Raw genomic sequence first — 131,914 nt, forward strand, 5'->3', positions numbered from 1 at the left:
ATTTCTCCCGTGAGAAATGACATGAACCCACATCCTTTATCGACTGCGAGACTAGATTCCTACAGACTCTTCGGTGTCATGAATAATAAAAGCCCATTGAACTTTTTTTCCCCATTTAGTCAAAATGGTTGGTAGATAACTTATTAGACATATCATTGAATAAGAATTCCTCTACAGTGGTTATTTCTGAACTGCAAAGGAAAAATTAGCCAGCGTACTGGATTTGACAAAAGGTGCAATGCACAAAACAAGAAACTGTTGGAGTGTAGAACACGGCACACAACCACCAAACATTGTCATGTGAGTGGCATTTTGATGGCTTTTCCAGAAGTGACTACTGTTAACTTTGAACTGAGACCAAATCCCACTCTAGATCCTAGTTAAAAATTACTCATAAAAAGTTAATTTAAAGGCAACTACACTGTAACAAGGCTGATTCATATATTGCATAGTTCTATTAGAAATATCATCTGTGTTACTCTTTAATTATTCAAATGTCATATGGGAAAGATTGAAATAGCATAGCAAATAGGATTTTCACTTTCACAGAGCCATACTGTACAGTGAGACAAAGGTAAACACCTCAAAACTATTTATAAATGATTTACTTTTGCTGAACATCAATATAAGGCAAGTGTAACTGTTTGAACTGCTCCTCACAACTGATACAGTAAAGCAATAGTACATGAATGACCACAGGATGGCTTTGACGTTGTGAGGGAAGCGACCTGCAGAGTTTCGGAGCTTGGGCTGTAGGCGCCTGGACCTGTGCCTCTTCCACCGGCTCCGGGGGGAGCTTGACTAAATTACACTGTCTCTTCCTCAGTGTCCTGTACGTTCTGCAGATCAAAGTACTTAAAACACTGCCCAGCACATCATAGACATTCAGCAGCTCTTAGGGCTTTTTGCATTAACGAATGATTGAGACGCAGTGCCTTCCCTCTGACCCAGGCATCTGGGTGTCCTGCAGGGTCCATGAAACTGTGGCCAGCCACCTGGTTACCTTGAAAGTGGGGCACAATGTCAGTCCCTTCACAGTTCTTGACAGAGATGAAGAAATGGAGTTGTTTCCAACAGCTTTGTTATGAAGGGAAGGGGCAGGCCCAGAGCTGGTGAGGGTTGTGGCATAGAGTGTTTTATTAGGGGAAGATATAAGCATTTATAAGTGTTGATGACAAGGAGCCAATTGAGAGGGAAAGATTAAATAGGTCTGAGACACAGAGAAAGTGGGAAAGGAGTGGTGTAAGGTAGAGCAGACTGTGAACCTAAGCACAGGGCAGAGGAATTGGACGAAGGAGGACTGCTTCCTCATTTCCTCATTTGTAGCAAAAGAATGCAGGGAGGTGGGCCTGAACAGGTAGTTGACTTATTTGGTGTTGCAAAGTTAAGGAAGCACTTTTCTCACCTCTTCTCTTTTCTCTGGGAAGTAGCAGGTTCGGAAATTAGCTGCAGGAGAGGGATAGAGAAAGAGAAGAGTAGGAGGAAGGTTTAGGACTGTTCCTTCGTTCATCCATTCATCCATCCATTCACTCGTTCATTCAATAAACCTCAAGTCATAGACTGCTACGTGTTATCCAAAACTACTTCCCATTTGGTCGGCGTGCACCTCGAGATGCACACCCAACACAATGACCTTCCTAGTCCTGATGGCCGCGGGCTGGCGTTATTGAGGGTGGCTCTGCGTGACCGCTAAGGAAGACCAACCAAAGGTGCGAGGAGAAATCGGCACCTTAGTTTTACTCTGTATTCTTTTGTGTTGTGTGAATATTTAACCATTCTTATTCTTGTGTAGTTTTAAAAAACCCTTATAAAGTTATAGCCTTATAAAGTTAAAGTTAAAAATTTCCACTCAGATGATCCCTATAATTGTGCTTTTTAAAATTTTATTAATACATTCTTCATGTTAATTATTGCTAGTAACAATAAAACCGACGTAATGAGGAAGTAGTTGAGTGCCACGGTTAAGAGCACAGGCTTTGAAATTAACTAAAAATACTTATTGTAATGAATAAAGATCAAAAAGCATGATGAATGGAAAGTGCTTAACCCAACATCTGCCATATAGTTAAGATGACATTAATAGTAGCTATTATTTTCTATCATCCTCATCATCTATAGTCAGAACTCTGGGTTCCAAGTGACAGGAATTCAACTCCTACTAGATTTTGCAAAGTAGGAATTTATTGGTTCAGGTCATTAAAAAGACCTGAGGCAGATGCACTTGCTGAATTCCAGTATTCAAACTACAGCAACTGTGTCTTTTCTGGGCTTTACTTTATATTGGCTTCATTCACAGCAAGCTGTCTCCCATCTGCCCAGCAAACCAGTAGGGAAAAATGCATTTCCTTTCCAATAGTTGCAGCAAAAGTCTTAGGTAGAGCTCTCATTGGTCTTTCTTAAATTACAGCTCACTCCTTAATTAATCTTAAGTCCAAGGAAATGCAATGTTCTCCTTGTCCAGGCCTGGAGCTGGGCAAGGGGGACATCTTCCACCAAAACACATGGAGTAAGCATGGGTGGGGGCCAGTTTCCCCAAAGTTAGGTCAAGATGGAGCTAGCAGAGGAAGGTGGAATAAATAGCAGCCAGGCCAAACCAGCAGATCCCCACGCTGCATGCAAGATTCAACAAGCAGGTCACACTGCACGCGGGAAAATGGGTGAAAGTGAACCTTACACTGTGACCCACTCAGCAGAAGCCTGTGTGGGGGGCGTAGCTTGTTCTCTTCTTCCAGTGAATAAACAGAGGCACGGCCACGCTGATGTGCACAGGTTTCTCCACAGGTAAGAAAACATCCCACCTCAACTTCTATGTAATAAATTGTCAAAACACCTAAAGAAAAATACAACTGAATTTACTTATGAGACATGATCACTAAGGTATTGATTAACGCAGACATGATACAATAGAAATCACAACATAAATCCTACCACAAATATAGTAAAATAATAGCTACCACACTTTAAGTGACTACTGTGTATGTTCTAAAAGCTTTTTATCTGTCTGTTCATTACATTATCATAATTCTGTGAGGCAGGTATTACTATGGCCCTCACAGGGCCACCGCGGGGAGGTGGTAGGTCATATTCTCTGCACACCTGACAGAGTCTGATCAGAATACACGCTACTTCCAAAATTTTTAAGATTTTATTTATTCATTTTTAGAGACAGGGGAAGGGAGAGAGAAGAGAGGAAGAGAAACACCGAAGTGTGGTAGCCTCTCACGTGCCCCCTGCTGGGGACCTGGCCCACAACCTAGGCATGTGCCCTGACCGGGAATTGAACTGGCAACCTTTTGGTTCACAGGTCGGCACTCAATCCATTGAGCCACGCCAGCCAGAGCAAAAGCTTGTGTTTTTTTTAATAGACAGTGTGACTTAACCTTTTACTCCTTGCTTCTAAAGTAAGAGACTTTGACTTAATTACCTTCAAGGGCCTTTCTCTCTTAAAAATCCTGTGATTATTTAAGAGTTCACTTTTAATTTCTTGGTATTAATTTTGTATGTCTATAAAAAGGATTTTGAATCATTTATAATACTCCTTTATTTTTATGTATGTCTTTTATCATGGACCTAAGAAGATCACAATTTTGGTGAGACTATTTTTCAAAGTGCATGTCATAGTAGTGTTGTGTGATCACAAAGGAAACTAGATTTGAGAGATGTCCTTCCATGGGGACCCCACGTACAAACAGTGACACTTGGCAAAAGCACAAAGTAATTAATGTTATGGTAGGAAAGACACTGGGATTTCTGTACTGGTTTACTATTTTATGTGTCAAGTGGGGTTTTTGTTTGTTTTGTTTAGTTTTTGCCTTATGTTGTTATTGTAGAATACTTCTATTGTGTTTGAAAAATATCATGAGCCCACAATGGCCCAATGCAGCACAATGTACTGAATCCTAATGTTAAAATTTGTAAGACTTGGTTCTTGCCTTTAACAACCTTGCCCTTCCTGTCAAAACCAATGACAGGAAATAAAGAATTAATTTTAATATAAAATATTGTTGGAGGCAGGACAATGGTCCTCTCCCCACAGAGAGGACCAGCTAACCCTCAGAGCCTGTGCATGTGGCACCTGGCACGGCAAAGGGGATGCTGCAGGTGTGATGAAATTTAAGGGTCTTGAGTTGGGGAGATCATCCTGGATTATCCAGGTGAGTTAGACCTAATCGCACAGGTCTGTCAAAGCAGAGGTCAGAGGAAAAAGTTACAGAAGAAAGGTCAGAGAGGACAGGGCCAGCAGCTAAGGAGCATGGGTGCCTCTGGCAGCTGGAAAGGCCTGGGAAATGCGTTCCTTTGGAGCCTCCAGAAAGAAATGTAGTCCTGCTGCCATGTCTTCTCACTGACAGGACTGTAAGGTGGTAAGTTTGTGTTGGTTTCTACCAAAGGAATCTACGTGTGAGTCAGATGTTTGAAGAGCCCCTCAAAGCTCATCCTGTTCCTTAGTGCTTCTGGGCAGGTGATTCTTGTATTTTTAAGCTAATTAACTTAACTTTGGCATGGACTGCATATGTAATGTGTTTAATACTTTTTATTATGTGGAAACCTACTTCTAAGGCTTTTTTAAATAAATATGAGTAATTTTCCATCTTGCACCTACTATGAGCAAGTGGGTATAATAAATATAATTGCTGATTTGAATCATGACTCATAAAAGAAATTAGGTTCAATAAATTATAATTACAATTATGTCACCTGCATGGCATAGTTTTTCTTTTGTAACAGTATTAGGGTCTAGTAAGGAGAGATAAACTAAACCAATTATTTTAACAAAGATAACTTAATATAAAGAATTGTCTTTGAAAGATAAAGAACTGTGAAATAGACACTATTCTTAAAGACCTTTCCCTATTTCTCATTTAATGTTTATGTTTTCTTTCCTTCCTTCCTTCCCTTCCTTCCTTCCTCCCTCTCTCCCTCCCTCCCTGCTTGCTTCCCTGCTTCCTTCCTTCCCTCCTGTTTCAGGCTGTTGAAGAACCACATAACCACACTGGCGCTCACGTTGCAGATGACTACAAGAAGATGGGAACCCTTTTCGGGGAACTGAACAAGAGCCTCCTCAACATGGGCTTCACCAGGATGTATTTTGGAGAACACACTGTGGAACCAGTGATAGTCATTTTCTTCTGGGTTCTGCTGTGGTTCCTTGGCCTACAAGCCCTTGGACTAGTTGCTGTTCTTTGCCTTGTCATTGTTTATATGCAGCAGTAAAATATGGCCAGCTGGGCTGGTCTTCTACATTTGGCAGCCATGTATGTAACTGGTGAAGTTACGTATTTTACTACATGAAAGCCAAAAAGTTTGCCTTTCAAAAGTTTGTTTCAAATTGTGTGCTATTTTGTAATTACATTAATAAGTGGATGTTGTTTAAAATTAAACTCAACCCTTGGTTATAACATGGGTGAATATACATCTTGTAGCTTATTCAAAACTCTTGATTTGCTAATGTGATGTGCACCCACTTTTAAACACCCCTATTCCTAGGTCAAATCTTAACTAACATCACCACAGAGTGAGCAGGGAAAATCACAGGGTGTGTTATTCAAATCAGGCAACAGTACATGTCTTGTAAAGAGCCCCAAAAACACTTTAGAAGAAAAAGGATGAAACAGGAAGCTAAAAATAAGTTTTAATTGGAGAAACACACCCTACCCCCCCCAAATGACCCACATTATTTGGGAAATAATTTAGATCTCTCCGGTCCCGGCTGATGCCTAGCCGCGGCATGGGGGATGATGACTACGCACTACGCAAAGATTCTGATGAACAGCAGGACAGCTAGCACATCTTCTAAAGATTGAAAGGAATAAGTTTATTTTTGCTGGGGAAACTTCCCAAGTTAAATATAACTTTTTTGTGGGTCTTGAATGAGTTCAGTATATCTTATGAAGTTTTAGAAATTTTTGGTGCTATTTACTTTTTGTGAATTTTTAGTCTCAGAAGCTGGGACCATAGCTGATCGAAACATTTTCAGTGTGTGTTTTTTTCAGAAATTTACAGTTCTTTTGTAGCAATTATTCTATTTTTTTTCTTGGCATAATCCCCCCCCACACTGATTTGTGTTATAGTCGAAATACTTTACTACTCTTTTCACAAAAAAGTGAGCTTTTCCCCTAATATCTGTATGGGGAAGAACAGTACTGCAGTATAAAGCCAGATGCTTACATCTGGAACTTAACCACCAGTGATAACAAGGCTAAGTCAGTAATTGGCCAGCCATGCAATTACTGTGTCTTATTCAGCACTGTGGAGTTTTATGTGGAGATAAGCATTACTTTAAATATACTCATTGATATTTTGGATTTTGTTAGAGAACTTAGAATCTTTACATTTTGTCTCAGACTTGCTATACAAACAAAAGAAGTGTAGTTAAGATAATCATCTAGAAATTCAAATTAATTCAGGAAAATGGCACAATGGGGCTTTTTTTATCTTTGGCAGAGCAATAACGAAAGCATGTAAAGTTTTTGCTACTGTACTTTGTAAAGTTTTTACCCAACCCTGTTTTAAGAGAATTTACTCTGTAAGTCCTCAGTGTCTTCCATTTTGAAGCAGAAAATTGATTTAAAATAATTAAATTTCTAAAATCAGCTATTTCTGAACAAAAATGCCAGTAAGAGAGCACTAAAAAGTATTACACATTTGTATAAATGCAGACCTCTTGAAGTTTTACTTAAAAAAAGAACGTTGTACTGTATCATTGTGATTTTATCGGGTTTGCACTATTTTCATAGTGACCTCTCTGAACCTGGCACGCATGCAGCTTGTTGTGCGTAGTATATGTGCTGCCGAAGCGAGCGCAGCTTGTTGTGTTAAAAAGGTGTCTTTGTGCACATGAGGTGAGGTTTCCAACAGGAACCGTAAGGCCTTGGACATCTATGTGCATGAAATATTTAAAAGTACATTCATTTCGAATGCCACTGGGAATTGTAATTTTCCTTTAGAATGTTAAAAAAAAGAACAAAAACAAACAAAAAAACCTGTGGGTGCAATATCAGCTCTGGTTGCACCAGTGCCCAGTACAAATATTTTGGAAGTAAGTTTCCATAGTAATATTTAGCATTCTGTTCATACTTGTGCACCTGCACACCACTCACAGGGTGTATATTAAAGTACATAAAGAAAGGAGATGTTTGCTGTTTTCTTTATATAGTATTGTTTAGGGCAGTGTACCATCAATTTTTCTTGCTTTGGTGAGAAAAAACTGCTTACTTGGTGGAAATAAAATATTTTCCCTTATGAAATACATTAAAATGTGAATTACACTGATATCCTACAATACAAAGAAACTGGCAATTTCTTTAGTTTATAATATAAGGAGTAAGATTGAAAATGATTCTCAATTATTTCAATCTCAGATAAAAGCCACGTTTAGAAACTGTTATTGCTTATGAATAAAGACATAGAAGTTACAGTGTTATGTTATCAGATCATTGATGTATTCATCACTCATACCACTGACCCTCAATACAAAGACCTACAAATAAACTGACTGTAGATGAATATGAATTTTATAAAAACTTTTCTCACTGTACAAATAAGGAAACTGAGACACAGAGAAGTAATTTTGCCCGTGGTCACATGGCTTGTTAACAGTGAAGCCAAGATTTGAACATATAGATCTACCTTATTCCTTCTAATGACTACATAGTGTGACATAGTATATATGCACCGTAATTTATTTAACCTGAGCCCTATTCATAGGTATGTAGGTTTTCCCAAGACTTTTTTCCAAAATGCAAATTTATGCTACCATGAATATCTTCATGCCGTCATCTTTGTGCAAATATGTAAATATTTCTTTAATATAGATTTTAGAAAGTGGAATTGCTGGATCAAAAAATACATGCATTTTCAGTTTTGTGAAAAACTGCCAAGTTATTCATAAATTATTTTACCAATTTACATTTCTACCAATACTGTAAGAATCAAAACTTTAAGAACCTTTCCCACAGATAATACAGGGGGAAAGCAACCAAGATGCACCTGTGTCCTTAGTGATACCGCTGGGGAAGTTCTTAGCCCAACGGAGATGGGGGAGGGGTAAACGCAAGAGCAGGAGCGGGGGCGCGAACTGGAGCGCAGCTGGAGTACCGCTGAGAAGGCACTGAAGGCTGAGGAAAGAAAGAGGAACTAAGTAAGAAAGTATTACCCGGCAGCTGAGCTTGGGGGTGATGAAGGTTAAGGAAGCAGAAAATGTAGGCAGGAGAAACCTGGAGGACTACAGCCTAGCGACGGGGACCACTCCTGTGTAAGAAAATACGGTCAGATGAGAAGAGGAAAACACTCACTAGTTAAATTAGTTAACAGAAGAGATGGGTCTTCCATCCTCAGCACACATTTGCTTCCCTGCGAAGATCCAGCTGCTGGGTGTGATCTGCAGGTGAAGGCTCCCTGGCGGTCTCAGCTCCGCTCTTCACACTTTAGTCCCCTCGTTATGGGCCCAGCTCCCTGCGCACGAGGACTGCGTCGTGCTCTCAGTCTCCTCCCGCTCACCTCATTGGGGCACAGCATCCGGTAAATGCCAGAGGGGTGGGTGGGTGCAGGGTGACAAGAGATGAATAAATCAATTTTCCTTAAGTAAAAGCTCAGTGTTTTGTACAATTCCTTCCTCTTGAGTCTTCAGCTGCCATGCACAAGGCAACTCCCATTGCTGGCTGCCGGTCGGTGGTTCTGGGTCCCGCGGACACCAGGGCCCACCCTGCCTGTGTGCATGTTTTCCCGGGCTTCACCTTCAGGGACGTCAAGCTTGAATTGTCTGGGACGGGAGTATTCACACTGTAACAACTGGCGAACACAACAGATCAGGGCTCTTTCCCCTGTCCAGCCAGTTGTTAAGCCTGTATCAGCACCCCACCGATCAGCCACTCTACCAGCCACATTCCCACTGCTGTGCCTCCAGAAGCTATTGAGGCAAGTCCCCATCGACCTACCCAACACAGTCCGGGGATCTTTTCCATGTGGAAGTCCTGACCAGGTTGTCTTCTGACCATCATCTCTCTACAGAATCTCATGCTTTCAACAGAGAAGCCTCTCTGCGCTGGCTGAGAGCTGTGGGTCCGCAGGGAAGGAGGGCCAAATACAGGCCCCATGAGCAGGTGGCAGCCCCAGCGCAGCCCTGCTGTGGAGCGGGACGCTGCTCACAGTCAACGCCTGGGCTGAACCACCAAGGCTATTTATTTGGCTTGTACATTACATTTTACGTTATCTTACAAATGTTTATTGATTACAGGCTACTTAAGGTGTTTTCATTGACAATTCATGGCTTTACAAGCTGAAAGAATAGAAGAAAATCACACTTTCATATCTGCTAGCACTTCTAGTAATAGACTTGGCCAAGGAGAATATAAACTAATGTACAAATGATGGCTTCAGGGTTATTGCTGGACTTGGGGTATTTGGTAGCTCTTACTTTTCAGCCAAACGCTTAATTTTTGGTGTTCTTTGGGTTCCTTCCAACAGCCTGCTCTCTCTCCACTCTCTACATCACCTTGGACAACATCTCGCCTTGCATGGCTGCGGTCAGTCACCTTTCACACTAACCACGCCCCAGTTTGCATCTCCAGTTCAGACCACAGTGCAGAACATAAGGTCCACACGGTCAATTGCTTGCCCGATGTTTGTACCTTCAATTCCATATGTCCAAAACCTTCTCTTCTTCCTGCATTTCCAATCTCAGCAAATGACACCATCCTCTCCTACACTGCCCACATGTAACCAACCACCAAGTCTACTTTGCTTCCTAAATATGTCTTTAGTCTTTCTGCTCCCTCCATTCCCAGCATCACTGCCTTAATCCATACCACCACCATCTCACCTAGATGGCTATCTCACAATGCTAACTGATTTCCCTGCCTTCATTTTTCCACTTTTTAGTTAGAAAAATATTTCTAAAACATAACTCAGATCTTCTTGGCCTGAATTTTTTCAGTGGCTTCTTGATGCCCTTATTACTCCTTAATATGTTTTACAAGACCCTTTATAAACGAATAAGTCCCTTAGACATGGCCTCACAGACATTAGGACAAACTATCATCAGTGCGTGTCTGGGGAGCTGCGTACATTCCAGCCCAGACATAGGTAAGTCTGTGTGCTCTGCCAGCTTTCCCAAGTTCCAATGCATTTTGAATTTTCAGACTTCTAGAGCAAGCTTAAAATAGGAACTGCAATAGCTGAGCAGAACTCACTTGTACAGAAAACTTATCCCCTCCTCCCTCCGCTCAACACACTATTGCAATTGATTTATGACTTGGAGATTTGGCCCTAATCATTACTTTTCTATATATTTTTAGCACAAAAGATCTCGGCGGCCATATTTGGTAATTCAGTAGGCACTTGAAAAGAGCTTTCTCCAGGCTTGGCTCAGAATATTTTGGGGGCCCTTAAGAGTAATTTTAGCTGCTATTTTTATCCCTGGAATCTTAGGAGTAAGCAAGATCAAGCAAAACAATGGCCCCAAGCCAATCAGCAAAACTGTAGCAGCGTTGAGCCTGACTTCTCCCTTTGGTTACAGGAAAACCTCAGGACAATGTGCAAACCAACGTTCAAATAAGAATGTCTCTTTATGTCAGACTTGGATATGAGACTCCAGTTAATAACTGTTCAATTTATATGAGTCATACATACATTTCTTTAAACTCCAAGACTCTCACCTATAAAAATAGGGTAATTGTTATGACTGAATATATTATTGCATATCTTAGTTAGCACCTTACAATCATAACAAACTTTCAATAAACACTACTCATTATTATTAAATATAAACATTCACACATAAGAGAGGGTGTTCTTCACTATCCACAGAAAGCTCAAACATCAACAGCCATAAAAGATCTGATTATTTTGGACTTCTGGCCAAGATGGAGGCATAGGTAGTTACACTTTGCCTCCTCACACAACCAAAAGAAGGATGACAACAACAAATTTAAAAACAAAAACTAACAAGAACTACCAGAAAATCAAACTGTATGGAAGTCCGACAACCAAGGAGTTGAAGAAAAAACATTCATCCAGACAGGTAGGAGGGGTGGAGAAGGGCAGCTGGGGTGAAGAGGACTCACAGCAAGGTGGTGGCTGGAGGACTGAGGCAGGCAGTGCAGCAGCTCATGGACCGGCCTAGGTGGCGGCTGGTGGAGTGGGTGGTCCCACATCCCTGTGCAGATAAACCAGGAGGAACAACAGGGGAGCGAGACTAACCGTGCAACCCAGACTTCCATCATGGGGAAATAAAGCCTCACAACCTCTGACTGAAAAAATCTGTGGGGGTTGCGGTGGGGGGGGGGAAACTCCTAGCCTCAAGGAGAGTTCATTGGAGAGACCCACGGGGTGTTAGAATGTACACAAACCCACTCACCTGGGACTCGGCACCAGAAGGGCCCAATTTGCTTCTGGGTAGCGGGGGAAGTGACTGAAAGCCGGAGAGCTGAGCAAGTAGCACTGTTCCCTCTCTGATCCCTCCCCCACAGATAGCACCATAGCGCTGAGGGGGGTTGCCTAAGAGAATACCTAAGGCTCCGCCCCTTACTACCTAACAGGTGCACCTAGATGAAAAAATATGGCCTAAATGAAAGAACAGATCAAAGCTCCAGAAAAAATACAACTTAGCCATGAAGAAATAGCCAGGCTAGCAGATAGTCAGCTTAGAGTTTAAAACACTAGTAATCAGGATGCTCACAGAAATGATTGAGTATGGTCACAAAATAAAAGAAGAAGAGAAGACTATAAAAAGTGAAATAAAGGAAAATGTATGGGAAACCAACAGTGACAGGAAGGAAACCGGGATTCAAATCAATGGTTTGGAACAGAAGGAAGAAATAAACATTCAACTGGAACAGAATGAAGAAACAAGAATTCAAAAAAATGAGGAGAGGCTTAGGAACCTCTGGGACAACTTTAAACATTCCAATGTCCGAATCATAGGGGTGCCAGAAGGAGAAAAGGAAGATCAAGAAATTGAAAATTTATTTGAAAAAATAATGAAGGAGAACTTCCCTAATCTGGCAAAGGAAATACACATCCAGGAAGTCCAGGAAGCTCAGAGAGTCCCAAAGAAGTTGGACCCAAGGAAGCACACAGCAAGGCACATCACAATTACATTTGCCAAGAATAGAGAGGAGAGAATCTTAAAAGCAGCAAGAGAAAAGGAGACAGTTACCTACAAAGGAGTTCCCATAAGACTGTCAGCTGATTTCTCAAAAGAAATCTTGCAGGCCAGAAAGGGCTGGAAAGAAGTATTCAAAGTCATGAAAGGCAAGGACCTACATCCAAGATGACTCGATCCAGCACAACTATCATTTAGAATGAAAGGGCAGATAAAGTGCTTCCCAGGTAACATGAAGCTAAAGGACTTCATCACCACCAAGTCATTATTATATGAAATGTAAAGGGATTTACATAAGAAAAATAATAGGTGGGAGGGGGTGAGCAGGGAGGAGGGGAATAAAGGGGAGGAAAAAAATGGGATAACTGTAATAGCATAATTAATAAAATTTATTTCTTAAAAGATCTGATTATTTTATTATTGCTAATTCCCGATTCCTCATGATTAAATCTTTGTGAGGTCTCTTACAAATTTCACCTGTTGGTGCTTCATGAATCAAAATGACCATAAAAATAGGGAACGAAGGCCCCAAGCAGTTGAAGAGAAGCTCCTGCTGTCTCTAGGCAGCTGTCACCACACTCTGGAGATTTGCTGCCGCTCCTTTGCTTTAGTAAAGTTAGGTGTGGAATCACCCTCACCACCACAATTCTGATCTGCTTTGAAAATTCACAAAACAAAGTCAATTTAGAAAATACTTTTCTAAGTTTTACTCCATTGTATAGACCAAGATATTATGCTATGTTTATAGAATTCCAGACTAATCTGTTGGTTTATGTTTTGTAATGTCATTTTCAATACACACTACAAATGTCTTACAGAGAGAAATACGATTGCACACTAATACTCTCACATAAAATATCCAGTACATGCCAGGACATGTGGATACATTCTATGTGCAGGTAGGTCATATAAGCAGTGAAGATTATTGATAAGTGCTTAAAAGAATATTATTCATATCTTCATAAAATCTTATCTTTTAGTCTGTGACAACATGCTAGAACCTGTTTTGATTTTGAGCCGTGTTTACTTTATCAAGTCTTCAGTTACATGGTTCCGTTGGGTTTTTCCCTCTCCTATTTCCTTTTCTCTCAAGTACTTTTCTCCATCAGCAAAGTGAAACTTTCTCAGATCAGGTGTTTACAGATATGAATGGGAGGTAATGAGCTATGGCATTTTTACTTCTGTCTCCTACTGCATTTCCAAACTGGTTCTCCCACATTTTCCTTCATGGTCAGTTTTGCTGTCGATATTTTTATCAGATGCTAAGATATAGCAGGTGCTGGCCTCCCCAGGCCTCCCCAGGTATTTCTCCTGTCTTCCAGTGTGGGAACCACTTCTCCAGCACGCCATGGCTCCATCTGTGATGGAGATACTGACCCAGGTGCGTGATGGGCTTCCCCAGGAACCTGGCCTGCAAAAGCCTCAGGCTAACAAAGCAGACATCACTTCTGCAATGCAGAAAGACTTAAGACACAAAAAGACTTGAACATGAATACCTGTTTTAAATTGTAGGTGCTCCCCTGATGCCATTTCCAAGGGCTAGGGGCTCCTGCTTCATCTCTGCCAGACGAGTAAGACACACTGCGGGCGACTCAGCTATTCACCGGATGAGCCCCTTCCTGGCAACAGTGGCTGTCGGAAATGTTCACACCAGGAGAAGTGGCTCTTGTAAACCCTGACACTGTACCCATGTCTCCCTTGCCGTCCATCCTGTTTGCCTGAAGGTTCACTCCTCCTTCAGTTCTGGGCAGGACTTCGCTCCCATGGAACCGTGTTTGCCAGTGCGGCCCCATTCTCAGAGGAGGCCTAGAGACTGGATAACAATTCTCTTTGGTTGATTTGGCGCGTATGATCTTAGCAATACTGAAATGAAACCAGCTGTGAGGCACCATCTGCTGCCAACTTTTAAATTTGAATACAGGACACAGAATATCACATTTACCTCGATACAGCCACAGATGAATAAATCCCGAAAGAAGTATAGATGTGTGTATACAACAGGCTAGTACTGAAGTAGTTTAGGACGTGTCACCCCCAAAATATGCCATTTGATACACTTGTTATTTCCTTTATTATGAGCTGAGGCCCTTGCAAAACAACAAATGCAGGAGAGACTTTCTGTAAACTCCCCGTTCTGCCGGACAGCCTCCGAGAGCAGCTCCCTGGTCACAAAGCCCCTCCCGGGAGTTCCATCAACCAGGCAACGCCAACGACGCCTGTCGAAACAAGGAGACTAGAAGTCAGCACCACGCCAGACACACTTTGTCAGAAATCACCATTCGCCCACAGACCGGCTCTTCTACGACCCCACTCATCTCTCCTGAAAGCACCCACTGTCCCCCAGTCTGCCTGCGTCCCCACCCACTCCCGCTAGTCAGATGGTACCGAAGTACTGAAATCTCGTTGATGGGAGGGGCTGTTTATTTTTGTCTGCAATGCTGCTATGCATATAACAGTAAAGTGTGATGAATGCTCATGTACCTGTGTTCTTCTTTAATCTGTCTGTTATTAGTTTGCTGTAAGATCCAGCTCCTGAACCTGGAAGAACAGTGGGAAATATTCCTTCCCTTACAGCGCACACTCAGTTATCTCCGAGCCAGGAGCGCCGGGCAGTAACAACACCCACTAGTGGCTGGAACTTTGTTTCCAGTGCACCCTCTGAGGGAGGAAGCTGGGCTTCCTGGAGAAGCAGCCGATCCCAGGGCTGTGCGGGGACTATTCAAGATAACGAGGGGGTCTTATAGTTCCAGAGAGTCAGAAAGTGCCAAAATCTCACACGCACGTGCGCACACACACACACACAAGGTCTAAAGGCCCCTGAGAGCTCCCAATAACCAAAACTGGAACAATCAGAGCAATGCATTATATAAAACAGTAGTGGACTGTAACTCAAAGGAAAAGTAAATATCCATGATTTCATCCTGATAATATAAATAGGGATTCGATGAATAAATTAATGGGGAGAATGGACAAATCCCCCGTAGAGAAGAATTCCAAATCATTTATATGGACACCGTCCCCTCCAGAAGGTGGAGCACAGCTCCCCACCTGGTACGTGTGGCAGGGAGGAGGACAGTAACCTCACAGGGAAAAGCCCGACAAACACAACGTCAGCTCACTGTCCCCAGTCATCGCTGCTGTCCACCCACGCTTCCACAGGACAGGGTGAGAATGTCGCTTCACATCTGGGGTCTTCCTCTCAAGAAACCCTAACTGCAGACTCATTGTACGGAAAACATCTGAAAAAACTAAACCACACTTTCTACAGAAAGCGTCTGACGCGTATCCCTCAGCACTGTCTAGGTCAGCAAAAACGAGGGGAGTCTGAGCGGCTGGTACCTACCAGTGGAGGCTGCGGAGACATGGCTGTCAGATGTGGTAGCATAGAAAGGGCTCTGGGACAGAAAAGGGACATTAGAGAAAGCAAAGGAATTCTGAATAAAATATGGACTTTAATAAAAATCTATCAATATGTGTTCACTATCTGTGACAAAGGTACTGCACTATAAGTATAAATGTAAGTGCAAAATGTTAACTTTAGGAGAAAATGTAGGCTGGACATACAGAAAACCTATGTACAATCTTTGCAAATTTTTCATAAATCTAAAACTATTCTAAAGTTAAAAGTGTAATTTTAAAATTAATCCAACAGTCTCTGCCTGAATCCTTAGCCATGACAGTAACTGTGTGTTAGCTCCTTCACTGCAAATGTATTGTGTTATCATACAACTTGAGTTTCTAATGGCTTCTCCTTTTTTAAACTCCTCTTTTTTAAAAAAGATTTTGCTTTTATTTATTTTTAGCCAGAGGAGAAGGGAAGGAGAAGGAGAGGGTGAGGAGCATCAGTGTGTGGTTGCCTCTCATGCGCCCGCTTCTTGGGACCTGGCACACAACCCAGGCATGTGCCCTGACTAGGAATCGAACCAGCGACCCTTTGGTTCAAAGGCTGGCTCTCAATCCACTGAGCCACACCAGCCAGATCTAGCCTCTTCTTTTTATACATTGTTTAATAGCAGCCATATAAAATACACATTAACTCACTCTTCTTTGAAAAATTATTGATCTGTAACCTTCCACGTGAGCATTTGATTAATGTTTAATACTTTTCCAGGGCAGGGAGAAAGAATAAGAATCTAAATGTCTAAAATACAAAGCAGTTAGCTCACTCCCAAGAGAGTCTGTGGGTTTGATTTGTCTCCTGTACTTCTGGAGGCTCCTGCTGGGCGTGGGGTGTGCCTGCAGAGCACCCTGGTGGGCAGTGCTGGCTCAGAGGTCCTGAGATGCCCCACCACCGCCAGGGCCTCTGGGACAGCCAGTGTGCCCATCGGGGAGTTCCGAGGCTGGAAACACAGAAGTCTTTCCCGGGCAACTTCCCGGGAGAGAATCAATATGAGCCATGGGTCGTGAGCCTGGCGAGCTCCCATGCACGCACACCTAGCCACGGGCATCCATAGACCCCGTGTCACCAATGGGCCTCTCCAGGGACATAACAGTGGCCCCTGGTACTCTGGAGTGGGAGGCTTCGCGAGGGCTGATACCTGCTTCTGACCGCGCACATGCTTTCTTCACACGAACAGGTTTGGTTGGTGGGAATTTGAAAACATTTCTGCCTGAATATCTCCAGTGTGTTCTCTCTCTTTTTTTTTGAAGGTGGGCTACTCCAACTATGCAATAATGACCATGAAGGGTATCTGGACACTGAACAGGTGACAGTAAAAAAGAATGGCACTTGCCATCCATCCCTGACTCCTGCCCCCCGGCAGTCAGGCTGTGCCTCAGTTTTCCTCTTTGTAAGCGTCAGTTACAGGCAAGCCATTATCAGGTGAGATTTAAAAAACATCTTGACTTTGATTAAATTTTAAATGCAAATTAATTCGGTTATATTTATACATTAAAATTAATATATTTACTTGGAATATTTATCATACATACTTATTTTTACATACATTTTCCAGGAGATATAGTAAGCTGTTAATGGCCACCTGTCCCAGGAGGTGCCCAGCTTACTCCTCACCCAGCCTCACTGCTCTGGGCCGTCGGGGCACCCACAGCGACGCCGGGAAGCCCTACCCGGTCACGGGCGCACACTGCCACTCCCCGGTGACTATCACTGGGGACGCCACCTTGCCACCACTTGGGTCAAGGTGTTAGAGACCGGGGACAGAGGCAAGAGGCATGGGTGTCAGAAGAGAAGGGGAGAAGGAGTGGTGATCTCTGAGTGGTGGGCATATTTTCATTTAATCATTTTTGCTTAATTTATTTCCTACAATACAGTACATGTAAATGAATAATAAAAGGTTATTTTTTTAATCGATGTGAATTGTTGCATCCTTCCACCTGATCTCTGCCTTGCAGAAGAGTTATTTTTAAAGGGTAATCTATTTAATTAAGAAAAAAGAAAGCACAGGCACAGATGACAGCACAGTGATGATCAGAGGGGAAGCATGGTGGGAGAGGCAGAAAAAGGTAAGGGGGGATCAGTGGGGCTGGAAAGAGACTTGACTTGGGGTGGTGAACACACCATACAAAATATAGGTGATATATTGTAGAATTGTACACCTGAGGCCTATATACGATTAACCAATGTCACCCCAAAAAGAAAGCCCTGGCTGGTGTGGCTCAGTGGATTGAGCACAGGCTGTAAACCAAAGTGTCACCAGTTCGGTTCCCAGTCAGGGCACATGCTTGGGTTTTGGGTCAGGTCCCCAGTAGGGGGCCACGTGAGAGGCAACCACGCGTTGATGTTTCTCTCCCTCTCTTTCTCCTTCCCTTCCCCCTCTCTAAAAATAAATAAATAAAAATTTTTTAAAAAAGAAAGAAAAGAGACAAGGTAATTTATTTAATTAAAGAGAAAAGGTGCTGCAAAAATGCAAACTAAGAATGTTAACAAACTGAGTTTCTATTAATAAATAAAATGCTTCTCAAAGTTTTCCATGAGGTGTTGGCCTTCAAGACGGAAATTTCCAAACAGCTTTCAATGGCTGCCATAAAAACTGCATGAGTGGCCGGCCCAAGGCGCAGCGGGCCTTGGTCATGCGTGGGTGGCAGAAAGGACAACCTTCTGCAGCCCTCGGTCCCAGTGCGCCGGGCGGGGCCCTAAGTGGCCTCTGGGAAAGGAGCATCAGGTCAGGACAGGTCAGCGCTCCACTGAACACTATTCGAACTGAGGCCTTTTTATCACTGGCTATTACCTTGAACCTAACTTTTACAGTTGTGTGTTCAACTGTTTGCCTACCTGGGATCCCTTAATAAAAGTTTAAATTCCGGAACCCCTGAAAACATGCTTCAGAAAGCTCCCTGCCTCGCTGCTCCTCCTCTCTGCCACACCAGAGCCCTGGAGGGGTGCAGTCCCCCAACCCCACGCCCAGCACGAACCTTCTACAGCCTCTGGTGGGCACGCCTGGGCGTTTCCCTCAGGTCGGCGGTAATTCCTGTTTTACTCTAATCAGATTAACACAATCAGACCCACAATTCTTATTTCTTAAACACTAATCCCACCCTCAGTGATAACTCAAAGAGCCTTGCAAACCTGCTCAATTGCGCTTCGCCCGGCTTGGACAGCCTGGGAGTCCGCGCCGCGTCTCGAAGGACTGAAGTCGCCCCCTCGTCTGCCCCCTAAGCCCGGCGCTGTTGCCTTGTTTTCCTCCAAGGACACTGTGCAGAAGTTCAAACACGGCAAAGTCGAAAAGCACATTTAAATACAGATTTCGTAGAAGTTTTCATTATTTGTTTTCAGTATTTTCTCAAAACAATGATCAAGTAAAATTTCTCACCTGTGTTGCACACACATTTGCATGGGGAGCAGTTCGTGACTTCAGCCGGCCTGTGCTTTCTGTGCTGAGATGTTTTGCTTTGTTCTGGGGGTCTGCCTTTTCTGTTAGGGTCTAGGGTCAGAAGTATTGCTCAGAGCACTAACAGAACTTGCCCTCCCCCCCCCCCCCTCCGGCCTCTTCTTCCAGACCTGGGACTGTCACTCAGGTCTCAAGGCTCCTGGCCACCGGGTTGTTGCATGGTTCCCTCGGGCCTTCACATCACAGATGCAATAAAATAACTAGTCGACTACGATCTAATTGTAGACCAAAAGAAAAATAGCCACCAGAACCAAGGATCTTTGAGGAGGAATTAATGATGATGATTTGTTCTCAGAAAAACCCAGAGACCGAGAGAAACAATAAAAGAAGACCATGACCTTGTGTACGCATTCACTATAAACTGATGCTTCCTAAAGATGAGTCTAAAATTTAAAAAATAATTCATGGAAGAAAGAAGAAATCAGTTAAATAAGCATATTCCTAATCTGTGAAGACTGAAATCTCACATAATGTTTGACATGTGACAAAACCTAGGACTTTTCACACACTAAATAATCTAAAATTAAACTCCTAATCCCAATCATTGTCTTTTAGAAATCTCGTCCCCTGCATTTTGCTGCAGTAGACGACAGCTTTAATAAGGGGGACAAAGGGATGCTGCTGCTGGAAAGAGCTGGGAAGTAAGAAACTCGCGGAAAAACTAGCAAGTCGGTGGCAGAAAGAGGGCGCCAGACAATTTTAAGTGACGCCCGACAGGCACTGATAACGAATTCAATCCCATTCAAACAAGAAAGGCCCATTACATCTACTCTACGTTTGTGCCTGAAGGTGGCAGCTTCCTAAGTGTTTCCGACTACCCGCTTGCAGGTAATCCTGAGAACTAGCTCGGGCCTCACTTTAAAGTAGATAGATGATAGATGATTAGATAGATAGATAGATAGATAGATAGATAGATAGATAGATAGATGTAAATAAAGATAAATAGGTAAAATAAAAAGAGCCAAAATGGGCAGCTGGCTCCTGGCGGGAAGGAAGGGTCCGCAGACCTGGGTGCAGGCTTCCCCGGGCTCTGCCCCTGCGCCCGCAGCGCACGGCGCCTCCGGACCCTCCGGGCAGAGCGCTTCAGTCCTCCTCCGCGTCACTGTGTCACGTGGCTTCGGCTTCTGCTCTGTCCTCAGCGCCTGGGGACTGGGCCTGGCGGCGGGAGGGTTTCCTCCAGTCGCCTTGCAGCGGCCGGGCCTCTGCTGGTCGTCCACCGCCCCGCCCCGGCGGAGGCAGCAGGTCCAGGCCTGGGCCCTGCGAGCGAAGTGTGCCCTGTCCCTCCCCCAGCTGCTGGCGGCTTTTGCTTTGCGCGTGGGAAGAGTGCAGCAGGTGCCACATTTTCCCGCCTGTGTACCACCGAGGAGCATGCTCTCGCATCTGGCCCCCGCCGCACCCCATCTTTCTTGGGAGCCTCGGGGAGAGGGCAGTGGAGAAGAATGACGCGTGAATGAGGCTCTGCAGCTCCCCAAGATTCCGTCAGCCTTTACGGTTAAATCTTTAGCTTTTTTTTTTTTTTTTTTTAACCCCTGCTTTTATGGCGGCCACCTCTCCCTTCGGTGCTCTGCCGAAGGTTAGAGAGAGCATTGGTGCCATTTCTCCTTTGCAGGACTTGTCACCCTGCAGAGTTTATCTGTCCACCTTGGCACCTCAGTATTGTGCCGGGTTCAGCAAGAGCTGGGATTCCGAAGATGGCCCTGCTCCTTCTCACTGTCCGGGTGGGAGAACGTGTGTGTGTGTGGTGGGGGACGTGCGGGGAGATACATGAAACAAGACGGGCGAAGGATGATAATTGTTAAATAGTGATGGGCAATGGAGAGTCATATTTTTCTTTTTCTAATCCTGTATATGTTCGAAACAGTTCCCTGATTGTTGAAACACTGTAGAGATTAGGCTTTGTATTCTAGAAAGTGCTTTAGAATTAATTTTTATTTTAAAATAGAATAGTGTCTGATAAACTGTATTTACAAAGTAAAGGTTTCTACCTCTAAAAGCAGAAGAACGTAAGAAGCGGTGATGAGGAACTCGGGCTCATAATTAACTCATAAGCCCTGACTATTACATTTCCATCCCATAACCTCTGCATTTAGCAATCTTCTCGTTTGCTGACGCTGTTAACTTTATTCATTGCACAGAAGGCAATTTTCTTGTAGAATGAGCTTTTTTTTATTGCCAACTACTGCAGACATCAGTCCTGGAAGAAAGGACCCCAGGGAAGAAGTTTTATGAAATACCCCATCCCTTGATTAAAAAAAATGGTTCTCCCAGTTCTTCAATCTCTCTCGCGGGCTTATTTTTCCTTGAATGACCGCAGTGTTCCTCAGTCGCTGGTCAGTTCTCAGCAGTCTGATTCCCTGTGAAGTGTGTTGTGCGCCCCGTGCAATGGCTGGTACTTTCCCCTTCACACCACACAGCATCTCTCGTTCACACACGGTCTCGTGTTGGCCTCATCTGCTGCCTGCCCTGCCTCTCAATTCCGCTCTCTCTAGGTCTGACCCTTGTCCAGGTCTAGGGCCAATTTCCAATAAATTTCTGGACTTCTTCATATTATGCTCACTTGCACCTCAAACGACATGTCTGACACAGAAAACATACTATTTATGCCATTCTAGCTGCCTCTTTACATCATGCCAGAAATTACATGCTAAAATATTACCACAGAAAATAATACAGCATATTTCAAGTCACTCTAAAGATTGAAAAAAATCTAAATACCTCAAAATCTATAAAGCTGTATTTTTAATGATGTGACATTCTCTTATTTATGTCATTGACCATGTTTAAACAAAAAACAGAACCTATAACTTTTTGGCAAAACAGCTGAAAAAATCATCACAAAATATAAGAAATACCCACTAAACTTGTTAATAAGTTGCCATAAGCTGAATGCATGAAAATGTAATTCCTAAAAAGGACAAACTCCCCAGAATTTGGTAGAGGAGATTAAAATCACTCTCTGATTTAATTTTTACAGTGTTAGAGTGTTACCCCAAATTCCATCAGAAAGACTGCTCCATAATTTTATCAAGAAACTAAAAAGATAACTTTTGCTATTTCTTATTACTGTCTACAATGGTGTCATGCTGTGTAGCCAAAGAGCACAGACCGGATATATGACAGCGATCCCATTAGGCTGACACAGTCGGTCACCTCCTCCTACACCGTAGCTGCCTGGTGGCGGTAGCATGTTGGTCACCTTCGTGGTGAAGCTGGTGTAAACAAACCAGCCACGCGGCCTGTCCTGTAAGAGCACAGCACATACGATATGTACAGTACAGGGTGCTCGATGATGATGATGGAGCAGGTTACTCATTGATGAATTTACTGTGTGGACAAAAATAAAGGGGGTTCTTTAGACAGTAACATCCCACAGTGGTCTGATCATAAATCCCTAACCGGGCAGCCCATGGTGGGTAGTTGGGCCCGTGGCCTAGACCTCCTTTAGTGAAAGGTTTTAAGCTGATCCTGTCCATTGTTCCTGTGCATGGTGGTCACACACCTGTGAAATGCCAGGAGTGATCCCCCTGGATGGGGTAGGAACCCTCAAGAAGGCACATGATCTTAACCATCCTGTAATCCATTCCTGCCTTGCTTTCTCCTCCCTCCATGTAATCTTCCTACTTCCCTCAATTTCAAATGCATAAAAGGAAATGCACAATTGTTATTCTCAGGAGAGTTTGAGCTCTTGCTCCTCAGCTCATGTTATCAGTTTGCCCTAAACTGTTAAAAAACTTATCCATGGGGTTGTACACTTCTTATGTGGTCACTGCTGCAGGGTGGGGTAAAAGTAGGTTTACAGTTGTTTGTATGGAAAATAATACAATAACAAATAATAATGCAAGAATAAACTCTGTGTTTCACATACCCACAACTGCAAACCTACTTTTGCCCCAGGCTGTATACGTTTTATCATTATTTTAGAACGTACTATTTCTATTTCTAAAAAGTTTGGTGTACAACAGTATGCCGTGTTATGCTGGCAGCAGCCTCATGAATCTCACATCTACTGCATCTCTTGGTGCAGCATTTTCTCTACTGCTTGATTTAATTTTGTGTTGTTTTGTAAACTTGAGGTAGCCTAAGTATACAGTCTGTGTAAAGCCCATGGTGGTGGGCAGTCATGACCTGGCCTTCACACTCACTCACCACTCACTCCCTGACTCACCCAAACCAACATCCAGTCCTGCAAGCTCTACTCACAGTAAGCACCCTATACAGGTGCACCATTTTTATCTTTTGTACCATATTTTTGCTTTACTCTTTTTATGATTAGGTACATAAATACCTACTATTGTGTTATAATCGCCTACAGTTTTCAGTGCAGAAATACACTGCACAGGTTTGTAGCCCAGGAGCAGTAGGCTACACCTTACAGCCCAGGTGTGCAGTGAGCTGGACAATCTGGGCTGTATAATAACATCCCATGACATTCACACAATGATGAAATCGTCTAAATCACTTAATGTCACATTTCTCATAACACACTCTTGTTGAATGATGCAGGACTGCAATCCCTGCGGGAGTCCTCTTTTTCATCTGTAAAATTGAGTTGAAACATCCCTCCCAGTTACAGAGTTTCTTTCTGCTAATTTTGCTTAAGTAATAGCAGAGCATTGATCAACTAATTTTTAAAAATTTAGCCCTGGCCAGATGGCTCAGTTGGTTGGAACATTGTCCCTCTAGACCAACAGGTTTCATGCAGGTCCCATCCCTGGTCAGGGCACATACCTAGGCTGCCAGTTCAAACTACTGATCAATGTTTCGCTCTCACATCCATGTTTCTCTCTCTCTCTCTCTTCCGTCCTCTCTGTCCAAAATCTACAAACATATCCTCGGGTCAGAATTTTAAATACATAAATAAATACATAAATTACACTTAAAAATTTAAAGCTACATTAAAATAAAGATAAGATTCAAAATTGGTTTAAAAAATCACATGGTTAATTCCAATAACCTCTTATATCAGCTTGGTAATTAACACATTTCTAGAAAAATTAAACTATCTGAACTCAATCTATTATAATCTATCCACATTCAAGTTCTCATCACTTTCTAAATGTCTGCATTTGTTACCAGACTTCACTGAATTTGGTATCAGTTCTCTCTGCCAATAGGCTAGCTTTAAAAAAAGGGGTTTTTAAATTACAGAAGTATGAAATGATCACTGTAGAAAAATTGAGGAGTATAAGAAAAAATCTCAAAACAATCTTGAGATAATTATTGCTAATATTTTTATGTTTACCGTATCATTTTTATTTTCCCCTAGGAATATGAGTGTAAGAAAGAATGTATATGTGTATGTAAGATGTATATGCTTTATTTTAAACATGATTGAGAACTCATTATATATCATTTTCTATCTTGATTTTTTTCATGCAACATTATTCAGCAGTATTTTGTGATGTTATTAAAGTTTTTTCAAAACCATTTCTGACGGTATCATAATATTGTAAGAATACACCAACGAATTAACTATTCTTCCAATTGTTGAGCATTTACTTTGTTTCTTTCTCTTGGTAAATATTTCCAAAGGATTTTTCAGAGTTTTACTATCCCTAGCAATTCAGAATACTACTACTTCACATACTCTGCAAGGACTGGACATTTGAATTGTAAATTTTTGTCAACCTGACAAGTGAATAATGAATTTTAATTTGCATTGTTTTGATCAGTGAAGTAAATTTTTTGAAAAAGGTTCATTTTATTCTCATTCGAGAGAGGGAGGAAGAGAGAAAGAGAGAAACATCCACGTGAGAGACAATCACGGGTGGGCGGCCTCCAGCACGTGCCCCAGCCGGGAATCCAGCCCGCCACCTGGGAATGTGCCCTGACCGGGAATCCAACCGGTAACCTTTCAGTTACTGGACGACGGCTCCAGCCAACCGAACTATGCCAGCCAGGGCATTGAAGCCATTTTTTTTAATGTTTTAATCATTTTCATTCATTCTAAGGATCATTCGTGATTTTAACTGAAACCAGATTTACTTTTAATAAAGGTTTGTAAGAATGCCTATTGGAAAACGTGTTCATCTAGTACATATAGTTGCATTTTTAAAAACTAGGCTTTCATTTTGAGATAATTGTGGTATCACAGTTGTAAAAAATAATAGAAATCACATGTATTCTTTACCCTATTTTCCCCAACGTGACAGCCTGAAAAACTATAGTGCAGTATCACAAACAGGATATTGACAGTGAGTCAACCAAGATACAGGTTTTCCATCACCACAAAGATCCAGCCCCATTCCTGGATCCTTTTTCTATAACGTCCTCATTTCTGGGATTCCCGGGTCAGGTCAAGGTCCAGCGAAACAAACACCCACACCCCGGAATCAAGCGGGTCGCAGGGTGTTGGCCGCCCAACCAGAAGCTGTCGGAAGTTACGTCAGACAAGTTGCCGGAGGAGGCGGGGCCTCCGTGGGAGCTCGCCCTATCCCAACCCGATGAGGCTGGAGGCGTGGCTGTAGCGTCAGCGAGAGGCCGAGCCGGGCACTCAGGGGCGTGGCCTGGGCACTCCGGGCGTGGCCTGGGCCCGCCGGGGGCGTGGCCTGGCAACCTTCGGCAGCCAGAGCTGCACCTCGCACTGAGGGCTAAAGCGCGCGCGGCGCCATGCGGTCGGCCCGCGGGGCGAGAGGCCGCACCCCGGCGCCCCGTCCTCAAGTAGCCGCCACCGGGAGGCCACGGGCCTAGTCACCGCCTTTGTTCCAGCCGCGCCCCCCACGCCGCCGGGCCTGGCCGGCCCGCTGTGGGTCCCGGCGCCCGTCGGCTCGCGCGGCGCGGATGCGGCTGCGGGCCGGGCCTGGAGCAGGCGGAGGAGGCGCCGGCGGCCGCGATGGGCAACTGCTGCTGGACACAGTGCTTCGGATGGCTTCGCCGAGACGCGGGGCGGCTGCCGCGCGGCGGAGGGTAAGCTGGGCCCTCTCCGCCGCCGCCGCCGCCGCGGGACGGGGGCCGGCCGCTGCCGTGTACCCTCGCGGGCGTCGGAGCCGGAGCCGGGCGGGGGGAGGAGCTGGGCGGGGCACCCCCGCGCTTGTCTAGCCTCCCGCCTGGTGGGCGCGCCCCGGGTGGTGAGGCCTCCAGGGTGGGCGCGGGACCGGTTCCGCAGCCCAAGACACGCCCTGCGGGAGCGCCCCTGCGTCCTCCGCCCCGGCGCAGCAAGGACACTGGCCGCCGGCGTGGGCGCCGCGGAGGGCTCTCGGGTGCAGCCTCCTGGATGCGGCTGGAGCAACGCCGCGTCTGTGGACTTGGCCTTGCCGGGTCTCCCCGGTCGTTCGGCTTTTCCGTGCCTGTAGCGGAGGCCGTGCGTAGCCTTTTCACGTGAATTTTTTGGAACTTGGAGAGGCCCGAAGCTCTGTAACCCCAGGGAAGCCCGTCCGTACAGTACCGAATGTCATGATTAGTCAGTTGTGTGCTTTTTATTTTACAGGGTGTGGAAAAGGTTAGAACAAAGTCCATGGGAATTAGCTTTGTTATTGTTAAATAAATATATCCCAGGAATTCACACTTAGAATTGAAAATATGCCAAGCCACTTTGTGTGAGAAATAAGGCCTTTTCAGTTTCTAGAACAGATCACGTGTAACTGTCCGCAGGTAGGAACCGTAATGTTGCATCTGTGCCCTTCTGCTTGTGTGCAGAACTCCTTGAACAAACAAGCCTTGTGGAGGCAAGGAGAGCTTGTGGGCTGTGGACATGGTCATCTAGAATCATATGATGCGCCCTGGCTGGGTAGCTCGTCCTGATATACCAAGATGCTATTGGATCCCTGGGCAAGGTTTACACAAGAATTGACCAATGAATGCATCAATAAGTGGAACAACAAATCGATGTTTCTCACTCTTATGTGCTCGCTCCAAACTCAATCAATAAAAAAGAAATAAAATATGATGCTGGTATTGATCTGTTTCTTTTAATCCGTAAACATAGGTTTGTACAAGTTCCCTTACTTGAATCTCTGGATAAACTTATTGTTTTACATTCATTTTAATATTATTTTAGGAGTTTCTAGTAAACATGTAGACACAGGTGAATGTATAATTAATTGTTATTTACAGAATAAGGTTAAATTTCACCTGTTGTTTTTTTTTTTTTTCCACCTGGTAGGACTTTTTTTCAACTATAGATAGCTAACTAATAGTTCATCTAAGGGCAAAAATTTAGGGGTAATCATAAAAACTTCATGTAATTTATATTTGTCTCATAGCTCATGGCTCTTTATTCTGTAGATATTTGGTTGCCATTATTTGTCAGTGCGTTATCTTGTACTTTGTCACTGGAGTATCTTGTATGTAGATTAACAACTTGGCTCTTGATTCTGTGTGATAAGCCATTCTTCTCTTGGAACTATGCACTTAACCTCTGCCACATCACTTTTATCTTCTTTAAAATTTTTTTAAATGGTATTTATAGAGAGAGAAACATTAATTTACTGTTCCATTTATTTATGCATTCACTGAATGATTCTTGTATGTGCCCTGACCAGGGATCAAACCCTCAACCTTGGTGCGTGGAGATGACTCTCTAACCAACTGAGCTGCCTGGCCAGGGCCACTTTTATCATATCTTTCTTGGCATTCTTATCCTGTCTGTTAAATTTGGCATTTTCCTCTGTCTTTCCGTTGTTTAGTTCCCTCCACATATACATGTACTCCTGAAGAAATTTCATCCATTGCTATGATTTCAACTACCACCACTCCCAAATCTCATGTCTTCTGAGCGGCTCTCTTTGACAAAGGCTCAGCACTGTATTTGCCTGCTGAAGAGATACACTGGGACGCGCCAGGGCTCCTCAAGTCAGCCTATCTAACCTATCTAATGTCTGTGTTCCGATAAATATCTGAAATAGTGCATTCTTCTTTTCCCCCAGATTTCTTCTTCCTCTGCTCCGTGTATTCTCCAATTCCCTCAACAGCTTCATTCAGTCTTCTAAGACACCAACTTCATCCTCCTCTCTCTCTCTCTCTCTCTCTCTCTCTCTCTCTCTCTCTCTCTCTCGAATGAGCTGTTTAATTTCTCCCTAACACGTGCTGAGCCTGGTTCCTTCTGCTCTACGTCTCCCTCAGGAATCGTCTTTCTCATGGCTGGCCACTGGCTTCGGGGCTGCAACTCGCACTCCATTGCCTCTCCAGAATGTCACCTAATGGAGCTTGGCTTCCTGGAGCCCACTCGGGATCACGCCATCCCAGCTTTACGGCTTCCTGTGCACCCAGCTCCTAAGGCTGAATTGCCCGCCTTTCTTCCTCTGGGAAGGGGTGAGCTGTGGTAGTCAGTGTGCAGCGTGAGGTCTGCGTAGTTGGGATTATATGCAGCTCTGCTTTGGGTAAAGAGTGTAATCTCACTCACTGTTCTTTCATTCATCTCATTCACTGTTCTTCCATACACATCAGTGAGAACAACATTAAAAGAAAAACACTGAATCTATTCTAATTTCACACTCATTCTGAAACCTTACGATTTCACCTTTCTTAATAAATACAACCTCCCAACTGAGAGTAGTATCCAGTTTAAACTAGTAACAGGATAATCTAACCTTACTCTATTCTACCAGCCTAGTCACGTTTTCCTTAGACTACAGCATGGGCATTGTGGACTTCGCTCCCTGAGCACGAGTTAGGCCGCACGGGGCAGGGAGGGCTGGCCCGTGAATCAGTGGTCTCCGCTGCTCTCCCTCCTGCACACCCTCAGTATCCCATCTCCTCACAGACTGGGCTCCTTCCCATCACCCTTATGTGTGGTAGTTCTTTTCCTGTCTCAGAGAACTCTTACCCGTAAAGATTACCTTCCCTATGAAACCTGTTACAGCACCCTGAGACAATCATATCGCCCCGAGGAAATAATATTTTACACAGGTTTAAATCTACTCTATATCAGGGATTGACAAACAGTTTTTATAAAGGGTCAGATAATTCGGCTTTGCAGGTCAGAAAGTCTCTGTTGCAGCTACTCAAGGTCGCATGCTTTAGCACCAGAACAGCCGAGACAATAATCAAGTAAATGAATGTGACTGTTCCTTTACAGATTTGGTTTATAGAAATGGGCGTTGGGCCAGGTTTGGGCCATGGACCATGGTTTGCTACCTCCTGGTCTACACCATGATTCAGGGAGTATGTTTTATCTTTCTCTCCATGTAAAGTCCAGGGCAGCTTTAGGGAACTTTAGACTATTAAGAAAGAAGGAAAATCCACTGTTATTTTCTTAAAATCATTATTCTTGCAGTGTTTTTGGTTCAGCAGCTCAGCTATCATCATAACTGATGTACCTGAATATTCAGGCAAGGGGAGCTTTCTGTCCAGGAATCCTGACACATTAGCAGTTCTCAGGTGGAAGAAATACCAGTCACTTCAGCTCTGCCGGTGACCCCACCTCACTGGCAGAAAGGAGCCGGGATTGAAACGACTTCTGACGAGAGCGCAAGAAGAAAGTGGCAAAGCAGGACTGTGGCCAACCCTCAGGAAGACAGAAATCATGGCTACAGAAGAAATGCACAACTTCAACACAGACGACCAGGATGCCAAAACTGTTAAAGCCTGTGCTGACCTTGGTTCAGTCCTCAGTTCAAGTGCAGATGGCAGTCAAGGCGTCAGGAGCAGGCGGAGGGCAGCAGTGGAGGAATCAGGTCACCAGGAGCCCAGAAGTGTCCTTAGAGACCAAGGCTGGGACCGTGAGAGTCAGACAGTGAAGAAGGCTGATGGGAAACAGACTCATTTGCAGTAGGGTGTTGGAAACCCGGAACCCCCAGAACAATGGGCCAGTGGGTCCCAGACAAATAATCCTGAAAGGTCGCTGGGACAGGTGACAGACTGCAGCTGTCCTGCTGGGCACCTTGTGAGCAGGCGGGGGTCTTCAGAGAAGACAGTGATGCCGGGGACAGAGCGGCGGCAGGGAAAGAGGAGACCCCACGTGGGAAGGACTCACTCCTTGAAAGAAGCCACAGGCTGAGTCTCCTGGGCTGAGTGGGGCTGTGAGGACAGGACCCTGGGCACGTCACCTGTTCAGGGGGTCACCTGGAGTCAGGGCCGACTGAGCGGCACAGGACACACAGGGGGGTGAGGAGTTCTTTCCATCAATTTTGGCAGCTGTAACGGGAGCCACATGATAAGTGAAAGTCACAATCTCCTGGCCCTTCCCGCAGTAAAGCAGTCCGAGTGGCTTGTCCTGGACTGACACGCATACTGAGTTCAGGGTGGACGTGTCTGCAGAGCAGACATAACAAAGATGCTTGTTTGACTACATGTAAGTTTTACTATAGGAGCAGAAGAGAATGGTTAATTTTTTTAAATGTCAGCTTCACTGAGGTATAACTGAGAAAACTGTACATCGTGCAGGGAAAGATTAAAATTAAAGGCATTACTGAGGGCCCGCGGGAAACATCACTGTAACAGACTGTGTGGTTGATGTGTGTGTGTTACTGTCTTTGTTTGCGTGGCCTTGGGAAGAGAAGCAGCAGCGCCTAGCTTCGGGTGAACAAGGTCCCCCCGTCCAGAGAACAAGGTCCCCCGTCCAGAGACCGCACCGTCAGTGTATTGGCATTAATCCTTTCAGGTTTCTGTCGTTTTGCATGTTTCACAAAAGTCGGAAGATGCTCTTGTCATAAGCATTTAGTACGTCAGTACTTTAACAAGATAGTTTTTTTTTAAGATAGTTTTCTTGATACAGTAAAAATAATGAGATACATTTTTAAATTTATCTGTATTCTGTTTTATGTAGTAAATTAATTTATTACAGGCTTAGTAAATATTAGTACCAACAGAAAAATATTGTTTGACTAAACACTCATAACTAGGTTTAAAAGTCTGGACTATTTATATTCTTAGGTAAATTTCCTGGTTTATTTTGATAAATATAAGGTACTAATATGTTAAAGATTTTAAGGCGCTGTTGAGAAAATGTTTTTATTCCATTATATTAACTCGGGATTAAATTTGATTTTAAAGTTGTTTTTCTGTTTTTCTTCCCAGATCCAAATATTTTAGAACATGCTCAAGAGGTGAGCATTTAACTATAGAGGTGAGTAGAGTCACTGATTTGATTGGATGCAAATGCCTTTGGGGGGCTTTTTTCAACTGAGGGAGAAGGATCAGGGCCTGAATTTCGTGTGAACTGTCTATTTCCCTGTTACTGGTGCTAATGAAAAGGGAAGAATTGAGGTCCTGGTGGAAGGGGCAGTGGGAGAAATTGGCAGAATATCCAGGTCCTGAAAATAAAAACCAGAAATTAGTTTTTTAAAAAATCACAAACCAATATAAAAAATAAGTTCAAGATCATAATTTTAAATAGTTTTAAGTAATCCATTTAGATTCCTGTATTTTTTGAACCTTTCATTGTTTTCTTGATCTTGAGACAACAAACCAATATTAACAAGAAAACCCTTTTTTCTTTCAAGTGGTTATTTATCAAATTATATTTAAAATTCAAATGTTTTAATGGTAATGACTTTCATTAGGTAATTTTACGTACTATTCATCACATTATGCTTGAATTGTTTGCATTCCTATCTCTAGAAGGACACTGTATTGGGAGCAGTGCTACCATTTAGTAGATTTTCCATAAATAGCTACATGAATGAATGAATAAATAGAAGTGTTATAAGAGAAATTCTTGTTCAGATATCTTTTTCAGTCCGTTTTCTTTTAGTAATTTTCCTTCTTATGACGTTAAATTATTCTGAATTCAAGTGGAAGATTCTGGCAGTGTGGGTTTAAACATCTGTATGAAATCCTTGATTCAGGGGAAAGTTCTATCAGTTCCTGATTTATGTGGGAACTTGCTGTAGTTCTCCTTTTGTTTTTCATGTAAAGTCATAAACCAGAGATAGCTTTTCTTGGCGGTCTGGTAGGACTGCTAAATATACATCAGATGAACTGATGGATAGAGACTTACAGTATCCTACAAATAGGAAGATACATTATTTTTTAGGTGAAAGTGTGACATTGTTATTTGTGGGACAGGTACCATAGACAGGTCTTTCTTCTAACACTGGCTTTCTTGTTCTTTCAGTTTGAGAATCTAGTAGAAAGCGATGAAGTAAGTATTTCCACAGTAGTGTACAATTCACATGGTTTTCTTTACTCATCTAATCAGTTTTAACAATTAATTAGTTTTTAAATAGCATTTACTTCATTTTCTTTTATTTTAGAATTTTATCTTTTGGGTTTATTTTTACTGTTTATTATTAGTTCTTTATTTCCTTCTTTCACTAATTTATTTTAGCAAGTAATTCAGATTTATAGTTCTATTGTAAAACATATATGTAATTTATATATAGTTCTGTATGTCAGCTATGTATGTTATACATATCAGTTATATAAAACAGGTTTTAAAAGCATTTTTAGAACTCAAGGAACTTTAAAAAGGGATATTTCTAACCTCTTGCCATTAGGTAGGTAAAATTCCTCAACAGTCCAGTGTAGACCTCTTCTTTAACCATAGTTTTAATGGATTTCTGAGGGTGGAATTTATACATATTCATTCTACTATCAGTTTCTGATTTTTGTCATTATCTTTTTTTTTAAAACAAATCCTCAGGATATGTCCATTGATTTTTAGAGAGAGGAAGGGGCAGCAGGGGAGAGAAAGGGAGAAACACGGATTGGTTGCCCCCATGTGCCCCTGAACCAGGGATCAAACCCGCAACCCTGGTGTGTCAGGCCGACGCCCGGGCCGGCCGAGCTACCCGGCCAGGACCATGCTGCTTTGTAAAAGAATTTGTGGCTCCGTGTGTTTTCCTGAGGTGCTTTCCGAAGGTGCCTGTTGGTTTTGGGTTAAGTTTTGTTTTGCTAACCAGTCTCCTTCTCTGGCACGTCATATTTTATGTTTGGTCTGGTTGACCTATTGTGTAGTGCTGTTTCCTAGATTCATTTGGACCATTTAGAATTTTATTTCTACTGTTACTTTGTCATATATTTTAACTGTCAGATGTGTATAGCATATTTGTATAAGACAGATACATGAACCCAAATCAGTCTTGAAATTAGTTATTAGGATGCAAAATACTGTAGGTAATTTCATATTCTGTGACAGATAAGAAGAACAGTTGATTCTCATCACGGTGGTTAGGTTTTATGAAGTCACTGTGGTGCCGGGGTGGAGAATTCCGGAACTCACTCCGAGGGGACAAACAATTCGGCTCCTGCACACTCCTGCACACTCCCGCTCACAGCATTTCCATCTGTTGGTCGTTATACAAACTTGTTTTATGTTCCCGTTTGTCCCCTCACTTTGATACATGTTATCAGGTCACTGACTTTGAACTCACAGCCCACAGCACTGCAACTCAGGCTGAATAAAGCTCATCTAACACATGTATTTTCTCCATCAGAGAAGTGTCACAGCTTTCTTGTGCTGAGGAACACTAGACAGCACCTCAGCACTGTGCATGGGGTCATTTTATCAGTGATATCACCAATAAAAACATACAGCTACAAGAAATGTGGCGCGCGTGAAGTGGCCTGTAGAAAGAACACAGCACAGAGCTGAAACAAGGCGAAACGCTGTGTGCTGTACCTCCGCCGGGCCATGCAGGTGGGCAGCGCCGGTGTCTGCTGCTCCGTGCTGGTCTCTGAGGGACCCTCAGTGGGCAGGGGGCATGGGCTGTGAGGCTGCTAACACACTTCCCTTGTCAGTGAATTTGCACAGACAGAATTCGTGAGTGATGAGGGCACAAAAGACATGTCTGGTACCGGCCTGATCCCAGATGTTCACTGGGTACACGATAAATATTTGTAAGAAAAATTAATATCCTGCATTTTGTTTTCATATAATTAAGCAGATATTAAATGAAATTTTGCCTTTCCAAAACAGTAAAATTTTGAAGTTTTTCGTTTAAAAACTCATTAACCTTGTCTATTGTGTGAAAAATAGATGAGAGCGAATATTTTGATTAAGTACAATTTGTATTGGCTTACTTGAAATAGAATTCAGCTAATGAAAATTTTTATTTTTTAATTAATTTTTTTTACAGGGGGAAAGCCCAGGAAGCAGTCATAGGTAAGGTTTGTCTGTCTGTCTGTCTCTGAGTAACTTCTGGGGGGACTGCAGAAGTGCTCCGGGCTCTGTCATCAGTTTGCTTTGAACACTTTCCATTTCAGACCCTGACCTTTCTCCTCCTGCGAGGCTGAGGCACCTAACCTGCCTCAAAAGGCTGCCTTGAGCCTTAAACAATTTAATGTGCGTAGTGCCTCCCTGCTTTCCTCTTGAACCTAAGTTGTTTCTAGGTGGTTAATGTGGGATTTTGGTAAATAAAAAACCATTTACATTTTCTTTAATTTTTAAACTTTATCTCCTTTCACTTTCTTATGACGTTCTAAAGCATGTTCTACTAATTACAGGTTTTTAAATATCTTTCTGTAGTAATTAGACCTGTGACTGCCTGTGCCAGAGTGATCAGAAATGGAGCAGAGGGAACTGCAGTGATTGCTGAGAAAATGGGGGAAGCATGTGGAGGGCAGGAAGCACAGGAGCCCAGAGCAGGGAGCCAGCCTGCTGGGGCTCCAGCTTTGCCACGTCCTGGGTGCTGACCCGGACCTGTCTTTCCCTTATCCCACTCACACACATAATCTCTGTGTTGACAAGGTTGCTGTGAGGAGTAAAATTACTTAATGTACATAAAGCACCAAGAAGAGAGCCTGACACGCGCTAAGTGCTGGGTGTGCTATCATGATAATACTGGACATTTAGTTACTGGAATCTGGGCTGAAAGGGGATGAAAGAAGGGGCAGTAGCTGGAGGTGGACCTATGTCAGATGAAGGATTTCCTTTCCTTCCCACCAAAGAGAGGTGGAAGCAGATCGAGAGTGGGCTGAGGGTGCGGGCTGGCAGGCGGAGCAGCACAGAGTTCCCAGGTTGGGTGGGGACAGCTCCATTGTGAAAGCGTCAGGAGTGGGCCTGGAGCAGAGGCCTTGGGCAGGCTGAGGATTCCGCCTGGGGAGAGGGCAGACTTCGGTAAGAGGGTGGCAGAATTCGAAGGACTTGTTGGTGCATGCTTCTCATTTCCCAAAGTTGGGTGAGATTGACCTTAAAGAGAACAGACTTTGACAAAGGAACTCAGGGATTGTGTGATGATTCTGCAGGTTGGGGTGGGGTATGAGGGGTGCTTGACTGTGCACAAGGGAGGGTTGTTGCTGGGGGCTGAGGGCCCAACGTGTAGGACTTGCTCTGGCCCTTCTCAGCAGAAAGGGCGAGTCCACCCTGGGTCAGAGTGAGTCGGGGGTGAGGGAGGCGCTGTGACAGGGGCGCAGGAAGGAGGTGTGTTGTGAGAAGGTGGCGCAGATTTGCTGCAGCGCCCACGCTGGCGGTGGAGGGGGGCAGTGCGTGGGCGGGGTGGGCAGCCTGGGATACTTCGTGGTGAACACTCGGGGAGGAGGCGGTCAGAGGGCTGCGGCAGAGCCAGAGTGAAGTGGACCTAACATGTCTTCAGAGGTGGTTGTAGTTAAAAAATGCGCTGTACCATGTCACCTTCCTCAGCCTTCTGCCAGAATATAGCAAGTGTTAGAATGTCTGCTTTTTCCTATGACGAAGTTACACATCAAATTGCGTCAATACATTTTATAGTAAAATTTCAGAATTTCACTGGTTTTCTGAGTGTTTTATTTGGACTCAGTCATCAGAAGTTTTCTTTCTTTTTCACCCTCATTTTTCTGTGTAGGCCTCTCACTGAGGAAGAAATCGTTGACTTAAGAGAGAGGCATTATGATTCTATTGCTGAGAAACAGAAAGATCTTGATATGAAAATTCAAAAAGAGGTAAAAAGTCTTTTATGTTGCTTTTATATGTTATTATAAAGGGTCTTTATAGGGGAAGTTGTCCTAAAATAATATATTGCATACAAAGTCATTGGACCTCTATTTAGACATATACAGATGAAATTATTTAAAAGTTAAAAATTATTTCAGCCTATTACAATTTGTTTCAGTTTAGGTTAATTCATATCAGCAATCATATGCAGCCAAAAATGAAGAGAATACAGTATCCTAAGAAAAGTCTTAATTTAGAAGTAGCGACTCTCATGCACCTTTGTATTTAAAACCAATTTTAAAAAATTACTGTTTCACAATAAGTGTGGTTTTTAAAAGTCGTCTTGTTCGTTTCAGATAAATTTGTTCTTAGTAAGGGAAGTCAGCACTTCTAATAGTCCTGAATGTTGTATTTATTTTAATGTATTCACAAAATGGCCTGTAATTGTAATAGATGATCTGTAACAGCTTATAATATTTATTAGCGTAAGGAAAAATAATTTTGTTCAAAATTTGATGCTTAACTTTAAAAAAATATATATTTACTTATTTATTTTTAGAGAGAGGAGAAGGGAGGGAGAAAGAGAAGGAGAGGAACATTAATTTGCGTTTGCCTCTCGCACACCCTGTGCTGTGGACGTGGTCTGCAACCCAGGCATGTGCCCTGAATGGGAATCAAAAGGGTGACCCTTTGGTTCGCAGGCCAGCACTCAATCCACTGAGCCACACCAGCCAGGTTGATGCTTAACTTTCATTTGAAATGCAATAGATTATCACTCAAGTAGTTTGCATTCTATTAGAACGGCAAGAACTTAACTTTGAAAAGTAATTTTTGAACAACTTGATAGTAAGACAAATCAGAAGACCCGGGATGATGAGACATGACCCCTGGAAGCTCATTTAGTTCACTTTAGTTGATGGTGACATGATGGGCTGTAGGAGGCCCAGAACCCTTCAACTGGTCAGGTGACAGGTGTTAGAACGATTATTGAGAATTCTGAGAAAGAAGCAATTTTGTATTTATGCAGATTAGATGCTGCTACATCATAATTTCAGTTTCTAAAGAATTCTGTAATATGATTGATTTCATGAGAAATCACAAAAATATCAATTCCATTATGCTTTGTAGAGATCAATTTTTTAATAATTTACTTTTTACTTTATAAATAGGAACATTTTATTTTTAGAGCAGTTAGACAGGTTCTGCTTTTGTTAATCCTTACTGTTTTGTTCATGCACAGTTAGCCTTACAAGAGGAGAAGTTAAGACTAGAAGAAGAAGCTTCATACGCTGCCCAGCGTGAAGCAGCCAGGGCAGCCATGCAGCGAAGGCGCGAGGAGGTGAGGGAGACCAGCCTCCACCAGGCTGCTTGCTCCTGGTTTTCTCCGACAGAGCTGAGTCAGCACTTTCCTGTCCTGTAGAGTCAAGGGCTTTCTGTTTGACAAGTGTATTCATGCCTCTATCTTTAGGAATTTAAAGGCAAATTAGTTGAACTTTTAACAGCTGGAAATAACATCAAATTACATCCTTGGTTCTGAATGCTCTTTTGCCTGAGATTAGCAGACACTAACTCTTGTTTATCCCAAACATCACTTTCCGTTTTCTAAAATCCAGTATTCTTTTGGAAAAATAAATGTACTCTTAGAAACAGGGCAAAAATAGCCTTTGTAAGTTTAATTTTGTTCATTTTTTTTAAACAAGTCCTTTAATTGCTAGAACTTCTTATACTTCCCAGAGTCAGGTAAGCCGGGCAGTTTGCCCCACAGGGATCTTGCATATTGTTCATCTTTATTCCTGTGTCTGTGGGAGGCTGGGAGCTTGGGCCTTGAGAAATCTTTGGCCCCTTTTCAGAGAAGGCAACAGGTTTACGTATCTTTACCCCGTGCTGATGACCTGAGCGTCCTCAGGGTGCCAGACAGCTTTACTAACAGACACGACAGGGCCCTGGCTAAGTGTCGGGTGTGTTGTTCCCAGCAGTTCACAAGTCTCGCCTTCTGTGATCCTCATAACGATCCTAGGGGACAGGTAGTGTGTTGAGTCCCCCGTTTCATAGACGAGGAAAATGGGGGGCAGAGAGGTGAGGTGCCTGCTGCAGACTCCACAGCAGGCACACGGCAGGGCCAGAGTCCCGGTGCCACAGCACCTGGCCAATGGCCTGCTCAGTACCTGCCGACACAGTCAGCCCACGCGAACTCTCTACTCCCGTGTGAACCGACGCAGTGCAGATCACACCACAGTCGGCCGCCGTGACATGGAGAAGCTGAGCAGTCACACCTGTCCTAGGCTGTGTGGTTTCCGCATGACCTGTGTCTTTTATCTCTCTCTCTCGTGTGTTTCCGCAGAATAGTCACATTACTCGGGGAATGATTTTTTTTTTTTAGTAAATTCTAAATAGAAAGTTTAAAAATTAACTCACCTATACTAAGAAATAAAAGTACTTTTCTGGTTACAATGTAGACAACTCCTTTACTGTGATAGATTCTCTGCTGCTCGCCTTTGAAAGGCCGCAGGCATCACCTGTGCAGCATCTCTTTGGGTTCTCTGACTTTGTGCCTCCCAGACTGCAACAGTCTCCACAGGCTGCGCACAGGCTCACAGGCACAGGCCAGCGCGTTTGGCCCTCACCACAACATTTCCTTGTCGTTTGCCGGGGCGTCTCGCAGCCCCTATAATCAGCAGATGGGGAAACGGAGAGTAAAGAGACACGCCAGGGACTCACAGCAAGTCGCTGTCAGAGCCTGCTCTGCCCTGCCTTCTGGGCCCCGCTGCTGCTTCCACCCAGAAGGGAACCTGTGCTCCGTCCTAACCAGTCCCTTCTTGCCCCTCATCCTCTAGTTAGCACCGGTTCCTAGGTGTAATAAGGATGTTAAGTGTGTGTGTGTGTGTATCTTCTTAGTTATTTTTTTAAAACACTGAGTATTCTGACCACTTAAGGATTATACACTGGTAAATTGAGAGAAATTCTACCCATAAATATAACAGTGTAGAAGTGAACAGGGATGAATTTAAGGAAAAAGACTTCAATAGAATAACTTTCTAAGTTTTTCTTTTTAAACTACAAAAGAGAACATTTTGGGCATTGCACAGTCTGAACCACCACACTTGTGCAGCAGTGACTTTGCTCTGCTTCGTGTCTCCAAAGCAGGGAAGGCCAAGCGCCGCGCCTGGATGCCGCCCCCCCGCCGGTGCCGAGTGTCCGAGGTGACTAGCGAACCCCCTCCCTCCTGGTAGAAAATGTTCTCTGTATGTCTGTACACACACTCAAGTGTGCGTGTCCCTAACCATGACTGCTTCGCAAAGACACTGTCCTGCAAGAGTACTGAGACCACTTGCTTTCTTTATCTTGAAAAGTGGTCATCATCTGTTCAAATGGACGCTATTGCATCTTTAAGAGTGGTCACAATGTCTGTGCAGAAAATGATGCCGCATCCCACGGACAGCCCGGGATAAGCTATTTACGCCCTGCTGTGTGCGTCCTTCGCCCCCTCTTCTCTCACAATAAAGTGCGTGTGTGGTCGTTTTGGGAAGAGAGTTTCCTCAATGAGAGAATCTTCCCACACTTCATTATCATAAATCGTAAAGTTATACTTGCGGCTAAGCTTTGGAGATTTGACATCAGGGTTAACCAAAATCTTATTTTCAATTTATTGCTAACATTAAGAAAATTAAGACCTATTTTCATTCAATTATTCTATTTATGCAGCAATTATGAATTTGGGTGGGATAAACCATCAAGCCAAAAATGTCACATTAATTTAAATATGCATTGTGTTATATCTCCTATGAATATATTAAAAAATTATTTCACTTTTAATACAGTTCTGGACCAGAAGACGACTTTGAATCTTGTTTGAGAAATATAAAGTCACAATATGAAGTTTTTCGAGGCAGTAGTAAGTCTTTTAAAATATTCTGTGTACATTTTAAGCTTCCTTTAGGTACATTAAACAGATGGTAACTGGAGGTCCTAGCTGTGGTTCTGTAGAACATCCCCCTTCGGTTCATACGGCCCAGATGGTTCAGTTAGAAGTCCTCAACTAAACAATATCCTCTTTCCTTTTTCAAAAGGGGTCGGACCAAAATATAGTCTCAGGCTATTTCTGTAGATTCATGTGGGAGTCAGGGTCTCTGCTTTCCATTTCTGACCTCACCTCTCCCCCCCAGGAAAAGGAAGGGGAGGTGAGGGAGCCATGCAAAGTGCATTTCTTTTAATTCTTAGAAACTGACTCGTAAGATGAAAATGACTTTCTCCACATTGGCCAAGTGAAAACTCCCAGCAGTAGAAGCATGGTAGTGGTTCCTCTTGAAAATACAGACCTTTTTTCATTTGTTCTGTCATTTTTTTCTCTTCATTCGTTTTTTGCTGCCTTTGTAATAGACTATTAAGAATAATACCTGGGGAGGTTCGTCGCACTTGAAAAGCGATGGTGCATTTACATTTGCATGTCTCCTGTGCTGCTAGGTGGCAAAACGAAAAAACCAGAAAGGGGGGAAGCCCTGTGTGTTCTCAACAAACACACAAATGTAGTGGTTTCAGTCATCGCTGCCTGTGACAGCAAAGGGCTGAGTGACGGTTGGGCAGGCGATTACTGCAGGAGAGGCGGGTGAGGGGAGGACACAGACACCCCGTTCACTGGCCTCTGGTGTCTGTCCTAGGACTCTCGTCGGACGCCACCGTTCTGACACCCAATACAGAAAGCAGTTGTGACTTAATGACCAAAACGAAATCGACCAGTGGGAACGACGACAGCACATCCTTAGATCTAGAGTGGGAAGATGAGGAAGGTATTTGACATTCACCTTGTACCTGAGATGTTTAGTTTAATGTGTTCATGGATAGATACCAAGTTGGTATTTTACTGTAATTTAAACTGAAATGAATGCAAGACTTAGAAAAATCAGTAAAAAAATTTCTTAGACTCTTGTTGTTAGTAATTATCATTAGTTAATAAATTATTTAGAAAGTTGCTCAATTTTTAGTATTTTTTAAGGTTTAGAGAATTTAATTTCTCGTTTTGAGGGTTTTGTAATCCACCCCATGGATTGTCAGTAAGAATTGCTGCCCCCTTGTGGGCAACCTAAAGCCAAAGTTAATTACTTCAGTCCGTTATAAATAAATTAGCAATTCGTTAGTTTTCTTGGTACTATGGAAGCTGTAACACAGACTGAGTTTGAATTTTACCTAGATGTCCTCCTCAATGTTGTACTTTTGGTAGATTTCTTTATTTCTCTAAGATGCAGTTTGTATACATAGAAAGAGAATAGAAACCTACTTTAAAGGATGATTCACTGGTGTGTCCCTTCTGCCTGGCGCAGAATAGGCAGTTAACAAATATTTGAACAAATGAAGGCATGAGTGTTGTGGAAATTAAATAAAATTTCTATAAAACACCAAATACAGACTGTTGCACATAGTAAGTACTCAAAATTATAGCTAAAATGTGGATTTTTTTTAAAAAAAGTCTATTCCACTGAATAAGGTCCAGGTTTTCATGTTAAGAAATAGATAATCCAAAAAGGAAGAACCAATTATAGAATACAGGCCTTTAAGAAAACTAATAAGCATTAAACTTTTCATCTAATTTTGAGAAGGAAAGGACCTTAGATTGCCTCCAGTCCAAGCCATTTGTTTTATCAACGAAGAAGCGTACACAGCGGGGACTTGAATAATTTTACCAAAGACTGCAGTAACTTAAGTCTTCTTTTCACCCAGATACTGTTTCCCCAATCCTGTTCTTACATCACTGCCTGTTTGGATCCCAGTCAGCAGTCGCTTCCCGGCCTTTGGGCTAAGACGAAGTGTGGACTCCAGCAGACCTTAAATTGATTTATTTTAGCGTCGTGTTCCATTTGATCTAAAGCCTTTCAGTTATTTTAATTCCTGATTTTGTCATCTGTGCCCTATACTAATTAGACTGGTAGATAACATAACTTTTGAGGTCATTATTTAAATCCTTAACAGAATTATTAATTAGCTAGGTGAGGACAGAGCCCACTAGAAACTAGTAGGAACCAGCTTCTTTTAGATACAGTGTTAGTGAAATACAAATCCACAAAATTATATTAGCATGAAGCTCATATTTTTATCTTGTCTATAGAAATATCTTGCTCTGCGGGGTTGAGTCCATGATTTTTCACAAGTGACAGACAATAGTGATACAGGCTTAAGTATTATCTGGTAACTGCAGGGTTTGAATCTGTAAGGTCAGAAAACAAAATTACTGAATGTGTCTATGGGTTTTCTCTTATAATCCCTTTTCTAGTCCCAGGTTTTAATTCTATTACTAATGTTGATCCTACACTTACAAATTTCTATCCTTCCTCCCTCTGCCAATACAATGACTGTTTTTCCTCCAAGAATGTAGATACTCCCAGTTTACTGGCCAAATTGCTGTTCAGAATTAGGTCTAGAATAGTTTCCCTGGAAACGTGTCTGCTCCATGGTGGCAGTGGCAGGGGAGGGGAGGGGCGCGGGGCGTGCGGGGTGGGGCTGCGGGGTGGGGGGCGCCCCTCCCTTCGTGTGGCGCGACTTCCCGGCTGTAGAGCGGAGCAGGGTGACGTGCGCATAACACGCGTGGCACGTACAAAGCATTACCGGGAACTGGGTGCGGGATAGATGGAAGTGGGTGGTGGTGGTGTTGTATTCACTGTGGTTTTTAATACCTTTGCTCCAACTACAGGAATGAATCGAATGCTCCCGGTGAGAGAGCGCTCTAGGACCGAGGAAGACATCCTCCGGGCGGCACTCCGGGGTCGGGGCCGGACGCCGGGAAGTCACGCTGCATCAGCCTCTGACGACTCCAACGGGCTGGAGTGGGAGAGCGACTTCGTGGGCGCTGACGTGGACGACAACGGCAATTCCGAGTACTCTGGGTTTGTGAACCCTGTCCTAGAACTCACTGACTCCGGCGCGAAGCAGCCCCGTGCAGATCAGCAGAAGCGAGAGGGTGAGGTCCTGTGACCCTGCTCAGCAGCCGGGACCCAGTGCTGAAGGCCCGGCCCCGCGGTTCAGGGAGGCAGGGACCCTGCCGGAGATGCTGTCCGAACGGCGAGGAGGGCCGGCCAGGAGGGCCGGCCGTGTCCGAGCGCTGCAGAATTAAGTGCAATTCATCACCTGCCTTCTGTTGTCCAAAAACAAGTGAATGGTCTGTCATGTTATCAATTGTGTTTATTTCAACTCCTTTGTAGGATTCCTGTTTAATATTTGTAGATTTTCATTTTTAAAATAACTTTAATAGTTTGAGTTAGTATGTTTTCGTAAGCTTATTTCAGTAGCTAACTGTGAAGACATTAAGGCATTTTGTGCTAATGCTCAGCAGACGTGAGCGAGCATGAGGATGGACTGCCATATTCAGAGTTAGAATAGTGGTTTTTTCCCAACATTACTTATTCCTACCACTGGTTTAAATTTGATTGTCTCATAGTAACCACAATTAATTTTAGTAGCTGACCTTAAAGAAATGCTCAAGTATCTTTTTTTTCTACACTTACTGTGCATCCAAGTGTGATAATATTGATTTAGTCTGAAACAAAGGATATGATATGACAAACTAAGCTTTCAGAGTTTGGACCGTTAAAGTTGGTAATCAAAAGTAATATTGAAGAAAATAAATAGACAGGTTTTTCACTTCCTTTTACATGCACTATAAATGAATACTGACTTTAAGTTTGTTGATATATTAAATTTCTAGGTGTCATTTTTAAAATTTTGTATTTCCAATGATTGGTCTTAGAAAGATTTTACACAGAACATACTCTTTGTGCATGGTTTGGTAAGAAAGGAAACCTTAAAAGGTAATACGGGTAAATTTCAAGGTAAATAAGATCCTTTCTGGTGTGAAAGGATCTGTTGATTTTTATTGTTTTCCTTTGCCTTGTAATACAAGGTGCATTTAATGGGATAGAACTAAGTATATCAATATATGTAACTACTTTTTGTGATATACAACAAACTCTTCTCTGAAGTCGAGGTATCAATTTAAAAGACCAAGGACGTAAGACACTCCCTAATTGCTTTTCTTGATTTTGCTGAGGATTGATGTGATTTCAGGAAGCAAACTCTTGATTTTTGCCTTCGTGTTTCTTTTTCTTGCAACAGTGGCAGCGCATGTTCCCGATGGTGTAGAAGGGTCAGGTGTACATAGTAACTTACAGTCCTGGCTGTACTTAAGAAAAATTACGTGGTCCTTTCCACAGCTGAACTGCTAGGCAATGACATCTATAGTTTCATCTCTGTTTAGCTCATAGAAATAATATGACACTTCAAATATGAAAACATTTTAGATAATGCTATTGTTTATGTCTGTCTTAAAATTTAAGTTGTAACTATGTCATGGGAAATATTTTCAAGGTCATTTGTATTCCCAGTGCCTGTGCTATGCTTTCTAAAGTTTGTATACATCAGATGTATATTTTTGGTTTGCCATAAGCTACTATTGTAATTTTTTTGGCATTTTGTTCATAAAGAATTTTTGGAAGGAATGGTAACTTCTCAAGGATTGTGAATAAACACATTTTTACATTTAAAAACTATTTTTTATTATTTATTCCATAAACATGCAATAATTCTGACATACATAATTATTTTATTAAATGTGCTATGAAAACAAAAAGGAGATAATTAGGAAAGCAGGCTGGAACTAAACTTCAGGGTGTTTGTATTTTTGCAGCTAAGAAAAGGATTTTATAAAAAAGATTTTATTTTTAGAGAGGGAGAAGGGAGGGAGAGAGAGGGAGAAAAACATCACTGTGTGGTTGCCTCTCCCACACCCCGTACTGCAGACCTGGCCCACAACCCAGGCACGTGCCCGTGCCCTGACCAGTAATCAATCGGCAATCCTTCGGTTTGTGGACAATGCCTAACCCACTGAGTCACACCAGCCAGGGCAGAAACAGATACTATCTTTCTTTACACGTTTATAAAAACACTAGAAATGACATTGATTTATCCAGAGAATACGTGTCAAAGAATCTTGTGTCTGGTATGGTGATGGGGATGTGGCAGCAAAAAGATACAAAGTTTCATCTCTTTAGTTTACGTTCTGGTGAGAGACAATAACAAGTAAACATATACATAGAATATCACTAGGAAATATGCAAGATGATAGGATAAAGGGTAGCAAGGGGCCAAAAGACTGGTTTTGGTAAGCCCAGGGAGTCTTCTGTGGGGAGATGGCATTTGAACTGAAATGCTGTTGAGCAGGAGACAGCCCAGCCCGGTTAGGAGGCTCGTGAAGCAAGGGGCGAGCACAGGGACCAGCGGGCACAGGGTGAGGCAGGAGCGTTTGGCCTGTTCTGAGCGTGGAAAGACCACTCAGGGCGGGTCTCACTCGATGTGGACTAGGAGGCTGGTGTGCAGAGTGAGCACACGCATTCTGGAAAACCTGGATCAGCTGCCGTGCAGGGGTGGTTGTGGGAGGGCGGCCCCTGCTGTGGCCGTGGGAATGCAGAGCAGATGCATCTTAGAAGTGGAGCCCACGAGACTGTCTGATAGGTTAGATGTGGGGACAAAAGAAGGGGTGGAGTCAGAGGTCACAGCGGGTGCCAAGCCCTTGATCACAGGCCCTCCCCGCAGCTCTGGCGCAGTCTGGCTGCTGGGACAAACGAGCCAGTAAGAGGCACGTTGGAAGTTCCCCGGTGCAGCTGCACGGCCTTCTCTCCAACCACCCCACCTCCCAGCCCTCTAAGCAGCTATTACTCAGTGTGACCTGAGGACCCAGGTGGACCCTTGGGTGGAGCTGGAATTGGGAGATCAGGTTTTTTGGGTGGCTGGTCAGTCATGTAGCACCTGGGTGCTCCTGGTGGCAAGTGTTGGCCCTCGGGGTGAGGGGTGGGTAGAGAATGCCGCCCCCCAACACTTGAGTGGCAGAGCTGCAGGTGTCTGCACGCACAGCCCCCACTGGCCACACTGGCCCTGACCACAGTCCCAGGACAGTTCTTTCCTCTGAGCTTCAGAGAGAATGTCAGAGGATTAGGCTTTGATTTTATTGTGTGCATGGATGTGCTGTTAACACTTTGAATTCATGGAATTTAAAATTCTGTAGTACATAAAAATCAGTTTAAAATTTGGTAGGAAAACTGGAAAACAATTTTATAGTAAACACGGTGGCTCATGAAAATGTTTAAAATATTGTTTTTAGATGCTAAATATAGACAAGAACTTTATTCTTTGGAATAAACACTACAATTCCACCAAATGAAAATAGAAAATCAAGATATTATTGCCCAAATAAGCTCCTCTATTAAAACCACAGTGATGCACAGACATCACTCCAAAACACAATACACTCTTTCCCAGTACTCTGGTACCACAAGTACCAACAGGCTACGACACCAGTAACAACTGCCCGGCGTAACCTTGACCTTGAAAACCAACAGCTGCTGTGAAATCCTATGACCAAGAGACGGTTCTCACAAAACAAAACACAGGAACTGCAATCAAGCATAAAAAGAAAATACTGTAACCTTATTTGAGAACACTCCCTCCATCACAAAGAATACTTTCTGTACATTAACCTTCAACAGATGCACACTTAAATTATTCTCAGTACACGCAGGAATGCAGCAGGTGGCCACATCGATGTCTAACGCAAACAACAGACGTCAAAATGGTAGCACTAGACCCCAAATTTGACAGCGTAACATGACAGGAATACGTCACACTGATACACACAACCAGGGGAGTGTCTGCAGGGGTCTACACAGCTCCCCATCCTCAATTCTCCTCTTGCTGTCCCTGCTCATGCTTCATTTTCATCAGTTTCGATCGGAGAAGTGCTTCCGGAGGACACTTCCTGAGTACTGGAGTACTCAGGAACGGGTGTATGTGCTGGCCAGTTGTTTTCCTGCAAGAGTGATCTTGGAGACATCATGAACAGAACCTCAAAGAACTCCAGGGACTCCCCCTCCTCCTTCTCCATCAGGAACTGGTAGTCGCCAAACCTGACCATGCACTTGTACGGCAGGTCTGTTTTATTTAGGTAGCCCAGCTCCTTGTTGTCCACAATCAGACTGGTCTTCTTGCTCATATTTTTAATTTCGAAAGAGAGAACTGAGCTATCGAACTTTTTAAACAGCTGCAGGGAAAACTGAATTCGGGAAACCTGTTTGTCCTGAAAAATATAATGACAGACGTTGGAATTCCGGCCAAATTTCAGCACTTCGCAGGAGGGCCGTTTCTCGCGGTTATGAAACCTTATTGATCGGAATATCCCAGTCTGCATCTGGCCCGGATGGTAGGCGGTGACCCGGAGGCAAGTCAGGGTCTCTTCCGTGTCAGCGTCTTCGAAACTGGACATGACAGCGGCAGCCCCCGCGCCTGCAAGAGGCACAGCGGCGCGTTAGTTCCTCCCTGCGTCAGGCAATGGGGGCTCGAATCTGATAATTTGAGGACAATCTTCCGACAGACGATTTATTTAGATTTTAAATTAAGAAAAGAATACATAGGATACTTTCAATCACATGCGAAGTCATATCCCAAGCCCTGTGAACTGGTGTGTTACCTTCTCCTATCGTTATTTCCATTTTGAGTTTGAGGAAAAGACCGTGCAGGTAATCTGATAAAAGGAGTAAGTGCTGACACTAGTTTGTGGGTTCCTTCTCACGTAGGTGACCTGGGCCCAGACAAAATGCAGAGGCTGTACTTTAAAAAGAGAACCAGGAATAAAGAGCCCCTTGGTTTGAATGTCCTCAGTGGGTGTATCCATAAACCCTGCAGTTTATGAACTGTTACAACTAGATGTATGCGAACTGGGAAACCCGATTAAAGAAAGGATTTAAAAGTCATAAGTAATTGCAACATTTACCTTTATCATTTATATTTTTAGTAGGTAAATGGTTAAAAATAGTAAATTATTTAAAAGGTTATTACTCTTCTGATTTTATTTTTTAAAAGATTTTATTTATTTATCTTTTTTCATAGAGAGGGAAAGGAAGGGAGAAAGAGAAGAAGAGAAACACTGATGTGGGAGAGAGAAATCGGTAAGATGCCTGGCCCACAACCCAGGCATTTGCACTGACTGGGAATCGAACTGGTGACCTTTTGGTTCGCAGGCCGGCATTCAATCCACTGAGCCACACCAGCCAGGGTTACTCTTATGATTTTAAAATTTAGACACTATATAACTTTTAAAAGTCTCCTAAACAGTTCTAAGTAGTTCTAAATATGGTTTCTACTCATCCTGGATTACTCATTTTTGTCAGTGGTTCCTCATGACTGGACAGATAAACTGTCACTGACCACAGGCAGCACAGACATCTGTCAGCCACAGCCTGCTGCTCCCACAGCCGGCCGCACCCCACCTGCACCTCTCTGCACAAACACCTCACAACCAGTGGAGTGAAGTATGTAACACAATCAGAGAGTTGGTTCCTAAAATCCTTGAGAGGTTATTTTGACATTGAACTACCATTTAGAAACTATTTTAAAAGAATTACACGCACATGATCACAAAATTCAAACAGTAGAAAAACATTTTTAAAAAAGTATCTTCCCTAGGTGAAGGGGGCCAAAAAGAAGAAAAAAAATCTAGACAACTGTAGTAGAATAAATAATAATAATAATAAACAGAAAGAATCTTCCCTCCACTATAACACTTCACTTCCTCTTCGAGAGCCAGCTGCTGTAAAAGTCGCTTTTACTCTTACAAAAATTCTTCACACAACGGCCATAACAGACCTTGCATTTTTCAACTACTAATACAAACACATGATTTTTCCCGTATCTACACATATGAAGTCCCCTCATTCGTCATCAGCTGTGCTGAGACCTCGAACCTAGTGCGCTGGGAAATATTCTCTAATCCTGTATCTGGGGGCTTGGGAATCCGTAGCCTTCAGTGAGGGTGATGGTAACTTCGGCGTTTTCTGTTTGCCATCTATCGTAGATGCTAATACTGGAGCTAGCTTTAAAAGGCAGAATGCTTTATTTTCTTTCGATGGTTCCTGCTATTTACTTTCAACATTCAACTTCTTTTTTGTTTCTCAAAGTTATGCTGCTAAAAGTCAAACTATCGATTTATTCAACAGGTGACATAGATAAGCAAGTTTCTTTTTTATTCATTTGGGAATACATTTTAATTCTAAATTTACTTGTGTAATCGACTCTTTTGCACTTTATGGAATCGTACTGCGTGGTCCAAGCAGACCCAACACCCAGCTGTAAGTGGAAAGGAACCTCAAAATCGCCGGCCGCTCTGTGGTACAAATCACTACGAAACCAAGACAGCAAGACCCAACACGCAATGGCGGACTTGGTAAATCCATCCCGAATGTTGAGTTGAAGCTCCTCTAAGTAGCATAATCGGCAGCAAGGGAGCCTCCCAGGTGTGCGAATCAGAACTAGCAAGAGCCCCGCCGGAGTCTGGTGCTGCGGAGGGACACTGGGTGTCGCCCACCAGGGAAAGGACAGCAGCGCCAGGGTCCCCGCCCGGGCTCCTGCATCTTACTCGTGCCCACTGGTACCTGAGCAGGTTGCTGGGGAGCCCCACAGCTGGATAAATCAGCGCCTCTGACCTCAGGGAACGCAGACACTAGTCTGTTTGGTGCTCAAAAGCAGCTTTTTCAAATCTGACCTAAGTCACCAAAGAAACAAGCGCACCAATGCGCTCTCAGCGGCGACAGCGGCGCCACTGCGGAGGGGACCCGGGCTCCGGGAAGGAGACTCCCCATCACACCCACACTCGGTACCTTTGAACTTTGTACCACGTGCTCCTAATGTAGTTTCTTCCCGAAATCCCTAACCACCTGATTTTATGGAATTCCGTGAAGGCGGAGACTAGCTAAGTACTGGTAATGTTGTGAACCGTGACCCCCAACACGAAGAGGCGGCGTGACACCGCGCCGGGGTCTGCAGCGAGTGATAAACAGACACCGAGCCACGAGAGCGCACCGGGGGCCGGCCGCGGAGTTCCCGCGTGGCGGAGGCCGGACGCGGCCCCGGGTGCGGGACGCCGGGCGGACGCGCCCACCTGGGGCCTCCGGGGCGCCGAGGCGCTCGGGGCGGACACCCGCCCCGCCCCACGGCCCCAGCCCCGACCCCGCCTCCCGCCCGACGTCCGGCGACGCCAGGGCAGACACCGCTACCTCGCCCCGCAGACGGGGTCTGGCCTTCAACTGTCACGCACAAAAAGAGATATTTTTGGTTAAAGGAGCCAGGTGTCCACGCTGTTTACCAGCTCGGCGCCCCCGGGTGGTCGTGCATGCCGACATTTCCTCACGCGCTCAGCGTTTGCTTTTTAAAACGAGGCCGACTGCACGAACGGAGTTTGTCCTGGGTGGTGCGCGTACCCCTCTCAGTTTTCCTTCCATCCCCGCCTCCCCACGGCTTTCCTCTCCCCGACGAACACGCAGCTCCCGGGGGGACCCAGGGGCGGGAGCCAGCTCCCAGGGTCGCCGCCCTTCCGCGCGCGTGGGGATGGGGATGGGGATGGGGGGGCCGCCGGCGCCTCAGCGCGGAGGGGACTCAGGACTCACCGCGGCGGGCGCGCGGGCGCAGACCAGCAGGGCGCCGGGCGCGCGGCGCCGTGTTCGGGGAGCGTCCTCCTTCACCCGCGGCCGGCCGGCGGCTCCCGGCTTCTGCACCGCGACCCGCGGACGGATGGGCGCGCCTCCTCCCGACCGCGGCCAGGGAATGTCCCCGGAGACCGCGGAATCCTCTCCTTCCTAACGCGGAGCACAGAGCAGCGCGGAGACCGCGGCGGGCTCTGGCCCTTCCGCCGCCGCCGCCGCCCCCAAGGCGACCACGGTGCGCGCCCCGCCCCGCCCCGCCCCTCCCGCCGCCGCGCGGGCCCGCGCCCGCCCACCGTGTCCGTCCCCACCCCGACCCTCTAGCCTTCGGAGCCCGGGGCCGGGCTGCGGCGCACCGACCGGCGGGACTGCACCTCCCCACACGAGCGCGCCCTCCGGGGTGACTTGAGAGCTGGACTTCGAGACGAAACGGAGTCGCTTCACCTTAAGGGCGACTCCCTGCCCCGCGCTCCGCAACGAGTGTGGGCCTGGGACGGGGTGCGGGAAGCGAGGAGCGGAGCCGGTCACCTGGCAGCGAGGGGCCGGCTGCGCGCTGGCTTCTCCGGGGTCCGGGCGGGAGAGCAGGTCCCCTGACAGATGAGCAGACTGTGAGCTGCCCAGGGGCCGGCACCTCACCCCCCGCCGCCCCGCCGCCCGGAGCGGGGCTGACGCAGCGCCCCGGGTCCCCGGCTCCGCAGGACAGGGCGGTGCGGGGGCAGCAGAAGCGCTCAGACCTCGAGGACCGGCGAAGCTATTCTGCCTCGGGGAGAAGGAGGGTCAGGGGTGGGGTGGAGGTGGGACGGGGCGGGGGTGGCTGTTGAGCTCTGGACTCGCGGAGCTGGGGTCAGGGTCACGCCTGGGGAAGGAAGGTGTGTCCTCCAGGGGCGCGGGTTCCGGGTAGGCTGCAGTTTTTCTGGTTGTTAATCATCAACATGTATTACTGCTTCTCTGACATGAAGACAGAAAGAGTCTCAGCTTTCAGCGGCAGAACGGGGGAGCGGGAGGAAGACGTTTGACTATCAATAAACTCGCACAATAAAATGATATTATCACATTGGAATTTCTGACCTCTCACCTTTGAAATGAAATATATGGCAACGCATACTCTGCAGAGGACTTACCAAGTAGCTGTCGTTGGTAACAGTAATAGAGAAAGTGCAGCAATTGCTAAAACGCATGATGCTGGGTTTTCTTCCTGTTTCCTTTCGGATGAAATACTTGGTTCGCTAAATGCCCCCAAATGAGACTTTGAATAAGCCTTCAATTCTAGATCAGAAGCTCATCTCAATCTTGGTTTCCGCCTCTGGCAAGGGGTTAAGAAAAATGGCCCTGAAACTGAAAACACTGAGGGGGATGAGGAAGAGCAGAGCGGTGATTGACCCCGTGTTCCCTTTTTAAACCCCGGGCACATAAACGAAGGGGTTGCTGGGTGGAGGAGACAAAGGGGGGAAAACTGGGACAATCGTAAAGTATAATCAATAAAAATGTAAAAATAAAAGTGTAAGAACTGTTCAGTTCAATGTTATATGAAGTTCTAGAGGCAAAACATTAGTAGTAAAGATCAGAATAGTAAAAACAAAACAAAAACCCCTGAAGCACAGACTTGTGCAACTGTGGCTTCCCCGACTTCCTGAAAATTGACAAAAGGCCCAGAAAACATCTCAGAGCTTGGAAGGCCCAGAGCCAAGAAGAAATATAGCCATTTCTTTCTGTAATTTTAATTTACTGAGTTTTCTGAAGATACTCAGATTTTTTTAAAAGATTTTGTTTATTAATTTTAGAGAGAAGGGAAGGAAGGGAGAAAGAGAGGGACAGAAACATTGATGTGCAAGAGACACACAGGTTGCCTCTCACACAACCCCAACCAGGCACCCGGCCCGCAGCCCAGGCATGGGCCCTGACTGGGAATTGAACCGATTCCCCTGTGGTTCACAGGCCGGCACTCAATCCACTGAGCCACACCAGCCAGGGAATCAACATTGTGATTATAAATGAGACATTGTTTCTTCATGTTTCCTTGTCTCTGAGGATTCCACCAGCCTCACTGCTGGAGCAGACGTGACTGTTATCCAACTGGTGAGGAAGACAGCCTCTCCTCAGTGCGTTTCCCTGCGCGATGGTGGCAGAACCAGCGCTCTTTCCTCTCTGTTCCCAAGTACCCTCTTCCAGGCCCCTGAATGTTCGGTCCCACGCCAAAACACTGAATTTCTAACATTTTTGCTCACCAACCCTCAAAAAGGAATTTTATAAAAACAATAACTTCCTCATACATTTTAAAGTCAACATTCATCTTTTATCATAACCTTAAATAGTTGCAAAAGATCTAAGTCAGATGTTGAATAACTTTTAAGTGTTTCCAAAGAAAATTATGTTAGTGATTTGTTACCCACTATCATTCATTTTAAAATCCGTGTGCAAATTCTTGTACACATAAAAGCTTAACAATCGTAGATTTCCTATAATTCTTTCATCTCCTTCAAATTCTATTTTCATTCCAGTTCCTCCACAGAATTTGCTACTAATATTAAGTAGTTGATATGCTTGTAAGTTTACTTTACCATATTTCTTCACAGTAAAATCATGTGGACATTGAATGTAACATTTTTACTTCCTCGGGCCATAGATGCTAAGTATTGCAATTTTTCAATACTGACTTATACATTACAAGTATTATGAATTCATAAAAATGCATTTCTTTCTCAATGAGATTTAGGGTTTTCTTAAAAAAATGGATGAATGTCAGTGGTAGCTAAAATAAAACAACATTCGCAGAAATGCATACAGAGAACCTCTTCACATAAGTCAGCGGAGACAGAGCTTAGTTACATCACTGTCATTTGGTTATTTGAACTTCTAAGGTCATATAGTAAGAATTACATAGTGAACTATTATAAACATGTTTGAAGTGTTATAAATATGGACTACTGTATTTAGTACTTTCGTATATAGCTGAGCACTTGAGTATTTCCTTCTTTTCTTTTGTTTGGAAGCAGAATTGGAAACCACGATTTGCCTTGGAATTTGTTACCCAGTTATCAGAGTTGGAGTGATGGACTAAAAAGGCTTCTGCGGGGCTCACGGAATTCCTCCAGTGAAACCCCTCACTCCTTCGCCAGAGAGCACCCTTCTTTAACCCAGCAGGGTTAGAGAGGACCAGAAAAGATAAAATATCATTGACATCAATAACTTTTCCATCGGATCCAAGATCCTTCAGGGGGAATGAGGTTGGCAGGTAGACAGACTTGAGCAGAGCAAGGAGATGGGCCAGGTACAGAAGGTCACAGGGGGGCAGAAAGCCTCAGGTGCCTAGCAACAGGCAAAACCGGGACAGCAAGGACCTTGCCAATAGGGTGGCCTTTCCTCCCCCAGCTTATCTCTGATCATGCGATTTGACAGACCCCTGACCTTTCATGTTGCTGGTCAGGCGGTTCGGACCCTCCCCTGACCTTTCCTCCCCTGGCATGTTGCTAGTCACGAGGGTTAGATCCCCCATTGAGGGGCTGGAGAGCAGCCCTTACGCATGAAGCCCCCAGGACAATGAGGTTCTGACCCGCATCCAATACTTCAAGGCCTCAGCCGTGTTTCAGCTCCAGGCCCAGAAAAGCAGCAGAACTGGACAAGTGACCCCGAGGCTGACGTCAGGACCAGCTGTGCTGACTCATGCCCCCTGTCCTGGTGCCGACAGTCAGTGGAGACAAGATGCTGGAAGGACACACCTGGACGCCAAGGAATTTTCTGTAGGGACCCTCCCCTGGGACCTCCAGATAAAAACCCTGGGATGGGACGCAGTGGCTCTCCCTGTGGAGCAGGCCTGGGCCTTTCCCCACCCCTCGCCCCCAACTCGTTTTGTGCTCACGCGCTCTCGAGCGCGCTCTCTCTCTCTCTCTCTCTCTCTCTCTCTCTCTCTCTCTCTCTTCCCCCTGAGCTCCAAGGGCACTTTTTTTGCTTCTGTTACTTGTTTCTCAAGCCCATCTCTTCCACAGCTCACTTTCCGTGACTTTCTAAATAGGCTTTGTCTTATGGTTTGAAAAAATAATTTTTCAATAAAATATGTTAAACATATAAAATCTTTTCATGTGCTTTTGATTTTTCTTTTCTTTCTGGTCCAAATTTGTAGCTGAGATTCAGACTGTCAATGAAGGGCCATGTCTACCATGGAACACAGTCAGACAGTCCTCACTGTCCAAGCAGCTTGATGAGATTTTCTGTAAGAAAAATCCTAACTTCATATTTCAGTTCCGATACACCTGGTCACATGTGTCCTTGTGACAATGAGCTCACCTCTGCACTTTAATTCCGTCTAGTTCTGGAACAGGTCAGGTGCTGGCTTGAGCTTTAATGTGAGTCTGCTTCTCGATGACACGTCAGCACACGGGTTCCTTATTTCTCACTGACATTCTCTTTCCTCGGTGGGCAGGGGGCTGATTCTCCATTCTGCATCCAAATCACGAGTTTTCTTGCACTCTGCTTAAAAGAAGGAACTTCCTGTAGTAATATGACTCCCAGAACACCCTTCCCCAAGTGATCCCTAAAGGGGTGTGTCTTAAGCTACAAAACTGCTGGAAGTTACACAATCATGTGAGACAGTAACCGGCTTTGTTTTCTTTCACATTTCTACTTCCTGAAACTGAAGCTGTTTGTGAGAAACAGTATTTCAAGGAGGTTGTGCTGAATGAACTTTCTTCAGGGTGTTTTTCATCTTCTTCAAGACAAAAGTGAGTATCAACCTTCACATGTCAAAACTCGGTAGATGTGAGTGCAAAACTTGACGTAACGTAAATGGTACAGAAGCTACTGATTCGGGGTGGCTCCTTCCAGACATTGAAACTTTGAGTTATATGCTTAGTTTAATGTGAATTAAAATGATAATTACGGTATAAAATCGATGACATCGTAGATATTATTTCTCAGAAAGATGTTAAGTAAAAAGAGAATGAGCCAATTTATTGTTGATTTCACAGAAACGATTAAATAAATACTATTACAGGTCATATGCCGGTGTGGCAAACACTGCAGGTGACCTGTGAATGCCTGACGTTTAGGAAATGCTGCACTCCTGTGTTTGTGAAGTGGAGGTTTTCTGAACCAGTGTGGTGTGTTTGAACTTCACTGGCCCTTGGTTATAGAGCTTAATTGATATTTACAATCTGTTGAATTTCCTAATTGCTGGCAATGCGAGGACCATTCAAACCTGTAGAGAACTGAGTGAGTTTATTTGAGCCAAACTGACGACAACTGCTGGGAAGCAAAATCTCAATGGATCGAGGAAATGCTCCAGAGAATGGCAATTCTACAGCTTATTTTATACGTGACAGTCAAAGGAGAGGATGGTAAAGCGGTTCCCTGAAATCCACTGGTGATAGATTAGGGAGGTGGGACAAAGTAAATGGGGGGGACCTCTAGGATTGGATAAAAAGTAAAATTATAGACAGATACAAGGTCTGTCCAGAAGGCATCCAGCCACATACTATGAAAAATAGAGACATTTATTGAAGAAGATCCAAGAAATATTGTACATAGGACAATGACGCCTTGGTCCCCTTCAAAGTAGGTGCCCTGGGACCTCACACAGTTCTCTCAATCACCATCAGCTGCCCCGTTGTATTTTCCTGAATCTCACTGATGGTCTGAAATCTCTTCCCTTACACAGGTGATTTTAGTTTTGGGAAAAACCAGGAGTCGCAGGGCGGCAAATCTGGGCTGTAGCGGGGCTGAGTCACCCGGGTGATCTGATATTTCACCAAAAAACACTGCGTGAGACGGGATGTCTGAGTGAGCGCGTTGTGACATTGAAGCTGCCAATCACCAACTGCCCATAGCTGTGGCCTTCTGAGTCATCCGAATAGTTTCCACAGAGGAATGTTCAAGGTTAACGCAAAATTTGATGCAGATTCGTTGCTCCACTCGCTCATTTTGAATGGGAAAAGGGAAGGGGGAATGGCAGTGTCATGTGACTGTGAGTCGACCCCGCTGACCCAGGTCCATCGCATCTTTGTCCACTCTCCTATCGCACCCCAAGGTGCACGGTGTCAGGGGCTCAGCTGGGAGCGCGTTCCCTGCTGCACAAGCACCAAAAGCCCTGTCCGTTCATAATGTCTCTCCTTTCTGAAACAGAAACATTTAGATACTCCTTGTGTGTCCTTTGGTGTGACCACTTCTCCACAGTAACTTAACCTCTCATTAAAGGTTAGATGCCTCAGGTCATAATTTTCCCAGAAAACTGTACCCCTACCCAGGAATTTGCTTCCCTAAGTCATGTCCTAAGTCACGTGAGAGATAATAAAATGTGAGTGAATAGCATCTCTCCTGAGATGTTAATGAATGAGGGCTCATGCGTACTTCCAAAACTTGCAGGTGATTTAATAAGGTGCATTGGAAGCCACTCCATTGCCCATCTTCCCCACGGGCGCGAGACTGGACACCCAGGGCTGGGGAGGGGCTTCCGCAGGCCACCGGCCAGGTCACAAGAAGCAGCCAGAAACACTCTGAGCTGCAGTCCTGGGCCATCCCTCCCTGCAGACAACCCAAAGCCCTTCATCTTTCCTGCTCTGCTCAGGGACTTCTTAAGGCACATTTAAAAAATATACTTCTACTCATTAAAATGACCTCTCATCACCTTAGCCAAATCCAAGGGCCACTTTTTTAGACTTCATGTCTTTCTCTCTGCAGTTTCAATGCTGGTGACTGGATTGCCTCTCACCACGCACTCCTGGCTTTTCTCCTGCATTTCTGGCTGCATGGCCCCTTCAGACTCTCCTTCTGTTGTCTCCGAGCAGAAAGTCTGTCCTGCGCTCGTGGTGTCAGGCGTCGGTGGGAGCCTGCGGGCGCCTTGGAGCCAAGAAGCTGACCGCCCTGCGGGAATCAGCTCGGTCCCCGCTTTGCTGTGTGACCAGGACTGGCCGCTAATCACTGGGGGCCTCAGCCCTGTTCCTGCAGGAGCCCAATGAACGCTAGTTGTCGCTGAGTCCGGCGGCATCGCCGTGGGCCCTACCCTGGCCGGCCAGGCGGACACTGCTCCGCGATGCTCCCTGCTGAATTTTCACAGGGTAGAAATGGCGCTGTAGAATCGATGAGTTGGAAGGTACTTTAGAGACCTTAGTTAGCAACACTCCCTAATTTTAAAGAGGCGGACGTGGAGGTCTGGCAGGGACCGGTATGTGAGAGTCGCGGTCAGAACCCAGGTGCCCCCTCGTGTGATGAGTGGGAGGAGCCCATGGCTGGAGACTGGACAGAGCGCAGAGGGCCAGGCAGTGCTTGAAGACCCGATTCACTGTGGTATTAATTTGGTCAGCAAACTCTCTCTCCATACATAGTGCAAGTATGATATGGATAATGATAATTTTATCATTATTATATTGAAATATTACCGATTTTGAGACAATGGATTAGTGAATTTTTTTCTATAATGACATCCAAGAAGATTAATGGATTTTTACTGAGATCGAGTTTAAAAAGATTATCAGCCAGGTAAATAATATTCATCACTATTTCAATGTTTCACAGAAATTTTCCGTTTCTTTTGGTCATTACTAAGTCTTGCGATTTATTTAGCTCTTTCTTGGTCCTGAAAACAAAACGTTTCTTTTCCCTTGTAAGTAAACACACACATCAAGTGTTCTCTTATCCCTGTGCTATTATGAGCCACCAGAAGAGGGCAGCAGAGAGGCGCTGGAAAGAAGAGCAGATCACAGGCCCTTGAACTGCGGAAAAGGCCAGGCTGGGGTCGGGGTGAGGGGCGGAAAGGTCCATGGGGCTGAAGCCTAATTAACTCGCTCATTCTCTGAGGGTGACTGGCACTGAACATTGTCACAGAATTTTCAGAAAATCTGGTGATGTCCTTAAATGCAATCAGGTAATGAATTTGTGGAAATTTCTAAGACTGATGACTGACTCCAAGAGATTTCCGAAGTTTACATCAGTTTGAAGGTAAAAGATTAAAGGGTGAACAAACGTGAGCACGTTCCTGCCCCTTCAAGAGCACAGGCCAAGAGTTCACAGTCACAGAGACAATAAAGGGCATCTTACCTTCTTTGAACAGTACAGATGCTGCTGAAATACAAGGAAATATTTTTGGCTGATTTATCAAACACACAATAAGCAACCAATAGGGTGAAGTGAGTAAGAGAGGTTGCCCACATTCAGCTGATAGCTCCTTGTGTAAACACTGAACAACAGCGAATATTTTTCGAGCACCTCACATGCGCTGGGAGCAACCCCAGATTCCAAATGCCCCAGGCTAATAGAGGGAACAAAGCAGACCCCTTCCCCCCCCCACCCCCGGTGGAGCTGATATCACAGTGGGAAAGATTCACGTTTTTCAATCTTACAATTTCTGGAGGGGAAATGTGGGAAGTAGTCTACAACAGGGCCCCAAATCAGTTAGTGTGGGTTTAACCCCCAAAGTGGAAATTACGTGAAATTAAAAATAGGACTCAAGAACAACTTAAATTCTTACTCCCCATTTATATTATTTATTTAACAATAAATAAAATAGATAAGGTAAAATTTACAGATTTATGAAAATAGCATTGCAAAAGAGAATTTGGGTAGCTGACAGGCAGCAATAAACCACACTGCCCACATGAAGTGTTGTCATATGCCACCTGGACCTCCTCGCTGTGGTCAGACTCTGCATCAGTGGTCAGCTATCCATAGGAGCCCTTGGGTGTCCATAGGAGCCCTACTTCCTGCTTTTCACTCACCTTCACAGGCATCTCCCAGTCCCGGTTTGCCCGGGCTCAGCACCTGCTGCCACCCCCTTGAGCCTCTTCTGAGTCTAGCCCCTGGCTAAAAGGTCGTCTGCGTTTTTACAGCAGTTTAGATGGTTTGTTCCTTTGCCCTCTGTTACATGTACTTCCCAGACCAGGAAGAGCAGACAAGACTCCCATGGACTCTGTGGGGTTCCATTGCACCGCCGCTGGGTTCTCACGCTGGCTCATCCACCCTCTTATTTGTCTTTGTTGATTGTCCCTGCGGTTCTGCCCAATGCTATTTCCACCTCCGATCCCTGTTTCAGGTCAACTCACTGCAACCTTCAGTTTATTTGACTGAGGATGCTGTGTTATCCATAGTGAACGTTCCAATTCTCTCCAGATCATTAGCGACTCTTTTCTCCTCTTCTTCTGCTTTGGAGGAACCATGTTCTGTATCTAAGTCTATTCCTTCTGTTTTCTGAAACCAACCCCTTTTTATTGGGTCCGCCAAAAAGTCTGTTACGTTTTTTCCGAACGATGGTTCTAGTAGCACTTAGTTGTCTTTAACTTCATTTGAAACAATTTTGTTAGATTGTATTGTGACAGCTGTCATATCAGCATGCAGTTTTCTAAAAAAGTTATCAACATCAGTGAATTTTTGTGCAGCCATTGTAATATTGAAGATAAAAAAAGATACACAATATTTTTTGGCATATTATGCTTTATTCTTTCAAGAAAGGTAAAAACACAACTGAAACACAAAAAAAGATTTGTGCAGTGTATGGAGAAGGTGTTGTGGCTGATCGAGTGTGTCACAACTGGTTTGTGAAATTTCTTGGTACTATTGACATTTTTGCCAAATAATCCTTTGCTGTGGGGCTGTCTTGTGCATTGGAAGCTGTTTAGCAGCATCCCTGGCCTCTCCCCACTAGAAGCCAAGAGCAGAGAGAGCAAACATGCTCAAAATATCCAAGTTAATAAAGTTATTGGTAGAAATGAAAAACATGCCTTTTACTTAAAGAAAAAATGTTAACAGACTTTTGGCCAACCCAATATCTCTTTTGTGATTTTTATCATCATTTATAATCCCTCCCTTTCATCTTTTCTTCTTTTTTGCCTTCTAATCTTTTCCTTAGCTTATACATGTTGAAATCTAATGCCTCTTATGAAACATTCATTTCCCAAGAGGCTATATTTCATTTTTTTTTCTTCCCATAACAGCCATGCTTCTGAGAATAGTCATCTACACTTACCCCTTTCACTTTCTGGTCCAGCACTTGTCCATCAGCTTCTGCTCTGCCCTTCTCTCGTGTGTCTGTTCACAAGATCGGGGAGAATTTCCCAGCCTCCAGACCCAGGGGCCTCTTCCCAGGCTTCACTCTGTGGCTTCCTGTACAACGTATTCCCTGGACCCTGCCTCCCCTCTTCCTTGTTCTCCCATTTTTAGCTGCTTTTTTCCCCACAGGCCATTGTTCCTCTGTGTGTCTCCTTGGTGCAGGAATTCCCCAGAAGTCGGTGTCTTCTGTCTCCTAAAATCTCAGGTAGTGGCTTCAGTGATGGGCCCCTTGTGGTGCTTCCCACATTGAGCTTGCCTTTCCCGCCTCCTGCAGACAGCTCCACTTGTCTGCAAGTCTCCATGGGCCATGGGCCACCTGCTGATCCAGTCACAGTCTGAGGTCCTTGGCTTCCTGTGTGTGTGAAATGCATCCTCCGCACCACTTCCGTGTCCCCAGACCCTGCCTCTCCCATTTTTTTCTACTTGGCATCCTGCCTGTCCATCAATGTTTAGCCCGTATTCAGCCTTCTGAACAAACAGTAACAACCAAATCTCCCCTTCCCCGTTCCTCACGCATGCTTTGCTAGGAATCCAACCACATCTGGTCCTGCTCAGTCCTGGACATGAGGCGCACATGTGTTTGTCATCTCCATTGAGCCCTGAGCCTCCAAAACTCAGGGACTGTGTCTGTCTGCCCACATCCCTGCGGGTTCCGGAACATAGCAGACCCTGTGGAAGTTTTGGATAATTTATGTTGGAAGAAAAAGGTCACAAAGCTTAATTCTAAAGAATTCTTAGTTTTGAAAGGCATGGAATTTATAATATGTAGGCCACGAATTTTGTAGAATGTAGAAAGAAAACAAGCAAATTTATATTAAAAAAATTGACTTTTTTGCCTTTGTCCTATTTTGGTTGAGACAGATTTTTTAGGAGATTACATAAAATTTCACACTGCAAGGGGCTTATTTAGGGATAATGAAATTGTGGGGACGTAAGAATAAGTTTCGGGATCCGGGGTTTTGTTTTACTCTCCCTAAGGCTGGTAGACGCGCCGGCGCCCCCCACAGGCGCTGGCAGAGCCTCACTGCAGCCCTGGGAGGACTCACCACTTGGGGCTTGAAGTACAATAACATGAAGCAGGATAATGAACATCTTCCGTAGCAACTTTTTATGAAATAATTACTTCAAAATTACAAACAGTTTTTAAACCAATTCTTTTTTACAAATTAATTATCATAAAATAAGAAGAACAAAAGCAGTTTTGTTTACAGCATGCCACTTTCCTGTTAAAAAATCGGTCTGGGCAGAGCGAGGGGGTGTCACCGCTAGAATGACGGATGTTACCTGTTAGCTTTCGTTTTCAGCGACGACGACCAAAAACCACATACGTTTTCCACACTATAATTTTTACTGTTTTTTACATTTTATTGAAATTGGACACTGGGTTATCCGCTTGATGCTTATTTTCAGCAGAGTGATCCTTATCTGTAGCACAGGAGCTACCTGGGAATCACTGTCTCTGATTTCACATTGTCCTGTAGAAATGCGGGTACAGGCAAAAGACCTGCGAGTGCCTCTCCCCTGATTAACCAGGATTAGGGTCCCTGACAGAGCTGTGGGGAGCCCTTGATCCTAATCAAAGGAAGAAAAATGCCGAGATACAGTTCATTTTCATCTTAGCTGAAAGGATGGTGGACAGACACTCAGGAATAAGTGAAGTCAGCATAAACATCTCCTCCAGCGCAGACCAGCTTTCCAGCCTCCTCGTAATTCTCCGGGACCAGCACAAGGGTTTCACAGCTCAGAACGCAGTGGTTTGTGAGGGGGGTGGGGGGGTCGGTGAGCAGACGGCGCACAAGAGGACTCTGTTCCTGGCCTTCAAAGTGCTGCGGCCACATGGAGCGGAGCCTGGAGCTCTGTGAAGAGGATTAGCCTGAGCTGGCGGGGCTTTCAGGCGGCTCCCGTGGAGGCGAGGATGCTAATGAATGTAGATGTCTCAGGCAAACATGCCCAGGATCGAAAATCCTCCAAACTAAGCTTTGTCTTTCGCACAGCGGGAAACCAAACTTTATCATATCAGAAGCAAAAGTAGAAAAGAAAAATTGTATTCTTATCCGCCTTATGTATCTGCTTCTATAAAAAGTTAATTTAAATATATATACATTTATATTTCAACTAAATTAAATTTCAAAGAGAGTAGAAAAACCAAAGCTCAATAATTCAATGGCATCTTACTAGATCTTTGCCGAAGGACTGATGTGGCACAATTCATCCTGGTAGGAAAGATCATCCACAGAATATCAATTTTTTAAAACAGTAAGTTTAGTGTTACAAAGGGCATACGGAGTAGGTTTTCCCCATTTCACTTTAAAACTTCTTATTTGTGATTTTTACTTTTTTCTGCACGATGTCCTTCTGCTCATTATTGGAAAACCCTTTACCTTCATCCTAATTTTCCAGTACGTGTCTTTGATGCCTCACAGGAAGTCAACCCGGGGCCTGATCAGCATGGAACCGGGTGTTGGAGACACCACGACCCAGGGCCTGTGCCCTGGTTTCCCACGCGTGATCTGTCATTAGCGCCCTGCGTCTCACCGCACTCAGCCGAATGGCTTCAGTTCTCTGGGTATCTATCTCCTATCTCGGATTTGAAGGGTTTGTCTCTTCCTGAAATAATACATATTCATGACCGACCGCGCTGCTGGCCCTCACAAAGACTCCCTGTCTCACGCGAGCGGCTGCGGGGCCAGATCAGGGCTCACAGCAAGCCTGCTCCCCCGCTTGTTAGGCCAGGCCTTCCCCACAATTTCCCCAATTGTGGCTTGTGACAAGGCTGTCATTAGGTGATGGCTTCTTTTGGCCATTTTCAGATAAAGATAATTTCCTTAACTTCCATTTTATTTGACAATAAGCAGTTTGGGAGAGAAAGGAAGTGCTTCAGGAGTTTATGGATTAGGGTTTTGTCACTTCAAAGGCATCTTTGATCTAAAAATATGTGCTGTACCAAATTCATTATGTCTTCCCTTAAAGAGCTGTTAAATTTATTGATCTTCTCCTCAATTATTCTCCTTTTACGTCCAGTAATGATGTGTGAGGCAGCAGTGTGGGGAGAAGCCTGAGGAGTGTGGGGAAGGCAGCCAACGGTCACTTCTAAGGCCATTACAAGGGGGAACAACAGGTGCTTTTGTTCCGTGCGGATTCTCCTCTGGGTCCCGTGCAGACAAAGGCCTCTCTGCTGGTTATCGCTCAAGATTTCAGCACCAACAGGATCAGACCAAATTGTTTGTGCTATTGCAGTCTAAGAAAGATAAAAACTTCACAGTCTGTAAAAACTTAAAAATTTGTGCTTGCATTTGTTTGCATTCTTGTCATTGAGTCCATGGTGAGAAAAGTTCTGTGGAGGAAGAAGAGGTGACTTCTCTGTGGGCCGATAGTTAGGCTTCCCCCCAAAGCCACCTCGCGCAGCTCGGGCTCAGCCTGCTGCAGCTCTTGCACCCTGGTCGTTAGAAAGTCACAAAGAGCAGAAAATCAGAGGATCAGAGTCCACGTGGGAAAATATCCTTCACACGCAGCAAGGTGGGTGTCCACAGCAGCAGGGGCTCCGGGTTGGAAGGTCCACAGGCCTCCTTGTGTTGCTGTTGTTGTTCTGAACAGTCGTTGTGTGAATTGGGTTCCCAACACCCAGGACAAAGGGGTAAACAGCTTATATCCAACCACTGTCTTCTAAACCTCATGTGTAATAACCGACCTGCTTCCATGTCTGCAACTAGGAAAAGGGGTTAAAAATACGGCTTGATTCTTTTTTTTTTTCTTGTTTGAATGCATTCTTTTAGTAGCCTCTTGGTCGACTGTTTTGTAATTTAGAGATACCTAGCTGCTTTTGATGATTAGCAAGTTCATTACAGGAAATCATAATTTCAAAATCTTATGCATTATAAAATAGTATGTAATTTTAGAGTATGACCTTAGGTTCCAAAAAGCAAAATTAAAAAAGTTTCTTTTGAAAAGTCAGTTTTCTCAGTTTCCAAAAACTAGCGGAACATAGTGCTTTTCTTCTTGAAAAATGAGTTTGGGGGTTCGGGACTGGCTGGGCCACCTGCCCTGCTCCCTGAAGTTGGGATGAGAACAGCTCCCAAAGCCGTATCAGCAGCACTTTGCACGTGTATCTCAGTCTCGTTAAGAGGCAGACACTACTGTTAGCTGTGTTGTACAGGAGGAATCCAAGGCTCACAGAAGCTAAGTAACTTGCCGGCTGTCTCACACCCAGCACATGGTGGAGCCAGAGTTGGCACTTCAGATCCAAAGCCTCTGTTCTGGGCGCCAGGGCTGGACGGCACCGGGCCTGGGACACCCTGCAGGCCGTCCCCCACTTCCTCTGGGGCTGAGTGAGTGAGTGAACCGTGCCTGGCCTCCTGCTCTCAGCTCGAGATCAGTCCATCCTGGTCTTGGGCTGAGAGCATGTGGGAGCCAGGAGCGGGCATGAGGACTGGGCCCCTGGCCTGGGCTCACCAGGCTCCCCTCCTGCCTCCACAGTAGCTCTGATACCTGCAGACAGCCGGGCTCAGGGCTCATCCTACTGTCTCTTCAAGGAACCTTCTCTCCCTTCCTGAAAGATCCCTGATGTAATTTCGCTTGACTTGTTTTTAATCAGGAAACATTGATTTTGACTTCCTTGTGAATCGGGAAACACCCCTTTGAAGGAGGAAAGAAGGAGATTTTGAAGAGCAATGTTGTGGGGGAAGATCTCTGTTTTGTCTCAGAGTTCACGTCTTTGTGACACGCGAGTGCCCCCCCTGCCCCCCCCCCCCCCCCCCCCCCGTAAACCGGCAGACAGCAGCAACACCATCAGCCTGCCTCTGAGACACAAAAGTAAACTCCCGTCTCCAAGACACTGCCCTAAAATATGATATCAGCTGCCAGGGGGCCGGCTCCCCCCGTCAAACGAGAAAAATCATATTACCCTCACTGGGGTGTACAAATAGCTTGTAAGCCGCAGCTTCCATTTGAGTGATGACAATAAAGCGCTAACCTCGCTGCAGCGGGCGGCCGGAGCTGGCTCCAAACACAAACACTTGTGTCTGCTTTGGCTGCTCGGTGCTGCTCAACCCCACCCCTCCCCCTCCCCCCCTTAGCCCCCCCTGTAATTGGCCAAGACCACCAGAATTCGGAGAACACAGATGTCACTGACCGTTTTCCTAGGGAGCACATTCATGCCCATCTGCTGCAGCCTCGAAGGCTGTCCGCCTACCCACAAGGCCTTCATTTAATTCTTGTCAGAAAGTAATGTAAATCCAGTTTACCTCCGAGGTCGCAGCCGAGGTCCACGCCAACGAGCCCCCGCAATTTACACACTGTAGTTGTATAGGATGAAAAGAAAGCCTTTCATGTTGCTGCATATTAACCAAGTCTGCCTTCCACGGGGCTTTTTGATTGAGGTTTCTCCTGATTTTAATACAGCCGACGCCAGTTGGTACACCCAGCTTTAGAAAGAGGAAGAAAAATCTAATCTTTAAGCTAAAGTTTCTTCTTTTATAAGGGGAAAAAGAGAGAGAGGAATCCTGGGAAGTGCATTGCGGGGACTTTAATTATCTGTTAGGAGACAAACTCCCCTCCCTGGTGAACGCAGAGCAGACGGGCTGTTCGGCCCTGAATTATCGCTCACTGGGGTCCAGGGAGAATTTGGTTGTCAGCAGTCGTCTCTCCGATGTGAAAATAGTAGGAGGGACGGTTGAATGAGTCTCCGACTTTTCAGTGTCTCTTTCCTGGTATATTTAGAGGGCGTTAAAGAAGCTGACCAGCTTTCTTGGGACCATGCTGATTGAGCAGCAAAGTGAAAGAGCAGGTGGGGATCCGTGTGTGTTCACAGAAGTGCTTTGTGGGAAGTCTAAGAGCACTTACACCTTCCACCATGCCTGCCTTTGTGTGCACATTTATACATTTTGAAGTTACCAGGACAGTGTCCGTTCCTGGAAGGCAAATGGTTTTAAAAACACCTGTAGGGTCAGACAGAGCCCCTGGGAAGCCCAAACAGGCCTTTCTCAGGTGTCTGATGGGGCAAATGACTGAACCTGCTCGACCCTTGACGCTCTCCTCCCAGGAGGAGGGATAGTAAGCCGGCCTCTCCAGGTCCCATCTGAGTCTCGAGCCCTGCACCCGAAGGACAGAGTGTCCCGAGGACAGAGTCCCCTCCACCTGCCCGGGGTCTGTGAGCACAAACCTGGATTAGAAACGGCAGGCACCTTAGTTCAGAAACCCCAAGCATACGAGTCAGCAGACCACGGTTCCTATTTACCACTTTCTAAAGAGAGGGGAAGGTGCAGGTTTTCTTCCCACAGTCTGTAATTTTTGTTTTCATTGTCTAACTTTTTAATTCTGTGGAAAGTAAAATAGTTTTGGCAGAAGCCAGCGTGGCTTCTCCCCCGATTGCCCTGTGGTGGGGAGAGGCGGCCTCTCGGGTCTTGCAGGCGGGGCTGGCCACCGGGGCTGATGGCTCTGGAGTGACCGGCATGATGGTTTCTGGGCCATATCAACCTTTTCGTTTGTTTTGCTTCAGATAATGATGAACTGCGGTGTGATTTTGACCCGTACGAGCAGGGAAAGGCAGCCGAGGTGCCTGGAAGGGCTGCGTGCTGGGACGCAGGTGGACGGGGCCTCAGTGGTGGCGACACAGACACCCCAGAGGACAGTCACAGTCTGGGCTGCACTTCACGGCACGAGCTCTCGTCAGGGGCCAGTGCCCAGCCCAGCACCAGGCAGGTGTAAGTGAGTTCAGGGTGGCCTTTCGCCGCTTCTCAGAGTTTAGCCAGACCATTCCTGTTTGCTTCTATCCTCAAAACAGAACCTTAAACATTGTTTATTATGAAAAAATTCAAATGTGTTCAGAAGTACGAGGGCTGTGACGTGACTTCTTTCCGCGTCAACACTGGCGATCTGTAGTCAATCTTGCCTAAACTATAATTTAATGTCACCTTCTCCCCACCTCCCACCCCACATCTCAGACTTCCCCCACCCCAGTTAGGGTGTGAAGGATGGAATGAACTCCCCAGCTGGTCCCTGTGGTGAGAAGGCTGCTCTGGGATTTCCAGGAACTCGGCTCACATACGTGTGTTACCGCCCCGGTGAGTTTGTCTTGAGGACAAGTCCACTCTGCTTCTCAGTAACCTTCAAAAGTATGAAGCACAGTATGTAACAGATACTCGGCAAATGCTCAACCCTCATTCAGCAGTTTGTAGATACAATACATGTTATTTTATATTTTAAGCCTCTAAGTTAGCTATTAAATCCAAGCATTAAGGAAACGGAAAAACCTAATGTGATCCAGTCATTTAAAAATTTTTCCTGTATCACCATTAGTTTTATACTCGCAAATATTCCTTCATTAGCTAAAAGCAAAGACCAGAATTAACAGCACGTCTCAGATCTCTGCCCTCCTTGTTAGAGAAAGGAGAAAATGAGAGTTCTTCCGCTTGAGGAACTCCCAAAAACAGCGAGCGCAGCGGCTCACAGACAAGGAGGCTCCCCCGAGCCAGGAGCACATTCTCTCTGCGGCACTTCACTCAGTAACAGAACTTGCACAGAGAGTGGGTCCTGAAATCCTAAAACCTCTTACTTCCCAAGTCAGCCTGGAGAGCTCAGGGCCTTGGCTCTGCGGCTGTGGAGAGAGGGGCCTGGGGCTCCGAGGGGTCTTTCTGGTCAGGGGAGGCTGGCGGCCAAGAGCTGGGCAAACAAAAACTCAAAGTGCTATCCTGTCTTTGTGGATGCTGCTCCCCCAAGGTCTCGCAGCAGAAGGAAAATCCTCTTGTCTGCAGGGCCCCTGGCCACTGGGCTGTGCGTGGTGGTCCCTGTGTTGAAGCAGTTGGCATGTGGGTGTCTGGTCTCCTGAGGGGGTGGGTGCTGAGCGGGTGTCCATCACAGGGGCTGCCACTCAAGGAAACACGAGTCCCCACTTGTTCCCAGGCCGGTGGGAGGCTCCCCCCAGGCTGCGGCGGCCCTGCTGACCACACGCACATGCTGAGGGATCACACGGCCACATGGCACACGGCTATTATCCGCCAGGAGTGTGGTCTGCAGTCCCCTGTCCAGAGGCCCACCCCCGCGCTTTGACACTCTTAAGTATAAAATAAATACAGAGCTTTGTGTGTGTCTTGGAGCAAAGATGGGGATAAGGGGCCAGAGTGTTCTGTCTGATCTGTAATCCGGACGCTGTCCCTGAGCCACTTCAGGGCTCCCTGTCCTATGCCTCGGCCTGGGCTGGGGCCCCAGGTGGTTAAACCACGTCGGCTGGGTCTTCAGGTTTGTTTTAGTGCAGACAAAACTCACATCTTTCTTCCTGAAAATGTTTTACCTGGACATAATGTTTCAATTCTCTGATAGAATTTCTATTCATTAATTGAGTGTGGATCTGGAGAATTATTTACGGGTCAATCCCATTATCAGGTGGGTTGAGTGGGGAAAGATATCAAGAACCTAAAGACTCTGCATAACCAAGCAATTTCCTTTCTCAAAACCATGAATGCTAGAGAAACCAACAAGGAACCAAAATCCAAATAAACTAAGAAAAAATTGGGTAACCCTTTGAAAAATGAAGTTTTATTTTTTGAAAAAGGTTTTGACAATATCTGATACAAAGCACTTATTACTTGGTAGCCTCCTGTGCTTCACATATGTTAACTGTTCCTTAAAAAGGTCTGTGAGAGCCCTGGCTGGTGTGGCTCAGAGGACTGAGTGCTGGCCTATGAACCGCAGGGTCGCCAGTTCGATTCCCAGTCAGGGCACAGGCCTGGGTTGTGGGCCAGGTCCCCATTTAGAGGCAGCTGATCAGTGTTTCCTTCTCTTTCTCCTTCCCTTCCCCTGTCTCTAAAAAATAAGATCTTAAAAAGAAAAATAATAACCGTCTGTGAGACTGGTCGCATTAATATCTCTTCCAACAAGGAAAGGGAGACGTGATTAGTCAGGAGCAGAACCCACATTTAAGCCCAGGAAGCTGCCGGCAGCTGCGTGAGAGGCACTTGGTTGCCTTTGATGACAGACAGGGAAAAGCAATTTTCCTTTCCATGTCGCAATTTTCTCCGGCTCCCCCTTTCCCCAAGACCGACTGCTCCTTCGTGGGCCATCTCTAACTTCAGGAGATGCACATGGCTCTTTGCAAAAGAACTCTCCCGGCTGTGGAAATTGTAAACACAGAATTGAGAGCGTTTTGTTGCAATATTAACTTGAGTCCCCACATTGGCACTGAGGCCTCATGAGAAGTAAGTCAACTCCCCAGCCCTGGCGATTTCCTGTCACTGGTGCTCCAAGCGTTTTCCCTGCACAGCCAGGGCCCCCGGGGTGGGGCATCCGTGGGTTTGCATCCCGACGGTTGAGCGGGCATCTCCACGGCCCCTTTCGAGGCAGCACAGACAGTGCCATCTGTTCTTTTAAAGATGGACAGAGTTCCCTTTCAGCAGAGTTCTCTTCTCCTGCTCTCTGCTCAGGGCTTCGGACCAGTTGCTCATCCCTGCCTCTCCTCCGCCCCTTCATTGGCTCGTCCTGCACTTCACCTGGAGTCGGTGGACAATGCCCACCGCCCAGAGCATACCTTTCAGATGGAAGGCCCTTCCGAGTCTCCAAAGCATGTTTTCCGGCTCTATGAATGCCCCCTGATGTTGTGGTGGCCCTGGACTCAGGGCCCTACCGAGTCAGTGTGTCTGGGTGTCCATGCCTGTTGCTCACCTGGGCTGCAGAGACACGAAGAGGACCCTCCCGGAAAGGGCGTCTGGAGCCTCAGGAAGGACCAGATGGCAGGCCTGACTCACCTTGACCTCAGGAGTTGCTCTCCCAGCCTCAGGCCAGGCTGATGCCCGTCACCTGTCACAGTGCTGATGGAGAGGTAACTGTAGCTGAGTGAGGCACAGCCCCATGGTGAGGGGCTCTTCTCTTTCTTCTTCTGTCTTCCTGAGGCTGGCAGGTGACCCGTTCATGACCCGGAACACTCTCATTGCATAGCTGGTTTGGATAAGCTGGGGGTGAGGCCCAGGCAGGAGATCCTGGGCAGCACCAAAGGCCTCCTCTTTGAACCCGTGTGGCCTCGGGCTGGGGGTGTATGTAATGCGCCTTAGTGTGAATGATTCCCTTTCTTGGGTATCTAGTGTTATTCCACAGTTATCTGTTTGTATGTTTGACTGCTTTTTATAGCCTCTTTTTACTTAACTTTTAAGAAAAAAATATACAGGGGACATTAAAATAGGAAAAAAATAGCCCTGGCTGGTGTGGCTCAGCGCACTGAGTGCCAGCCTGTGTTCGATTCCCAGTCAGGGCACAGGCCTGGGTTGCAGACCAGGGGTCCCCAGTACGGGGAGCATGAGAGGCAACCACACACTGATGTCTCTCTCTCTCTCTCTCCCTCCTCTAAAAATAAATAAATAAAATCTTTAGAAAAGTAAAGAAAAAATAATCCATAGGCTATGAAAATATCAGGAAACACCCATTATTCAATTTAGAAATAAAGTATAGTTCACAGAGTGCCAAAAATCGTTCAGGAGGGCAAAAATTGGTATGTGTTAAAATCAAAAATGACTTTTTTATAAGTGAAGCTGGCCAAAAGCTCCAGCAAGACCGCTGCCTGAAGGGGCATTTCTGCGGCTCCGGCCTCTGTTCTGCTGACCACAACCCTCACAAGTCTGCACGGACGGCTGGATTCCAGAACGTTTCTCCTGTTGCAGTATTTTCTTCCTGCAACAGGAAGACCACTTCTACGTTCCCTGTCTCAAGTATGGTAACAGCATCCGTTCAGCTTTCAGCTCTGACAAGGCAGAATTTAGGTCTCATCTCTACGACCATCATATCCATCTGACATCGGTACTGCCTTTACTTCCCACACAGCTCGCAAGTCCGCCAATCTGCTGCATCTCCTATACTCTCGCTCTGGTCCAGTGTCTTGCTACCTCTCACCTGGGTTACTGCAGTAAGTGCCTAACCGAGCCACCTGCCATCTCTCTCTTGCTCCCCACCCCCAGTGCGTGCTACAGCCAAACCGAGACATCTTTTCGAAATGCCAAGCTGCTCGTGTTCCTACTGCTACCAGGAATTTCCATCACGTGTGGGGAAACATAAAGGTGCTTACCTGGCATGCAGAGCCCTGCTAAGCTCTCCAGCCTCCCTTCTCCTTTTATCTCTAGTTCAGCCAACCTGCCCTGTTCGAGTTCCCTCTCTACTTCCTCTCGCTCATTAAGCAGTGTGCCCTTTGAGAGCTGAATCCAGGCATCACCCCTCGGAGGGACCCCCTGACCTGCCCTCACTTTACCCAAATGGTTGGGTCAGGTCGCAGCTCTGTCACAGACCCGCACGCCCCATGTCCCTCACAGCACTCAGACGAAAGGAGAGATGTATGATCTTGTGCATCAGGAATTAGGGTGTCGAGTGCAGACACAAAAGCAAGGACGTATATTTATTTAGTAATCAACCTCTTAGATTCAAGCCATCCTTTCTAGACCACAGAGAAAAGTATACATAAAAATATTGTACGATGGGTTCTCAAAAGAGCCAGGAGTTTTCCAGTAAATAAAATCAGCTATTCTTCCGCAATAGACAGCCTGGGTTCTATAGGTTGCGGCTGAGCATGTAATTTAAGACCTGGAAGGATATATTTTTTTCAATTTTTCAATTATTTTATTGTTGTTCAATTACAGTTGTCTGCATGTTCTCCCCATCTCTCTACCCCACTCCAGCCAAACCGACCCCATTGTAAAGGAGCCAAGCTCCGTTACAATGTGGCCCTGTTCACTGAAGACACCTGTCAGCTCTGCACCAGCGTGTTCAGTTGCAGCGGAAGGAGACCCATTTATCCGTACGATACACTTAGGAAGTTGGGTTCTCTGTTGCTCCCCTCTTATTTCGGAGTGTGCCTGGCTGTGAAGAGCTTTACTGTCATTGCCTGTTTTGGTCCAGGTGGCGCGAAGAATGTGCCCGGGGAGTCATCCGCGGTTCTCAGGGCCCACCTCACACCTGTCTGAGCGGCGGGCTTGCTGTGGCCCCAGAGGAGGCCGGCGTGGCGAGGTCAAGGGGTCCGCACTGACCGCAAGGATGCAATAGCCTCGTAATCAGGGGTGCGCTCACTGCAAGGTCACCCACGTGGGACCTCGGGTTCTGCCAGGACAGAGGCCGCAGGCGTTCCTGCAGCTCCCGGCATTTGCTTGAGTACTGCAGATAACTGAGTCCTACCAGGGCCTCCTCAGCTGAGACTCCATGTCTTCTCCCAGGTGACGGAGTGCGGACCCGGGGACACTGCCTCCTCGGGGGCCATGCAGGACCGTCGGGGTGCCGCAGCGGCGCTCCTGGAGGACTGCCAGCACCTGCTGGCCCGGATGACCCAGGCACCCACGCCCAGCACGAGCGAGGACATGCTGAGTGGAGGTGAGGCTCTCTCTGACCAGCTTCCCCTCCGGGCAGGTGACCCAGCAGAGCGCGGATGGAGCCGGAATGGGATGGGGCTGCGGGCGGGAGGAGGCCCACTTTGTTGCCCTGAATTGCTGTCAGTTCTCATTTTAGGCTTCAGTAAACAGGAGGCTACAAGAAACAGTTTAGTTCAGGAGGAACAAAGGCTCTGAGTGGGCGGGTGCCATAAATTTCAATTACTAAAAAACTGAAGCAACTTCTCAATGGTGGCACATCTTTTTTTCACACCGGGCTCTTGCGCCTCATCAGTTCCCATAGATGTCCCTGGTTTCCAGAGACCTGTCCCCACACGGGCCCTGTCCCTCCGTTTTGGATCATCAACACATTTCTCAGGTTACGTGCACGTCCCACTTGTAAAATAAAGGCGCGTACCGATAAATCCACCTTGCACCATGATCAGGGCTGACGAATTTGGCTTCTTGCTCATTCCATAGTTTGTGCCTTCAGTTGGAGGTGCGGCCTTGTTCAGGAAGTTTCCATCACTGAGAATAGGAAGTCACAGCGATGCTCATCGCTTCTCCAGTCCTCCATTTCTGTCTGTGTCCCTCGTGAGTGCGTTCCCTGTTCTTCGTTGGGTTTGCAGTGGTTTGTGCTCCTTGCAGAAGTAGGGTTCCCACTCGACACGCCCACGCCCACATCTTCTGCTGTTGGTGATGACATAACCGAGGCTCTGGGCCTTCTTCCCACGAGCTTGCAGGTGCGCACACAGCTCCCCAGGGCACACAGCATAAGCAGGCTGTGGGAGCCACTTGGCACAGGCCGACACCTGGCCCCCTGTCTTAGGAAAACGAGGTCAGCAATGTGGAAGACGGGCAGTGAGACAGGCAGGAATCTCTGGGATGAGAGGGAAAATGGATTTCAGAGTCCACAGAGGTGATGCCCAGTTAGACTTGGACAGGAAGAGAGAGCAAATGGTCCAGACTGGGTCCTGGTGTCAGACTTGGGCAATTCGGTGAAGGACACGGTGGGAGGGCCCATCTCAGCAGTAAGAGGGGACACAGAGGTGGGGAAGATGCTGAGCCCGGTCAGGGGTGTGGAGCCTGCGGTGTCTGCAGGACAGGCACCTGGAGGCACCTGGCTGGCGTCCTGGGGAAGGGTGTGCACTCCAGGACTCAGAGGGTACAGGTGTTCAGGGCATGCTGCTCCCTGTGGCCTCCAGGACAGCCACACCCCAGCAGGGCCTGGGCAGCATCAAGAGCCAGGCACGAACATTTTTGCGGCAAAACCTTTGACTAAGCTCCTTCTGTAGGATAAACACACCTGGAAACAGCCTCCAGTCACTTCAAGTCACTTTGGGTGTCAAACTTAAGAAAAACCTTCAAGCTTCCAGAGATTTTTGGGTCTACGAAGTTTGCATAGGAGATCGTGGACTTGCGTAGAGAATTAGGTTGGGTGGCCATGGAGGAATTAAATATGTCTGCAATTGTGAAGGAAGGACATTCAAATTCCGTCTGGGCTCTCTGTGTGCATTTTCTGCATTCGGGGGTCATCCACAGTGAAAGTGTGGGATGGGGAGGTTTGGAGAACAAAGAGCCTGCGTCCCCAGCTGCCACAGGCCCCAAATGCCACTCTGGCTCAGCCCCTTTCTCACTTTACAGGGAAAATAATATTTCCTGCATTCCTGTCTCTGATTCTTCATGCAGAGATAGTCGCTGAAGTGCTTTACTTCCTGCTAAAAACCTTTCTTCATGCCTCGCTGCCCCCATTGACCTGCAGGGCCGCAGGGACAGGTAGCTTCTCGCCATTGTTCTGGGAGCCTGAGCCGCAGCTCAGACCAGCCGGCAGGACGAGGGGAGTGTTTCCGCCGCCACGAGGTGCTTCGTCACATCACAACATGGGGAGCTCCTAGCCTTTCTTCTGAGAGCCATTTCCTCCCCTGAACTCTGACCTTTCCAGCTTCCCTCCCCAGCGAGCTGAGGACCCTTATCCAGGAGGCCAAGGACATGAAGTGGCCCTTTGTGCCTGAGAGGTGGCAATACAAACAAGCCGTGGGCCCAGAGGACAAAGCCAACCTGCAGGACGTGATTGGCCCCGGGCTGCAGCCGTTACTGGTAGGGGACCCACGGCACCTGTCCCTCTGACCCCCCCCACCGTCCACCCCCCTGCAACACCAGCCAAGCATTGAGACCTAAGTGGTGCAATAGATTGAATTTCTTTGAGGTGCGCACCGTGGTCACCTCTGCCAGACTGACTAATGAGGGGGAAACAGCTTCCAGACAAGTGTCGCGAGCCCTCAGGAATCGCTGTCAGAAAACCAGATTAAGTGAAAGGGAGGGGTGCTCAGCGGGTCTGAGCAGCAACCTGTCTCCTGGAACGCTCCCCGGCCAGGTGGGCCACAGCAGTAGTGTGGCCGCGCCGCGCTGCACAGCACCTTTGTTCTGAGATGCTTCTTTCTACCAGTCAGGTAGCTCAAGTACAGGGTGGGGCAAAAGAAGGGTTACAGTTGTTCGTGTGGAAAATAATGTAATAATAAAACTAGAATCAGCTCTGTGTTCCGTGTACTTACAAGTGTAAACCTGCTTTTGCCCCGCCCTGCAAGTAAATTCACCACCATTTCCGTCTGAGCAACTGGAGCCCGGCAGCCCTGCGCCCTCGCCGCCTCCATCACGTCGAAGCCGCTGACGTGCCCCCTCCCCAACCCCACGGAGCCCCACCGCGAGGGCCGAGCCTCGGAGCCGAGCTCGAGCCGGGTCTGGGCCCCGGTTTCTGCTCAGGGTCTGAGGCAGCCTCAGCAGCACTTGCTGGCTTTTTATAAACATCCTTCCTCATCCACCTTGTCTCAGAGGCTGTCAAGGAAGAGAGTGTATGAGCTTATATGCACTTTTTTCTCACATAAAAATATGTTTGTCTGCAGACTAGGAATTACAAGCAATGACGATAAACTTTTTATTTTATGGGTTTACATGGGAATGTGTTTGGGCTCATCTCCAAATATGTGTACAAGACACTGTCTTCACCTTCAAAACAAAAATACAAGACAGACCCTGGTCGTTGTGCACATCACAGCATCTTTGCAGATTCAGTAGAGACAGTGAAACTGCACCTTCCCCAGCCACGGCCCCCCGCCCCTGCCCCTGCCCCCAGCCAGGCTGAGCTAAGCAGAGGGGCTGCATCAAAGCAAAGCAGATTGCAGGGCCCAGTGCGAGGCTGAGCCTGGCTTTGCTCGAGTGCGCTTGCTGTCGCCCCGAGGAGTGGAGCGATAACCATCACTTACACATCACTGCGCAGTCTACAAAGCGCTTGCACAAGTGCCACCTCGCTGAATTCCCAAAACGGCTCTCTGGCGATTGTTACCTCCACCCTCCCACTTGACCACCAAGAACATTGCATGCGGTGCAGGGAGCTGGCCTGGCCCAGGGAATAGACCAGTGAGTGGCGGGGGGTGGGGTGGGGGACTCCAGTTGTCCCGGGAGGGGCCCAGGTGCAGAGCTTGGGGCAGCTCACTCTGAAGGGAGCCTTGTCCGGTAGGACACCAACAGCAACAGAAGTGTCCCTACCTGCGGCCCCATGTGCCAGCCCCAGGCACACATGGCTCATAAGTGCTTGAGATGTGTCGAGTAAGAATGAAGAGTGCATTGTTTAAAGTTTTATTTAATATTATTTTAATTTCTACATAAATAGCCATGTGTGGCTAAGGCCACTATGCCACTGGGCAGCACAGAGCAGAGGCAGAAACGCTGGACAGGAGACCTCCCCCAGCAGGGGTGGGGTTACCTGGAGACCTGAGGACAGCCACTCCTGGGCCCATCTGTCACCAAGTCAAAGGCTCTGGCATGAGGGTCTGTCTACCAGCACCAGGCAAGCCCTCAGGTGACCGTGATGCTCGCATTTGGGAGCCACTGTCCTGAGAGAACAGTGGGGTGGTGATGGCATTGAGGGGGCAGGCAGGAGCCCCAGAGGGGCCAGGGTGGGGCAGCGGGCGGAATAGAAACCTCTTTCCTGTCACTTCTGGGGAAAGCCCTGTGTGATCCCGCTGGGTGGTGGCATGTGAGCACTTGACAAGGCTTCCACAAGGTGAGGGCAGAACCCCTGCTTTGGCCTTGGGGCCTAGAAAGTTCTGAATTCCACATGTGGCCTGAGAGACGAGGGGCTGCCCCACGTTGCCCCAGGCTCCTCAGTGCATCCACCCTGCGTTCAGAGAGTTCAGAGCCCGTGCTGGTGCTGACATCAGCTAAAAGACTAAAGGGGATGTTACAGCAGCCGGCGTTCCTGCTGCATTTGGTGGGGGTGTGTGAGCAGGAAGACAACCTGCTCTCAGCTGTGAGGCTGTTGTAAAAATCGGCTCATTATTCCTCCCCCTTTCCCTCCCGTTCCTGAGTAGACGGCACCATTGGGGAAACTGAGGCAGGCGACCTATGAGAGGTTTTTGTGCCGCTGCTCACATCGGCGCACTGGATTCTTTGGCCTCTACTGGGTCTACTGGATTTCCCCCGGGAGCAATCTCCTCCTGGGCCGACCCAGCGAGCAATAAGTCACATAGTCACATCTGCGAAAGTGAGCCCGTCGCGCTGCACCTGGGCACCTGTGCTCCGCAGAGCCCGGGACCACTGAGCCTGTGGACGCAGCGGCACCCTGCCCTGGCTTGGTGAAAGGGTAGGGGAGACTCCACAGTTTGTGGATCTCCCCATGCCACCAGTTTCAATATTAGACTTTCCTGAGGCTGATTGGCCAACTTTTAATAATCAGTTATGGTAAGATTCTGTTCTCACAAAGAAACCTTTGAAGGCTGCTGAGTTCGTCTATTCAGTTTTTCCCCTACAGTTTTTCCTCTTTCCTCTTCTTACAGTTTTTCCCCTACATCTAAGCTTTCTACAGTGTTTTTCCTCAGATGAATCCTTCCCATAAAATGCTTTCCCTCCTTTTTAAAAGGATCATTACATATGTTTAAGTTAGTTTCACAAGCAGAAGGTCGAATGGAGCACGTAAGATACAAGGCGAGCGGTAGACAGCTGAGTGCCTGAGTGGCTGACGTTTGGGCCCTTCAAATGTTGCTTAATCGAGAAAGATGTGTGTGTTTTGTGCTACGCTTCCTGCCCTCCACGCTGCCCCCATCCCCGTTCTACCCTGTCGGCCCTCCTCCAGTGTGTGACCACAGGCAGAAATTCATGGCGGGGCCACCCTCCCCCGCAGCCACACGAAGCTGGCCGACTGGAGTCAGCCCCGCTCTCCCTGAAAAACACCTGCGGACACCCCAGAAACCTGGGAGATGGGAGACTAATGTGGCTGGAAAAGCCGGGCAGGGTTTCTGGCATTGTGTCCTCTCCCCAGGTAGGTGGGTCCTTTCCGGGATGATACCAATTATTTATTGCAAAAACATCTGTTGATAACTGCAGCTGCCCTTGGGGGACAAAGCACATCCCGGGTTGCAGGCTGTGGGGACCTCACTCCCGCTCTCACTAGTTTCCGACTATTCAGGGACACCCTGCCGACCAGGGTTACCATCCTCCGACCGTCTCCTCAGCCATAGAAATGCCCTGCGGCTTTGAAGTGTGATTTCATCTCAATCGCTGATTTATATCCCGGGCCATTGTGTGGTGGGAAAGAGGGGGAACTTTTTGTTTTCTGTTTAATTGTATATTGCCTGACACTTTGACCTGTATTATTAGTATTAGTAAGAAAAAGGATTTTCTCCTTCTCTTATTTAAAAATAAAATTTCAAGGGAAAGTAAGCTCTCCTTCAGCTCTTTTCACTCAAAACAATGTTTACACTTTGAGAGGGAGAGATGAAAAGCACGAGCAATTTTTTCAAGTGCTGGGGAAGGCGTTTCGGTTTCTGAAAGAGAACAGTGAGGCTCTTATAAATATCATTCAGGGAAACCTTTGATGGATTTCTCAAAAGTACTGAAGGCATTTAGTTTCTGTGGCAGGCGGGCGCTACTCCAGCCGGGAGCCTGCCTGGCTGTGAGGGCCCAGGGGCCTGGCCGGCCTCGGTGTGGGTGCCACCTTTGTTTCCAGGGACGTTCACTTTTCTGGAAAGAACAATATCTACGCAATGAGTAGAAGATATGAAAATACAGCTCTTAAAAGGTGGATACAGGGCATGCTTGGGTTTGCCCTCCTTGGCGGTTGGGACTGAGGTGCCAGGCAGGGACGACAGTGTGACTGATACCTGGTGTGACTCCTCCCTGGGAACTGGCAGCGGGGTTCCTGTCTGGGGACCAGAGGGCCATGTTTATGACACGCTGGCTGAAGTGCCATCCGAGGAGAGGAAGCAGGCTCAGAAGTAGGGTCTGTCTCCCATTTTCTCTTCAGCTTTGCAGCCGAGATCGTAGGTCATCGGCAGCCTTCACACCACAGATATTTGGGACATGTCTCTGCTGCCTCACAGTATTCCACGGGAGACCAAGAAAATAAATGCCAAGCTGATTTCTTATGCTATCTTGGGTGAAAAATCTGTGGATAAGTCAAGTTTGGTCAATTTGGCTTCCAGAAAAATTTTTTCTAATATATCTTAATCTTGGTGCTTTAAGTTGTTGATATTTTAATTGTTGAACAACTTAAACTATGAAAGGGTCAAGAGTTAAAACATAAATAAACGGGAACGAATGTAAGAGTTGATTGTTACAAGATGGCAGGGAAATGTTTTAACCCCCCCCCCAGTGTGATTTTAGGAAAAGATAAGTAAAGTGTGGATTTATGAGGAAGTTGAAAAGCGACACGGGTGTGCTGACCGGGTAAGGTGGGAGAGGCTCTCAGGGAAACGACAAAGTTCCCTCCATGGATAAGCTCTGGGTTAACACAGGCTCTGAAAGCGCACTAAGAACCACTCACTGCAGGACCCGGTATTCCTGTCAATCACAGAGGACCAGACAGCAGAGCTTGGTATCATTACGACTATGATTCTTTCAGCAACTGATTTGCTCAAACAAAGTTTTCACCTTCAACTCTGTGCTTTGGGGTTTTAACAGCTTGGCCCTCTTTCATCAGGATGCAAAGAGCAAAGAGAACGCACACCGCACATTCATTCCTTCGTTCAGCAAAGCGTTACTGTTGGCATGGCCAGCAGACACTTCACTCAGAGCTCTGGCACAAACGCAAGAGAAGCAGAATCCCCAGCCCATGTCCTGGCCACCAGGACGGAGAGATGGACCACACTTGGCCGGAGGCCTGTGGTTGGGTGGCCTCGCATCTGTGGGACGTCTCACCTGTATAGATGCTCTGAGCCCGTTGCTCAGTCCTCCCAGGCGTGGCCACAGGACTGTCTCTGCCAATGAAACGTAGTCAGCAGTGACACAGGCCAGTCCCCAGCAGCCTTATAAGCCATTGTGAGCTCGGCCGCTGGATGTTTTCCTTTGCCTCCACCTGGACCCAGAGAGAACAACAGATGGGGAGCATCAGAGCCAGAGCAACAGGCAGCCAGAGGAGTAGGGGAGGAGTTCTTCAAGAATGTGATGAGGACACATGAACGCCACATCAGGAGACGGAGGCCATTCCTCTTGTGCACACGTCAGAGTTCCGTTGTCTGGGATCTCTTAGTGAGGTTTTATTAAAGCAGCGCTAACCCTTAATGATGAAACGTTTGCCTCTGCTGTGCTTCTACGCCTGGGATGCTCCGGAGTTTGAGAACGGCGAAGTGACAAAGAGTCTGTGGTTTCTCTCAGCATGCACAGCTGCTGACATTACAGCAGGCACCGTTAGGCCCTTAACCATCTGGGCGATGGTCATTTCGTGCGGACTGAGCAGGAAGCCCGAGGACAGTGGGTGGTGCTCACTCACATCTGCCTGATGCCAGGGCAGGGTTTTGGTAACGAGGACACTCTAGAGAGAGCGGAGGCGGCACAGGTTGGGTTGAAGAAGGTGCTTGGAGCCCTGTCTGGGTTTGAGTCCCAGGGCTGCCCCTCGGTAGGTCCATCATCGGGGACAGCTGTGCGCGTCCACTGTGCTGCCCCTGAGCAGTGGCAACAATCGCACCCACTTCGTGGATTATTGGGGGAGACAGTGAGGGGGTGACCTGGGGTGCTCGTCATAGGCCCCGGCACTTAGAAACGCAGCTGCTGTCATCACATACCCGCCGACCGACAAAGGACACAGTGTGGGGCCAGCCAGAATTCGGCTGTGCAGTGACATGGGTGGAAGCTAACACAGTTACAGCTATAAGGCAAGACAGGCCGAGCTAAGGTCAGACAGACTACCCAGGCCTCCGTCTGGATTTCACTGTCAGGACGTCCAAAGATGGCTGTGGTGCGTTTTCAGAATCACCAGGACAGTGGGAAACTCCAGAAGTCACATGGTTACTGGAGGGACGACTGTCACCAGCAGATGCTTCTAGGAGTTTGAATACAAGGAGAGCCAACAAGCAGTCACGGATTGGAAGTTTGTTGGCTCCTCACAGGGTGGGGTGGTGGGTTCATGGGAGCTGTGTGAAGACAGAGCTGGAGGTGAGGCAGAGGAGACAGTGACGTCAGACATGCCTCGGGAACCAGCTTCAAAGAGACGGAGAACCGGAACAGGGGCTGCAGAGAGACTGCCGTGTCCTGGACATCTGTGCCCTTAAGTTCGTACCACGGAATCTAACCTCCAAGTGACGGTTTTGGAGGTGGAGGCTTTTGGGGGTGATGAGCCCTCCTGAGTGGGGTCAGTGCCCGTATGAAAGAGGTCGCCGGGAGCCACAGTGAGAAGGTGCCATCTGTGGACCTGGAGGCCAGCCCTCATCAGCCAGCAAACCTGTGTTGCCTTGACCATGGGCTTCCAGCCTCTGGAACTGTGGGACACGCCTCTATTGTTCCCAAGCCCCAAGTCTGTGTTGTTCTTGTTACAGCATCCTGACAGACAGACAGACAGGACGCACGGCTCAGGGAGGACGTGTTGACATGGAAGTTATTAGGGTATGCTTGTCTGCTGGTGAGAAGGATCCCACAGAGATGAGGGAATGAATGGTGCAGAGGAGAAGGTGGGTGCACATGACATGGTATCTGGGAGGAAGACAGGGAGGAGCTGAGAACAGAGGCGGGGCGGCCTGAGCCTGCGTGGGAGGAGATGCGCAGCTGGGAGCACCACAGGGCTGGCAGATGTGGGCGTGGGCGTGGGCACAAGGACAGCCCTTCTCATGGACTGTCTCAAGGTGAAATAAGAAGCAGGACGAGGTGGAAGGGCCATGGCAGCTCGAAGAGCACAGGGGTCAGCGTAGTGGCTGGGAGGCCTGCTGGGGACCCGTGTCGGGTCCTGGGCACGAATTCAGCATCATGGCTGTGTGTTTTTCTCCAGCCACATTCACTTGCTTGGATAGAGTTCAAATTAGGCAGAGAATTAGGTACAATTTGGGAATTTTAAAATTGAGAATAAATAACATCCATCTTCCTCTCCTGTGTTCAGAACCCACTGGAAGACAATCGCAGAATTATTTATTCTAAATGGGTAGAGAGTAAAGCTTCAGGTATCCAGGCCGTGGGTGGGAGAATTCTTCACTGAGACTCCCATGGTCCCTGGCAGGGCCTCTCTCACTGCACAACAGGGCGGAAGGTGTGAAGTAGGAGGTAAGCCCAGCAGGTGTGCCAGATCAGATAACTCACCTGCCTGGGCAGGCTGGAGGGAGGAGGGCTGGCAGAGGGGAAGGCCAGGCTAGCTCGGGGGTTCTGCAGTCAGCGGCCCTGAGCCACCGGCTGCACTTGCAGAGAGTCTGCACTGATGGGTCCAGGCGCTGTATGGATCTTTCAAGGCCCCTAGTGGTTCTAGTGTGAGGCCACCACCCTCCTCCAAGAGAAACCACGGCTGGAATGGCCAGAGGCACATGACAGAAACAGAAAGCGGCACAGGAGTGAAGAATGTTTTCTTTCATAAGTCATTGCATCAACGCACTGTGGGATTTAGAGAGGCGAGAGGCGAGTGAGGGCCGGAGGGACTGACAGACAGCCCAGTGCAGCTGCCCCAGGGGTTGCAGTCTTGTTAGGGGAAGGGACCTGGGAGACTCTCAGACACAGCTCAGAGCATCCAGTGCTCACGTGGATTCTGTGATGCTGCTGAGGTGAGTTCTCAGGGCCCACTGCCATGGGAGCAGATGGGGAGGTGGGTGAGGGGGCTGTGGTGGGAGGGCCTAGCACGCTGGGCGAGTCAGGGTGAATGCTGGAGCCACAAGGGCCTTAACAACCTCTAGGACAGAGGTCAGGCTCGCAGGTACCCGGCCCCAGGATGCGGAGGTGGTTGTCTATTTTGGCACTGCTTTCTTTTTCTTTAAACAGAAGGTGATGTTTACAGTAGATTTGGGGGGAGCAGGAGGCATTGAGATAGAAAAGATTATAACTGTTTTCCAAAAGTACTTGAGTCTGAGTACTTTTGGGAAAGTACTGTGTTGGGAAAACAAAGGAAGGACCCGCGGAGTGTTAGCATTCTGGGTTTCCCCTTCTCCTCCTCACACGTCAGGAGGCAGGCAGACCCTAAGCACAGAACCCCAGCCCTGCAGCAGGTGGGGTGACTCTGGGCAGGCGTGCTCACCACGCGCACGCCTCTGCAGCCGAAATTTCCCTTTCCTCCGCTCCTGGCAACCACAGTGCCAGATGGCTTCTGGGCTGAGTCCCCTCACCCCGCCCCCCATGAGATCAGCTGCCATTGTCATTGCTATGAACCCATCTCGGGATCCGCTGCTGCTGGGCATCGGGAGGGGCTGGCGCTAATGCAAGCAGCCATGAAAACGGCACACTTTTCCTTGCTTCTGTTCAGCAAAAGCCTTGAGAAAGGCTCGTTAGCATTTTTTCAATCATCTGTGTATTGAAATCTCCTTGCAGAGTTTAATTCCTTTAGCACCTGACTCAGCCTCCCTGCCCTGAAGTTCCCTTTGTGCCTTAAACTCAATTAGCCCGAATTTCTGCTCCGAAAGACACATGTGAGGCAACCGGCGTGTGGCCTGTCCCTGCAGACATGCAGCACGGTCCTGCACACACAGCCATGTGTGTGGACTTCACGTGACCACACGACAAGAAAAACACACAATGTGGAGGCCCTGCAGACAGGCTCCCCCTGAGTCAGCACCAAGGAAGGATGGAGGGACAGCATTCCTGCTCATTTTTACCTCAAGTTACCCAATGCTGGCCAACACTGAATTCCGTCACTGTGTCACGTCTAAGAGGGCCATGCTCCTGAGTCCTCAAGCGGTGTCGGTCCGTGTGGGCCTACACGCAGAAAGAACCGGGTAGAGTCCCTGCACACAGCACGCCTTCCCCAGGCTGCCCTGCAGGGCCTGTGTTGTTTTCTTTTTCTGCCTTTTGGGGGCGGAGCACTCTTTTGAGTTAATCTGACTGTGCAGGACCAGGCTGCGTGCAGTGGGGACCATGGGGACAGCTACTCCAAGTCCTGCTACCATGCGCTCGGGCCTCCTTCATGGCTCCCGGCTTCCTGGGGGACTTTCCCAGGATGCTGGTGATTCTGCTTTGCTGCTGAGGAATTTACTGCCTGCCCTTGGCAGCAAATGAAAGTGGGTGTTAATTTCTCAGAGTGCTGCCAGCCCCGAGGACGAAACCCCCAGTCTGGTGTCCTGCGCAGCAGGCGCGGGTCACAAGGGGAGAGAAGCCAGCAGCCAGGCAGGACGTGCCCCCCCCCCCCACTGCCACCGCCTCCCCCGACCCCCTCCTCGAGCATCCGAAGGGCCCGCAGCCTGGAGGGAGCTAAGTTATGCAGCTGCGGTACTGGGCCCTCCAGCCCAGCTTCCTTCGGGTTCCCACAATGCTATTGAAGTGCTTATTTTCCTCCTGAAGAGACACAAACAGATGCAAACTTCTGTAAACACTTTAGAAATGAATTCAGCGAGTTTGGCCTCTCAGCAGTGCTCAATGGCTGACAGAAAAATGTCTAATTAGTGCAAGTGGAAATAATAGGGCCACTTGGACCCCTTCCATCTCCTCCAAGTCTACTTTCCAAGGAGCTCAAAGGGCCTTTGTCTGGCAGGTCACCCTCTCTCAGGCTTTTGTGTGCCGATCTATTACGAACAGGAGGGGGAATAGATGAGGCCACGCTAGAGACTCGGCGTGTTCACGAGGGGCAGAGTGGGCTTTATAGCCTGTTCACAGGTGCGGGCAGGCAGGTCCCCCACGGCCTCAGCCCAGAGCCGCCCGCACGTGCGGGGGACAGGGTGCCTCCAGCCACATCACCTCAGTAACTGCGCACCTCAGAGGGGGTGAAGAGAAGAAAGGTATTTTTAAACACTGGAGGTTTGATCATTTTCTGAGATAAGCCTTAGAGGTGTTTGGTGTGTGACTATTATTTACTTTTTACTCTGTTGAAAATCCACTGGCTGTCCCTTAGGAGGCCATTTCTGTGCGTCACAGTTTTGTCATACACAACCATGGAATGCACGGATCGACTTTCTCCCCTAATTCTTCTGTAGTTTTCCCTGTCGTTTATTCAGCACCCACAGTGTGCTGGGTGCCGTGCTGAGTGGCCGACCCACATCTCCTCCAGGCCTGAAACAGCACAGCACATCGAAGCAGGGCCGCTGTGCCGTTGGGGGATCACAAAATGGTGCCACGTCTATGGAAAACAGTGTGGCGCTTCCTCTGATACATGATCCAGCAACCCCACCCCGGGCATTTATCCAGAAGAATTGAAAGCAGGGTCTTGAAGAGGTATTTGCCGCATTCATCACAATAACCGGGAGCTTGGAGCAACCCAAATGTCTGTCGGTGGATGAATGGATCTGCAAAACGTGGCCCATGCGTACAGTGGAGTAATGTTCAGCCTCCAAATGCAGGAAATCCTATCCCTGCTACAGCATGGATGAGCCCGGAGGGCGTTACGCTCAGTGAAATAAGCCAGCCACAAAAAAAGGCAAATAGCATAACAATTTCCTTTATATGAGGTGCCTAGAGTAGTCAAATTCATAAAAGCAGAAAGTAAAATGGTGGTTTCCAGGGGCTGGAGAGAAAAAGAAAAGGGGGATCTTTAATGGGTTTAGAGTTCGTATTTGCTGAAGTACTGAAGTGTATGCTTAAAAATGGTGAATATGGTGCATTTTATGTTCTGTGTTTTGACCATAGTTAAAAAAAGAAGGCAAAAGATAGAGACTTGAGTTCCTTCCTGACCCTGACTCTTCCAACTTTGTAACTTTGGAGTCATGTAACCTCTCAACCTCAGGTTCCCTATCTTATTTGGATTTTCTGGTTACAATGAAATTAAATGATCTAATGGGGAACCTGGCAGTGGTTGAAGCCACCAGTTCTGCAGAAAGCAGCTGAGGCTGCAGACCAGAGATGGGATCTCTGTGCGCCCAGCACAGAGAAGCCTCCTCCAGAGACCAGCCGTGGCAAACAAAGCGGGGCAGACATAAAACACCCATTTCTTTTCCATCTTTGGGGTTTTTTAAAAATATTGTATGTATTCATTTTTAGAGAGAGGGGAAAGGAAGGAGAGAGGGAAACATCAGTCGGTTGCCTCTCACACATTATTGTCCTCCACACTAGTTACGTGGGGACCTGGCCTGCAACCCAGGCATGCGCCCCGACTAGGAATCAAACCAGCAACCCTTTGATTCGCAGGTCTGCGCTCAATCCACTGAGCCACACCAGCCAGGGCTCTTTTCCATCTTTGAATTTATATTCTATGAATGTCAAATGAATGAGCTGTTCTCCTTTAAAACTTGTGTTCTTCAGGCCTGGCCTGTGTGGCTCAGTTGGTTGGGCTTTGCCCTGCAAGCTGAAGGGCCGCCGGTTTGATTTGTGGTCAGGGCACAGGCATGGTTGCAGGTTTGGTCCCCTGTCAGGGCATGTGGGAGAGGCAACCACACATCGATGTTTCTCTCCCTCTCTTTCTCCCTCCCTTTCCCTCTCTAAAATCAATAAGCATGTCTTTGGGTGAGGACAAATTTTTAAAAACACCAAAAAACTTGTGTTCTTCAGATTGATGGTTTACTGGACACACCCCAATAGAAGCTTTGAGCATTTGCTTTAGTTGTTTTTTTAGTGGGAAGGAACAGAGGCTCACCCGAGCAAACTCATAAGATGAAGCGTGTTTTATTATGAAGCTACATCACTACAAAGATGCATGTGGGGCCGAAAGGAGGCCCCCGCTCAGGGACGCACACCAGTGGCATGGGGGTTGGCGTTCAGTCATCATTCCCGGGTCTTCACTCTGGTGTTGCCCATAGAAGGGTCCCAGCTAGACCCTACTTCCTGCTTCTTTCCATCCTGTGACTGGGAAATTCCTTCTGTGTTTCTTAGTTTAGATTAGTAAGTTCATTTTCTTGAAGCCAGTTCAGGAAGCCATGGAGCCAGGTGTGGGCGGCGTTCTTAGCTTTGGGGTGGTGGTGGGGTGGGGAGGTGGGGTCGAGGTCAAGTAGCACAAGACGCTGCTGCCTCAGAGGCCCGGCCTGGGGCGGCGCGGTTTCCCTGGGGGGTGTGGTCTGTCGGGCCTGGAAACGCCGGTCCTGGCGCAGGTCTGGCCGACGGCGCTCCCCGTAGCCTGCTGGGTTCTGGAGCTGGAGCGGGGCTGTTTAACAGAGACCTGGGCATGCGCAGATTGCATATCGCCGCTCGTTCTGGAAGAGGCTGGCTTGGGAGATACGACTCCGCGTTAGAGCGCGGGGGACCCGCTCACCCGAACCCCAGCGTTGCGTGGGCTTCCCCCGGCAGGCGCAGGACTCACCGGGCCAAGCAGGCAGCCCACACAGGTGGCTTTGCCGGGAGACAGGACGCACAGCATCGGGAAGAATCCGTCCCTTCGGCCTGCCTGTGCCAGGAGAAAGGACAGCCCGCTCCCGCTCCCAAACCTGTCAGCCGGGCCAGGCAGCCCCTTCCCTGGGCTGGGGTCACGGAGCAGAGTCAGGAAGTGAGTCGGGAAACAAAGGGGTCTGCCCAGAAGGTATGCGGCCACGCGACATGAAAAAAGAGAGGCATTTATGGAAGAAGCTATAAGAAACCTCGTACATAGGACAATGACGCCTCGGTCCCCTTCAAAGCAGGCGCCCCGGGACCTCCCACGGTTCTGCCGTCAGCCGCCCTGTCATATTTCCCTGCATGCCGTCGACGGTCTGAAGCCTCTTCCCTGTCAAAGGTGACTTTAGTTTGGGAAAAGCCAGAAGTCGCAGGGCACCAAATCCGGGCTGTAGCGGCCGCGTCACCTGGGCGATTTGACGCTTCACCAAAACCCCCTGCAGGACTCGGGATGCGTGAGCGGCGGTTGTGATAAGGAAGCTGCCCATCACCGGTCGCCCAGAGCTGCGGCCTCCTGAGTCATTCCGATAGTTTCCACGGAGGAATGTCTGAGCTGCACGCAGAACCTGAGGCAGATGCGTTGCTCTACTCGCTCAGTCATTTTGAATGTGACGGGCACACAGCGCACACGGTCCCGGGCCGGCGTCCGCCGCCCCCGCCGACCAGTACAGTGAAGTCGTCACTGTTCCTGTGAGCACATTCCAGTCCGCTGTCCTTGGCGGCCGGGTCGCGCCGGTGCCGGTGTCGCACAGACTGTTCTCCTCAGGTCAGAAGTGGCTGGACTCTTCCCGGACAGGCCTGGCGGGCGCACTTATCCCCGTACAACCTTAGGAGTGGAGGGGAATAGAAGGGAAGGGACGTGGTTGATCCCGCGGTGCATCGGAGCTGTCCTAACTCTCTTCGGCCGCCCGTTCTGCTGACTGCGCGCCTTGCCTCGCCAGCTCACTGTGTCCCTTCACGACCTCCAGGTGTCCTTGAGGGCCTCCATCCTCGCCCGGGACTGCGCCACTGCGGCGGCCATCCTGTTCGTGAGCGACCGGCTCCTGTACGGGCTCGACGTGTCGCGCCAAGTCCTGCGGGTGGCCAAGGGGCTGCACAAGCTGTGGCCCGCCACGCCAGTGGCCCCGCAGCTGGTCATTCGCCAGGCCCGAGTGTCGGTCAACACAGGTAGGCGCACCCTGCCCCTCCCGCCCAGGGCCCCGCGGCTCCCTGCCCTGCGCACCGCTGCCTGCCAGCGCCTTCATCCCCAGCACAAAGAGTTGGCATAAAGGGCCTCAGAGCCAGAGCCGCAGAGAAAATCGTGAAAGGGTGTGAAAAGTACTAATTGGAGCCTTTGTCTTCTAACAAATCCGTCCTGCTGCTTTCAAACAGGGAATCTGAATGCTGTGCTTCTGCCCAAGAGCCTTTAAAAAGCAGATTAGAGTTCCGCTTTCTCTTAGCTGTCCTGTCTCCTTTTGGCGGGCTCTTGACAGACTCTGAGGTAATCCGCGGGTTTCCGTCACCCGCAGCACCGCGCTGCACTTGATTTGGCTGGAAACACGCTCCTTCTTCCTGTCACTGTGAGCGCAGCGGCAAACGAGGCAGCTGCGTGCGAACGCACCGGGCGCCCTTCCGTTCAGGGGGCGGGGCGGGGGCGGGGCCTGCAGCGACCGGCTGAGTCCACTTCCGCACACTCCGCCATCGTTACCCGTGAGGCGGGCGATGCGTGGTCCTCCGCTCTCGCTCTCGTTTCCAAGAGAGAGAGGATGAGGGCCCACATCGGAAGCTGCCTCTCGCAGGAGCAGGACTGGCTCGTTTTTACAGACGTTTTCAGCCATTGCTGCGGTGTCGATGACTCTGGTCTGTGGGAGGTTAAAACGTCTTTACTTCATTTCCTCCGACGAGGAATTGTGCCGACCGCACTCATTGGGACGATTGCGACGATTGCGGACTCCAGAGAGGGACCGAGGTGTCAGGACAGGGCAGAAATGGGCTTTTCAGACCCGAGCCCATTCGCTGTCTTTTTTTTCATTTTACTTTTTTAAATTTATTTTTTGGGTTTTTTTTCCCCATTACCATTTGTCCCCCGTACCCTCTCCCACCTCCGCCCCTCCCCCTGCAATCCCCGCACTGTTGTCCGTGTACGTGAATCTCCTTTTTTCTCTTTGGGGCGTTCCCTTCACCCCACCCCGCCCCCCAGCGGTCAGCCGCCTCTCCATCCAGAGTCTGTCTCCCTGCCGCTTGTTAGTGCAGTGTGTTCGTTCGATTCCACACGTGAGCAGGCCCTCCGGGCCCTGCCGGGCCGGGGCCAGCGCAGCCCCGGCCCTTTCCTGTCCTTGCAGCCGGGCCTGAAGTGTGCCCGCGTCTTACCGTTAACTTCTCTGAAGGGAATGCAGGGATGGAGTTGACCTTAGGAGAAATTCCTTCCTGGAAATGCCCCTGATCGGGGACATCTTATACTGTTTGGGTCTGAGGGAACGCTGACCACTAACGTTCCTTCTGATGGCAGCAGGTGGCAACGACAGAGCCAACGTGGCACCGTCGCTGTGCATGGTGTGGCTGCTGTGTGACACGGAAACTGGGGGCCTGTAGCGAGCAGGCCCTGCCCCACTTGGCCAGACTGAAACGGTGCAAAGACCTGGAGCGCAAGCTGGCCTGCAGGTCCCAGGGGCGGCAAGGAGGCCGCTGTGACCAAGGCGGGTGGACTGAGGGTCCCAGGGGACAGGCCGCCAGGGGCCTGCAGGCACGGGGGGGGGGGGGGGGGGGGGAGGGGGGGGGTAAGATAAGCAACTGCACTTCCGGCTCGCGGAGAGACCGAGTCGGTGGTTAGGCCCCTCCTACGTGGTGGGGGAGCCTTGTCTGCGCGCCATGCTGCACTGGGACGCTCGCTTTCCCTCCGGAGCCACCGTCGCAGCTGGGGACTTGCCCCTTCCCGAGGATGCTTCAGGTCGCCACTCCAGACTTCCCACCTTACCGCCTCCCGGGACTTCTGTCTTCTCCCTTTTGTAGACGGTGAAGTTACAGGCTTTAGATTTCGGAACAGATCGTTCCCAAGAGCGGCCCTGCTGTAGTGTGTGGTCGCTCTTACAGTGGGTGGTGTGTGAAGCCGTGCTCAGAGCTGATTGTGTGGCATTCGGCTGCTGCTTTTCAGGAAAACTTTTAAAAGCGGAGTATATCCTGAGCAGTCTGATCAGCAACGATGGAGCGACAGGTAAAGTGCGTTCACACCCTCCCTGAGATCTCCGCCCTCGGGGCCTCCAGGGGTCTAGGGTAGGGACCCCATATTGCTGGGTGTTAGCTGTTGCCGCTCCACCTGCCACCAATAAAGGAAGGGGCCTTGGCCAAGCCGCGCCCTTCCCTAGCTGCCACTCTCTCTAGTTAAAAACAAGCAGAATGCAGTGACATCTCCCAGCCTCATTGCAGAGAGGGTTTCCTAATGGACGGTAACCATTGAAGCAGGTAACTCCATGGGCCTCGGACAGAATTGAGGGGACAGAGCATTTGAATGGCTAGGAAACTAAACTTTGCTACCTAAGAACTCTAATAAAAAACATTTCAGTATTTAACCACACATGGACAGAAGCAAGTTGTAATGGTTGGGTGACAAATCACTTACGCCTCCCAATATCTTGTCTGAAATTCTGGTCAAGAAGTTTCCTGATAAGCTGAATACAATTTCCAGTAGAGTTTAAGTTCAACGTGCTTCAGTATAAGGTCCCCAGCACCTTGAAACCCTGAGGCAGGCCTGGTGCTTCCCACAGGCTGTATTCTTACACCACCTGTACAGAAAGAGGGGGCAGAGTAAACCCACCCCATAGAAACCTCAGCCCAGGCCCTTTGCCTGGTCTGTATTATGAATGGGGGGACATGGAAAAAAATTAAAAATAAAGCCCGGAGGCAGGTTAGAATACAAATACTGACCACGTGCCCCTCATTGTGGCCACCATCACTAACACACACTGTGCACACTTCTCACCTTCTACACCTCACACACATGCATGCACACAGAGGCACATGTGTGAAAACACATGCACAGGCACCCATGCAGTGGAACGAAAAGCTAGGGCACAAACAGAGGGTGGCGTGACAGTAACGAGGAGGGAGAGCCAGTGGGTCTCCGCCCTGGCGGTCCTGCCCAGCCTGCCCTCCCCATCTTGCCCGTGTCTGCACAGGCTGACGTTCACTCACCAGTGAATCCCAGCCCCACCCTCGTCACAATAAACACCAAGCCGTTCACCACTTTCCTCACCCAAGTCAGGTGGAGAGCAGCATGGTGCCTGCCCTGCTCTCTTCAGAAAGGCTCACAATGCAGGTGCTGGGCCTGTTCCTACTCTCCTGTGTGTGGTCTGGGAGGATGGGACTGAGCCCACACACCCAGGGATGCTGGGGCCACACTGATGGGGACAGCCTGGGAGGCCACAGTGCTGAGGCTGAGACCCAAGCAAGCAGGAGTGGTCTGCTCTGGAGCCAGGGGGAAGCGGTCCAAAGAACGTGCCCTCTGTGAGAAGGGACATGAAGGGGCCAGGGTGGCAGAGGGAGGAGTTAGTCCCTGGACCTTAATGAGGAGGAGCTGGAACCTCGCACTGTACACGAGAGGAGGCTGCTGCTCGAATGTCCATCATGTGTGCTCACAAAGGCTTCTGTGAGAACAGTTTTATTTCACCGTGATATTCCTGCATAAATTCAAGGCCAGCAATGCATTTCTCTATCCCTCATTTATCACAGGCACCTGGCGGTACAGAAATGAGAGTGACCGGGTCCTGGTGCAGTCCGTCTGCGTGCAGATCCGAGGGCAGATCCTACAGAAGCTAGGTGCGCCCCGCCTGCCCGCACCTGCCACGTCTAGCCGCCTCTCTCCGCGTCCTCATGTGAGAGAGGAGGACGTTTAGGGCCCCAGGAGTGTGATGAATGCTCCTGACACAGACATTTTCTGTTGAGTTCTGAAATTTACAGTTGTACCTCATGAGCATTAACATGGGGTTCTCATGTTATTTCTGGCGTCTGACCCTTGGTCCCCTGACGTAGTGACACCGTCCCCATTCAATCCTTGAAGGTACTTACAAGTTTTCAAGGAGAGTTTACAGAACTGCAATTATACTTTAAAATGCACTCACTAAAGTGTTTGAAAACTTAACAGAGGCAGGTAATTGTTACTCTTGTAAATAGTGGCGGTGAGTTTTTTTACATTCACACGCAGGACATGTGTGGTGTGCAGCAATTCTTACTCTCTCCCTGTCGCCCGCGTTAAACACACCAGAAAGTGGATTATTGTCTGCCGTCAACTGGACCCAGCCTGGAATTTTCTGACAGGCACTAATGAATCTCCCTTCTGTAGTTTTCAAGGCATTTTCTGTCATGAGAGCAGACGCTAGCAGTCACCCCCATGCCTCCCTTTTCCAGGCATGTGGTCCGAAGCGGCAGAGTTAACGTGGGCTTCCATCGCAGGGTACCTGACGCTTCCTCAGCCAGATAAGAAGGTTGGTTGTGAACCTTTTTCTTCTGCACATGTTTGTCCTGAGTGGTTATCTCCGGTGGCATAATTCACCTCGCTGCCTACCAGTTGCATTGGTCCTGTTCTGTTGGCTCCACGTGGGCACAGGACCGGGCCGCCTGCTCCTGTGCTGCTCTGTTCTCACTCACACCGAACTCCTGGCCTATAGTTAGTGTTTCTTTCTTTCTTTCTTTCTTTTTAAACATATTTTATTGATTATGCTATTACAGTTGTCCCATTTCCCCCCTTTATTCTCCTCTACCCTGCACCCCCCCTCTCACTTGCATTCCCCCCCTTTAGTTCATGTCCATGGGTCATACATGTAAGTTCTTTAGCTTCTACATTTCCTGTACTATTTATTCTTAACCTCCCCCCCTGTCTATTTTCTACCTACCATTTATGCTTCTTATTCTCTGTGCCTTTTCCCCTCCTCTCACCCTCCCACTCCCCCACTGATAACCCTGCATGTGATCTCTATTTCTGTGGTTCTGTTCCTGTTCTAGTTGTTTGCTTAGTTTGTTTTTGGTTTTGTTTTTGTTTAGGTTCAGTTGTTAATAACTGAGTTTGTTGTCATTTTACTGTTCATAGTTTTGATCTTCTTCTTTTTCTTAGATAAGTCCCTTTAACATTTCATGTAATAAGGGCTGGGTGCTGATGAACTCCTTTAACTTGACCTTATCTGAGAAGCACTTTATCTTCCCTTCCATTCTAAATGATAGCTTTGCTAGATAGCATAATGTTAGATGTAGTTCCTTGCCTTTCATGACTTGGAATACTTCTTTCCAGCCCCTTCTTGCCTGTAAGGTCTCTTTTGAGAAATCAGCTGATAGTCTAATGGGAAGTCCTTTGTAGGTAACTATCTCCTTTTTTCTTGCCACATTTAAGATTCTCTCCTTCTGTTTAATCTTGGCTAATGTAATTATGATGTGCCTTGGTGTGTGCTTCTTTGGGTCCAACTTCTATGGGACTCTCTGGGCTTCCTGGACTTCCTGGAAGTCTATTTCCTTTGCCAAATTAGGGAAGTTCTCCTTCATTATTTGTTCAAACAAGTTTTCAACTTCTTGCTCTTCCTCTTCTCCTTCTGACACCCCTATGATTCAGATGTTGGAATGTTTAAAGATGTCCTGGAGGTTCCTAAGTCTCTCCTCATTTTTTTGAATTCTTATTTCTTCATTCTGTTCTGGTTGAATGTTTCTTTCTTCCTTGTGGTCCACACCATTGATTTGAGTCCCAGTTTCCTTCCCTTTACTGTTGGCTCCCTGTACATTTTCCTTTATTTCACTTAGCATAGCCTTCATTTTTTCATCTTATTTGTGACCAAATTCAACCAATTCTGTGAGCATCCTGATTACCAGTGTTTTGAACTGTGCATCTGATAGGTTCGCTATCTCTTTGTTGCTTAGTTGTATTTTTTTTGGAGCCTTGATCTGTTCTTTCATTCGGGCCTTTTTTTTTTTTTTTTTTGTCTCCGGGCACCTATTACATAGTAAGGGGTGGAGCCTTAGGTGTACACTAGGGCGGGGCAACCCACATTGCTGCTTTGTGATGCTGTATGTGGGGAAGGGGTCCAAGAGGGAACAGGCTGCTTGCTCTGTTCTCTGTGGGCTTTCAGTCACTTCCCCCACTACCCACAAACAAATTGGGCTTTTCTGGTGCTGACTCGTGGGTGGGTTTGTGTATATTCTAGGACCCTGTGGGTCTCTCCAACAAACTCTCCTGTGAGGCTGGGAGTTTCTCCAGCTGCCACCTCAACCCTCACATGTGTTTTTAGTTCAGAGGCTTTGAGGCTTTATTTCCCCATGATGGAACACTGGGTTGTGTGGTCAGTCTCCCTCCCCTGTTGTACCTCCTGGTTTATCTGCATGTGAATGTGGGACCACCTGGTCCTCCAGCCGCCACCTTGCCTGTTTCCGCCCCTCCTACTGGTCTGGATGAATGTTTCTTCTTTAACTCCTTGGTTGTCAGACTTCCATACAGTTCAATTTTCTGTCAGTTCTGGTTGTTTTTGTTTTTAAATTTGTCGTTGTCCTCCTTGTTGTACAAGGAGGCACAGTGTGTCTACCTACCATCTTGGCCAGAAGTCCTAGTGTTTCTATTTTGATTTGTAACTATCCACTTACATAGTTATTTCTAGTGAGCCAGTCGTTTGTCTGCTTTGTCATGCGTTTAGCCTTTGCATGGCTCCATAGCCCAGCTGACTGCACCTAGGCGCTTGTACCTAAAATCATTTCTTTGAATGAAGTGGGCGAAGACGTTCCTTAATTATTTACACTGCGCCTTTATTCAAGAAGCGAAGCAGCAGGATCTGCTTTCCTGCCGGATGGTTTATGCTCTGTAAGTCCAGGCACATTCTCCTGTTTGTGGCGGCATCAGGTTGCCTTGTCCCTCAAACTGCCAACAGCCACATGGAAAGAGCTGGCCAAGCAATTCGGCCAAGCCCAAGTGGAAAGAGCTGCGTTTGCATGGTGTCTGTGGCCTCAGTGTGGGATAGTGTCCTTGTGTCACAAGAACAGCAGTCACACAAAGTGCTGGTCCACAGGGAGGGCTGATTGCCTTCAGGCCGGGGCACAAGCAGTGACTCACCGTGAATTCCCGTCTGTCTGTCTGTCTGTCTGTCTGCCTGTCTTTCCCTACAGGGCATCTCCACATCATTAGGGATTCTGGCAGACCTCTTCATGTCCATGAGCAATCAAGAGTACGAGAAATTTAAAAACAGCCCGTGGATGAACTTGGTAACTATTGCTCACCAAACTGGGGTGCAGATGGTGGGGTGCTAGAGTCAGGGAGCACAGCGTCTCCCCTCACGGGTGACATCCACACTGCTGGGGACAGTTCCGGGGTGTTCTGTGGGCTGTGTTGCCCCAGCACCTGGCCTGGCCCCAGATATGCAGAGGTCATTCAGTGACGGGGAAGGAGTTTCCAAATGAGCACAGAATTCAGTTTCCACACATGGGCCACCTCGACGACAAAGGAAAATGGTTTTTTAAGTTTTTAAACATGTTTAAAGTTTCATCATCAGTTACTCAAATCAGAGCATCAGTCACTTCTCGAGGCCCCTAGCCCTACTAATAATGATTCCTACTGTTTACACATCGCTTTACAATCCAGAAAGCCTGTCTGTGTATATGATCCACATGAAGTCCTTTGGGCAACAGGTGTCACCCCCATTCTAGGGAGACATAAGCTGAGGTCCAGAGAGACTGGGTCAGGTATGCAGTATGAAGCCTCTAAGGAAGCTGCCCGGAGCAGAGCCAGACCCCGGGACCGCCAGGGTCTATCTCGGCGGGAGGACACTGGCCTGTGCTCCCACACTGTCTGGAAGCTGAGGTTTTCACATGATCTCCGAGGTGGCCATTTTTGTGAAGTGCCAAGTGACAGCAGTGGCCACACTCAGTGCCAGCAGCATGAGGACAAACCCACGCAGCTTGCTGGCAGTGACTGGAACCTCAGCCATTGCTTTTGCTGCCAGACAAACACAGGGGGAAGACTCTGTACCTCATTCACTGAAGCTGTCCCCTGGACCTCCCCAGCCCCACCCATATGCATCACCCTCACATGGGGTGTGGGTCCCCTCCCCTCAGCAGAGATCAAGCTCCCAGCAGGCTCATCGCCTGCGAGTCCTTGTGTCTAGAACAGCAGCTGACACCAAGGTGCTCGTGCACATTTCTAAACTGAATGGACGGACCTAATTGCTGTGAAACTATAGATCAGAGGGCTCTCTGCCGAGAACAATTCAGAGACCAGCCGTTAATCTGGCTGCAGAACGTGTGGGGTTCCTCCAGAGTGGATGGTGCAGATGATGCTGTCAGGGTGCCATGCCAGCCCTCTTTGGGGTGGGGATGGTGCGGGAGAGAGGCAGTCACTCTTCTGTGGCCCAGTTCTCAAGCAATTGAGACAGGTTGGGGGAGGCAGGGCACCCCTGAGACTCGGCTTCATAGCCTGCCTGTTGCTGTGGCCCCTGCTCTCTCCCAGGGCCTGCTGAGGGTCACAGACCACCGCCTGCTGTCAGCCGCCGAAGCCTGCAAGCTAGCAGCCACCCTCAGTCCCTACACACCGCTCTTCGTACTCACGGCCATGGTAAGTGGGGCGTGGGGTGGGCATCAGGGTCAGATCACAGGGTCAGATGTCCTGTGCGGAGGTTTCATGGGTAGAGTGGGGACATCCTGGTGGGACCTCACTAATTCCCCCAGAGGAGTGGAGGCCATCTGCTCCAGAGCACTGTCCCCAGCACTTCACAATCACCAAGGGCCTTTTCAGAATGCACAGCCCTGGGCTGCCCCCTTGATCCTGTGAATGCAACATTCTGGGATTGGTCCCCAGAGACCTTTAGTGTTGCAACACTGCCCAGGTGACTCAAACGCATGGGATGCTTCGGGGCCACCAGTCCATTTTTCTATTACCGAACAAACAATGTGTTTCTCTACAGCAGCCTTATTCTTGTAGAGAAACTTACCACATCCCATGCATAGACTCCGTTCGTAACATCGCAGACGGAAAACACTGGAGGCTGCAGGAGGGTGTAGTTCCTGCCAGCCAGTCCCACCTGCCAGTCCCTCCTCCGCTGTCACCAAGAAAACCCTGCATTCACTGTTCGATTGTGTGTTTTTCCTATCATACCCATGGCACACACTTGTCATCCTACACTTCAGTGTTTGTTTCTCCATAGTATCCTAATGACTGTTCTCCAGGAATTCCACAGGTTTCCTGTTTCACCTCTAGTGCTCAGGTCCATGTCTGATTTTGCATGTGTTATTTTCTCAGAACATCCGTGGCATGTGCTTGCTGTCCTACACTGGTTCTGACGACTGTCCTCCAGGCATGAGAACTGCGCATCTGAGGGAAGCCAGAGAGGCCTTCGAGATTGGCCTTCTCACCCAGAGACACGATGAGCCAGCAATGGGAAGGCAGGAGCTCCACAGTCTCCTCAGAGCAGCATTCGGCCTGGCCACGGTGCACCGCCGGCTCCACGGGGAGACAGGGCCAGGCCTCATGGCTGGGCAGCTCTGCTGCGAGGCCATGGGGAAGCTGTATGCATTCAGTGCCTCTGCTGGGAGTCAGGAGCGAGTCGCTCTTGCCCGGGAAGTCGTGTGCGTTGTCAGCCAGGTGAAGGACCATTTGCAGGTTCAGAGCTTTGCAATCTCAGAAGACGGGGCTTATGTCCCAGCGGGTTTCGAGTGTGGGCTACACAAGCCCATCCTGCACGAACAAGTAGATTTCCAGAAAATCCTTGAAACCTATTCACAGCACCACACTTCCGTGTGTGAAGTATTTAAAAGCACTTGTGAAAACAACAAAAACAAACAAACAGATGCCAACCCGGAAATCTGAATCACTGCACTTAAAACAGACACAAAAAGCATAGAAACCATGAGTATGGAGGACAGATCATGTCTTCAGGCAGGCGGGGGAATGTCCTGTTCCCAGGTTGCTCAGAATGGCCAGGAGGCACCCAGGAGGGCAGGAAGGAGAGGCTGGGCCCGTTCAGATATCTTCCGAGTCCCCTTGGACCCAGATGTGGGGACTGAGATGGAGTCACCAGGCCACCGCAGCGGCAGGGTAGCTACTTTGAATGATAGCCAGAGCTCCTGTTCCTGGAGCACATTATCAGGGTGCAGTGCTTCTACCAGCTGGGAAGATGTGAGTGACCATGGAGACAAGAGCCCGACCAGAGGACAGCCTAGTGGAGAGCATCTGGGGGACGCTCAGCGTCCTGTAGCCGGCGCAAGAGAGCAGGGGAGTGACGAGGGAAGCACAGCCCTGTGTTCACTGGCTTCAGAGCTTCATGGCCTCTCTTTCCCAGGGTCCAAGGAAGATAGTTCAGAGTCCTGTCCACCTTGTGGTGCCAGGGCCACGCTCTTGGCCTCCAGCACAGGGCAGCTGGAGGGAGGTCTGGAAGAAATGCAGGAAGTCAGAACTACGGGCTCCAGAGATACTTCTGCTCATCCCAGACTCTCATCTGGGTCTGCTTCTTGGTCTCCTGATCCTGGTTGGCCCAAGAACATGGCCCCCCCTCCTTCAATCCAAGATGAAGAGACCTTTGAAATAATCGATAACTTTCCAGAAACCAGCTGTGATGCCAGAAACCAGTCCGGAGGAGACAAGGGAGAACTCACACATGGCACTGGCCTTGCATTGAAAGGGAGCCCCGCTGAGGTGGACCCAGAAGGGGAAACAGCAGATGGCACAGAGGACACACCTCTGGGCTCCCACGGAGGCACGGGCAATTCTCTAGGCAGAAGTTCCACAGTGGCATGTCACTCTGTCTCTCCTCTCTGGCCTGGTCAGAACCCGGACAGGGGACAAAGCAGGTGCTCAGTCCCAGAGCCAGATGTGGACCCTGACGCATCCACGGTGGATGAGCAGGGCCAGCTCCTCGACCTGATGGGGCAGCGTGACCATCCCGGGCTGTGTGCCCCGAGGCAGCCCTGTGCTTCAGGGACCGGGCTGCCCCCTGTCCCCAGAAGCCATGAGGACTGCGAGACCACCGAGGAAAGGAACATGCCTGAAGATGTGCTCAACTGCAGCCACAACTCCAGCTCGTCCTCAGCGAGCTGGTGGAACTCTCCCATGTTCTCCAGCGGGTCCTCGGAGGCGGGGAGCCCCTGGTCCTACCTGAATTCCAGCGGGAGCTCTTTTGTTTCCTTGGCAGGGTCAATGAGGCAGGAGACCCTCGAGGCTCGCACCCTGCAGCCCAATGACCTTGAAAGGCTGCTGGCAGGGGTGACACATGAGTGGCTATTCCAGAGGCTGGAGCACACAGGGGTGTTCAAACCCAGCCAGCTACTCCGGGCATACGGTGAGTGTGGCAGCCTCAGGCAGGTGCAGCTGGGAGGCACCTCTGTGCTGGGGACCGTGGAGGAGCTGGTGTTCATCCCTTAAAGTGCAGGGGAGACGGAGGCCCTATCATGCTGGGAAGGTGTGGAGAAAGGTGCCCTGCAGGCTGCCCTGGCTCAGCTGGGCGGCTCCAGAGGCTCCAGGACTCGGGCCATCTGTGTTTGGAGGTTTGCTAGAAGGACATACAAGGCGATCTGGAGATGGGAATCTCAGCAGCCTTGGGGACAGCCAGGCTCTGGGGCGGCTCTGGGTGCCATTTCCTCGCAGCGCCTGTTCTTTTGTTCTCACTCACAAGCAGCAATTTCTCACGGCACTTTGCCACACAGCTTCCAGGAGAGAGAGTCTGGCCTAGCAGACCACCAGCCTTCCACTGGGCAGAGAGCTTTACCCCTGTGCACCGAGAGGTCTCCAGCTAGCGAGGGGAATGGTGAGGTACCCGCCTGTCAGCACCAGCTTCCCGCCTGAGGAGCAGCCTGAGGTTCCCTCCTGCAGCGGCCCGGGATGCGGACACCTGCCAGGCACACATCCAGGGCGGCTCAGGAGGGGTAGAGGCTCCGGGAAGAAAACAAGACAAAGGTCTCCTCCTAGCCCAGAGAGTTCCTTCATAATGTCTAAGATACTGAAGAATTATTGATTTTTTTTTAACTACTGCAAAGTACACTTCAGAAGAAGCCATGAAGCTGGCTAAGCTCTGGGTTCTAAGGTGGCGGTTCTCAGTCAGGCACCACATGGGCCCCGGAGGCTCTTAAACCTCCAGGCCTCACCTGAGAGATGCCCGTCTGACACCTTGGGCTGTGGGTCCAGGCATCGGTATTTTTTCCCAGTTTTATTGAGAAATAATCGACATACATCATTGTGTAAGTTTGAGACGTGCAGCATGAAGGTTTGATTACAAGTGAAGTGATTCCAATAGGTTCACTAACATTCATCTTCTCATATAAATACAATAAAAATGAAAGAGAGAAAAAAGGGAAAAAGAGTCTCCTTATGATGAGAACCCTCAGGATTTCCTCTCTGAACAACACTCCTGGATCTCCAAACCGCAGCGCCGGCGGCAACAGGCTCGCTATTGGCTGCGTCCTGTGGACGCAGCTTCTTACACTGGAGTCTGACCTCCTTCCTCCAGAGCCCGCCCCACCCTCACCTCTAGTAACCACAACTCTGATATCTCTCTCTCTCTCTCTCTCTCTCTCTCTCTCTCTCTCTCTCTCTCTCTCTCTCTCTCCCCTTATTCCACATAAAAGTGTCATCATACAATACCCTAAAATGTAGCATTTCTTCCTTGGGGTTCACGTCAGTCCTTCTCCTCAAAGAGCTACTTCTTGCTCGCCCGCTTCCTCCGTTCTTCAAGGCAGAGGTGGTCCTTTTTTTTATCCTACCTTTTCCTTTTTCAGTTGAGTTTACATCTTTGTACAGTAGCTATAATTTTTCAAGTAATTCCTAGACTTTCCCAACTTAAACAAAACAAGGAAGAGAAAAAAGGGTGTGCTTTAATGTCTAATCTGGATCCCTGGAGTTGCTGGGAACATCTGAGGTACAATTTGGACTTATTGCTGCCCATGACACCTGGCACCCCAGGTGGCCAGGAGAAGGTGTGGGGCCTGTGCCAGGACCGTCTGGGGTCTTGTGTTTCTAAGGCCCTTCACTGTCCTTGCTATTCATACAAAAACGCTGCCTTTGTCTTAAAGTTGCTGTCACAAACAAGATTCTGTGGCTCAAGGGCTATTCTTCATTTTATTCTAGAGCTTTTCTTGCTTATTGTACTTTGCTACCTTTTTATCAGTCGTCACAGAAGAGGCTGACATTTGAGAAATGCACAAAGAAGTTGAAGATTTCAGATATGCTGGATGAGGACCTGTGTTACTTCAACGTTGTCCATCAATTGTGACATCATTTGGAAAATAAGATCCATTTTCTTCATCTTTTATTTTACAGATGCTCTTTTGTTGAAATATTCTAAGAAATCTGACTTGTGGACGGCCCAGGAAACTGTAGTATACCTGGGGGACTACCTGAAAGTGAAGAAGAAAGGCAGGCAAAGAAACGCTTTCTGGGTCCATCACCTTCACCAAGAGGAAACGCTGGGGAGGTATTGCTTGAAAACGTTGATGCCACTCCTGTAAAAAGGGCTAATTTTCCTCTCTGCTACCTACCGTTGCCCCCTTACCACTGTTCTGCTTTCTGCATCTCAGTTACCCCTGGTCAACCACAGTCTGAAAATTCCAGAAACAAATAACTCATAAGTTTTATACGTGTGCCATTTGGATGACACCACACATGGTCCCCTCCATCCCTCCCAGAACGTGAATCATCCTTTTATCCAGCATGTCCCCACCCACTGGTCACTTAGCAGTGTCTCCATTGTAGCTCAGCTATTGAGGTATCGTAGTGCCTGAGTTCAAGTCACCCCGATTTTATGTCACAGTGCCACATTCACATACCTCATTACAGTGCATTTACCATTAGTCACTGTTGTTACTCTCTTACCATGCCTGACTTAATAAATTAATCCTTGTCACGCATATAGGGAAAATGTAGTATATGTAGGACTCAGTACCATTTGTGGTTTCAGGCATCCACCAGGGGTCCCCCCCCCCAGATAAGGAGGGACCACTGTAATCATTAATGAGATTTTGAAAAGGCGGAGAAAGCTGGCCAGAAAATATGTTTTCAGCTTCCTACTCCCTCGTCCTGGTTAACTTATTGGTAACAGTTTCCACGGACTGGCCAACATTCTGTCAGCTGTCTTGCACAGACCGACATGACTCGGACCCATTATGGAAACGTTGCCACCCCATGGGAAAGATAGGAAAGGTGGAGCATCTGCCCATTGGCAGGAGAGAGAATGTGCTGGCAGGAGCTAGTTCAACTATGAGAGCCATACTTCTCATACATAAACAAGCCTGCAGAAAAGGCAAGAGAACCCTTTGAGGCCTGAGATGCATTGCGTCCAGGTAGATACGCGGCTGGGAGCCCAGATTCACCTGCACGGGGGTGGGCCGAGGGCCCATAGGGCAGAGCTGCCCAGTGAGGGGACCCGGGTCAGAGATGGTGGTGCGAAGCAGGGAGCAGGGATGGCTGCATCCTCCAGGAAACGGCTACTGAGGTGGTTTTGTTTGTTCATAGATATGTTGGGAAGGAGTATAAGGACCCGAAGAAGCTGTGGCTCCATTTCTCTGATGTGGAGCGACAGATGACTGCCCAGCACTATGTGACCGAATTTAACAAGAGACTTTATGAACAGAAGATCCCAACACAGATATTCTATATCCCGTCTGCGATACTGCTGGTAAGATTGAAGAGAACAGGTTCTTGGGTGAGCTGGCCCATAAACATAGGTTAGATTTCTCTCCCCAGCCTACCATCTGTTTTCCTCCACCATCATTCTCGTGAAAATCAGCTCAGTCACCAGCCTCCTCTACCTGCTTCATCCATGTAGACAGGTAAACGAGGCAGGACTGGCTGCCCCGAGTGGGCCGGTCACACGGGAATCGCTGTGGGTCGTGTGCCTGGCCCCACACGGTCAGGTCAGCCCTCAGTAGACCTTTCTTCACCTCCTCTCTACTTTCGGAGACTGTGCCTGACAGCCTGTCCCCTCCGTGTGGTGCACAGACCCCATTTCGTACCTGTTGGCCCCCAACCCTGCACCGTGGCTTCAACACGGTAGTGAGAGAACAGGATTATTAGGTTCACTTTCCAATAGACCTGTTATGAAGGTTTTGTTCCAAACCTGTCTTCCTCTGCTTTCTACCCATGACTCAGCTCTGTCTGCTGGGACCTCTGAGGCTAATTAATCTCTTCACAAAGATGCCTCTCCGAGTATGTTACGGCAACCGCCCCACCAACTTCTCTCCTCTTTGGATTGAGAAGACCCTGCTTCTCCAAAGATCTTCACTCATGTCTAAAGGATTTTTTTTTTTTTACTTTGTGACATTTTTAGACCTATTTAGGCCCATTTTTATTACAATGATAAACTGTCTTCTGTTTTGTACTGTCTTTATGTCGAGTATTATGCCAGCCATTTAACAAACATCAACTCTCACCTTCTGAAACAAGTCTACAAAGTTGGTCGCACACAGAAATGCTCTTGCTGGGAGAGCAGCCTGGGGCCCCACTCACGATCTGGCCACGCCCTCTGCAAGGCTGCCTGGGGGATCACACATCACAGCCCATGTGTGATGTGTGCATTTTAATGCAAGAGTAATAATTTCAGGTTCTATTATGTGCCATACCATGTTAAGCACTTTACATGTAAATAAAGAAACCAAAATCTAGAAGTAACTTCCTAAGTGGCAAAGCTGAGGTTCAAAGTGGTATCTACTTGTCCCCAAAGCCCGTGCCTTCACTATTAGGTCACACAGGCCCCCATTTCTATTTTTCAGATTTTAGAGGGCAAGAGGATACAAGGATGTGTCAGTGTGGAACCTTACATTCTGGGAGAGTTTGTAAAATTATCAAATAACACAAAAGTGGTGAAAACAGAATACAAAGCCACGGAATATGGCCTGGCTTATGGCCATTTTTCTTATGAGTTTTCTAATCACAGAGAAGTTGTGGTAGATTTACAAGGTATGTGAAACAGGGGGTTACTTTTTATATTTAGAATTATTTATTTGTAAACACGAGGTTTTTTTCACTAGCTCTACCAATTACTCCTTAATAGACTGTTCAGTGAATATTTACAATTAATTGATTTGACTCTATGTAGCAAATGATGCCTGAGAAAATATCTACAGCCTGTGTCTCTTAGATGTCAGATAGTCGCTGTGAAGATTGGGCTCACGTTCTGTTGGACTAAATTCTGGAGCAAATCCATGACAGATTTTTAAATTTCGCCTGGTGGACTTGAGTGACTACGTTTCTTCATGGTGAATGTTTCGATGTGTGAAAATCTTCTGGCTCTTTCCTTGCTTCCGCCTTCTGTCTTTGTTACAGGTGTGATATTGGGGTCATTAGGGAACTGAGAGCTGTGTGTCCTTGAATCTGACTTCTTCTACATTTCCTGCATTCATATTTTAATTTTCCTTCTGTTTGTCTCGTATATTATTTATCAGAATCACTAGTCAACACTCTGCACTTTGTTTAAATGATAAAAGAGGTTACTTCTAATTATTTCTGGTAGTGGTTCGATGACATCCTCCCAGATCTTCTCTGTCCCCTTCCACAGCATTTGGCACGACTTCCTGTCACACTGTGACTTATACCTACTCAGACCGGCTTTCAGTCTGCCTCGCTTCACAAACATTTTAGCTCGACAGGCACAGACGGCTGGCAGCTTGTCCACTGCAGAGTGCCCGGCGTCTGAACCGCTGTTCCACACACTGTGTGCGCTCAGTGAATGTTTGTTAAGCAAATTAATACACAAATTCATGAAAAAGGCACTAAGGAAATGTGTGAATTATGAGAAAACTGTTCAATATTGTGATTTTTGTAATTATGTAAGTACAATTTATTGCTCTGTAATTCCTTGAAAATCGGTGGTTTGGGTGTGTCATATATGACAAATTTAATTGTCCAACATTCAGTTCTTCTTAAAAACAGTAACGGGACTTCGTAATACGAAATCCTGCAGCAGAAATGCATTAAACGTAGAGCCGGGGGTGACTGAGTTGTGTCTAAGTCCATACGTAGTTTTCCTGAAAGGCTTTGCCGACATGCACAGTGGACCTTGCTCTCAGGCGTGCTTCCTCCCCCTCCAGGCTGGGTGACTGGTGACGGGAAGGGGCTCATCTACCTGACAGACCCCCAGATCCACTCTGCCGACCAGAAAGGCATCGCTGCCAACTTTGGAAGACGGGGCATTTCTTACTTCTTCAACCACCAGCACACAGACTGCAATGAGATTTGCCGTCGCCTGTCTCTGACCAGGCCGTTCGCTGAGAGCCCAAACCAGCCTCGGGTGGCACGGGTTGGGGGCTGACGTCTGTGGGCTGCGGTCTCTCCCGCAGGTGCACGGGGCTGGCACAGCCGGGTCTCTCAGGGCCGGGTCTCTGGGCCGTGACTTGTGAGGGGAGCTGGTGAGTGTCAGTCAGTTTCAGGCCCACGTTTAATGACAGCGTGAGGCCCTGTGGAGGCTCTTTGCTTCTGACACAATCACCATTCGTCCCTTACAGTCCTTTCCCCAATACATGTCCTGTGTGTCTAATCTCCTCTTGGGATTTGCTTCTTGAAGAACCCATACTAACAAGTTTATTAAAGAAATGGGAAAAACTACCTTATTAACAAAATAAAGGGAAGAAATAATATTATAATATCAAAAGTAACTTAAAATTGAAACTCAATTCATGGTTATAAGCTCTTTGCAAACAGGGCATAAAGCATGATAGAATTTGGAAATCTCCATCTTGCATTAATGAAACAGACCCGGGCCAGGTGACCACGAGCGGCATGCTGTCCATGGGCTGGGGGGACTCATGCTGGAGGCACTTATAGAGGCCGCTCCCCCTCGCTCGGTCTGTCCCCTGAAAGTGGAATGAGAAACCAATGACAAAACAGCACCTGGGGACCAGCAGGGATTTGCCATGTGAGCTGCGTGTTTGGTACAATCAGGGAAGTGGTTCTTTAACGTTTCTAATTTCTCTCCCTAGTCTTTCATATTTCTTTCTGATAGCAAAATTGATACTGGGAAATTTTCAAGTGATTTTTTTACAAAAACTCCATTATCACTTTCCTAAATTGAACTAAATAATGACTTTGTATTTTAATCTTTTGCCTGTGGAGTTGTGAGATGACAGTATTTAAAAAGCTAAATTCCAGGGGTGGAGTTAGTCAGGAGGAGACCGGTTTTGTCCCTCAGATGTCGGGAAGGTCGGGCACTGCTCTTGTGGATGGCCAAGTTCGTTGTCAGCCGTCTGCACACACAGACTCCTCCACGAAGGCTCCTCGCAGACTAGGTGTGAAATGGGGGGGGCCGGTGAGAGAAAAACAAATCTCTTTGTTATGGTGCATAAGCGGCCGTGTGAGCAAGCTTCGCAGCTGTGCCAGGGGCTCGCGCTTTCAGCACATAAAGCCAGTGTGAATAATCCTTTCTCAGAGCGGTGGCTTTGTCAGGTGAACTTGAACCGCGTCGGATCTGCCCATTCCCAACTGCACTCGGCCTGTCCCCCCGGGGCCTTCGCCATCTTAGCTGTTGTTTAAAGAGAACAAGCAATCCATCATTGGCCCAGGGAGCCACTTTCTCATGGAAAAGTCAGGCTGGCCTGTGACAGGGCACTGCCCCAGTGTTCTGCAGATTAAACGGCACTTGGCAACTCACGTGCTCCCAGCAGATTAAGTGGGTTATCTTGTTGTGCGGCCCAGACAAAGGGCTCCCCTCGCAAGCAGGGGAGCCGTATGGAAGCTGGAAAGGTGGAAAACAGAATTTCACAAGAAAACTTACCCAGTATGTCATTTTCCATCTCCCCATCTCCTCCGCAGACCACAGCACAAAGCAGAACCCACCTGCCTGGGAGGTGCAAGGTCATCCCCAGGCATGGCCGCCCCTTCCTGGTCTGGCTGCCCCTGCAGGTGACAGAGACGCAGTGACGCACTTCCTGAGGGGTGTAGGGATTCCTGCCGCTACAGTATCGGGTTACTAACGTGGATACCGGTGGTGCGGTCCACACGGGAATAAAATCCTGCATGAATCTCCTGCAGAAATGAGCTCACAGTGCAAGCCGGGGGTGTAGCCTTTAACTTACCAAGCCAAAGCAAATGTTTATCATACTAACATTTTCTGTATGTTTATCATACAGAAAACAGTATGTTTTAAATAATTGAATCTCTGGGCGTGTGCTATTTTTAAAACTGATTTTCAAAAGCAAGAAGAAAAATACATAGTGTTTAATTTTATATTAAATAAGTACACTAATTAAAACTAATGTAAGAAAAATATCTAATTAAATATTTTTTAAAACTTAAAATAATGTTAATATTTAATTTGTGTTTTGACATTTAGACACTGGGAACAATACGGGCGACAGAGAAAGAATAGCGATTCCTTTCAGGTTCTGGTGGACTTGAGGCAGTACTATTACCAGAAATGTCTTCATTATTTATACTCGGTGTGTATTTTGACATGCCACATTCTCTCCTAAAGTACAGGCCATTTTTCTAGTGAAAGGGATTTAGAGTCAGAGAGTGCTCTATTTTGTTGCCTTTAACTGAGTTTTTAAACACGCCCTTTCTCTCTGCCGGCGTGTTCCCTAAACCTGCTGTTACAGCCAAGGGCAGCCGTGGGCCGTGTGTGTGTTCCCCGTGAAGCGCCAACATCAGAGTTAGCCTCCAATTCCGACACAAACCACCACAACGCCAGGGACTGTAGAAACTGTTAGACATTTGACATGGTCTTTTCCAAATAACAGAAGGACCCACAGCAATTGGCTCTCAGTAGTGAGCCTTCCCTCTGGGCGGGGCACCTGGGGCGTGTACATTGTCCCTTTGGGCCGGACCGAGGTCCCTGAGCCACCTGCATCAGCGGGCACGGGACCCAGAGACAGGAGCCTCTGGCCAGCTGCACCCTTCCCAGCCTCCAGGGCATGTTTGTGCCAGAGCCGGGCTGGCCAGGCCAACATAGGCTCTGAGCCTGCGGCCCACTTGCCCAGCACAGAAACACAAGGAAGACCCTGCAATGCATGTAAATGTTCAGAGCGATGGGGCCCAGGGGCCTTTGCAAAAACTCAAAGCCATAGATTGTTCCAACAAAGGAAATTTGAAATGCCAAAGTCCTAGGGCTTCCAGACTGAACTGGGTATTACAGAGAGCACCACAGCTCTGTGCAACTTCACAAACTCCAGCCAAACTGGTCTGCACATCCCTCCTGCTGCCTCATGTCCCTGAGTCACCACGGTGTGGCCTCTGCACCATGTGAGCTGAGCAAGGACACACACACAGCAAGCATCATCCCCAAGCCTCTCAAGACAACTGGATCTCGTATCAAGGTGGATTAAACTTGGCTTCTCTGAAAGTGCATCGCCAAGTATTAGCTTCACTACGTCCCACTCTGGGTTACCAGTGGGACAGAGACAGGAGGTGGGAGGCAAATGCACCCTGCACAGGCCAGCAGCCTCTTGCTGTTGGTCGTGGCCACACAGCAGCTGATGATTAGAATACAGACAGCTCCACCTTGCCCTCAATATCAGGAGAAGGCCAGGCTTTGTCACCAATAACTTTAAGAATTAAATAAAGTACAGATCAGTAGGAATTAAGTGCTTGGTCATGTGGTGAACATCAACTGTTTCCCTTCCTCAGCAGTTTTTGAAGAGGCACGAAAAATGCTGTGCTCAGAGCACCTGCAGCCTGGATTGGATCTCAGATACTAAAAGGTGAACTGAAAAGATCCTTGAAGAAAACTAATGTTTTATAATTTTAAAAATCAACCCACCTATCAAGAAAATATTGTTTTCAGGAAGGATTTTGTAGTCTGATACAGCTGACTCATACACTTGCTGGAAAAGAAGAGACCGCTAAGGTTTGCATATTTATTGGAGTGTTTCCTTCGAAAAAATTATCTATTCCCTTCTGCTGAAAATGGGTTCCCTTTGTCCCTGCAAAATAACCCTAGAGTTATTTTCTCTTTCAACCCTAACAATATTTTATGAAAAGAGGTATGGTTCAGAGAGCCACCAGCACCTAAGTCTAAATGCAACAGTGTGACCTTTAAGGAAATACACCCACTTTCTTGGGGGGAAACCTTTTAAAAATCCAGACTAAGTGGCTGCTTCTCAGCTGGAAAGGTCCCCGTCCACAACTTTAAGTAGAACTGACCCTTGTTGTCCCTCTCAGTGTGGGACGGAGGGAACAAGTGAGAAGACACACCCACCTTTCCACCCTAGGCCCACACAGAGGCTCACGCACAGACACACACACACACGTGCTCGTGCACACACAGACACACGTGTGCACACATTCAGTCATACACAGAGGCTTCCTTACACTGTCACAAACTTCTGTGGCAGGACCTCAATCGCACGGTAATTACTTGTTTATGTGTCTGCCTCCCCATTAGCTTGGGAGCACGTGACAGCGGGGACCAAGTTCAGCGTGTCAGCCCCAGGGCCAGCCCAGCCCCCGGCCGTCAGCGAGGCCTTGTTGAATGAGAGAACTGAATCATTAAAACTCACAAGATGAATTGAGAGTGCAGTCTTATGATTGGCCCATTGTGCACCACGCTTGGTGTGATACAGTGTTTCACATCGCGCCCTGCACCCTGCACGTGTTCCATGCATGTCTGGGAGCCGCATGAATAAATGATGGCAGGTGAAAAATCTCTTAATTAGATCCAGAGGGTCCTCTTTATTTGTAGAACCCAACAAGAAAGGCGTTCTCAGACACTGGAAAGAGCTATGCCGACATCTTTGTTTTTCAAAAGACTCATCTGAATGGTAATGAGTGTGGAAAATGGATTAGCTCCTGGGTGGACAGGGTTTTTTGCTTATTTGTTTGTTTGTTTGTTATTTGTTTTTTTTTTTTTTTTTTGTCTGGAGAAAAAGTGAAAATGCTCAACTGCTTCACTGTTGACTGATAGCCAGTCCCTCATTTCCTAGGGTTTTTATTTTAATGCTTATTTAATTAACATAAATAAACTATTTTTGGTTCACAAATTAAAATTGGTAAAAAAACAAAACAAAACCTGTCCCCAGTGCAGTGTTGATGTTGAGTTTGATCATTATTTTAGGTATCTGCCAATGTGATAACTCTGGAGAAAGTGACCCCCTCCAGCCCTTGGCCTCCAGTGACCAGGACGGTTTTTTTCTCGGGCAGGGCTCTCTTCCTGTGCAGCCAGAATGCATCTGTGATCTGATTTTTAAAGACGATTGATAAATGTTGCTAATCTACACTGTATGCATGGTCACATAATCGGCTTCATATAAAGCACAAACTATTTTACAAATAAGACACACAGCAGGCCTATATGATTGGTCGCAGCTCAGAAACCCGGTGTTCTAAGTGCAATGAAGAGGTGGTTTTTCAAGTGGCACAAACTACAGAGTGCGACTGACTCCCCCTTTGGCCACACCGGGGAGCATTGCTGGGTTACAGGCATGTCCCACAAGTAAAACAGGCCCTTAAGCTTCCTGTAACCAAACACTGCTCTCACTGCCTGCTTTTTTCTTAATACTGGAATTATTCTTTTTTTAAAGATTTTATTTATTTGTAGAGAGAAGGGAAGGGAGGGAGAGACAGAGGGAGAGAGACATTGATATGCAAGAAAAACAACGATTGCTTGCCTCTTCCACACCCCCAACTGGGGACCAGGACAGCAACCCAGGCCTGTGCCCTGACCAGGAATTGAACTGGTGACCTTTTGGTTTGTGGGAACAATGCCGCCCAACTCACTGAGCCACAGCAACCTGATTGGCTCAGAATCATTCCTTTATACCACTACCCAAGGGTTAAAAGAAGACTAATAGCATCACCCTAAAAGAATTAGAGAGAGGTGGGGAAGCTGCAGAACAGTCTGAAGCTGGCAAAAGTTAGTTGAGAGGTTGAAGGAAAGAAGCCATTTCAATAACATAACATTCAAAAGCAGCAAGATCTAGCTCAGATGATTCACAAAGGCAGCCGCACTAAACAGGATTTTCAATGCAGGCAAAACAGTCTTGTATTGGGAGAAGATGCCATCTAGGACCTTCGCAGCCAGAGAGGAGAGGTACTGGCTTCACAGCGTCAGGGACAGGCTGGCTCTCCTGTGAGGGGTGAATGCAGCTGTGACTTCAGGCTGAAGCCAATGCTCACTCACCATCTGGAAATCCTAGGGCCCTTACGAATGATGCTCTCTCTGCCTGCCTGTGCTCTACAAATGGACAGCGAAGCCTGGATGACCACACAGCTGTCTACCACACGGCTCACTGAATGTTTTAAGTCCACCGCTGAGGACTACTGCTCAGAAGAAAAGTTTCCTTTCAAAATATGGCTGCTCTCTGACAAGGTACCTGGTCACCCAAGAGCTCTGATGGATGATGAGATTGATGTTGGTTTCATGCCTGCTTAACATATTATCTGTTCTGCAGCCCATGGATCAAGGAGTAATTTTGACTTTCAAGTCTTATTATTTAAGAAAATACATTTTGTAAGCCTATAGCTGCCACAGATAATGATTCATTTGATAGATCTGGGCAAAGTCCATTGAAGACCTGGGGAAAGAATTCACCATCCCAGATGTCATCAAGAACGTTCATGATTTGTGTTAAGAGGTCAACAGAGCAACTATTTTTTAAATTTATTGATTTAGAGAGAGAGAGGAAGACAGAGAGAAAACATTGCCACGTTGCTCCACCCATTTACACATGCATCGGTGGACCGTGCATGCGCCCTGGGCAGGGGTCGAGCCCGCCACCTTGGTGTATCAGGATGATGCTCCAGCCAACTGACCCACCCAGCCAGGGCCAACATAGTGACTTCACAGGAGGTTGGATGAAGGTGAATCCAACTCTCATGAATGACTTTGAGGGGTTCAAGACTTCAGTAAGGAAGTAACTGCAGCAAGAGAACCAGAATTAGAAGTGGAGGCTGAAGATGGGACTGGATCACTACAATCTTAGGATAAAGCTTGAATGCATGAGGAGTTGCTTCTCATGGATGAGCCAAGGCAGCGGCTTCTTGAGATGGAATCTACTTCTTGTGAAGATGCTGTGAAACTTGTCGAAATGACAACAAAGGATTTAGAATATTCCCCAAACCCAGTTGACAAAGCAGCTCTTGGGTTTGAGAGGGCCGACTGCAATTCTGAAAGGAGCTCGACTGTGGGTAAAATGCTACCGAACAGCATCCTGCGCTGTAGGAGGATCTTTCTTAGAGTAAGATCAACCGACAGAGCAAAGGTCATTTTTGTCCTATTTCAGAAACTGCCACAGCCACTCCAGCTGCCAGCAGCCACCCTGGTCCGTGAGCAACCACCAACGTCAAGGCCGACCCTCCACCAGCAAGAAGACAACAACTCACAGAAGGCGCAGAGGATGATCAGTGTTTTTAGCAATAAAGTATTTTTAAATTAAATTACATACATTGTATTTTAGACATAGCGCTAGTGCACACTGAATAGACTGTAGTATAGTATGAACAACTTTTTTATGCTCTGGCAATCAAAAATTCATGTGACTCGCTTTATTGTAGTATTTGCTCTATTGTGGGGGTCTGGAAGTGCACCCGCAGCACCTCTGAGTTGTGCCTTTGTCGCGTCAGCGTGTTGTGCCCCTGAAACGCATACAGTGTTGTATGTCAATTATACATCAGTAAAGAAGAGTTCAGAACAGCTAAAGAACTTATTCAGATTTCCACAGAGAGATGCGGTGTTTTTTCTCTCCACACAGTCCTTTATCGAACCGTCAACCACCCTGCGATACAGGCAACAGGGTCTTCAGTCAAACATTGACTTTTTTGAAAGGTAAAACTTTTTTCAACTTGCCAGAAGGCCAGGACTCCCATTCTGTTCCACAGGGTCCAGTGACCCAGTGGTGCAGTCATCAGCCTTTGAGAAAAGGCATCTCTCTGGCCGACGCCAGGGGCACCCTGCTCCCAGGGGCCAGCATGACTCCCAGCCACCATGCCGCGCTGGCTGTGCCACCACACTCCATGACCTCAGTACCCCTTGGGCAAGCCAGGCATCCTACTAACAGGAGCTGATGTGCAAACAGCCGCTCCACCCTGGCTCCACCCCCTTGGCTAGGGTCCCGCTTCTCTGCTCAGGGCACAGATGCAGCTTTGAGCCGATGCGACCAGGCAGCTATTAGCAGCAAACCCAGGGAGGGAAACTAATGAAGGGAGCAAGTAATAAAAGGCAGCTCAGGACAGCCGGACTAACTTGCTCCGAGCAGTAATTAACTTTTTTTTTCTTTTTTCTTTTTTGGCTCATGAAGGTAAATATGCCATCGGCACTGGTCCAGTCTAACTCTTCTTTATTAAAAAGGATAGAGCAGAGCTATTCATGGGGAGCTGAGACTTAATCTGTTTTCCCCCCAAAGAAGGACAATTTTAAATCGCTTGTGTGATGTGTAGATAGACTGGGGGTGCCCAGAGCAGAGACTCCTTACAGTGGAGGGAGATGAGGGGACTGGAGTCTCTGAATCACAGAAAGAGTCGTCCTCTGCCTCAAAGCAGCTTAAAATGTTTTTAAAATCTTTTTTAAAAGTTTGCTTTTCTTCCCCACCTAGAATTACAAGCTTCTGGTCAGCACCGTGCTGAACGAAAGATGAGACCAGATGCAAGCACACTGCACGCCTCAGATGTCAGTGTGACTGTTGTCCAGGGCAAGGGACAGCCGGCTGCTTCCTCCAGCCTCCAGCTCCCGTTTTTACTTTATTTTAATCCTCGTCCAAGGACACATCATTGATCTTAGAGAGGGAAGAAGGGAGAGAGGGAGATAAAGAGAGAGACATCGATCAGTTGCCTCCTGTACCGTGCCCGACCCGGATCGAACCCACAACCTAGACATGAGCCCAGACCGGTGATCAAACCTGTGACCTTTTGGTGCACAGGACAATGTCCCAACCAACTGAGCCACCCAGCCAGGGCCCAGCTTCCATTTTCAAAGACACAGTTATAAAAGGCAACTAAATGTTTGGTTTTTCCGTCTATTTTTGACATAGAGAAAAATGGGCGCAGGGCTACGTCACGCTTTACCGATAACACCTGTTACTACATAAGGTCTGCAAGGCCCTCAGATTCGTAGCAACAGAAGCCTGGCGGTGCCCAGGGCTGGGGGAGGGGGATGGGTGGTTGTTTCAGGGGTACGGAGTCCCAGTTTTTCAAGTGAAAGTTCTGGAGACTGGCTGCCCAGCACTGTGGACACACTTAGCACTACTGAGCTGTACCCTCAAAAATGGTTACAGTGGTTGCCGTGGAAATCTCTCTGAGGATGGCTGTAGGCTTCGAGGCATTGAAGTTTTGTTGCATAGCCAACAAACACAAATAAAAAGGGTGTTTAGAACAGACTCTTCAAACTTTTCAGAAGGTGAAGCACCAAGTTTTGGTTGGTTGTGAGACTTTTTCTGCTACAAATAAGTTAGGTAGCCCTCGGATAAGGACAGAATCGTGTCAATTTGAGTGTGATCTCCTGTACTGACCGTCATCCAACCTTGGTGGCTTTTAACTCCCAAGGCTTCCCCCCTCAGGCAGCACCCACTGGGGGTCTCACAGGACCACTGCTTTTCACGTGGCCACTCAGAAGCCCAAGCAGCTTTGATACTTTGGCTGCCAGGGGCTTGAGGAAGCCCCACGGGTGGGAACCTCAGATGCGTCGGAGATGGGGGGACAATCCACCATAGGCAGTGCAATGAAATTAAGTGACAGACTTTGAGTAAGAGTGGCAGAGACATGTGGGAACAACGCAAAGCATGTCTACCGGAACACACATGCGTGTTACCTCGTGTATGCAGGGGCACCATCAGCACAAGGCCTGTTCTGCTCCCACAGCGATGCCAGGGGGCAGGACAGCCGCCGGAGGCTGCCAACGTTAGAGATTCTGGGAAACACTGTGAGGGTCCCATGTGGTGGGACCAGAGCCGCCTGGTTCGATTTTGCTCACAGACTCCCGATCCCTTCCAACATGCTAGCAAAATTTCTAAAATTCAAAAGCGTGCCGTGAATGAAACAGTCGTGACACCATCTATTTACGATGCCTCTTTGTCCCAGATCTCATAACACTCCTGGTTTCCCTGGGGTAGGAAAAGAGGGCTACTGGAGAAAATCGAACATCGCTCTCCTTTGGGGGAAGGGACAGGAGCAGTGGTTACAGGAAGGCCAAGAGCAGACACCGTCCGGTCGGGACTGGCTCCCGCCTGCTGTCTAGTGTAGCAAAGCCACCTCACCTGCTGTGCTGAGGGTCCGAGAGACTCAGAGCACCAGGACAGCAGGGTGGGCACCCCTGGCCAGCCCTTCAGCAGCCCACCAAAGCTTCTTCAGCCCAGAACCGCTGTGCTCTGAAAATGCTCTGGGAAGCCTAGAAAACCTTCCCCACCATAGCACAGCGGTGTCAGCTAAGATTCCTGACCAGTTCCACTCAAGTAGAACTGAAACCCTTTTAGAGTTATTTGCTCACAAAAAAACCCCCAAAAACATGAAACTCATTTTTCATGTGCCCTTTCTGGAGCGTCCCAGACTGAGGCCGTGGTCGGATGGACATGCGGGTCTGCAGACAAGGCCAGGAGCGTCCCGGGCAGCGGCCAGTGATCATCCCGCTGGAGAGCCACTGGGCACAGGCCCGGTGTCTGTAGGAGTGAACTAATCTCCTGAGGTCCAGGAGAAATGTGGACTTGAACCCAGGACTCTGGGGCTGCTCTGTCTCCCTGCCAGGAAAGTCATACTTTCTCCCTTGTCTACTTCTAAGCGGCTGCCCTGGGATTTTAAGAGTCAAGAGAAGTATTTTAGTTTACACAGTTTTGATTCAAGAAAACATGTTGACCATTCTGGACACTGTGATACGAAAGGAGTATTAATGTATCAATATAATACTTGCTTAAGTTCATGATTAGACCTCCCTCCCCATAGTTTCACAGGTGTTTCTTATTAAAGATTTTATTTTATTTTTAGAGAGAGGGAAAGGGAGAAAGAGAGAAACATCAGTGTGTGTTTGCCTCTCCCATGCCCCTTACTGAGGACCTGGCCAGCAACCCAGGCATGTGCCCTGACTGGGAATCGAACTGGTGACCCTTTGGTTTGCAGGCTGCTCAATCCACTGAGCAGTACCAGCCAAGGAAGTTTCACAAGAGCTTAAGGCTTACCTCATTTGATGTCTTTTCCAGAATTATCTGGAAACTAAGGCAAGGAAATAAATTAATCATGTCCTCACAACGAATCCATCTTCTTGCATTGGCTTGCATATGGTGTTTCAGTAAAAGTAAAAGGTTGAAAAAAATTGCAAAATCAAATTACCAGCAAAGGTATCCCAGGAGCCCTCCTTTTAAAACCATTTCAACTGCAGAGCAAGACTGCATCTTGTGGGTAGAAAGTGATGACAGCGTCTGCCGCCTGTCACCCCCTGGCACTGGTCTGGCTCCTCTGCTCTTCTCACACCAGGGAGGCGGGAACCACCCCCCACCCCACTCCCCACTCGGAGTCCCCACAGAGCCCTGGCGCGGCGGAAAAGCCTTCATGGGAAAATACAATGCGCAGAGGGACCACGAGCACATCTGAAAAGGAAGATGACCTCTTTGTCACAAGGAATTAGGCTTTATGGCCAGCTGCTGCCATGGGAACCGGCGCCAGGTCTCTGCCTGTTTGGGAGGTTCCTGCCTCCGTTCTCCAGGGACTGCAGCGCTTTTCCTTAGCTGTTTTCCATCCCCTGAGAGGGGGGAAAGGTGTCCGTTCTTTGCGCCCTTGTTTACTGGCTCCAGGTGCGTCCCCAGTCCGCCCCAACGCAACAGGACGGGAGCAGATGCACGCCCGACCCTGGGTCTCTGAGAGGCCAGGGCGGTGCAGCCCCCGGGACTGTGTCCCTTGAAATAACTTTCACTTTTTGTCTCTGCGGTCTTTGGAATACGCACACCACACAGTGTCCACCAGCTCCCATGAACCCAACCAAATGAACGCTGTGAAATGCATTTGCATCGATCGGGAGGAATCTTGGATCCCAAGTCTTTCTATTTCTTAAGAAATTTGATTTTCGCCAGACGCTGGGTTTGAAGAAAACCTAATGCTCACAGTTATTGCCTTGAACAGTAAAAACGACAGATAAGCATAGATAATGAGCTGACCCGGACTCGGTAGGTCACCGGAGGAACCGGGTCAGATGAGGGGTGGGGGTGGGGGGGGGCGCGGCTGCACTTCGGGCCGCCTCCTCTCTGTGTCCGGGTCTCCCTGGCGCTCAACTCCCTGGCGCCTGTCCTGTCCCGCCCTTCCGTCGGGTCCCCCGCCAGTGGCCCAGGCTGACCAGTCCCTGTCGCGCTGGCGTGGCCGTTGAAGCAGGTGTGTGGCTGAGACCCTCCTGCCTTCTCCCGTCGCTGCGCGGACCAACAGTCATTGGCTGCGGCGCTCACCCTGTCACCCAGCCGGGAGTAGGGGCCCGGCCACCGCCACCCGGCCACGCGGTTGTCCTGTTCTGGTCCCAGACGAGGGGACCCTCTGAAACCTCCCAAGTGCGGTGCCAGGACCGGACTTCTCCGGGGTGAGCAGCCCCTCACCTCCGAGCCCCCAGGACGCACACCGACCCTGGCTTCAGGCAGGACGCAGAGCCTCCCGATGGAGAGGGGACAACCAGCTCCTGTCACCCCCTCCCTTTTGGGAACATTCCTTAAGTTTAATCATTAAAGTGGATCCTTAAAAGAGGCAACAGCGGGCCTCCCCGCAAATCCGCGATGCTGCCTCGGTGCCCGGGGCAGTGATTGTGCGAACACCCACTTTTTAAGAAAAATAAAGTGGAGGGGGTTGCTTATCACACACTGAGCCCCACAGACCCCTTGCAGCGACCCGGAGCGCGGGAGCCGCGTGTCACTGGTCTCACCCAGCGTCACCGAGTCTCTGTTCGCACGTCTTCCTTCTGGGCCCGGGCGCCGGGACTTTCAGGCTTCGGAGACCGGCTCGGGCGCGGCCCGCGGCGCCAGCTGTGCGCGTCCGAAGTGACACCGTCCTGGGCCACCGGGTGGAGGGTGCGCGGCCATCGGGACCCCGGGAGCCCGGGGCTCGCCGCCCCTTCCCCTCGCTGGTAGCCGGCGGGCGGACTGATGTAACCTCTGCGGAGCGAGAAGGGAGCCCGACCGAGGGCCAGGGCCGCGCAGGACACAGGAGCACAGCCCACGTCGCGGGCCCGAGGTCAGAACCCCGCGCCGCGCCGCGAAGGTCCGGCCCCTGGGGCGGCTACTCCTCGGCGGCCGCGTTGGAAGCGAGTCGTCGGCGAGCGGCCGGAGGTGGAGCGCGGGGCGCCGACCCGCCCGGCTTGTCACCGCCAGGGGAAGAGGGGGTGACGCGGGCGGGAGGGGACAGGACGCCGCGGGGTGGGCGTGGGGGGCCAGCGCGCATGAGGCCGAAACGTCTTTCTTAGCAGCCGCGAACAGGGACGCCGTAGCGACAGCGGCGCCGGGTTAGCGGAGCTGACGTCTGCTCCCGGTGCGGATGCGACGGTCAGAGCGCGGGTCGCAGGTGGCACGTGTGGCACGCGGCCGGCGCGGCTGGGGACCTACCTGAAAGCTCCGCAGGACGGGGCTCTGGCGCCGGAGGAACGGCCGGCCGAGCTGGCTGCCGGACTCCGTCGGCGGAGGGGGGGTCCCTGGACCATCCCCGCACCCAGGTGTCTCCGCCTAGGTCCTCAGGGTCACCGTTGGTCTCAGCAGAGTCACCCCGCCCGGGGGCTGCGGCCACAGACCGGGGCCGGGGACTGTTTCCCCCGCACGTTTCCAACGGGCGCGCCCAGGGCCGCCTCACCAGGACAGCGGTTCAGCATCGAAACGCTGAGGTCCCGAAACTCCCACACCGCGGTCGCTTTGCTTGTTAGTTTGGCTTGTTAAGAACCAGTAACGCAAGTGGAGGTAGGAGAACTACTTTCTCCTCCTATCACATGATAATAAGACGACACTCTTTAAAGGAGAAGGCGTTTTCCAACAGGCCTCTCTCAGGCCCAGCTGTGAAGAGCGGAGCAACCTGGGGTGGTTCTTCCCTTGACTGTAAAAAAAGGGAAGTGGAGTGATAGAAGGTCTTAAACGCTCCATATTTTCCACATGGATGGACAGGAGGACTTTCAGACAGACATCTCAGGAAAAATACCCGTAGCTTTGCGCAGAGTGGAGGATTTGGCCCAAACCACGAGAGGATATGAAGTGTGTGGGGCAGGGCAGGCTGAACGACCAACTTTTCTTTGCAAACGTGATTTACGTTAGCTTGTGTTGTCATGGATACCCTCCCTCAAGGGGCTCCAACCTAAAATGTGGTCAGGCTTACTTGGTCATCCTTGACCCAAGGCCACTCAAAGGTCGCTTATCTCTGCTTTGGAGATGGAGGGGCAAGATTTAGAATTATGTATCTTGGAGATTAGGAAAACATTTTCACTTTCTGACGATGTAATTATTTTAACAAAGATGATTGGAAAGCTGAGCTGTTCTTTCAGCGCGCTCTGAATATTTTCTTTTCTCTGGGAGTTTGCTTTTCAGGCCGACAAGCTTGTTAAAATGGCTAAAAGGGAATTGGCTTTCAATAAGGACTTTATGGTCAGTTACTCACAGGTGCTGGAAGGGGCCCTTGGAAACCACCACCAAACCCCTGCAGCTTACAGATGGCCCTTGAAACTCCAAGAGTTAAGTGTAAAAACCAAATTTCTACACGCTCCACCAAGAAATTCCGCCTTCACTAATTTTTAAAGTCAGGGTTTCTGAACTTTGAAGCTTGTCATGACTTAATTGTCCTCCCCTTTTTAACTAGTCTTGTTTGCTCAGAAACTGATTTCTTAAAAATCAGGTTTTGTTTGTGCTGAGAGTTACACTCAGTGTCAGCACTTCAAATATAATTCAGCTTCTTGTGGCTTCTTGGACCGTATACATTAGTGCGATTCTAACATACAGACACTGATGAAAACACAAGTGCCCTACTCAATTTGATTTTCAGAAAAATACAACTTATTCCTCTGAAAACCACACAAGCAGGAAAAAGTTATAATACTACAGACAATTATTATGAAAATTAGATATTTTATTTATAGTTTAATCACAAGAACAATTTTCTCATTTTTTCAAGAGGTAAATACATACTAGAATAAACTCTGTAGAATATACAAAAAATACATACTTTTCCCATGAAAATTTTCTTTATAATAAATAGAGGGGAACACGTGTGTGGCTGATCCCCAAAGAGCTCCGTGTCTGCTTAGGTTTTCAGTCTGTTGATTTATTTTTAATCTCTTGAAAGAAAGGGGAGTTCCCTCTCCCCTAAAAGGTCGAGATAAATAATGCATGAGGCAACCCCCCCTTTCCCTTTTCCTCCACATTTTTGCTTTCGATAGAGAGTTCAGCCTAGATTTCCACGCTTGCATTCAATCAGTACAAAGCCTACAAATTATACAATGACTTCTAACCTGGCCCTCTAACAAAACAACTTTTTCCCTTATAAATCATAAGAGACAGATGGCAAAATGGAGAAGAAAAAGGAGAGAGAAAGATGGGACAATAGGTGTTGTGGCGAATCCGGGAGACGGAACAAAGTGCGCGTCAGAAAGGGAAAGTTTGGTTTGACAGGTGAAGTTCCCACAGCCCGCAGGCAGCGCTGGGAACGGAGCAGATGCCAGGCCCCGCGAATCTGTGGATAATATTATTACCAGTAACGTCATTCACATGCTAAGATGCGTTTCTTTCTACTCGACATTAACATCTCTATGCAGAAGCCAAGGGGACAGGACGCAGGGACCCGTTGCGTCCCCCGGAGACTCGCTCGGACAGCACAGTCTTCGGCGCTGCGGGGGGGGGGGGGGGGGGGGCGACACCCGCCAGCGCCGCCTCCTCCCAGCGTCTTTTTAGCCCTAGAAGCGCTCCCCCCTCCCCCGCACTCGACCATCCTTTTGGCGATCGTCTCCATCTCAGCTTCAATAACTCAGAGCCCGTCTGAATAAAGGAAGCCCTTCGCCAGGGGACCTACAGACGGCGGAGAAGCCGGACGTCTGCATCTGCTCTGGACTCGAGCCCGTTTCCAGGGCGCGGGAAGTGGGGCGGAGAGGGGCGCGGAGGGGAAGGCGGGGACAACACGGAGTGAGGACTGGCGCGCGGCGGGGACGCAGCCTAGGCGCACTCCCGGACCGCTGGGCGGTGAGGCGCGCAGCGGCGCTTGTCGGGCGGAGCCGGCTGCCAGCAGTCCCGGTCCGACCCCACAGGGCTGGCGGGGGAGAAGATGCAGCTGTAGGGGGAGGTGGAGGTGGAGGGCGCGGAGGAGGGAGGCGCGGGGCTGTCTGTGCCACTCCACGTGGACGAGGGCGACGGGCTGTCCCCCACGCTGCCCAGGGCGCCGCCCGGGCTCAGCAGCGCGGCCTCCGGGCGCAGCGAGCCGGGCAGACCCCCGCCGCAGTGGTCAGCCAAGCGCAGGGTCTCAGTGAGCGCCCAGATGTAGTTGTGCGCGAAACGCAGGGTCTCGATCTTGGTGAGCTTGGCGTCTTCGGGGAAGGTCGGCAGGACCTCGCGCAGTGCGTCCAGCGCGGCGTTCAAGTTGTGCATGCGGTTACGCTCGCGGTTGTTGGCCTTCAGCCGGCGGGTCTTCTTGATGCGTTGCGCCGTCTCGGCGGTCTTGGCGCCGCGGGAAGCTACTCGCGCCCTTGAGGAACGCCGCCGGCACTCGTGCCCCAGGCCCAGCAGCCGCGCCCCCGGCCCGGCCCCGCGCGGCCCACGCTCCGCTCCCTGCACGCCTCGCTCCTCGTCGTCCTCGTCTGCGCTGGATGCCTGCGGTGTCCGCGCTGCCGCCGGGGAGGCTGCGCCAAGCAGCACCAGCATGTCCGCTTCCTCCTTCACCTCCAAGGCCTCGGATTTCACGAACATCCTACCGAACGGGAGGGGGGTGGAAGGACACCAAACGGCCGTCAACGCAGAAGCGAAGGTGTCCCGGGGGAGCGCGCCGAGAGGAGCCCAGTTGGGGAGGAACCCCCCCATCCCCAGCGCCCCGCGTGGGGAACCCGCGCCAGCCCGCCGGGCCCGCGTCCACCCAAGAAGGGGCAGAGGCCCCGCAACCAAGCTCCGCGCGACCCAAGAGCGCTGGCACGGGGTGGGAAGTGGTGCGGGAACCGCCCTCCGAGTTAAACACCTACTCAGCTCGCTCTCCGAATGCGCGCACGGCCGGCTCAGGACGCGTGCTCGTCTCGCGCGGGTCTCGTGCGTGTGCTTGCGGTGCGTGTCCGTCTGTCACTCAGCCCCGGGCCGGCGGCGCCCGGCACGCGACCCCCCAGCACTCCAGTTCAAGCGAAGCGGTTTGTGGTTCAGTGGCTGCGTGTCTGGCACACGACTCTCCTTAAAACCCCTTATATACCCCCCAGAAAACAATCGGATAGCCCCCAGGCCCCCTTCCCCTCCTTCCTCCTCCCCACGCCTGCCCCTCCCCGCTGCTCCCTTTCACCGCTTTATCGCCATTCAGTTCTTTCTCTCTTCGCCTCCTCCTCCTCCCCCGCCTGCCAACCTCCACCCCATCCTCCTACCCGGCCCCCTTCTCCCCGCTTTATCTAATCACCATAAAATGGTTCCAAAGCTCCCGCTGGAGCTCGAGGTTGTGCTAGCAGCTCGGAGGCCGAGGCTGCCGGCCCGCGCCTCGCGATTGGTGGCTCGCGCTCGGCTGGAGCGTGCCGCTAATTTATTAATGAATGGAGGTCGCCAGACGCAGCTGGCCAATCCGCGCGCCCGGGACCGCGTGAGGGCCGCGAGCCACGCGCACTGAGCCCGCTCCCTTTCAGCGGCTCCGCGGGGGCCGGGGCTCGCGGGCGGCGGGACCCCCTCCCCCAGCCCGCAGATGTGGGTCCGACCCCCGGGAGAGCGGCCGGCCCTGGTGCCGCGGGGCCCCAGAGGGGCAGAGCCTCCTGGGAGCCGCCCCAACAGTAAACGATTTTAAGCGCAGCACTCGGCTAAGGGAGGAGCGAGGTGTGGGTGGCGCGCGGTGGGCACGTGGGGACAAGTGTGCTCTGTTCCGCAGAGACCGACGCCGGCGGGTGAAGGACCGGACGTGGCAGGATGCAGGGAGGCACCTCCGGGAGGGGACCTAGAGAGGGGCGCGGGGCTTTCTCAGGACGTTTGACAAACTGAGGCTCCGGGCCCTGACGCGGCTCCTTTTTTACAGTGACCCCAGGAGCCGTCCTGCAGGGGAACCTAAAAAAGGCAGGAGCTGAGCCGAAGTGCTGCGGACTGGCTGTCCCGCAAGCGCAGGGGCTGCGCTGACATTTCCGTGACCCCTGCTCCGCACTGGGGGCGTTGTAGGGACAAGGGGCCCGTCCTCCCGATTCTCTCGGCCTTTCAATAGAAAAAAAAGAGCTCAAGGGCGACTGGGCTCTGGGGGAACTTGTTCTGAATTGCTTGCCCGCGCTCACGCCCACCCTCTAGTCGACCTGGCTGACTTTTCTAGGGACAAAACCCCTGGCCCCCAGAGGAGTGTGTGGTGCCGGCGTGGATCCGGGCTCCAGCTTGCAGGGCCGTCTCTCTAGATCCCTTCTGCAAACTAGGTGGAAGCCAGAGCACTTGGGATGTTAGGAGTTGAAAGGTGACAAGAGAATATTGTCTGTGCATCTCTTTCCCGTTGGGTTTGTAGGAATTGGAAGCGAGTTGTATTTCAGAAGAGGAGATGAAAGTGGTTTTGATGTGTGTAAGGTTTTCTTCAGGGAGGTAACAGCAGGATTGGAAGGCACAAAGGAAAAAGTGAAAATCAGGGTCCCATGAGACGTGGACCTCCAGCCGCCAGATCTCCTTCTGTCTCGAAATTGAGAATTGCCACGATCTTCACTTTGCTCCTTGGTATTCGCTTTGCATCTCCCCCACCTTTTACAGCAAATTCCCTAAATTTAAAAGCATTATTTGCCCAGTTCCCTCCGAGTCCTTTCAGAGCAGCTTGATTTCATTTGTTAGAGGTGCAGAGATTTAAAACGCAGAGAGACACATCCACTCTCTCCAGAGGGCAGCGTCCACCTCCCGTCCTTCTTTGGTCTCATCCGCACCACGAACCTGCTGGATCAGAACCTCATAAAAGACTTGGGTCAAGTGTAAGACAAGACAGGAGAGAGCACATTAGGACTGATTTGCAGGTGACGGTCACTGACACCAAACAAACTAGGAACCCTTCCAGGGCTTCCTCTGGCTGGGGGGAGATGGGAGGGGCCCATGGGAGTGGAAGCCCGATTTTCACATTGACTTGAATGAAACAGAATGAGAGAGCTGGTCTCTGAGGAAGTGACCGAAGTGCTGAACATAAACGCTGGAATGATGGCACAAACCTTGCATACCTGCATCTCAGCACAGCCAACAGAAAACAGGGGACCGTACATTTTAGTGCCTCTTTAGACAGGTGGCTTTAAAATGCTGGTTTAGCTAGGAAGTGTTGGACTGATTTTCTGGGAACGCAGCTCAGCCGGAGACTTAAGGAAAACCCAAGGAGCCTTGTGTAACCACAGAACAGAGGCTGCTCGGCGCTCGTGACACACACAAGGGGCTCCTTTAGTTGCCTGTGGGGAGTATTTAGGGCCAGACCCCCAGTGCTGGTGTTCTCCTGAGACTGTATGTCTTTAGGATGCTCTGGAAGGTCCAGGCTTTCCTTCGTCAGAACCCAGGCCTTCCATACTCTCCGAGCACCACGTTAATAATGCAGTGAAGTGTGCCCAGTAATGGGGAAGTGTTCAGGCCAACTGCACGTGTCTGATTCCAGGAATTTCCATCAAAAGGAAGAAGTATGCCGAAAAACTTAAGGTTGTGTACATATTCAAAGACTGACACAAACTGGTCTCCATGTAACTGTAAAGATATGATAGAGTCCACAGGATTTTATCAGTAACGTAAGGACTTCTTTGGGTGTATGCGGTGTGGGGTGTTAGATTACTGTGCAGATGACCGGCGGTTTAAAAAGCGCCCTCTAGGTAGAGCACCTTGAATATGAGTCTAAGAATGTTGGTTGTGTGTGTTGTAGTCGCTTTTAAGAGAAGCGTCATATCTGGTAACATTTCTGGAAATATCTCCTCCTATGAAGACTATTTTTTAGAAGAAACAACACCAAGAAAAATGCAACAACCTAGTGCAATGGAGAAGCCAATGGTTCACACCCAGTCCCAGAATTCTTTGTATTCAGCATTTTGCTCGGTTTTGCTGAAAGAAGGCAATTTGGATTCGCAGTCAGATTTGGGAAGACGTGACCAACGCGTGGTAGCTGGGCTCTTCTAGTCCTCTTTTCACTTAAATGCATTCGAGAGGCACTTGTGTGGTCCACGAGATTGTCCGGACGCAGCAGGGCTGAAACGGGGGAGGGGAGGGCGGGCGGCCTCAGCGAGGGTGGCGACGAGGGCGCGCTGTCCACCGCGTGAACTGTCCTGAAGGGTCAAACTGTTCATCCCCAGCCCCTTTCACTGCGCGATCCCACTTTCAGGGAACAAAAGCTCAAAGCAGGCGGTCATCAAGAGACGGGACACAATGATTTACACTCAGCCGCCTCGGGAAGAGGGGGCCGGGTGCGTGTGCGGACGGGCGGAGGCGGCGTCACAAAGTCTTTGTTGCTCTAAGAAGCTTGAACTCCTCCACGACCCGGCCCCGCGTGGAGGGTGGCTATCGCCGCGGGGCCACCGGCGACATCCACACTTCGACCCCACAAATGGCCAGAGGACAGTGGTCCCTGCGTCCGACTCGGCTGTTGCAGGACGGGGCATTCTTTTCCCAAAAAATACAGTCCCCCCCACCCCCCAGTGGAGAGCCAAACCGCAGGATGCCCCGTTGGGTCCTGGCCCCGCGGCAGCGCGGGGGGTGGGTAGGCGGGGATGGCACGGTGTCAGCGGGCGGGTGGTGGGGCGCGGTAGTGTTGGGCCTGCGCGGGGCTCTCTGTGGCCCTTGTTGTCCCCACCCCCACCCGGTTTCGACCTTGCCCCCAGGGGACAGGCATGATGGGGACAGGAGCCCCCCCTCTGCCTGCTGAGGGGACACCGGCCGGGGAAGCGCAGAAGGGACAGCAGACTCTGGGACAAACACAAACCCCCGCGGACCGTGAGGCTCCCTGCCTCGTCCCGTCCAGCCCCTTCGCGTGTGGACCGCGCCGCCGCAGGGCCCGCTTTGTCGTTCGAATCATTCGATCCCGTCCCAGTGACCGTCCCTCAGAGACGGCTCCGTCGGTGTCACCCAAGCAGCTTTCCCTCCGCGCTTCTCACCGAGGCCTCTTTCCTTCCTGCGCCTCGTGACCGCAAGACCAGCGAAGCGGCGACGTGGCGAGGTGGTGACAGGTCCGTGTCGCGTGGGGCTTGTTCAAGCACCGCCCGAGGGGCCAAAGTGTGACTGATGCCCCACTGTCCCCACCATGGAAAAGGCCCCAAATGCGTTTTCTTCTGGAAACACCTGCAGCCCGGTCGTCGCTGGTAGAAATGAAAAGGGCGACAGTGCAGTGAACACGCTGGACGGATCAACGACGAAAGCTGCATGGCCTGCCCCTGGGGACAGGATCTGGGGTCACTAGGACTCACGCACAGGCCACTCGCGGAGCGGGAGCAGCGCCACCACCCATCCCGGGAGCCCGCAGGCCACGAATAGACAGACGGCTGGAGAGTCGGGACCCGCTTACGTTCCGGGATTGAAGGAATATTCCGGATCCCCAAACGTTCGGGGTCCACCTCACAGCGGACGCAGTCACTCCGCACCGCCCCCCAAACATTTCCCGGCGCCGGCGCCAACTGCGCGGGGTGCGGTCCACCGCGTGGGATGCACTAGCTGAGGTCACACCTATCAGCGCAATGACGCCATCGCCACGCCACGCAGTCGGTGCATTAGTGCGATGACGCAGCCGCTGACGCCACACCCCACTGCTGATGACGCGGTGGCGGACTTCACGCGTCGCCCCGGCCGGCGGGGTCGGCGGGAGCTGGGCCACGTCCCCGCAGGAGCCGTGCCCCCGCCGCGCCAACTCCAGCGGGTCCCAGGAAACGCAGGACTGCGGGCGGAGGCCCCGTCCCCGGGCGGCCGTGGCGACTGAAGGCTCCATCCCGACGACGCGCTCACGCCCCCGTCCTTGCTCCCCTAGCGGTGGCCCCGCGGGCCCAGCCCCTTCGACCCGCCTCCTCTGCAAACCCCGGACGCCCCGGCTTCGACCTCAGCCGCCGCAGCGTCAGTGGCGGATCGGACGCCCCGCCGGTCCCGGCGGAAGGGAGGCCGAGAGCGAGCCTGGGCCGCACGCCCCATGCCCCGCAGAAGTCGCTCGTCCGCTGCGAGGGACGCCCAGCGGGACAGGCTGGCAAGGGCGGGGAAGCGCGTTTTTCTCACTTGGCCTTTGACGCCCATCTTAGCAGGAAGGCACGCGGGTGCCCTCAGGCCCCACCCCCTGGATCAGACGCCCCAACTCTTATTCCCGCCGGGTCCCCATCTCTTCCCCGCTGAAGTGGCCCGTCCTTCACTTTCTCCAAGCGCCGCGGGTAACCGACTGGGAGCCCTTCACCTGAGACCTCTCAGCTGCCCACACGCACTGACAGAGACGCCCCCCACGCGACTCAGTGCTGCCGTGTGCGCAAGTCACGCAGACTTTCATGTTTTTCTAATGGCTATTTAATTTTTGAAAATCATGGTAGGTGCTTAACAGGCCCCCAATTTGCAGACAATATGCATTTCTGAGCAGGGGCGGGAACAGTGAACACGCACATCCTGGAGAAATAGGTATTTATAGTGCTTACCGTTTTGCCATTGGACAGTGGTAAGCTTTCTTCTTTGTGTTTTCCAAGTAAATTGTGCAACCTTTACAGTCAGAAATTATTACTTTAAAAGCATCGCCCTTCTGTCTCTGGTAGTCTTCATCAAAGACTGGAAGTGAGTCTCAGATGGGAGCTGGTTGGAGTGGGTGAGTGAGGTCACTGAACTTGTCCAGTTAAAACTGAGGGCCATGAGTCTGACTGTTTGGGTTGCTGTAACTTGAATACAAACACTTAAAATCTTCCCTTTAACCATATATAATGTAAACATTGTTGCATAGGACAGATATTCAGTGCTAGGCAAGCTGCTCAGTGGTGTTACTTTCTATATTTTGGGTAAATCACATCTAATTTTCCCAGGGATGAGCTCACATCACAGGGTTTTTGATAGATTTCTAAAGAAAGATTTTTCCCCCCTCGATGTCTCACAGTAATACGTTCCCTTATTTAATAACACTTGCTAGCAGGAAATTTTGCATCTAATCTTTCTTAAATGTTTCCTCTTGACCGACCCTCAGTAGTGATTAAAAACTTCCTCCCCTTTAATTCTGTGCCTCAAAATACAGCATCTAAAGCTTCCATTTAAAAAAGCCATCGGCACCCTTTCCTGTGCCCTTTTAAGGTTGACGCAGTGCCTTAGGAGGCTAACACAGAAGGGTAAAGTGAGTCTCCATAAAACCCAGAGACAAGATGGTAAAACTCCTCTTTGGATCCTGTCTGGAGTCACAGCTGAAAAAGGAAAAAAAAAAAAAAAAAGCCATCAGGATCCAGAAAATGTTTAATTCTCAGTTTTGCTGTCCTCTGTTTTTAGGCTTTTGGCTCTCTCTGTTGACAGAAGCCGTCCTTACCCTGATGGCGGCCCTCAGAGGTGAGGCAGGACACTTATTTTAACTCTGCATCTGGGCAGCACCAATCACAACACTGAAACCACGTCCTCTTGGGTTGGCCAAAATGTTCGTTGGGTTTTTCCAAACAATGGCTCTAGTAGCACTTCGCTGTCTTTAACTTGATTTGAAACGCTTTTGTTAGATTGTATTGTGATGGCTGTCATACCAGTGTGCATTTAAACAAACTTATCAAAATTGGTGAATTTTTTGTAGCCATTTTAATATTGAAGACGGAAGAAAATCCACAATATTTTTGGCATATTATGCTTTAATATTCCAAGAAAGGTAACACAACTGAAATGCAAAAAAAGATTTGTGCAGTGTATGGAGAAGGCGCTGTGACAGATCGAACAAGTCAAGTGGTTTGCGAAGTTTCGTGCTGGAGATTTCTTGCTGGAGGATGATGTCTTTTATTTTATGGAAAAACATACACAATCGCCCTGGATGGCTGTTCCCGACACCCCACCTGGTGCCCTGACTCTGTCTTCATGTGACGTCACCACGTGGGTCAGGAGGCCATTATTCTCCTCTCAGAGCACTGGGCCTGTGATAGCAGAGTCACAGACCAGGGGGTCTGATCACACACACACATACTGGGTTGGCCAAAACGTCTGTTTAATAAAAGACACGTTTTTCATGTTCGCCGATAACAACATTGATTTGGATATTTTGTGTATGCCGGCTACCTCCTGCATGGTGGAATGTTGATTGTTCTCAATTACTGTCTCAATTTGATCACTACCAACTTCAACTGATCTACCCGACCACGGAGCATCGTCCAGCGAGAAATCTCCAGCAAAAGACTTCGCAAACCACTTCTGACACATTCAATCAGTCACAGCACCTTCTCCATACACTGCACAAGTCTTGTTTTTTGCATTTTAGTTGTGTTTTTTACCTTTCTTGGAATAATAGAGCATAATATGCTGAAAATGTGTATTTTCTTCCATCTTTAATATTAAAATGGCTACAAAAAGTTCACCCTTTTTTTTAAATGCACACTGATATGACAGCTGTCACCATACAATCTAACAAAAGTGTTTTGAATAAAGTGAAAGAGAACTAAGCACTACTAGAGCCATTATATGGAAAAAACCAAAGGAATTTTTTAGCCAACTTAATACATTCACACACAATCACACACACACACAAACTGGACCAGATTTGCCCAGTTAGAAAGAATGGCAAGGAAAATCCATAACTAAGACTAGCAGAGTTTAAAAATACCAACCTAACTAGTCTTTCAGGGTGCGAGGACCGCACATGTGGCAGAGATGTGTGGGTTGTATTTTTCCTTTATGATCAAGTCACACTGATATAAACAAAAAACACAACGGAAATAAACATCCGTTTCACTCATGACTAATTAGAAGGCAGGCATTTCAAATCAACGTTGAGCTAATGTTTCTAGAACAATTATTTAATTTTCAGGGTCCAATATCTGTCAAGTAAATCACCAATTTCCATTTTATTCTTATTTAATATAAAAGAATTGAGTTAGCACAAAGCTATTTCACAGCTGTCTTTAAACAGTCAAGGGCAGGCAGCCTTGGGATTTGATTTGGCATCTCCAACTCAGTCTTTTTGCTCAAATATTAAAGAACACCAAAATTTATGTTTTACTATGAAGTTTCAAGCTGGGCTTCATAATCTCAGACTTTAAATTGCAGTTTTTCTCAAGTAACAAATGCTGAAGTGTATGTGCATGAGGATAGGGCTGGCTACAGAGATGAGCGTGACACGTATTATTTTTAAATCAATTTTTGATAATAAGAGAATCACCAGCTTAGCTTTTAGTACATTTTTGTTAACAATCAGTTTTTGTTGCAATAAGTAGTAGCAAACTAGAACTTCTAGCAGCAAATGGAGACCTTCCAAGGAAAGCCTACCCTCCCCATTTCTCCAGTGGAACATACTCATTAGGAAGGATACTGTGCAAATAAACAGTTAATAAATTGTTACAAGATGAAGTGACCAAGGTAACTCATTGGGAAGTGGGTGTCTGGGGCCATGAGGACTGTAGAGTTGGGGATCCGAGGCTCATGTGCAGTTGGGGAGATGAGCCTGTTGATGGGACTGGGGTCCCGCCCTGCCCAGTACTTGTTCTGACAGGTTCGATTTCCCTGACCCTTGGCTTCATCATTTATATACTGGGGAAAGGACCTGTCCTCACTAGGGATTAATGTAATGTTTTGCAAGAACCTTGAAAAAAACCTAACACACATGTCCTGCAGAGCAAAGGCGACTCATGAATAAAGCCTAGAAATTTCATTCTCTGTGTGGTGAGCAAATAGACCTTTTCCACAGGTAAAAATCTAGAGCATTCTTGTATAACTGTATCGCTTACTGAGCACCACACGGGAGACCACCGTTCCCACATTACTGCTGTCTACAGACAGGCAAGAGCTCTCATGGTAACACTGGCCAGTTCCTTGGAGCACCGTGTAAAACCACGAGGAAGTTTACTGTCGTTTACTGAATGGGACACTCCTAGAAATTCGGTTTGTGTCTACCCGACTTTGAAATGTGAGACAGAATAGACTGAGCAGGTGTTGGCCTGGGATTTGCACATTTTCCATACCCAGTATCGTCAGGGCCTTTCTTTCTGAAAATAGAAATAGAGGCTGCGCGAGCATTCGGGGTTCAGCGAGTACAGCTCAGCTCCGCATGCGTCAAGACCCAGCCCCCACGACCGCCACCCGTGTCCCTCGACGGATCACACTTACCTCTGAGGAAGTGGGCAGCTCCCTGGCCTCGCTCACCGGGTCTCTGAAGGAAGGGATGAGCAGAGCAGAGCGTCCCCCTGCCTGTGTGACTGTGCTGAGGACACGCCACGCTCACGCAGCGCCTAAGGGACGCGACAGAGACATGCCCTCACTCCACAGCCTCCAGAGCGTCCCATCCACAGACTCTTCTTGGGGAAAAAAGCCCGAGACCCAGCTCCAGCTAGCTGCGAACCGACTCCACAGGAAGCGGCGCGCAGGGGCAGCGGGGGCAGAACTCAGGCTGCGGGCGCCTGCGTGGGCTGGTCAGATGCACGAGACACCCGGGCCGCAGTCGGTTAGCATTTGGGACTGGGACAGAGGCTCACGAAACAAGTCCTGTCTGTTGGTTTTAAAGAGGTACACTTGCCAATTTTATTGCAAAGTAATTCAAGTAAGCCATTTTCTGCATCTTTAAAATGAACATCGAGTGGCTTGGACCGCAGATTGTGTTAATGGGTAAGGACTGCATT

The 131,914-nt window shown here is 48.4% G+C and overlaps 4 protein-coding genes, 1 long non-coding RNA gene and 2 other non-coding genes across 15 annotated transcripts; 4 read left to right on the forward strand and 3 right to left on the reverse strand.

The window, feature by feature from the left end:
- Positions 1-12,510: 12,510 nt before the first annotated feature.
- On the reverse strand, positions 12,511-20,227 carry LOC123480599 (uncharacterized). Of its 2 annotated transcripts, none has more exons than XR_008425141.1 (5): positions 19,959-20,227; positions 19,062-19,166; positions 18,874-18,974; positions 18,630-18,754; positions 12,511-14,316 (listed from the first exon to the last, which is right to left on the reverse strand). It is a non-coding gene; the product is annotated as an uncharacterized lncRNA (long non-coding RNA). The 2 variants fall into 2 exon arrangements; XR_008425142.1 differs by having other exon boundaries at positions 18,874-18,984.
- Positions 20,228-25,491: 5,264 nt separating this feature from the next.
- AP1AR (adaptor related protein complex 1 associated regulatory protein) lies at positions 25,492-42,740 on the forward strand. 5 transcript variants are annotated; one of them, XM_053911869.1, is made up of 10 exons: positions 25,492-25,857; positions 30,907-30,955; positions 31,946-31,972; positions 33,909-33,934; positions 35,592-35,688; positions 36,921-37,019; positions 38,744-38,880; positions 39,499-39,572; positions 40,336-40,464; positions 42,360-42,740. In XM_053911869.1, the coding sequence occupies exons 1-10, from the start codon at positions 25,784-25,786 to the stop codon at positions 42,638-42,640; spliced, it is 993 nt and encodes a 330-aa protein (XP_053767844.1). In that variant the 5' UTR covers positions 25,492-25,783; the 3' UTR covers positions 42,641-42,740. The 5 variants fall into 5 exon arrangements, with proteins under 5 accessions (XP_053767844.1, XP_053767845.1, XP_053767846.1 ...); XM_053911870.1 differs by having other exon boundaries at positions 38,822-38,880; XM_053911871.1 differs by having other exon boundaries at positions 38,825-38,880.
- Positions 42,741-44,192: 1,452 nt separating this feature from the next.
- TIFA (TRAF interacting protein with forkhead associated domain) lies at positions 44,193-54,610 on the reverse strand. 4 transcript variants are annotated; one of them, XM_045202586.3, is made up of 2 exons: positions 54,466-54,610; positions 44,193-46,996 (listed from the first exon to the last, which is right to left on the reverse strand). In XM_045202586.3, exon 2 carries the CDS (start codon positions 46,974-46,976, stop codon positions 46,419-46,421), a length of 558 nt encoding a protein of 185 aa, XP_045058521.1. In that variant the 5' UTR covers positions 46,977-46,996; positions 54,466-54,610; the 3' UTR covers positions 44,193-46,418. The 4 variants fall into 4 exon arrangements, with proteins under 4 accessions (XP_045058521.1, XP_045058523.1, XP_045058522.1 ...); XM_045202588.3 differs by lacking the exon at positions 54,466-54,610 and adding an exon at positions 51,306-51,482; XM_045202587.3 differs by lacking the exon at positions 54,466-54,610 and adding an exon at positions 50,713-50,970.
- A 149-nt stretch (positions 54,611-54,759) lies between these two features.
- ALPK1 (alpha kinase 1) lies at positions 54,760-109,630 on the forward strand. The gene is given in 14 exon segments (XM_045202578.3): positions 54,760-54,899; positions 72,390-72,543; positions 74,482-74,636; positions 88,187-88,385; positions 90,349-90,408; positions 91,923-92,009; positions 92,598-92,674; positions 95,325-95,420; positions 96,661-96,765; positions 97,450-99,484; positions 101,458-101,611; positions 102,649-102,811; positions 103,905-104,091; positions 105,222-109,630. Coding segments are annotated over 13 exon segments (3,651 nt in total). The 5' UTR covers positions 54,760-54,899; positions 72,390-72,431; the 3' UTR covers positions 105,443-109,630.
- LOC112312742 (small nucleolar RNA SNORA51) lies at positions 90,940-91,068 on the forward strand. Its single transcript, XR_002975629.1, has one exon. It is a non-coding gene; the product is annotated as a small nucleolar RNA SNORA51 (small nucleolar RNA).
- An 11,560-nt stretch (positions 109,631-121,190) lies between the features above and the next one.
- Positions 121,191-121,937, reverse strand: NEUROG2 (neurogenin 2). The gene has a single exon (XM_024569023.2). The coding sequence runs from the start codon at positions 121,935-121,937 to the stop codon at positions 121,191-121,193; it is 747 nt and encodes a 248-aa protein (XP_024424791.2).
- Positions 121,938-128,401: 6,464 nt separating this feature from the next.
- LOC112312748 (small nucleolar RNA SNORA26) lies at positions 128,402-128,523 on the forward strand. The gene has a single exon (XR_002975634.1). It is a non-coding gene; the product is annotated as a small nucleolar RNA SNORA26 (small nucleolar RNA).
- The last annotated feature ends 3,391 nt before the right edge of the window (positions 128,524-131,914 follow it).

This window comes from Desmodus rotundus, chromosome 9 (assembly GCF_022682495.2).
Source record: "Desmodus rotundus isolate HL8 chromosome 9, HLdesRot8A.1, whole genome shotgun sequence".
In the NCBI taxonomy this organism is placed as follows: domain Eukaryota; kingdom Metazoa; phylum Chordata; class Mammalia; order Chiroptera; family Phyllostomidae; genus Desmodus; species Desmodus rotundus.

Coding starts and splice junctions, on each gene's coding strand:
- AP1AR (XM_053911869.1), top strand. CDS start 25,784: ATGGGCAACTGCTGCTGGACACAGTGCTTCGGATGGCTTCGCCGAGAC. Junction 31,973..33,908: donor ATCTAGTAGAAAGCGATGAA/GTAAGTATTTCC, acceptor TTTTTTTTACAG/GGGGAAAGCCCAGGAAGCAG. Junction 33,935..35,591: donor AGCCCAGGAAGCAGTCATAG/GTAAGGTTTGTC, acceptor TTTTCTGTGTAG/GCCTCTCACTGAGGAAGAAA.
- TIFA (XM_045202586.3), bottom strand. CDS start 46,976: ATGTCCAGTTTCGAAGACGCTGACACGGAAGAGACCCTGACTTGCCTC.
- NEUROG2 (XM_024569023.2), bottom strand. CDS start 121,937: ATGTTCGTGAAATCCGAGGCCTTGGAGGTGAAGGAGGAAGCGGACATG.